Here is a 109,140-nt window from a genome sequence, read left to right on the forward strand (position 1 = left end):
AGCAGCTGTGTCAGAAACCTGAGGGTTGCAAGTTCGCTCTACGCCTCTTGACATTCAAATCGCTGCTGTTGTGTCCTTGGGCAGGACACTTCACCCTTTCCCCCAGTGCAGCTCACACTGGTAAAAAATTATGAATGATGGGAGATGGTCGGAGTGGACATAGGCGCGAACTGGCAGCCACGCTTCCATCAATTTACCCCAGGGCAGCTGTGGCTACGAAAGTAGCTTACCAACACCAGGTGTGAATGAATGATGGGTTCTCACTTCTCTGTGAAGTGCTTTGAGTGTCTAGAAAAGCGCTACATAAATGTAATCTATTATTAATCCATTATTATTTCTTCTTTGCCAATATAGTCCATCCCACCTCTTAGGTGTGGCATATCAAGATGCTGATTAAACAGCATGATTATTACACAGTTGTGCCTTAGGCTGCCCGTAGTAAAAGGTCACTATGAAATGTGCGGTTTTATTGCACAGCACAATACCACAAATGTCGCAAGTTTTGAGGGAGCGTGCAGTTGGCATGCTGACTGCAGGAATGTGTACCCGAGCTGTTGCTCGAGAATTGAAGGTAAATTTCTCTGACATGTCGTCTTAAAAGGCGTTTCAGAGAATTTGGGAGTACATCCAACCGGCCTCACAACCCCAGACCATGTGTAACCACACCAGGCCAGGACCTCCACATCCAGCAGGGGCGCCTCCATGATTGTGTAAAACCAGCCACCGTACAGCTGTTGCAACAATTAGTTTGGATAACCGAATAATTTCTGCATAAACTGTGAGAAACCGTTTTAGGGAAGCTCATCTGCATGCTTGTCGTCCTCATCAGGGTCTCAACCTGAGCGCAGTTTGTCGTCGTAACCAACTTGAGCGGGCAAAAGCTCACATTCGATGGCGTCTGGCACGTTGGAGGTGTTCTCACGGACGAATCCCAGTTTTCACTGTTTAGGGCAGATGGCAGACAGCGTGTGTAACGTCGTGTGGGAGAGTGGTTTGCTGGTGTCAACGTTGTGAATGGAGTGGCCCACGGTGAGGGAGGGGTTATGGTATGGGCACACATTTGTTATGGACAACAAACGTAAGTGCATTTTATTGATGGCATTTTGAATGCACAGAGATACCGTGCCATTCACCAAAGACCATCACCTCATGTTGCAGCATGACAGTGCACGGCCCCATGTTGCAAAGATCTGTACACAGTTCCTGGAAGTAGAAAACATCCCAGTTCTTGCATGGCCAGCATACTCACCGGACATGTCACCCATTGAGCATGTCCTGGATGCTGTGGATCGGCGTATACGACACTTCCTGCCAATATTCAACAATTTAGCACAGCCATTGAAGAGGAGTAGACCAACATTCCACAGGCCACAATCAACAACTGGATCAACTCTATGCGAATGAGATGTGTTGCACTGCTTGAGGCAAGTGGTGGTCACACCAGATACTGACTGTTTTTCTGACATTCCGGCCCCTAAAAATTTTAGCTAATAAAACTAGACTGCACACTCAGAGTGGCCTTTTATTGCGGGCAGTCTAAGGCACATCCGTGCAATAATCATGCCGTTTAATCAGCATCTTGATATGCCACACCTGTGAGATGGGATGGATTATCTAGGCAAAGAAGAAATGCTGACTAACACAGACTTTGACAGATTTGTGAAATATTTAAGAGGCCTTAAGTTTTAGATCTTGGAGTTCAACTCATGAAAAAGTGGCGAAAAAACAAAAGTGTAGAGTTTATATTTTTGTTCACAATATATTAATATTTTATATTTCATTTCTTGGGGGCTTCACGGTGGCAGAAGGGTTAGTGCATCTGCCTCACAATACGAAGGTCTTGAGTAGTCGTGGGTTCAATCCCGGGCTCGAGATCTTTCCGTATGGAGTTTGCATGTTCTCCCCGTGACTGCGTGGGTTCCCTCCGGGTACTCCGGCTTCCTCCCACTTCCAAAGACATGCACTTGGGGATAGGTTGATTGGCAACACTAAATTGGCCCTAGTGTGTGAATGTGAGTTTAAATGTTGTCTGTCTATCTGTGTTGGCCCTGCGATGAGGTGGCGACTTGTCCAGGGTGTAAACCGCCTTCTGCCCGATTGTAGCTGAGATGGGCACCAGCGCCCCCCGCGACCCCAAAAGGAATAAGCGGCAGAAAATGGATGGATGGATTTAATTTCTTCAGTTCTGACGGCATCATTGAGACATGTAAAAGATGTGTTAAAAATAAATGTCTGTTAAAAACCAAGAATGATTTGAGCTTTGGTGAAACTCGAGTAGAATAACAGTCACAACTCAGCCTTCTTCGTGCTGGAGAAGAGGAGAGTGATGTCACTCTCGAGAATCAAAAGAAAGATGACTGCATACAAGGACAACCAAAATCAGGATCCAAGAGGGCAGCGTGGTTAAGCCACACCAAGTAACCCGTTTAAAACAAGTAGATTAAACTTTGCTAACTTTTAAGTAAGAATAAGTGCTTTAAGGGGTTTTGGGCTTTTGAAACTGATCACATGATACAAAGTGACTGTTGCTAAGTCCTAAGGTAAATAATTATGTTTTTCACTACAGTTAAGTTTGTAAAAATGAAAAAGTTACTGTACATTCAGTCACACATGTGAGGTAGTATAGAAAAAAATAGACCACCCAATGCAAAATAAACAGTTTCATGTAAAAGGTTTACACTTGTTTTTCTACACGCTTGAAATAACGCAATTCTCCCATCCACAATAAGGACACACGCAGTCCACGTAAGTTGTATATTAAAAAGCCGACGTGATGTGATTAATTTACAAAGGAGGTGGACTTTGCCACGATGTAATTTTTTTGACTGTGGGAAAATCATGAAATGGAGTCTTCCCAAGACAAGAATAAAGCACACTTAATTTGAAAAGGCTGTATTCATTAAAGGTACTTCAGTGATACAAATTAAATGATAACCAAGTAATATAGGGTTGAACTCAGTTTGCATATGCCGATCTGTGTGCCTTATGTCAAGTGTGTGTACAAACAATATCTTCTTGCTGGATGGGATGTAAAACATGCACAATTTTGTTTTCAAGGTGATACCGATAACGTCATGTTTCTCCGGACAGATAGCGATAACTTTTTTGGTATATATTTTTTTTAACTGTAGTAGTAGTAGTATTTTTAACTACTGACTGTAGTTTGTGCACACTTGGAGGTAAGAAAAAGTCAAACAAAGGTGGGTTTGACGAACACTACCTGTAGGTTTTTCTTAATCAAATATGATATTACTACTATTGTAGAGCGACCATCACATCCAATAAGTAGTGAAGCATATGCCCTGATTAAGGATGGGTATCGTTTAGGTTTTAACAAATACCAGTACTACAGCGCTTAAATGTTTCCTAAACCGGTACTTAAAGAATATAATACGTGCACATTTTTGTAAAAAACAAAAACACAATGCCTTTTTTTTTTTTTACATTCAAGTTGAACAGACTAGTTATTTAAAGGCCTCAGTGATATCAATGAAATGATAACTAATACATTTAAAAATAAGAAATAAAACCTAAAAAAATTGTCATCATTACTGAAGCAAAACAGAACATGGGGAATGCTAATGTTAAAGCTCAGAATTATGGATGTTCTTAAATGCAACCTTGCTGGAGAAAATGGTGTCTGTGGTTTTTGTTGTGGGTACTGTCTAATTTTTCCTGCAGTTTTAATGGTGTAATGAGGGCTGCTGTTAGAGTGTTGAGTAAAGTTTAAAGAGACTCTGTGGGCTTCTGTCAGAATAATACATTTACAATTTTATCGCCAAAAACTTGTAACAGGTGGATATTGAAGCACCAGTAGTTTTTTTAAGGTGTGGATACTATTTGCTGGCTCTTGAGGTTTGATGTGTCAATGCAAAGTGTATTTTTTTCTTTGCCTGCTGAGGTTTTGCAGTACAGAAATTCCCCACCACTAACACCATAATCATCTTGCATTACGCCATTGCCACGCCGCCTTCTCCCACTCAAGCGAAGCCACAGCCATGTAACGATGAGCATTTTGTTTTCTGTTAATTAGTGGCATTTGGTACACCTGGATTAATCCAGGTGTCTCTAACTGAAGCGATCAGATGACTGAGTTCTTTCTGGCAGTGTCTTTTACCATATTATTATTACATGTGGTGCAGAATTGCACCCCAAATTTAAGCACACTGATGTTTTATCCATGTCTCTCGACTTACGGCAGCCTTAAAAAGCACATGAAGCCAAAGTAATTAAATTAATTAGAGAATACAAGCAAAGCTAGTTTTGACAGGGAATGTCCATATTATATATTTTAGGGTTATTCTACCAACAGCGCATATCTTGGATAAAGGTGCATAGTAGCAGACGTACGTCAAGGAAGAGAATCCCACGCAGCCAGAATCTGCGCAGCTTTTTCCCCTTATGAGGTTAGAGCCTATAATCATTTAGAGTTAAGGATACAATTTTCATCTCCGTCTGGGTTCTTGGGCGGTCCTGGCATGTTGAGCAATACAACTCGGGCATCATGGGATTTGTTGACAATCACCTCGTTGAGCTTGACTGCAGTATGCATCCTCCTTACGTTGGAGTGGTCCCTGCAGCGGGAAGGCCTCATTGATTCAGGTAACAATTGTAATAGGATAAATTTGCACACTCACGGTCGGATGCTGAGCATGTCTCTAAAGCCCTCTGGCGTGGAGCATCCCGAGTGTGTAGCCCGGTACTGTGCGGCCTTCTCTTTAGTCCAGGTCATCTGAATGCGACGGTGGCGTTCCGAGGAGCCATCGCCGGGCGCTGCCCGGTCCCGCTCACCAGCATCTGTGTCATCTTCGTCGTCAGAGCCGATGCTGGTCAGTCGCAACATGGAGTTGCGGTCTTTGACGAGTTGAGCCTGAGCCATCGGGTGGACACATAAACAGTACTTGTCAGCTCTTGTAGACTTGATTTCTATTCGCCGCCCCTCTCTTCAACATGGCCGCCCTTTGTGACATTTGTCTCATTTCTCTTTGTACCTGTCGGTTTTCTTTGCAGGATTTGGAAGCTCCAGTTCCGCCATACCTGTTGGAAAGATACACCTACACACAACATACACTCACCTCACTGTCCAGCACAGTATGTACTTTAGCAACAGCAAAGGCTGGGTGTGTGGGTGTGCGTGTCTTTGCATGTGCATGCGGGTGTGTCTGCCCACGTGGGTAGAGGGTCAGGGGTTCCTGGTTGTTGCTCTCAAACTAACCCCAACTAACTATTGCTGGGTGCAAAGAGGGTTTTAGTACAACTAACTGGTCTACATGGAATAGCTAATAGCTGACTACCCAAAAGGCAAACTTACATCATCAAAACTCCACCGAACTCGCTGAGGAAAGTTAACCATTAAGACTTTAAGAGCTGCAGGGCTAAGACCTTGTACACAGATTGCCACAAACTTACTTACCTCTCGCTCACGGTCCGATTTTGACAGCCGCATCTGACGGAGCATCTCTGACCTCTGTTCCATCATCAGGGTCCTCTCGTAGGTGTACGCACTGATGTCACTGTCATGCTGAAAGGGGGAAAAAAGACTGTTATTCATCGATGTTTCTTAGAATGTGAACAAAGACAACAAGGTGTAGCAATGGCCTACCATCTCCACGACTTCCACTTCTGCTTCAATGCGTAGGTGATAGAGGAAGGTTGCCAGATCCTTCTTCATCTGGATAGAATTGTCTTCCATCTGGGCTACAGTGAAAATCCGCATCCCACACTTGCGCCACACCTGTCAGAAGGGCATGGGATCACAAAATGGCATAAACAAAAAAAGCAGTCACAGACCTTGTGCTGGTGCAGCAGGAAGGGTAGCAGCATGAGCATCCCACCGTCATGTACGATCCACCACACGTCGATGTGGCCATCTGCACACGGCTCGCTGTTGCTGGGGAACAGTGAGATGTTTTTGGGCACCAGTAGAGCCAAGTGGGCAGCTGTTGTGACACGCACTGTGTCTGAAAGAAGGACAGGTGGCGCTATCAGCCTCCTCATTCAATAGGAGATAGGGTGGCGCAGGCCTACACTTACGGATGAAAGTCTTCCAGGACTGCGGGTCCTCGCTCTGCCTCCAGGTGTGAGGCCATCCCATCACTACGGTGTTGGGCTTCATCCCGCCTAGGCCGCTGGACTGGATCATGTGACTGATGCCTTCACGTGCCTTTTGTGCTACAATGCATTGGCAGAAGCCCTTCACACGCTCCTTGTCCATCAGGTGTTTCAGGGTCTGACATGCAACAATATTATACATTATACCATGAACAGGGGTGTAACGATTGATCAATATATACTACAAAATTTCAAGTACATCGATTTGTGCTCGGCAAGTTTGCCTTCCAAGAGATAAGCATCAATCCAATATAGTTTTAAAAGGGCATCGATCAATGTTATTGATACTACAAAAAGGAAAACATTGGCTTTAAAAACCTTAGACTTTATATGAAGTTTAGCACTTTTAATAATAAAGATGTTGAATTATTTTCGTATCCCATCAAAACAAAAATGGCAGATATCTACGGCTGTCAAGAAAGGTCATAACAAACGCAAACGTCACAAGACAATAGTACAATGTATTTGATGTCTGTGTCCGTGTTCCTTTAAGAGATGTTGGTGTTGTGTGTGACGTGTGCGAGAGCGGCAGCATGAACGGATTCGCACAAGGGTTTCGGCTGTGTCGAGTGTCTAAACGTGAGTTGTGGCGAAAAGCAACTCTTGCATGTGTCTTTTCACTCCCTGAATTTGTTACCGCTTGTTACGAAAGCGTCTGAGAGGGTATTCCTCTATCTTTCTTTCTCCAATGCGGGGCATTACAATATCATTACTTTCAGCGACAGCATGATAGGAATAGCCACGAAAAATACAAACGGCACAACGCAATGATTAAGCCGCAACACAACTTTAAGCCAAAAAAGACACAGCAGACACTCCCAGAACACAAGAAGTCATTTGATGAGAAAGAAAGAAATGGAAGCGATGCATGAAGGAGGCTATGGAAATTAGGAAGCCAGGGATCAACATCATTGGGGATAGTAGTTGGGAAAGGGCATGTTCACCACTGTGTTACATCACCTTTCCTTTTAACAACACTCAAACGTTTGGGAACTGAGGAAACTAATTGTTAAAGCTTTGAAAGTGGAATTCTTTCTCATTCTTGTTTTATGTAGAGCTTTAGTCGTTCAACAGTCCGGGGTTTCCACTGTTGTATTCTACGCTTCATAATGCGCCACACATTTTCGATAGGAGACAGGTCTGGATTGCAAGTGGGCCAGGAAAGTACCCGCACTCTTTTACTACGAAACCACACTGTTGTAACACGTGGCTTGGCATTGTCTGGCTGAAATAAGCAGGAGCATCCATGATAACGTTGCTTGGATGACAACATATGTTGCTCCAAAACCTGTATGGACCTTTCAGCATTAATGGTGCCTTCACAGATGTGTAAGTTACCCATACCTTGGGCACTAATACACCCCCATACCATCACAGATTCTGGCTTTTCAACTTTGCGCCTATAACAATCCGGATGGTTATTTTCTTCTTTGTTCCGGAGGACACCACGTCCACAGTTTCCAAATATAATTTGAAATGTAGACTTGTCACACCACAGAACACTTTTCCACTTTGCATCAGTCCATCTTAAATGAACTCGAGCCCAGCGAAGCCGGTGGCGTTTCTGGGTGTTGTTGATAAATGGCTTTGGCTTTGCATAGTAGAGTTTTAACTTGTAGTTACAGATGTAGCGACCAACTGTAGTTATTGACAGTGCTTTTCTGAAGTGTTCCTGAGCCCAAGTGGTGATATCCTTTACACACTGATGTCGCTTTTTGATGCAGTACCACCTGAGGGATCTAAGGTCACAAGCTTAGCCGCTTACATGCAGTGATTTCTCCAGATTCTCTGAACCTTTTGATGATATTACGGACCGTAGATGGTGAAATCCATAAATTGCTTGCAATAGCTCACGCATTTGTTCACCACATCCTTGTTTGTGAATGACTGATCAATTCAGGTAAGCTGCTTTTATGCCAAATCATGGCACCCACCTGTTCCCAATGAGCCTGTTCACCTGTGGGATGTTCCAAATAAGTGTTTGATGAGCATTCCTCAACTTTCTCAATCTTTTTTGCCACTTGTGCCAGCTTTTTTGAAACATGTTGCAGGCATCACATTCCAAATGAGCTAATATTTGCAAAAAAATAACAAAGTGTTCCAGTTTAAACGTTAAGTATCTTGTATTTGGCAGTGTATTCAATTGAATATAGGGTGAAAAGGATTAGCAAATCATTGTATTCTGTTTTTATTTACCATTTACACAACATTCCAACCTCACTGGTTTTGGGTTTTGTTTAAAGATAGAAGATTGTCCATAAATCAAATTGGCAATCACAAATACCGAATAAAATCATTGTTCAAACGAATCGTTACACCTCTAATCATGAATAATATACTTGCTGAGGACCCACCTGCTCCGCCGCAAGCGCGTCTCCGTAGCTCTGCAGGAAGTTGCCTGGAACTACAGTGCCTACGATGGTCAGGCCTTTCCCTGCTTTTAGCTGGCTGGCTAAGGTCAGCAAGCGAGGAGATTTGATGTGTAAGTCTTCGTCCAGCTTGAGTAAGACAAGCAGCTGGGGCCTGTAAGGACCAGTGGGACTCAGAATCATGAATTTCACCTCACCAGAGATGCACATACCTCCAGTTCTTGGTGTGCGGCGGCCCTTCTTCCAACCTCAGGAGGGCATAACGGGCTGCGCTGAGCGAGAGGCCACGGATCCCATCCCCCCACTCTTTCTCTGCTCTGAAACACACATACTACAGACACTCAGTGCACGCTGGATCCATAGAATAATACTCAATAGCAGGCTGCACACCACCCAAGGCTATAGTAGGACTGAACAGAATCTCCATGGCAACATACCCATGATACTCAATGTACTTGTAGATCATGCTTGCGATCACCATAGCAACAATTGCGTAGTACCATGAAGAGATGAACATGAGTGCAAGGCAAATAGTCATCCCCAAAAAAGACAAGGACCTGGACACAAAGGCACAGATGCTCTTGTTGTGTATGCGACCATGATAACATAGAAGCGGCGGCAGTCACACCAGTGGTAGAAAGAGAAGCGCGGCCTCCAGTTTGGCGTCCTCAGGAGGGTCTGTAGGGCGCAGGCCAAGTTGACAAACAAATAGCACATTAAGAAGAACCTGGAAAGAAAGGAAGATGATTGACAGCTCTGATGCGGTACAAAACAGACGCTTGAGATCTGTGGCGAGTCTCACATGGTCAAGATGGGAGCCACCAGGTCCAGAGATGCAATGAGGATTCCCAGCTCGGCGATGAGGGCCGTCAGGAGCAGAGCCCATGTGGGCTCGCCGTTAGCTTTGCCGTGACCAAACACCTGCATGCACGCACACACGCACATCAGCTCTGTAATGGAAGCCACCTGGATTACTACTTGGTAACAGTTCTGACCTGAAGGAAGGGGATAATGTTGTCCTTGGCGATCGCCTGCAGAAGTCTCGGAGCACCTGTCAACGACTGGAGGCCCGCGCCGCAAGTGGAAAAGAAGGAACCCACCACAATGACCCAGGGGGTGGGCCAGGCGAGGGTGCCCACCACCAGATTCCCTTTTACAGAGTCTCCGAACCTTCAGGACACAACAAAAATTCTCTCTAATTGTTCTCTTTAACAAACAGAAAGACATAAGAGGAACTGACTTGTCTCGGAGGACCACGCCGTCAATGCAGGCGCCAAACAAAAGAACGCTGCTCAAGTCTGAGGAAGTGCACTCAGAACAACTATGAATAGGTTTGGATCATACTCTCAGAACTACGGTTTTATAATATTTTTTTTCCAGATTCAGTTGAGCTTCTACTTGGAAGGATACAAACAACAGAAGTGGTAAGGATGGCAAGTATGGTTCCGATGGGAATAGAACGCTGGGCATCTTTCAGGTCCCCCGACCGGTTGGAACCAGCCATGATTCCTGACAGAAAACATACAGTTGATCGATTTAGTCATGAAACCGGTAAGCATAGGTCTAACATAATCAGTGAAGAGAGTGTTTACCGGTGACAGACGGGAAGAAGATTCCCACCAGCAGAGTGAAGGATGTGGTGATGTCGGCAAAGACGTAAGGCTGCTGAGTGGACGCCAAGTGTACACCGTGCGAAGAGCTCAAAAGGCTTTTCTCCACCACATCTCCTTTGCTGAGATACGAGCTCCACAAGTTGTCTACCAGGAACAAGTCCAAAGAAGAACGTCGCAGAGAGAGTGACACTGAAAATAATATTAAATCTAACATTACCTGCGATGATTCCGCTGGCCAGACCAGGAATGCCATCGATACTTGAGAAGTTGTTGGTGCTGAAGTAATCGTCGCAAGAGGCGTTTAGATCTGTACTCTGGCAGTAACGGCTCCACAAGTACGTAGTCTTCTCCATGAGAGCTGAACTGGGGTCTGGCTCAAAAGTCGGGAAGGCGGTGGTGTTGCCGTCTATTAGAAAGGACGGCAAGACATTCAAAAGTCCTGAGCTTGCTAGGTTATGGTGGTTGTTATTCTGACGGACCGATAGGAAGGGTAACGTTGGCGTCCTCCTTCTCAGCTGGCAGCAGGACGGTTTTTGCACAATGGTCGTCAACCAGATCGTGGCCGTTAATGGTTCTGTTTCCGAGCATACACACTCTGCAAAGACAACGCGTCACACTCAAAAGTGCCAGGGAGTGGCCATGTGCCAGCGGTGTGATGAGTACACATACGGGAAATTGGGCGGCTTGAAAGTAGAGACCAGCGCACCGACATAGATGGAGACGATTGAGACAATGACGCAGGCTAAGAAGACGGACGCCAGCTTGTTGACGTATTTGACACCCACAAAGACTAGCAGAGACATGAGGAGGAGGCAGATTGAGCCATAGACACGCATGTTATTCAACATGGCCGCAGCCTCGCCTTCCAACCCTTTGGCAGCAAAGATCGCTGCATCAGGAGCCATGTACATCTGGAGGAAAGAAAAATCTCGGTCATAACCAAGGAATCACAGACGTTTAAAGAGTGAAGAACCCACCAGTAGGATCTCGATGGCTCCCAGGATGTACATGGCCCCGGCAAAGGTGGTGCCCAGGTAAAAGCACAGGCCGACTGCACCCCCAAACTCTGGACCCAGTGAGCGGCTGATCATGAAGTAGGAGCCTCCAGCTGACGTAAAGAATTAAAAGTTTATTTTGGAGGTTTGGTAATAAGGACCATAGGAAGGTTACTGTACCTGGAACCACTCCGTTAGTTGCTATGGCGCTCATCGATATGGCGGTCAGCAGCGTCTGACGGACACAAAGACACATGAGTCAAATGGGATCTTTCGGTTGATTTTGGTCATGTACTTTCAGACACTCACACAGCAACAGCAGATGAAGACAATGCAGAGGCCCTGCAGCACACCAGCGGTCCCCACCACCCAGGTCAGACGCAGAAACAAGATGACGCCAAAGATGTTCTGCAAGCACGGCAGGTAGACGCCCATGAAAGTCCCCATCTGCGGCGACTGAGGAGGTAAAGACCGAACATTCAATGAAGGTTTCTGCCATTACCACACACCAAACTGAAATTAATGCAATGTTTTCTAGCATGCAATGTTGAAATAGCGATGTCAGGATAGAGCAAAATCTCCTTTTTACAACACAACAGCCTTATCTCTGGCTGGGGGGTCCTTATCAGCAAGATTGCCATGCAGGGCAGGCTCACACTTTCACTTAAGACAAATTTTCATCCATCAATCAGAGTATTTCACCAAATCAGATTGTGAGGAATTCACAGTGGCTTCCTACTACAACCATGCCACCATATTGTACCACAAACAATCAGGCATGAGCATTGAAATGGACACTGAAAATCACTAGAATTTCTGTTTATTTCAGAAAACACGGTTCTTAGGTGTACATGGGGCTCTTGTAAAGAGATTGGAAGGAGCAAAACTCATCCCATTTCTAAAACTGAAGACAAACTCAGAGAAGTGTATTGGATCAAAGCTTGTGGAAGACCGCATTTTCAACTGAACATGAAAATCAACAAGCACACGGCGATATGTTTCGAAGGTTAGTTCAGTAACTGAACAATTAAAGGAACGTTAAGGAAATCCTATCGATACAGCATTACGTCCATGAATACAAAGGATGACACGGTTTACTTTGCTCTAATAGTTGTTTTGATTGTCAACAACACAGAGACCTATGTTTCTAGCTACAGCCTACAGGCCTACCAAAGAAATATATTTTTTTATTGAATGGTAAAAGGTAACTTGTGGTGGAACACAACAATTTTTACGTAACACTCCTATAATGTGACTATCAATCACGGTGATTACATTTAGTAACAATGAAAGCATGAGATATCTTCAATTCTTCCCCAAGAAATTTGAATGGGCAGTCTATGTGCTGGCTCATCTTTCTGCATTGACTGCAAGGACTTCACATTCACATGCACATCACAATTTCTGCCTTCCAAACACAAATTCCATGAAAGTAGCCTTTGGTTAAGTAGTTTATCCCTCTCTCAAGTGATCACTGCGATCGATTTTCAGTATAGGAAAGCAAAGTTATTCTAATTTTGTCTGAAATGCAAGCAAGTGTTTGCTGATCGCCTGCCATCTTCGAGAAAAGCATGTGGGACAAGACAACAGTATACGAGCTTAACATTCATTGGACCCGTCCACTTCGGTACGGCTTGCAGAGGAAACTCTTGATGAAGACAATATTTAGTTTTTTTACTTCTACCCATTCAGGAACTGATTGTCTCTGTCTGTCAATCTGTGTTTAGTTTTGCCCTAGGCAGCCTGCCACTGTCAGTTGGTATCCCAATGGAAGGCGACCAAAAAGTGTTTCGGAATTTAGCTCTTCCTTTTGGTACAGTAATACCTGAAAAATATGTTTCATCTATGAATTTCAGATTGTATAAAGGATTAATTGTTACCTTGCTGACTTTCTTCTTTTCACCGATGCTCTCAGCCTCCTCGTGCTCCTTGGCCCCCTGCGTCAAATTGGTGTAGTTGGCCAGCCGACTGAGCAGAGACGACACTTTAGGCCGGGTGTCCATCTCCTCCTGTGTTTGTGTGTGAGAGAGGCAGGATGACGCTGTCAACAACGAAGACATCGGATGTCACACTTTTCACAAACCTCAAAAAGGGCCAGGTTTCTGTCGTACAAGTCATCATCATCCACGCCATGGCTGTTGTTGATATACACGCTGGAGATTTTAGAATTTCCATCCCCTGCAAAGGCAGAAGAAAGCAAAACTGAAAGCGAGGGATGGCCATTTAGCTCAAATGGACGGGAGCGTGTGTTGTTTCTAGGCCAGCAGGTAGATCAGCAACAGCAGCACCTGAGTCAGCAACATGACTTTCCTCTATGCCACACTAAAACTCACACAGGGGTCACATTCTCATACTGCCTTTTTTGCTTGTCAAAACCCATCATCTCAAGACCGTGTTAAAGTCAACACAACACTGGTTAATAATCAGACGCTGAGATTTGGTAGGAAAAGATTAATGGACACACACATGCTATCATAGAGGTGAACCAGTTGATCCGGCTGGACAACTAATTTATGTCATACTGATTAGACTTTGGCCTTCTACTTTACGCAAAAGACAATTCATCAAATAAAAGTTTGGTTTTGGACATCAGAGGTCACCACACCTGTGTAGAATGCACCTGGCATCACTCTTTGGAGACGAGGAGCACCACGCTACTCCGAGGGCTTCTTTCGCAACTGAGGGACGATGTAGAAATGCTGTGCACCACGCTCGTAGGGATTAAGCGCCTTCATTTCTATTTACGGAAGCTTATCAAAACTGTGTGGGACATTCTTACTCCATACTATGCCTAAGTGGATCATGGTAACGTCACTGTTGTTAAATCCTTTGTGTGAACAAGCAGGGAAGGCAAGTGTTGACTTAATATCTCACAAGAAAACTTTTGCTGGCTCTTGGCTCAAATGCTGAGTAAGGAAACCAAAAAAAAGTGCTTTTTCAACAAACATGGTTGAAAGCAGAACTTGTCCCTTTGCCTAGCTGCGACTTCCATGGTGGTGTGACAAGGTTAAGACAAACATACAGTAACTATACTCCCCAAGTCATTGACCATTTGCCTAATGATTAGATAACTTTGAAAATATTGGTGTGTGTATATTGTATGTCTTCATAGCATTTTGACGACAACTCATATGAGGCACTACAAACGTCTTTAACATTCATTCAGTTTGAAAGGTAATTAATTCTGATGTAGCTGCTCAAATCCAAATCCATTTTGGATTAGCAGAACAAATAAGGCAGGCTGTCATGCACACAAGAATGTATTTTCTCTCCTCATGTGCTCACCTTGCTCCATATTGCTGTGGCATGGAATTTCTGTCCCGCCTCCTCCCGCTGTTGTCGTGAGTCCTCCAGAGGCATCACTATGAGGCTCGCTTCGGCTGACGCTTTCCCGGGAACCAAAGCGTACGTGAGTACCAGAACGAGACCCGATTTCAGGCGAGGTGTCTGGCAGCCCAGGGAGGTCCTCTGCCTTGGTGGGTGTCACTGTGAACCGTACGGACGCCATGGCGAGGCCCTTGGAAAAGAAAGGGGTGCAGGGAGGGAAAAGGGTGAGGGGGTTGGTTGGTGCGAGGTGTCACAGGCACGGCTGAGGCAAAGTGAGCTGGGCTTATGCGCTCAGGTGACGGTCAGGTAATTGTTTTTTTTCCAGCATTGATTCTCCATGAAGGCAACAGTTTCTTTTGTTGTCTCTTTTTTGCTGGGGCAGGGACATGGGCAGATGCAGGAACAGGGGTTGGTGCAAATGCAAGGGCAAGGAGTTGTCACAGGTTCCCAAGCTAGGACAGGAGAAGGCACAAAGACAGGGGTAGTATTAGGGGCATGTATATAGGCAGGAGCAGGGCCAAGGGGTAGTTATAGGGAAATGAGCAGGGAAGTAAAAGGGTCAGGGTCATGGTCAAGGGAAAGGTGTTGTTGTCATAGGTGCAACAGCAAGGATGAGACGACAGTGGCCAGAAGAAAATGTTTGTGTCATTGAGAACGTAAGGAACAACGTTATGGGAACCAATATTGCAGCAGGAAAAGGAACATTGGTCAAGGATTGCAGCACGACGAACAGGAACAAGGGGACACGGTTGGTTATGTTCACGTGTCATCAGAAGTGAAGGTCAATCCCAGAAAAAAAGACACAAAATGAAGCAAAAGTTAGTTTAAAATCAGAAATTGTTTGTGTCAGCAGTGAGAGGTATGACCCACTGCAACTCACTGAGATCTTAGATAAACATTGACAAACAATGACATATTTCAATGCAAATTAGGACGTACATTATTTATTAGTGACTGAGTGCGAAGCCCCTAAAAATCTAAAACATCTACAAAAATGACTGACCGAGGCATTCACTCAAACAGAACGACGTCAAACAATAACTGGGGGGTGTGAGGTTTAGCCTGACATCCGTGGCAGGTGGACCAGATGCGGCTCGGCTGACTTGGAAAATTACTCAAGGAGAGCGGTTCTAACCGGTCCGGCCAGTTACCGCTGGCTTGGGGAAAAGAAAGCAGAGGCTTGCTTGTTTTGCAAGGCTGTATTAATTTAAGAGGAGGCAGCTAGTTTCCATCTGCTGCAATACTCATTTGTCATGTCACATTTCTTTGTATTTTTTTTGACAAAAAAACAACTGTGGAATGAGTGTTGGGTGACAGGGCCCTTTTTATGTTGAAAAAAACCTCAGCGACGCTGACAGTCACAACTTCTGCATATTTACCCTGAGGAATCAATTCTTCACTTGTCATGTCTGCATGTTCTAGTTAATAGACGGCCAAGGTTAAATAATGTTTAATGACTTTCTAATGTTGAGCTATTCAGGGTAGGTTTCTTTTAACAGAGGTAGCCAGGATATCAACAAACATCCTGAAAAAAATTTAAATACCAGTTCTAAATTAAATTGAATTGATTATGTGAAATAAGTATTTGATCCAAGAATTCTGACACTGATAGAACCACTCTAATCAGTCCAGTCTTGTTTGCAGAAACAAAGGAATGGCTCCAGAAGAAGCACATCAGATCCTCTGGTGCCTTTGCCGGTCTCATGACCTGCATCTCATAAAAAAACCAACACTGTGACGGAAGCAGGATTTGCCAAGCAAGAGCCTCAAAACTGTGAAGATTTGAAGAGTAATCTGAAAGGATGAGTGGACGAAAAACACCTGATGAGGTTTGTAGCAACCCTACAAGTAACTTGTGACCTTTGCGCTTGCCAATGTAGTGGATTCTGGTTGCAGGACTTCTGTACATTTGTGTGTCCTCCCTTGTGTTGTGACCAGCTGCTGGCTCTCCGCCAAACTGTGGTCCGCATGGAGAGACCGGAGCAGATGCGGAGGAAAAGACAAGGCTATGGAGCTAGCGTTAAGCGTGGGAATATATGAGCTTCACGTAGCTGAATGAGCACGAATCGGACACGTCAGTCTCCCTGAACAGACTCCCGCTCATCCGCGCGGATCGGACACTGGCCAGGGGCTAGGGAGCAGTCTACGAAGGACTCTCTTAATTGCTTTGTTGGGTCTGTTCCGGTGTATGGCTGTGCTGCCATGCCCGCACCTCACCTCAGCAGATGATGGCGTGGAGCACAGCAGAGGCCACCATGGTGTGTATGGGTGTTGAGATTGTGTTTTTGCTTTGTTTTGTTGTTCAAAAGTTATTTTTTTCAAAATAAATAAGAAATTAATATTTTTCTGTAGAATTTAACAAAATAACTCATGTGCAAATAACACAAGAATGTAACATTTAGTAACATGTGACATTAACTTATTACAAGTCTTATGAAAACCTAAAATTGAAAATCTCAGAAAATGTAAGGTTTTAAAAACTGTAAACAAAGATCTTGAAAATGATAAATAAAAGCTTGACATATCTCACTTTGCATGTCATGAATTAATATCACAAATTAGTTTCACAATTGAAGTTAATTGCTGACATGAATGGACTTGCAAACCTCTACAATATAATGACTGAGAGAAAAGGTGGTGGAGGAAAACATGCAACTTTTCTCTGGCGTCAATTGAACTTTAACCTACCGAGTTAGGATTGTCTACGGTAGCAAACAGATGCAAGCTTTTCACCACAAACTTAGCCGCTGCTTAGTGACATTCGTCTAGCGGCAGACGTGTACTGGGGCGATTACTGCCCACTTCGGAGCTCGTCAGAATCTGTTTGTCGTCATGCCTGTATAAATGAGAAGGCTTTAATTTCAATTTTACAAATAGGGCTAACATGATAGGCTGTGGTATTTAGTACCAGTTGTATTCAGATGATGTCCAAGCATTAATGCTGCTTGGAGGAGATAAGAGCAGTTGAAAAACGCAACTTTCCTTCATAATTATTGCATGATGTGTGTTCAAAACTTTCAGCATATTGCTCAAATGTCCTCTTCTTTTAACTATTGCAGGTAGCACTCTTGCAATATTTTCTTGTAAAATGTTAGTGTATGTTCCGCCCGGGCATCGCCATTTTGCGATCTTACGTCACGTCACTATGCACGTTATGTCACTATGCACGTTGCATAACGACATCATACCCACCCGGAAGAATCGATAAAAGAACAATGTGAGAAGATGGCAAGCAATTCCAAGGAACTGATACAATGGGACCCGTTTCTGAACAAGCACCGGTTTCAATTCCCATCCTTATTTTTCGCCTGTGCATGGTGGAGTCGTGTGTGTGCAATATACAGTCAAGAAAATAAGTATTTGAACATCCTGCTATTTTGCAAGCTCTCCCACTTAGAAATCATGGAGGGGTCTGAAATTTTCACGGTAGGTGCATGTCCACTGTATAAGAGATAACCTAAAAAGAAAAATCCCGAAATCACAATCTATGATTTTTTTAAAATTTGTGTGATACAGCTGAAAATAAGTATTTGAACACCCGTCTATCAGGTAGAATTCAGACCCTCAAAGACCTGTTAGTTCGCCTTTCAAAGTCCTCCTCCACTCCACTGTATTATCCTGAATCAGATGCACCTGTGTGATGTCTTTAGCTGCATAAAAACACCTAACCCAAACATTCAGCATAGCTAAGAGCAAAGAGCTGTCCAAAGACACCAGAGACAAAATTGTACAACTCCACAAGAATGGAAAGGGCTACGGAGAAATTGTCAAGCAGCTTGGTGAAAAAGGTCTACTGTTGGAGCAATCATTAAAAAATGGAAGAAGCTAAACATGACGGTCAATCTCAATCGGAGTGGAGCCCCATGCAAGATATCACCTCGTGGGGTCTTAATGATGCTAAGAAAGGTGAGGAATCAGCCCAGGACTACACGGCAGGACTTGGTCAATGACCTGAAAAGAGCTGGGACCACTGTTTCCATGGTCACTAAGATGTCATGGTTTGAAATCATGCATGGCACAGAAGGTTCCCCTGCTTAAACCAGCACATGTTAAGGCCCGTCTTAAGTTTGCCAATGACTATTTGGATGATCCAGAGGAGTCATGGGAGAAAGTTTTGTGGACAGATGAGACCAAAATTGACCTTTTTGGTCATAATCCCACTATGCGTGTTTGGAGGAAGAAGAATGATGCGTACCATCCCAAGAACACCAACCCTACTGTGAAGCGTGGGGGTTTTAGCATCATGCTTTGGGGGTGTTTTTCAGCTCATGGGACAGGACGACTGTACTGTATTAAGGAGAGGATGACTGCAACCATGTATAGTGAGATTTTGCCAAAAAACCTCCTTCCCTTAGTCAGAACATTGGAAATGAGTTGTGGCTGGTTCTTCCAACATGACAATGACCCAAAGCACACAGCCAGGAAAACCAAGAAGTGGCTTTGTAAGAACCATATCAAGGTTCCGGAGTGAACTAGCCAGTCTCCAGACCTAAATCCAATTGAAAATCTTTGGAAGGAGCTGAAAGTCTGTGTTACTCAGCAACAGCCCAGAAACCTGACTGATCTAGAGAAGATCTGTGTGAAGGAGTGGGCCAAAAAGCCCTCCTGCAGTCTGTGCTAACCTTGTGAAGAATTATAGGAAACGTTTGACCTCTGTAATTGCAAACAAAGGCTACTCTACCAAATATTAATGTTGGTGTTCAAATACTTATTTTCAGCTTTATCACACAAATAAATTGTCAAAAAAACATAGATTGTGATTTCTGGATTTTTCTTTTTAGGTTATCTCTCATACAGTTGACATGCACCTACCGTGAAAATTTCAGACCCCTCCATGATTTCTAAGTGGGAGAACTTGCAAAATAGCAGGGTGTTCAAATACTTATTTTCTTCACTGTATAACATTTCTAGCTCTTTTTTCGTTGTGTTACTTATGAAGCTGTATGTAGGAATGGCGCCGCTGAAGTGGCAGCTGGTTGCATAAGTTTTGTGCTCTATTAATGTCTTATATGTCCTTCAATGTTTCCTTCTTGTTTTCACCGTATTTTTTGCGGACGTTGCACTGCAACCACATCATTTCAGAAGATGAAGCCTATCCTATCCCTCGCTATCAAGTACTGTCACGTGTTGCTTGGGAATCAAATACTTATTTTACTCAGATGCAAATTCATTTATAAGCTAATTGGAATGTTTCTTTCTGTCTCAATGTACCCTAAACATTACAGACTGTTTCTGTAATGTGTCTCTAAAGTAAAAGTAAAGTCCCAAAGATTGTCACACACACTGGGTATGGTGAAATTATCCTCTGCATTTGACCCATCCCCATGTTCAAACCCCTGGGATAATACCTGCACCTACATGCTTTCTGCTGAATAAATACAATATTATGATTATTTTTATAATGTAATGTCATAATGCAGTGTTTTTCAACCTTTTCTGAGCCAAGGCACATTTTTTTGATTGAAAAAATCCAGAGCCACAACACCAGCAGAAAACAAAAAAACTAAACTTAGTAGCCGATATTGACAATAACAAGTCGATCTCGCAATTGTTGGCTATAAATCAAGCCATAACCAACCATGCAGCACTATAGCTCTTGTCTCAAAGTAGGTGTACTGTCACCACCTGTCACATCACGCCGTGACTTATTTGGAGTTTTTTGCTGTTTTCCTGTGTAGTGGTTTAGTTCTTGTCTAGCGCTCTTATTTTGGTGGCTCTTCCTCATTTGTTGGTATTTTCGTGCAGCAGTTTCAAGTCTTCCTTGAACGCTATTCCCCTTACCAGCTTTGTTTTCGCAATCAAAACTATTTAAGTTGTGCGGACGCTATCCTTCTTTGTGGGGAACTTGTCGATTGTAATGTCATGTACGGATGTACTTTGTGGACGGCGTTTGCTCCACATGCTGTAAGTCTTTGCTGTCGTACAGCATTCTGTTGTTGTTTACTTTGCAGCCAGTTCACTTTCAGTTTTGTTTTGCATAGCCTTCCCTAAGCTTCAATGCCTTTTCTTAGCGGCACTCGCCTTTTGTTTATTTTTGGTTTAAGTTTACCTTTTTACCTACACGCAGCTTCCCGCATATTGTGATCCTGACAAACCTTGTACCCGACATCTACAAACCAATTAGCTGCTGGCTGCCACCTACTGATATGGAAGAGTATTACACGGTTACTCTGCCAAGCTCTAGACAGCACAGACACTCAACAATGGCACATTTGCGGATTATAATTATTTATCGCGGGTTTGTCTCTGTGCGGTAGAGAAAATGACTATCGTGATATTCGAGTATACGTTCTCAGACAGTTGCTTTTAGCTGCGGGCATTACACTGCAGGCTCTTCTCAGTCTTTCTTGTCTCTCCTTCTCACAGAGACTTAAACAAGCGCACCTTCTTAGATACATCACATAATGACGCGCGCGCAACGTCACACGGCCTCGCCGAGCAGACAGGTAGCAACATGGGTAACGTTAGCTGTGGTGCTAACGGAGCGGTGCAAGTGGTAGTACGAGAGAAAGGAGGTGTGAATCTGGTAACATCCATCCATCCATCCATTTCCTACCGCTTATTCCCTTTCGGGGTCGCGGGGGGCGCTGGCGCCTATCTCAGCTACAATCGGGCGGAAGGCAGGGTACACCCTGGACAAGTCGCCACCTCATCGCATAGACGGACAACATTCACACTCACATTCACACACTAGGGCCAATTTAGTGTTGCCAATCAACCTATCCCCAGGTGCATGTCTTTGGAAGTGGGAGGAAGCCGGAGTACCCGGAGGGAACCCACGCATTCACGGGGAGAACATGCAAACTCCACACAGAAAGATCCCGAGCCTGGATTTGAACCCAGGACTGCAGGACCTTCGTATTGTGAGGCAGACGCACTAACCCCTCTCCCACCGTGAAGCCCAATCTGGTAACAAAGGAAGGAAAAATAATTAATTCCCTAGAAAAAGAGCACAGGGTCCATCGTCTGGCGGTGGTTTGGCTTCAAGCGGGAATATGTCAATCAGACAACCGTAATTTGTAAAGTGTGGGACAAAAGCGTTACTACAAAAAGTAGCTGCACTGCTAATTTGTAGCTTCATTTGAAAAGTCACCAACTAGAGCGTGATAAGTGCTTGAAACGCCACATGTCAACATCTCCGTTTGGTGCCACACCAACGAAATGCCGAAGCAACCATTTTCACATCAACACCATATGAAAAAAATAGTCAAACAACAGAAGGAGATAACTTCCGCAGGAACCTACCACATGGCAAATAATTTGATTTCCTATTATGCAGCTAATTTTTATTTGACACTTATTGAAATATCTTGTGTGAAGTCATGCACAATAGTACACTTAATTTGTTTTAACTATTGTAGTGGCGTTCATTACAAAAAGTGCACTTTAATTTAGTGTTGTTCTGATGTCATCTTAGTGACATCACGCACAAAAGTGCACTAATAGTTTGTTTTAAAATGTCTCTGACAATCTTGCACTTTCTGCTTTGAAATGACATGAACATTTGTGCCACTGCTTAATAACTGTTTATTAAAAAGAGTTTTGGTCAACTGACTTAGTTGTGACTTCCCTCTCTGCATGAACATTTAAAAAGAGCATATATTAATGCAGTGGGAACAATAATGTTTTAATGTAGACACATAGAATCATCATGCTGGTGTGCTTATATGCATCAAGTGTTAATTCAAGGCTAAGGCAATATATTGAGGTACAGTTGTGATCAAAATCATTCAACCCCCACACAATGTTGGTGTTTTAGCAAGTTGGACATTTGTTCCGTATTTTGTTTATAGTCATATCAAATAAAGATGTGTCAAATAGAAAAAATGCAACTTAAATTGTAACACTGTATTTGACAAAATACCAAAAAAGGACATTTTCTTAATATCTCATTGACAAAATTATTCAACCCCCTAGTTACATGCATCTTTAGTACTTAGTAGAACACCCTTTGGCAGTAATTACATCCTTCAAACGTGATACATAACCGGACACAAGCTTCTTGCAACAATCTACAGGTATTTTTGCCCATTCCTCTTGGGCAAAGGCCTCCAGTTCATTCATATTCTTGGGCTTGCGTGCTGCAACTGCCTTCTTCAAGTCCCACCACAGGTTTTCTATAGGATTTAGGTCTGGCGACTGTGAAGGCCACTCCAGAGTCTTTCAGTCCTTCTTCTGCAACCACTCTGATGTTGATTTGGAGGTATGCTTGGGATCGTTGTCCTCTTGGAAGGTGCAACGTCTCCCAAGCCTCAGCTTTGTCACTAACTTTATGACATTTGCAGCTAATATATCCTGGTAGGAAATAGAATTCATAATGCCTTGCACGCGCTGGAGATTCCCGGTACCTGAGGCAGAGAAACAGCCCCAGAGCATGCTTGATCCCCCACCATGCTTAACAGTAGGGAAGGTGTTCTTCTCTTTGTAAGCTTCATTTTTTTCCCTCCAGACATAACGTTGATTCATAGGCCCAAAGAGTTCCAGTTTTGTTTCATCACTCCATAGAACAGTTTCCCAAAACCTTTGGGGTTCGTCCAGATGATTTTTGGCATACTGGAGTCTATTTTTCTTGTGCCTGGTAGTCAGAAGTGGGGTGGGCCTGGGAGTTCTGGCATGGAGGCCTTCATCTCATAGTGCGCGCCTTATTGACATAACGTTGATTCATAGGCCCAAAGAGTTCCAGTTTTGTTTCATCACTCCATAGAACAGTTTCCCAAAACCTTTGGGGTTCGTCCAGATGATTTTTGGCATACTGGAGTCTATTTTCTTGTGCCTGGTAGTCAGAAGTGGGGTGGGCCTGGGAGTTCTGGCATGGAGGCCTTCATCTCATAGTGCGCGCCTTATTGTCTGGGACGAAACCTGCGTTCCCCCCTCTGCAATGTCCTTTTGTAGTTCCTCAGCTGTTACCCGGGGGTTTTTCACCACTGTACGCACACAGCATCCTCTTTCTACCACGCCCAGGTAGTGTTTCCACTGTGCCTTTAGCTTTAAACTTGCGAATTATGCTCCCAACTGTGTCTCTTGGAATGTGTAATGTCTTTGCTATTTTCTGATATCCATATCCTTTCTTATGAAAAGAAATTACCTCCTCTCTTGACTTCTTTGACCACTCCCTGGACTTCACCATGTTGCAAATACACTATTGACCATCTACAAGAAGCTGAGCGTCACAGTATTTTTCAATCAGTTTAATTGTTGCTCTTTAAGGTTCTAATCACATCTACAGGTGTTTTCAACACCTGATTGAAAAGACCTTATTCAAATTCTGTTCTTAAGAGTTATGATCCTCAAGGGGTTGAATAATTTTGTCAATGAGATATTAAGAGAAATGACCCTGTTTGGTATGTTACAAAATATAATGTTGTAATTCAAGTTGCATTTGTCTATTTAATGCATCTTTATTTGATATGACTATAAACAAAATACGGAATAAATGTTCAACTTGCTAAAACACCAAAATTGTGTGGGGGTTGAATAATTTTGATCACAACTGTATATATTGTGTATCTTAATATGGCCTAAAAATATTGAGATATTTTAAAAAGGCCATATCGCCCAGCCCTGATTATAATTACTGGTTTGCAAAAAATATTGTGAGCCCAATAAAGTGAAATTACATAATCTCCCACGGCACACCAGACTGTATCTCACAGTGGTTGAAAAACACTGTTATAATGTAATAAATAAATTGTGACACGGGTCTCTTTTGCTATTAAATGTCATATTAGGCTATAAACATCCATCCATCCTTCCATTTTCTACCGCTTATTCCCTTAGGGGTTGCGGGGGGCACTGGAGCCTATCTCAGCTACAATCGGGCGGAAGGCGGTGTACACCCTGGACAAGTCGCCACCTCATCACAGGGCCAACACAGAGACAGACAACATACACACTCACATTCACACACTAGGGACCATTTTAGTGTTGTCAATCAACCTATTCCCAGGTGCATGTCTTTGGAAGTGGGAGGAAGCCGAAGTACCCGGAGGGAACCCACGCAGTCACGGGCAGGACATGCAAACTCCACACAGAAATATCCCGAGCCTTGGACTGAACTCAGGACTACTCAGGACCTTGGTTTTGTGAGGCAGACGCACTACAACCCCTCTTCCACCGTGCTGCCAGGCTATAAACAATGAGGCTTAAAGAAAGACATACCGTATTTCCTTGAATTGCCGCAGGGCTTATAGTATGCGCCTGCCTTGAATTACTGCCGGGTCGAACTTGCTTCGCAAAATAATTAGCGCATGCTTAGTATTACCGCCTGGTCAAACTCATGACGTCACGAGTGACACTTACCTTGTCATCATTTTCAAAATGGAGGGGCTGATTTCAATACCGGTAATTTGAAATCGCATAAAGGGAAGAAGATTAAGAGCTATTCAGTAGGATTTAAGGTCCAAGCTTACATCACACTCAATTTTTTACTGCATGCCTTTGGTAAGTGCCGGAGTGAGAAGAGTTTTTAAAATAATTAGCGCGTGCTTACTTTTACCGCATGCCTTTGGTAAGCTCAGGAGTGAGAAGAGGTTTTAAATTAATTGCGCTCCGGCGCCAATTCAAGGAAATACGGTAATTGAAAATGATGTATTAGTGACTTTTAGCCACTGCTAATAGGAAATATTACTAAGAGAATGTTAATTTACTGTACACAGTAATTACAACTGTATTCACTGGTCCAGGATATGAAGAGTGAATCCTCTGAGCGGCATGAAGGATAAGCCATCACTAGCCTATAAACCAGTCTAGGCTAGTTAGTAATTGTACATTTAGAAAAAAATAACCTTTAATGGGGAATCATTTTAAATACAAAATGATGCATGTGCAATTGTTGCGACAGTTCCAACCTGCGTCTACCAAACAATGGTGCTTCACAAGAGACCACTACCGTTGTTATGTTTTCCCGCTGAGTTTGTGCGTTTTAGACTCCAGTTAGAGATGGAATATTGCTGCATCGGTGCGGCTTGTGTCCGGCCGCAGAGACGCCGGCTGCCCCGGCTAGCACGCTGCTAACGTTGGCTAGCCATGCCGCGAACAACTGTCAACTGTCAACACCTTCTCCCGCTTGACTGACACAACCGCTGGAACCCCGCACTACCGAGGGCCACCTTCCCCTCAAACATAACCTCGTACCTGCCTCTTGTTTCCTGGACAGGCCGCCTCCGGTGTGTCTTAGTCTGTTACATCTGTGGAGGGATCGGGTTCTCCTCGGCACCTTTTATTGTCCAAGAGACAAAAAACCGTGTGGCATGTCCCCTCTCCGTCGCCGTCGTCTACTGCAGTTTCGCGCGTGCGCAGTGGCAACACGCTCAAGCGCAACAGACAATCCCACGAAGATATTTTTTTCATTTTTTTTATTTAAGATTTATCTAGGACAGGGGTCTCAAACTCAATTCACCTGGGGGCCACTGGATGCAGAGTCTGAGTGAGGCTGGGCCGCAAGAAAATATTTCTTCAAAACATTGTTGCCTACACCTCAGCATGTCTAGTTGTAATGACGTTTCAAATTGCATCCTTTGTGCACGCAACTTTGTGCAAATAGGACACGTTAGGGTGCCCCTGTGCTCAACAAAGAAATATTGCATCTCCCACTTTTCCTGGAATTGTCTTTGCTAATCAGTAATCTTTCTCTTCACTACAGGCTTTGAAAAAGACACGCCTGGGGTTGTGGAATATATTTGTATTTAGCCAACGCATGGAGAATAATGTTATTTCCGTAATGTGTGTCGTTCCGCTTTTCCTCCCTACAGCAACATGGCGGTCATCGGATAAAAGCCGGGAAAGTACCTGGGATAGCGAGCGCAAAATAGTGACGGCTCCAGGAGTGTTATCCGGCGTCATATATGTAGTGTTCATTGTGTGAGGCAATGCAAATTAAACAATAAAAAAAAAACAAATAATGGTTTGAATTGGTTCAGGTTATCAGGGACCGTTATTACTGACGGACAGGTGTCCAGATGTGACTGCAGCCAGGCACGTAACCCCTGGTCTCCATGGCAACGTCTCTGTTACTTTCACTTAGTTGCCGCTTTTCCACTAATGCAGGGGTAGGCAACCCAGAACGTTGAAAGAGCCATTTTGGAGCCAAATAACATAACGCTGTCAAGTGCCATTCATATAAAACTCGAGGCCCGCACTTACATTAAACTTTCATATTAAGGTGGGGGCCGCAAAATAATGTCTCGCGGGCCGCGTGTTTGAGACCCCTGACCTAGGATTTTACATTTTTAAAACACATACAGCAGTATACATTGAAATGTTGGCTATGCAAATGTTCACAAAACACCACAAGCAACAGGGGGGAGTAGAAAACAAGAAGACACAATTCAGTAAGACTAATTGTGATGAGCTGGCAACTTGTCCAGGGTGTACCCCACCTTCCACCCGAATGCAGCTGAGATAGACTCCAGCATCCCTGCGACCCCAAAGGGACAAGTGGTAGGTAATGGATGGATAATCTTAACAGTGGCTGCACGGTGGAAGAGGGGTTAGTGCGTCTGCCTCACAATACGAAGGTCCTGCAGTCCTGGGTTCAAATCCAGGCTCGGGATCTTTCTGTGTGGAGTTTGCATGTTCTCCCCGTGAATGCGTGGGTTCCCTCCGGGTACTCCGGCTTCCTCCCACTTCCAAAGACATGCACCTGGGGATAGGTTGATTGGCAACACTAAATTGGCCCTAGTGTGTGAATGTGAGTGTGAATGTTGTCTGTCTATCTGTGTTGGCCCTGCGATGAGGTGGCGACTTGTCCAGGGTGTACCCCGCCTTCCGCCAGATTGTAGCTGAGATAGGCGCCAGCGCCCCCCGCAACCCCGAACGGGAATAAGCGGCAGAAAATGGATGGATGGATGGAATCTTAACAGTCAGTGAAGAGAAAGAAAAAAACAAGTATATAAACTATATCAATTTAGTTCAACATATTTTGAGGCGAGGCAAATTGTTTTCATAAAAAAAATACGGAGGCACACCACCAGCAGTAAACATTAAAAAATTAAACTCAAGGTTTTCGTGCCTTCTGTTGAGTTTGTCAGTGTTTTCCTGTGTAGTGCTTTAGTTCTTGTCTTGCGCTGTTATTTTGGTGGCCCTTCCTGTTTTTGTTGGTGTTTTCCTGTATCAGTTTCATGTCTCTCTTTGAGCGCTATTTCACACACCCGCAAAAAGCTGTTGCTATCTTTCTTTGTGTGGACATTGTTGATTGTCATGTCATGTACGGGTGAACTTTGCAGATGCCGTAAGTTATTGCTGTCGTCCAGCATTCTGTTTCTGTTGACTTTGTAGCCAGTTCAGTTTTACTTTCGTATTGCATAGCCATTGCCTTTTCCCTTCCCTTTTGTTCATTTTTGGTTTAATCATTACATACCTTTTTACCTGTACGTTGCATCCCGCTGTGCTCCGATTATTGGGATCGCGACAAACCATCCTCATCTCACCCAACAGATTCCGACTTTTACAAAGGAATTAATTACCTGCTGCCACCTACTGACATGGAGTATTACGTGGTTACCCTGCCGAGTTCTACACAGCACAGACACTAAGCAACGGCACATTATTAGCAGATTATAATTATTGATTTGCAAATAAAAATTTTTTGGACCAACTGGGTGAGTTGCATAATTTCCCTCGGCAAAGTGGTGGAAAAACACTGCACTATATTGCCAAAAGTATCTGGCCACCTGCCTTGACTCACATATAAACTTGAAATGCCATCCCATACCTAACCGCATGTCGGTCCACCTTTTGCAGCTATTACAGCTTCAACTCTTCTGGAAAGGCTGTCCACAAGGTTGTAGACTGTGTTTATAGGAATTTTATACCATACCTTCAAAAGCGCATTGGTGAGGTCACACACTGATGTTGGTCGAGAAGGCCTGGCTCTCAGTCTCCGTTCTAATTCATCCCAAAGGTGTTCTACCGGGTTCAGGTCAGGACTCTGTGCAAGCCAGTCATGTTCATCCACACCAGACTCTGTCATCTCTGTCTTTATGGACCTTGCTTTGTGCACTGGTGCACAGTCGTGTTGGGAGAGGAAGGGGCCCGCTCCAAACAGTTCCCACAAGGTTAGGAACATGGAATTGTCCAAAACGTTTTAGTATCCTGGAGCATTCAACGTTACTTTCATGGGAACTAAGGGGCCAAGCCCAACTCCTGAAAAAAACAACCCCACACCATAATTCCTCCTCCACCAAATTTCACACTCAGCACAATGCAGTCCGAAATGTACCGTTCTCCTGGGAACCTCCAAACCCAGACTCGTCCATCACATTGCCAGATGGAAAAGCGTGATTTATCACTCTAGGGACGGCGTTGTAGATTAACTACGATCAAAGTATTGGACAGGACGTCGAAATGTGTAAATAAAGTTGTACTTTATATAAGAAAAATGTGGGGATACAAACGGTACAAAACGATCCTTATATCTTGTTATCTGTCATTCATTCATCACCCGAAGGCTCGTAACGCTAAGTCTCATCAACCACAATGCACCTGCTCCCGCTCCTTTCATTACATCCGGTTTTCCGCAATGCATTGTGGAACATGTAGCATTTTAGTTAACCCTTTGTTAGGCTATAAAATAGAAAACAGATCAATCCAGTGTCAGCGTTTCTCAAATAATCAATATCAAATGCATGTATAAATCAAATGAATTCACTTTTAACTCTTTTTAGCTGTAAATAATAGTTCAATTTATCAGCAATAAATCTAGCATGCAAATTATGGAATGACCATCACGCATGAACTATATAACCCATAAGTTACAACATCCTCCCCCCATGAACTATGTTAATCTAACTCTCAAGACAGTACAGTAACTGAATAAGTCTTCTTAGCAAAGTCCCTGAGGCAGTGCGGACGATGCACGACCTGACAAGTCCATCTCGGCCGGTAAACAGTCCTGTGATTTTACCCAGTTTCCAGGTTTGTCTGGGAGTGTCGTCCTCTCCAATGAGTACAACATCACCCACTTGCAGTGGGGTGGGTGTCGGTGTGTCACAACGGTGTGCTGACTTCAAGTCCAGTAGGTAATCCTTACGCCAAGTGTTCCAGAAGCTGTTTGTGAGTCTCTGTCTGTACTTCCATCTTCGAGTGATTGTTGCCTTGTTTGCAGTTAGGTGCTGAATGTTAGCAGGGAAGGGCTTTGGTGGCAGAGAGGTCAGCCGTTTTCCCACCAGAAAGTGGGCTGGGGTCAGCAGCTGCGGTTCATCCACTTCATTGTGCACAAATGTCAGAGGCCTTGAGTTTATGATCGCCTCCACTTCTGTCAGTACTGTGCACATCTCTTCAAAGTTGAGTGAAGCTCTTCCTAGAACTTTCTTCAGGCATGTTACTGATCGGACAAGCCTCTCCCAGAATCCATCCCACCAGGCTGCTCGCTCTGCAATGAACTTCCAGGTGATGCCCATTTTTTGGGAAGAACTCTAACAGCTGCGGTTCTTTGATAGCGTTCCACAGCTCCTTCAGGTCTTGATCAGCTCTCTTGAATGTTCTGGCATTGTCTGAGTAGATTATTTTGCATAATCGTCTTCTGGAGATGAATCTTTTCAGCGCTAACAGGAATGTCTCTGTTGACTGATCTGAGATCAGTTCCAGGTGTACTGCTCTGGTAACAGCACAAGTGAATAGCGCAATGTATGACTTCTTACCAGAATCAGCTGCTTTCACATAAAGTGGCCCTGCAAAATCCACACCTGTGACTTCGAATGGTGGAGATCCAGTTATTCTGTCTTTGGGCAAGGGCGCAGTGATCTGCCATCCGGCTTTTGCCTTGAATCTTTTGCAAACGGTGCAGCTGGCCACAGTTCTCTTCACTAGCTGCCTGGCACGCAGGATCCAGTATCCCTCCCTCACTTGAACGAGAGTGTCTCTCACTCCTGAGTGCATCACTTTTTCATGACAGCTCTGTATCAGCAGTTCTGAATATCTGTGTTTATTGGGCATAATCCATGGGTGCTGTACTCTATATGTGAAATTGGACTGCTGCAGCCTTCCTCCCACACTGAGCAACTCGTGTTCATCCAGGAAAGGTTTGAGTTCATTAATCTTGCAGTCATTGTTTAGGCCCTTTTTCACCTTCAGTGGTTTGATCTCCTGGCTGAAACTCTGCTGTTGTGTTGTCTTGATCCAGTACCTTTCTGCTTCAAATAACTCGTCAGCAGTTCTCCTTTTTTCTTTGTTTTTGTTTGAGCATTGGCTATGAATCTTTTTATCCAGGCTGTCACTCTGAGGACTCTTTTCAGCTTGCTATATCTATCCAGTTTCAACACTGGTTCAGTGGGGTCTGTGTCATTTTCAGCAAGCTGCACAGTGATCTGTTGGCTGGACCTTAGTTCTGCATTCACTTTGTCTGGAACATTGTCATTTTCAGTCTCCTCTGACTGATCAGTTGATGTCAGAACGCTGGGCCCGTTCCGCCATAGGTGGTTCTGTATCAGCCCTTCAACACTTTGTCCTCTTGTGGGGAGGTCAGCTGGATTTATCTTTCCTGGGATGTGTGACCATCTTTCAGGGTTGGTCAGTGACTGGATCTCGGTCACTCTGTTTGCAACAAACTGTTTCCACTTCTGAGCTGAGCTGCAAATCCAATGCAGTGTAATCATAGAGTCTGTCCACATTTTTATCTGATTTGGTTCCAGCCTTAGAGTCGTCATCAAGTTGTTGGCTAGTCTTGCTCCAATCACAGCTCCCATGAGCTCCAGGCGTGGCAGTGTCATTTTCTTGAGAGGAGCCACCCTGGAGATGGAAGCGACTAGGCTCATTGTAGGTTCTCCATCTGGCGATTCACCTTGCAGGTAGGCTACAGCACTATAAGCTCTTTCACTTGCATCGCAGAACACATGTAGTGTTAGGGCATGTTTATTTGCTGGCTGCATGTCTGTTCGATACCACCTTGGTATGGCGAGCTGGTGTAGCTGGGGCAGTTCTGAACACCACTGTTGCCATTCTTGAGTCAAGTCAGGTGGTAGCTCTTCGTCCCAGGAGAGTCCTCTCTCCCACATTTCTTGAAACATGCACTTGATTCTGATTGTGAAAGGTGTCAACAACCCGAGTGGGTCATAGATGCGTGCAGCTGACTGCAGAACACTTCTCTTTGTGTTCTTCTTTTCCTTTAAGATGCCTAACAGCGGTCTGAGGTCAAAGGTGAAGTCATCTGTTTTTGGTCTCCACACTAGGCCCAAAACCTTGAGCACAGCTCCGTGTGTCTCCGATGCCAGTGTGTAGTCTGTTGTGCCCTCCTCCCATTATTTCAACAGCTCATGAGAGTTGGTCATCCATTTGCAGAGGTCCATACCTGCGGTTGACAGCATTTGAGTTGCAGTTGCTGTCACATGGTAGGCCTCTTCAACACTGTGTGCGCTTGCAATGAAATCATCGACATAAAGTGACTCTCTTAGTGTCTCTACAACCTGTGGTTGTTTTGTTTCATATTGTTTTAGGTGTTTTCTGATTTTAGCTGTGAGTAGGAATGGACTTGGGGAGGCCCCAAACACCACTCTGGTCATTAGCAGCACACGCAGCTCTCCATCCTCTTGTCCGCTTGGTGGGCCTGTGAGCCACAGAAATCTCACTGCATCTCTGTCTTTCTCCACTATGGAGATCTGCAAGAAAGCCTTTTTTATGTCTGACATAAAAGCAATTTAATTTTTTCTGAATTCAATGAGGACACTGAGGAGATCTGGATTCAGGTTTGGTCCTGTGAGCAGACAGTCATTGAGGGATGGACTGCCATCTTCATGAGATGACGCATCAAACACCACTCTCAGCTTTGTGGTCACTTTGTCTTCTCTGAGTACTGCGTGGTGAGGTAAGTAGTATTTCACGTTGTCTGTACTCGTGTTGTCCTTTGGCACATCCTCTGCAATGTTCTGCTGTAAATAGTCTTCCACTACTTCATTGTATCTGCTGTAGAACGTAACATAGTTCTTCAGTCTTTTCTTCAGACCTTCAAATCGTTTTTTAGCCACTCTGTAGTTGTCTTGGAGCGCTGTTTTGTCCGATTTCCATGGCAACTCCACGTGATATCGTCCATCTTTGAATGTTGTTGTTCTCTCAAACATTTGCAGAGCCTCTTCTTCTGCTGGGTTCTGTGTGTTTCCACTTGTGACGTCCAGAGACTCAATTTCCCAAAATGCACTTAGTTGTTTGGAGACAAGCGTGTCCTCTTCAAGTGGAATGAACATGCAGGTTGCCTCAGAGACACTTGACATGCACACTGGTCCCTGTACAGCCCATCCAAATGGGCTGTCCAGTGCAACTAATGTCTCTGTCAGGCGCTCCACTCTTCCTGAGACAATTTGCCAATAGTAGTCTGCTCCTAATAGGACAGATAGTTCAGGATCATCATCATTATCTGGGAAGTCTGCTAGTTGGAGTCCTTTTTTCTTGAGCTCATGTTGAATCTGGTCACCGGGAACTTTCATCACAGCCGAGCACACCTGAGGTGTTTCTAAAGCCTCAATTTCAATTATTTGCCGGTTGTCCCAGACATTCTCCAATATGACCTTCAATGTGTTGCGTTGTGACATTGTGGGGACAGAGGAGCCAAACATGTGAAGAGTGAGTGTCGCTTGTCTTATTACTGGTAAGTTCAGGCTCTTCACAAGGTTTTCATGGATGAAGCTTCTCTGACTCCCTCCATCGAGTAAACAGCGAGCCATTTTTCTGCCTAATGGGCCTCCCACCCATGCCTTAGCGGTTTGTAGCAGCACAGTGTTCTGTCCATCTTGTTTAATCTTCGCTGAGTGAGGAATGACTGAGGAAACAACAGCCTCTTCCTTAATATTGGGGGATTGCACCTCACTTTTCTCACCAGTGCACACAGCAATGTGATGCTTCCTTCCACATTTTTCACATGATGCATCCTTCACTTTGCATGTTTTTGCAATGTGTTTCTGTCCCAGACACACAAAACATCTTCCCATTTTCTTGATCTTTTCTTTGCGTTGAAGAATGCTGTTAGTAGGGCAATGCTCAGATTTGTGTTCTGCACTGTCACAGAATATACAGTTGTGTATCTTCTGGCTAGCTGTGTGCAGTGCGGCAGCAGATTGTGTGCTGGGTTTGTTCATTTTTGTACCATTGGATGAGCATAACTGCTTCCATGGCTTACTTTCTGGTTTGTGTTCTTTCTGGGTGTATGATGTTGTCATTTGCAGTGCTCTTTCTCTGCTCTGAAGCTCCTTTTGTAGGAATTTGAAAATTTCATCAACCTTCCATTCATCCTCATTTCCCCTCTGACGGCTATATTCAAGAGCTATATCATCTGGAATCATCTTCATTAAAATTGGGCATAGTAGGCTTCCATAAGTGTCTGACACTACACCCAGTGACTCCAAGCTCCTAATCTTAATTTCACATTCATCATATAGCTGCCTTAATGCATACACATCGGAGGATTTCTTCACAGGAGTTAGATTCAGCAGCCTTGACATGTCAGCACTGATCACCAGATCTTTCCTTCCAAATCTGCTTTTCAATAACGTGATAGCACTGTCATAATTAGCATCTGTAAGCATTAGTCCAGCTAATACCTTTGCAGCTGTTCCTGTGAGATACGTTTTCAGGAAGGTAAACTTCTCACGTTTGCACAATGCATCATTCGTGTGAACAGCAGTCTCATATTGGCTCCAAAACTCCTGCCATATACTGACATCGCCAGTGTATTTATCGATCATCAATTTCGGTAGCTTCACAGACTGTCTGTATGCTAATGAGTTAGCAGAATTAGCGTCGCTCACCCTCCTCTGCGTTGATGCTTGTTGCTGCTGGTTTTCATCCTCTTTTTTTCCTCAACATGCGCTGCACGCGGCTCTTATACGAGATGACACGTTGTTTGTAGTCCTCCGTATTTTCGATCTCGTGCTCCAAGTCATCCAACACCGTGAGCTGTTCAATTCCATTATCCAACTCAAAGAGCGTGTACTCCTTCGCCGAAAACATGTCCAATAAAGTGCTCAAATTATCGATGTCCGGATCTGGCTTGGTCATTTCTCCGTCTATCTGGTTCAAAAGACGTGTAGTTGTATCTCTGATTGCACCCCGTTTTCTTCTCATTCTTTCCATTTCGGTCCTACGTTCCTCTTCTGTCATCTGAGCAGCGGTTTTGGCGTCTCCCTCGCTCATCTTTTCTCGGGTTTTTCGGCACCAAAAAATGTAGATTAACCACGATCAAAGTATTGGATAGGACGTCGAAATGTGTAAATAAAGTTGTACTTTATATAAAAAAATGTGGGGATACAAACGGTACAAAACGATCCTTATATCTTATCTGTCATTCATTCATCACCTGAAGGCTCGTAACGCTAAGTCTCATCAACCACAATGCACCTGCTCCCGCTCCTTTCATTACATCCGGTTTTCCGCAATGCATTGTGGAACATGTAGCATTTTAGTTAACCCTTTGTTAGGCTATAAAATAGAAAACAAATCAATACAGTGTCAGTGTTTCTCAAATAATATCAAATACATGTATAAATCAAATCAATTCACTTTTAACTCTTTTTAGCTGTAAATAATAATAGATCAATTTATCAGCAATAAATCTAGCATGCAAATTATGGAATGACCATCACGCATGAACTATATAACCCATAAGTTACAACAGGCATCTCCACTGCTCTAGAGTCCAGTGACGACATGCGTACTGCACGTGGGCTAATTGGAAGGTCACATGAAGTTTAAAGCTCTGTAGCAACTGACTGTGCAGAAAGTCCACGACCTCTTTGCAGTGCGCCATTCAGCATCCGCTGATCCCTCTCTGTCAGTTTACGTGGCCTACCACTTTGTGGCTGAGTTGCTGTTGTTCTCAAACTCTTCCATTTTCTTACAATAAAGCCCACAATTGACTTTTGAATATTAAGTCGTGAGGAAATTTCACAACTGGATTTGTTGCACAGGTGGCATCCTATGACAGTTCCACGCTGTAAATCACTGAACTCCCGAGAGTGGCCCATTCTTTCACAAATGTTTGTAGAAACAGTCTCCAAGCCTAAGTGCTTGATTTTATACACCTGTGGCCAGGCCAAGCAATTAGGACACCTGATTCTAATAAGTTGGGTGGGTGGCCAAATACTTTCGGCAATAGTGTATATGCGTACACAGACACACACACACAAGTGTTATGAAAACATAAAACACAGGATACGCATAAATGTGTACAACCATACACACACACACATACATGAACTCCCCCCCCCCCCCCCCAAAAAAATAAAAAAGCCTACGAAGGTAATAATACAATTATAAACCCTGTTTCCATATGAGTTGGATTATTCTGTTAGATGTAAATACAAACGGAATACAATGATTTGCAAATCATTTTCAACCCATATTCAGTTGAATATGCTACAAAGACAACATATTTGATGTTCAAACTGATAACCTTTTTTTTTTTTTTTTTTTTTTCCCAAATTATCATTAACTTTAGAATTTGATGCCAGCAACACGTGAAAAAAAGTTGGGAAAGGTGGCAATCAATACTGAGAAAGTTGAGGAATGCTCATCAAACACTTATTTGGAACATCCCACAGGTGTGCAGGCTAATTGGGAACAGGTGGGTGCCACGATTGGGTATAAAAACCACTTCCCACAAAATGCTCAGTCTTTCACAAGAAAGGATGGGGGGGAGGTACACCCCTTTGTCCACAACTGCGTGAGTAAACAGTCAAACAGTTTAAGAACAACGTTTCTCAAAAAGCAATTGCAAGAAATTTAGGGATTTTAACATCTACGGTCCATAATATCATCAAAAGGTTCAGAGAATCTGGAGAAATCACTCCACGTAAGCGGCATGGCCGGAAACAAACATTGAATGACCGTGACCTTCGATCCCTTAGACGGCACTGTATTAAAAACCGACATCAATCTCTAAAGGATATCACCGCTTGGGCTCAGGAACACTTCAGAAAACCACTGTCACTAAATACACTTCGTCGCTACATCTGTAAGTGCAAGTTAAAGCTCTACTATGCAAAGCGAAAGCCATTTATCACAAACATCCAGAAACGCCGCCGGCTTCTCTGGGCCCGAGATCATCGAAGATGGACTTATGCAAAGTGGAAAAGTGTTCTGTGGTCTGATGAGTCCACATTGCAAATTTTTTTTTTGAAATATTCGACATTGTGTCATCTGGACCAAAAGGGAAGCGAACCATCCAGACGGTTATCGACGCAAAGTTCAAAAGCCAGCATCTGTGATGGTATGGGGGTGCATTAGTGCCCAAGGCATGGGAAACTTACACATCTGTGAAGGCACCATTAATGCTGAAAGGTACATATGCTGGAACAACATATGCTGCCATCTAAGCGCCGTCTTTTTAATGGACGCCCCGGCTTATTTCAGCAAGACAATGCCAAGCCACATTCGGCACGTGATACAACAGCGTGGTTTCGTAAAAAGAGTGCGGGTACTTTCCTGGCCCGCCTGCAATCCAGACCTGTCTCCCATGGAAAATGTGCGGCGCATTATGAAGCGTAAAATACGACACCGGAGAACCCGGACTGTTGAACGACTGAAGCTCTACATAAAACAAGAATGGAAAATAATTTCACTTTCAAAGCTTCAACAATTTGTTTCCTCAGTTCCCAAACATTTATTGAGGTTTGTTAAAAGAAAAGGTGATGTAACACAGTGGTGATCATGCCCTTTCCCAACTACTTTGGCACGTGTTGCAGCCATGAAATTATAAGGTAATTATTATTTGCGAAAAAAAAAAATGAGTTTATGAGTTTGAACATCAAATATCTTGTCTTTGTAGTGCATTCAATAGAATATGGGTTGAAAAGGATTTGCAAATCATTGTATTTCGTGTATATTTACATCTAACACAATTTCCCAACTCATATGGAAACAGGGTTTGTAAATTAGTGTGCGCCTCTACTATACCTTGGAATGCATTGATTGATTGATTGAGAAGTTTGATGTCTTAAATAATTGAATCCATGTAATGCTTTAAAAAGGCAAATGGATGGCACAAAAAGCCATAAGGCTTGTTTCCATTGTGGTCCATTAAATAACCACGTATAATGTTTAGCAAGTAAACTGAGAATTTTAAGTTGATCAAAAGGGGTGCTCCTAAACAATAGCAGCAGTATCCAGGCTCAAGGAATCAACATGTTCCTGTAATGAGGGCCACGTTTTGGTGAACTTGCATCACAGCACCGAAGACAGTGCCATAGCTTTTCCAACCTCATAAAGGACAGAGCATCTTTTGCCCCCGTTGAGTGAGAGGGGGGGCATGGGATTCTTCCAACACATTAGGACGGCCCTCCTTGCAAGCAAGCTAAGAAAAGTCAAAAGATCGGCACTGAAACGTTTGGAGGTACCACTCCGAATAACACCACTATAAGACCGGGACTAATGTGGACTAAAGTGACAAGGTTTTGTTTTTTTTTCATTAAAAATTAACTTTGAGTTTATTAGATATTACATTTAATTGATAAAATATTTTTTTGAAAAAAGATTTCATTTTCAAACAATCTTTTGACGTAGGAATAAATTAAATAAGGACAAAGTATAATTAGGTTAGAACTAGATTTTAAGTGGAATATCAAATCAAGTTTGGTGGTAGCCGGGGTGTATATTGTAGCGTCCCGTAAGAGTTAGTGCTGCAAGAGTTTCTGGGTATTTGTTCTGTTGTGTTACGGTGCGGATGTTCTCCCGAAATGTGTTTGTCATTCTTGTTTTGGTGTGGGTTCAGTGTGGCGCATATTTGTAAGTGTTAAAGTTGTTTATATGGCCACCCTCAGTGTGACCTGTACGGCTGTTGACCAAGTATGCGTTGCATTCACTTATGTTTGTGAGTGTCGCATATACTATGTGACTTGGCAGGCAGGCTGTTTGTATGAAGGAAAAGCTGACGTGACGACAGGTTGTAGAAGACGCTAAAGGCAGTGCCTTCAACACATGCCCCCGATATTGTTGCCCAGGTGGAAATCGAGAGAAATTCGGGAGATTGGTTGCCCCTAGAGATTTTCGGGAGGGGCACTGAAATTCGGGAGTCTGCCGGAAAAATTGGGAGGTTGGGAAGTATGCTTTTCCCTCTCAGGGCCGCAGGGGCCCTGGAGCCTTGCATCTGCACTCGGGCGGAAGGCAGGAGCACACCCAGGACAAGTTTTACATTTCTTAAAAATCCTCGAGTGGTGGACTTTCCATTTCTTCAAATCAAACCGACTTTCATCCATTGGAAGAACAATATTAGACTTAAATCTTCGGAACTTTTTCGGATGTGGTTTGACAGTTGAGGGGTGGAAAAAAAAAAAAAAAAAGAGTTTTGTTTGGATATTAAGCTTTTTTTTATTTCAAAAACATTTGACACTTAAAATAAAAACGTTTGACTTTGCAAGCTATCACAACAAACCGTATATATTATAGATCATTCTTAAAAGTGTGCAAAATGATAAACAAATTTGCATTTAATTACACATGTCAAAATAAATGAGGAAATATGTATAAAAACATTTTTCACAGCTTTCTCCTTTTTAAAAAGAGTTATAGATAAGACATAAATACATTTACAAGGACTTCATATGGCATAAATGGCCAAATTAGTTTTGTTCGGATTGTTTTTGGTTAAAGCCACACTGAAGTAAAAAAAAAAAAAATCTTCATTCCCTTTTGAGAGATTTGTTACCATTGAGCATGTCTCCATTGTTGTTCACGATATTCCTGAAGGCCAGCAGCCGACTTGTTGCCTTGCCAGGTTGCAGGTGCCTGCTCGCCACTACCTGATAGGTCGGGTGGCTTGTGAACACCCCCAGAAGGTCATCTGAGGAAAAACGACAATTGCTACAATTGTCTTCTGTGTGACAAACTACGCAGGAGGAAAGTGATGAGAGGCGCTAACCAGGAGTCATCAGGCCATTGTTGGAAGCCGCAGAGTAAAGGTCAGCAGTGTGACGCTGACGTAAGCCCAGCAGCGCCCCCATCAGGCCAGCGAGCTCCTCAGCACTCAGACTTCCTTTGTCCTTTACGCCAAACAACTGGTAAGAGATGGAAAAATGAATAAAACATTCTTTAAATTGATGTGCTGCATTAGGTTAAAATAAAAGGAGATGGAGAAAAAAGTCCATAGTGATCAATACAATCCAATACAACACAAAGTACTTACACTGAAGGCTGTGTGAAGGAGAGACTTGATGCTAACCAGGCCAGACAGGGCTGCCACATTCAAATAGATTTGCCTCAGGTCCACCATTTTTTCCTTACAAAAAAACAAAAACGATTTAGAAACAGACTGGTTACGGAAATGTCTGATTTGAATGCTGGTGAAAGGGTTTTCTTTCATGCAAAATCTATGTCTCTACTATGAAAAAGTATATATTTAATTTAAATTGTATAGCGCCAAATCACAAACAAAAGTTATCTGAAGGCACTTTATTCAGAGCATGTCCACACACGCATGCTTCTCATATGTTTAGGATTGGGGTCAGCAACCCGCATGCGGCTCTTTAGTGCCGCCCTCGTGGCTCTCTGGAGCATTTAAAAATAATAATTGAAAATGGAAAAAGATGGGGGAACATTTTTTTTTGTATGTTTTAGTATCCGTGTTTAACTTTAACACTCTTACTAATAAGCGCCACACTATGAACCCACACCAAACAAGAATGACAAACATTTTGGGAGAACATCGGCACTGTAACACAACATAAACACAAAAGAACAAATACCCAGAATCCCATGTATCCCACTCTACATTATACACCCCGCTAGCACCAAATCCCCCCACCCCCTCCGTGCGTCGGTTAAGGTGGGCAGGGTTGGAGGGGGCGGGGTTTTGTGCTAATGTAGCCCGGAAGAGTAGGGATGCATGGAATACTGAGTATTTGTTCTTTTGTGTTTATGTTGTGTTACAGTGCCAATGTTCTCCCAAAATTTGTTTGTAATTCTTGTTTGGTGTGGGTTCACAGTGTGGCGCATATTAGTAAGAGTGTTAAAGTTGTTTATATTACAACCCTCAGTGTAACCTGCATGGCTGTTGACTAAGTATGCGTTGCAATCACTTTCGTATGTATCCAGAGGCTGGACATAAAATGACCAGTCGACACACAGATCGCGTAATGTAAAAGCGGGTGCGACAACATGTTGTAGAGGAGATTAAAGACATTGCCATCACTGCACACCCTCAGTATTGTAGTCCAGGTGAAAATTGGAGAATGTTATCCCCGGGTGATTTTTGAGAGAGGTACTGAAATCCGGAAAACTCACGGAATAGTCTTTGGGGTCAGTAATTTAGCAGCTGAGCCACATCAGAGTTATCTAAGAGCCGCATGCGGCTCCGGAGCCGCGGGTTGCCGACCCCTGTCTTTGGCCATTAACAGCCTATAATTTCCAGGAGTTATCTCACCTTCTGAGTAGCCTCTGATTTACTAATGGTTTCCAATGTTGTAAAAATGTGTAGAATAAACATTACATTTCAACATTTCTGTCAACGAAAATTTGCTTCAGCTTGCGACACATAGTCATTTTGATAGTAGGCTATTATAGTTAACAATGACAAGTGTTGCCTTCAACATAAGATTTATATACGGCTTTTCATTTTTTTGAGGCTCCAGGACGGCGTGGCGAGTGGCCGTGCGCAACCCGAGGGTCCCTGGTTCAATCCCCACCTAGTCCCAACCTCGTCATGTCAGTTGTGTCCTTGAGCAAGACACTTCACCCTTGCTCCTGATGGGTGCTGGTTAGCGCCTTGCATGGCAGCTCCCTCCATCAGTGTGTGAATGGGTGAATGTGGAAGTAGTGTCAAAGCGCTTTGAGTACCTTGAAGGTAGAAAAGCACTATACAAGTACAACCCATTTACCTTTTATTTACTATTTGTTGTATTTTTGGTCCAATATGGCTCTTTCAACGTTTTTGGTTGCCGACCCCTGGTTTAGGAGATCCAGCTGAAGCCCACATGAGCAAGCACTTGGTGATAGAGGCAAGGAAAAACTTCCCTTCGGAAGGAAAAATAGTTAATGAGCACTAGCGATGTAACCATATAGACATTTCATATCAGTTACAGTGACCAAAATGATTATGGTTATCGCTGTGTTGTGGAATGTGTGCAGAAAGCACTTTTTACTTCAATTTTTTTAAATAACCAAAATAGATACACCAATTGTTAGAAAGACCACTATTTTGCATGTTTTATGTTTCGCATGCTTCAGTGATAAGGCTGTTCTGACGGGCGTTGCAGCGTCCTACTCTTTTCAGTGGTCCTTGAACATAATGTTAAAACACCTCAATGTCATAGTCCTCCAAGTATATGACGATCATTCTGAATAACAACTGAAATGCTTAAGTTGCTCAGACAGCAATGTGTTTATAATCTGGAAGTTTAGACTGGAGTATGTAATTTCCTATTCAGGGAAATACCTTACTGGTTCTCTTTTTCATGTTAGCATCAGCCAACACTAATGATTACGGTTTTTCAATAATTTAAAAATGGTAGTTCTAACCATAAGGAGTTTTCCGGCGGTTACAGGGCAACTGCCCTTCTTTTTTTTGCCTATCATTGACAATCATTATGAAGGATGGATTTTGTTTAATGCATTCTAAATATTAAATACATTCAACCAAAAATCTGCCTACAATGGAGCATATGGAAGTCGTTCAATTCTGCCCCTAAAAACATGCAAACACCTTCATTAGGGTTTTATATACATGATGTAAATATGTATGTAATTTAGTAACAGGCACATTTCTAACAACATTTAATATTTACATATTTTATCATTTTCAACATATGCGGCATATAACATCACTTATTGTACAATGCATGCTGTCATTAGGATGCTAACTGCTGGGACGTTCTTATATTCCCATTTAGATGAAAAATGTCTCATAATCCTTGCGAAGAAACGGGTTGAGGGTCATGAGGGTCACAAGCGCTTTTTTTGTCGTTCTCGCTGGTTCGAGGTCCTAAATGGCGGTCAAAGTGTCCCAACTTGTCAGATTATATTACCAGCAATCTACTTTTCAGGTGAGAGGCATGATTTGCATGAGTTATGATCTAAAATAAACAAACTAGGAGCAGGGAAACGAGGAAACAAGACCAATCGATGATGTAAAAGTAGGGACAAACGGAAGTGATCACATCACCTATAAATAGTTTGTCGGTGTTTGCACTTATAATAACAATATCACCAACACTTTGTTGGTATTCAAGTCACAAAATGTAAATTGAGTATTGTTAGCGCTTTTCAAATGTTTTTTTATTGGATTTCATGGGCGGAATAGAAGAGCTCATTGGCTCCGCTGTAAACGGACATTTGTTTACGTTAGAAAGTATTAAAAAAATAAAAAAAATCCATCCATCTTCATGTCTTTCAGAATGATTGTGAACGGTAAGCAAAATTACAAAAAAAGTGCAGTTCCCCTTTAAAAGTTTATTGTTACATTACTTAAAAGCACCAAACAAAAGGGGCGCTGAAACGCTCACTTTTAAAGTTGCAACTTTTCATGACAAACGAAAGGCCTCCTTTGTTATGGACATGACACAACCTTTGACGCGCCTGTTAGTGATGTTTACTTTGTGTAACACACCCACAAAACAGGCTTTGCTACACATCTTAAAATCAAGCTTGGCCAACTGTCAGTCGACAACTGACGTGGGAGCTTTAAGTCTAATCAGGTTGTTTGTTTTAACCAAGCATGATTTTGTTCTGAAAATATGAGTTAAATGTTAACAATGAAGCTCACATAGCTATGCTAGTGTTACTACACTTTGTGTCCTCCTGTTTCATTCCTGAATGCAATGTGCTTTGTCAGTTTTCTTAACCATGGTCCATAGCCCGTTGTGTGGCTGCGAGCGCTCCCCATAAATACTGGTTCTCAACCATATGGGCCGCAGCAGTACTTAACTGTAATACACTTTTCCAACACTTGTGGCTGTAACGACAATCTCAAACAAACAGAAAAGTCATGGAAAAATGTTGGCAAAAATGATGACTTAAGTGTTAAAGCTGTAGTTTAATTTGCACTTTAATTTTACTGACAGTTTATTCCATTTAGCTTAACATATTTTCATTATTAATTTAGTACAGCGTAATTGTATGTAAATACATTTTTCATCAATATGTCCCTTCTTTTGCAATATATTTAAATATTTATTTTTGTAATCAGTCTGACCTAAGCCTTGATAATCATTGTTGTGATTAACACATGCTTTCAAATCAGTTGACAAAGTTGTTTATCTGTGAATACCATTAAAATTGAGGATAAGACGACTAATTCAGTGATAACATTTTAGTGGTGGGACCCAAACTTAAAAAGGTTAAGAACCCTGTGATACGTGGAATTTGCTATGTTGAACAAGTGCTTACTTAGAGTGTACAGCAGGCCTGGGTAATTATTTTGACTCGGGGGGCCAAATTTACCTTGGAGTAAAGGCTGCAGATGTCCACCGATGTCTGCTGGTCCACCAGTCCAAGAAGCGAGGACAGCTCTTTGGCACTCACCATTGACCCCTGGGTGATGGTCTGACACCGGTCAAGTATTCTGTCCAGCGCCGCTTCCACCTCGCATACTCCCAAGCTAAAACACGTTATAAAGTTACACATATTGTAAATATAATTAAACAAAAGCAGAGATGCTGGCCATACCCAGCCCTGTGCAGCAGAGTCAGCGTTGCATGGCCGGGCGACACCAGCGGCACTGAGAGACCGCCCACTTTGCAGACGGGCACGCCTCCGTCCATCACGTAGTCTGTAGCCGGGATCCTGAGGACCCTGACGCACAGCACAACACTGTATGACTTGCACCGTGCGGTGTAGAAACAAACCGCATTCTGTGGCGTCTTACTCGGCCATGAGCTTCTGCACGTTGTCGGCGTACAAGCTGGGGTCGGACCTCTCCTCCCGCGAGGGCGTGTAGACGGGCAAGAACTGCAACGAGGCGCAACGTGGCAATAGGTGCGACATCAAAGACAAAAAGGCGCAGTCCTCACCTCCACGGTGATGTTGGTAAAGAGCTGTGAGCCGGTGTGCCACAGCGCTTCATACCTGCAGGAGGAGCGCCGACCTTAGTGTGTATGAAGGATTTTAAAAATGGACCAGCAGAGCTCACCATGTTGTCCCTGTGTAGGACCAGCGAACAGTGTCCTGAGGGACACAAACAACATTTCACCAAAGTGAGTATGCAGAATTAGAAATCAGAATCAGAAATACTTTAATAATCCCCGAGGGGAAATTAAACTTTTCAGCACAATCCCATTCAAGATCAGACAAACATTACAGGGAGACAGAACAGGATCACTGACGGTTTGCCAACTTCCAGAGCCCCTTACAAAAAAAGGTCTAAAAATGGTAAAAAAAAATACGGTCCACTCCATTACATTTTTTTATGACAGTACTAAGGAAGTCAACTTCGATACACAGTACAGGACATCCCAACAATTCGCCACGGTCACGATCCAAGAATGACAAAAAAAAAAAGAATATTTTTGATACTCCAAACCAGGGGTGTCAAACTCAAATACAGAAGGGCTAAAATTTAAAACTGAACAAAGCCGCGAGCCAATGTTAAAAATATTAACCTTTTAATAGGGACCCAAACCAGTTTTGCATTGACTATTGAACAAGTGAGGATTATATAACTGTATAGTGACATGCAAAATCTAGTTTCAAATAATAATTAATAAAATATCAATGGCATATCAAACAAAATGTAAATGAAAATTGAATGCCTCTTTTCTGATGTAAATATCAAAATAAACTTTTTCCACAGGCTACTGATAAATTTGAAAAACTTTCAAGCCTTGAAGTAGCAAGAGAAAGGGCATGAATAAAAGGGCATGAATAAAACGCTAATTATTGCCATAACTTAACAGTGCAAAATCAACTTTCAAAAAACAAACGAAAAAACATCAATGATATATTAAATAACATTTAAATAAAAATTTGAATGCCTCTTTTCTATTTGCAGCCTTCTGAGGTAAATAAACATTAACTTTTTCCACAGGCTAATAAATTTGAAAATAAAATAATGACTAAATCAACCATTCAGGTCTTTTTACTGCTCAGTTTGCGACACACTGAACTAATCAGATGTGCCCAAGCCAGATACCTGGCATCTTTTCTTGGATGCTAGTTCATTAATGTCCGGGCTCAGGTGGGCGGGGTTAGAGGGGGGGACTTGTTTGTTTGTAGCGGGGGGTGTATATTGTACCACCCCGGAAGAGTTAGTGCTGCAAGGGGTTTTGGGTATTTGTTATGTTGTGTTTATGTTCTCCCGAAATGTTTTTCATTCTTGTTTGGTGTGGGTTCACAGTGAGGCGCATATTTGTAACAGTGTTAAAGTTATTTATACGGCCACCCTCAGTGTGACCTGTATCGCTGTTGACCAAGTATGCCTTGCATTCACTTGTGTGTGAGTGTAGAAGCCGCATATATTACTTGACTGGGCCGGCATACTGTTTGTATGGAGGAAAAGCGGACGTGACGACTGGTTGTAGGGGACGCTAAAAACAGTACCTTTAAGGCACGCCCCCAATATTGTTGTCTGGGTGGAAATTGGGAGAAATTCGGGAGAATGATTGCCCCGGGAGAGGCACTGAAATTTGGGAGTCTCCTGGGAAAATCCGGACGGTTGGCAAGTATGAGTTTTAGCGGTGATTGCAGTGTTACAGCGGTACCGCCATTGTATAATACCGGTGGGCCAGCTCTAATGTTAATTCAATATTGCTTCAAGGGCCAAATGAAATTACACAGAGTTTGACACCCATACTCAAAACCCTGAAACATGTCTCTTTCAGTTTTACTTTTAAACATCAAAAAATAAATCAGACAACAATACAGTATGAAGGCATCTTCCTCCTGGAAAATATTGAGTGAATTGACTTGTGAGACAGGCAGCACGGTGGCAGAGGGGTTTGTGCGTCTGCCTCACAATACGAAGGTCCTGAGTAGTACTGGGTTCAATCCCGGGCTCGGGATCTTTCTGTGTGGAGTTTGCATGTTCTCCCCGTGACTGCGTGGGTTCCCTCCGGGTACTCCGGCTTCCTCCCACCTCCAAAGACATGCACCTGGGGATAGGTTGATTGGCAACACTAAATTGGCCCTAGTGTGTGAATGTGAGTGTGAATGCTGTCTATCTGTGTTGGCCCTGCGATGAGGTGACGACTTGTCCAGGGTGGACGCCGCCTTCCGCCCGATTGTAGCCGAGATAGGCACCAGCGCCCCCCGCGACCCCAAAGCTAATAAGCGGTAAATGGATGGATGGATTTATGAGACATGGCCTTCAGCTGGATTCATAACGACAGCACCGAAGTGCCAGGGTGCCATCAAAACCACTTTCTATTTAAGTTGCCCTTAAAAAAAAAAAGAAGGTTAGAAATCTTAATTTCAAGCGGGAAAAAAAATCTGTGACTGTGCTATTAAAAATATATAGTAGCTTAGATCAGGGGAATTAAACTAATTTTAAATCGGGGGCCACATTGAGAAAACGCTACTCCCATGTGGGCCGGACTGGTGAAATCACGGCACGTTAACTTAAAAATAAAGACGACTTCAGATTGTTTTCTTTGTTTAAAAATAGAACAAGCACATTCTGAAAATGTACAAATCATAAAGTTGTTGGGGTTTTTTTTACACTTACATGTTGCGTTTAATAGTATTTTACCTTTAATTGTCGTTATTGATACTTTCTGAATAAATCATGTGATAATGTTCATCAGTCAACTCATTGATGTTAATTTTCAATCCATCAAGATGAAAAAATAATCCATCCATCCATTTTCTACCGCTTGTCCCTTTCAGGGTCGCGGGGGGTGCTGAAGCCTACCTCAGCTGCATTCGGGCGGAAGGCGGTGTACACCCTAGACAAGTCGCCACCTCATCACAGGGCCAACACAGATAGTGTGTGAAAGTTGTCTGTCTATGTTGTGTTGCCAATCAACCTATCCCCAAGTGCATGTCTTTGGAGGTGGGAAATAATATCAACATTAAATTACAGAATGTTATTTACTGTATGTATTTTGATCATTTTCCTCGACTGGTGCACTAACATCATGTGGTTTATTTTGTACATAGTAGCATCATCTACAAATATACAATGAATTGCTATTGAGTCATCTAGTGGACACATTTAGAACAGCAGTTTTCTTCATTGAAAAATTTCCACTCATTTTTATACTTAGCCAACTCATCCCGTGGGCCGGAAAAAAACTGTTCGTGGGCCTACTCCGGCCCGTGGGATAGCGCCTTTATCAGAGACATTCACACATTGTTGGTGATAAACGACAGTTGAAGCCACAGCTGCACTACGACCACTCAAACCACCACCAGAATAAAAAAAATGAAAACTTTTTTTTTTATATTTTAAAAATACAAATACAAATGAAGACCATGGGGCTGCCACTGTGGGCAAGTTGGGTTCTGTTGCTCAAAGACTCAAAAGCAGTGACTGGGAGCAGGGTTTGAACCACCAAGATCCGGTTTCAGGGGGATATGCTCTATCAGGTAATAAGATCTACTGTATTTTAGAGTAGTCAGTGTGGACCTTTCATTGCTGAAGGAATTACCTCATCCTTAAAAAAATGAATCAACACACAGTTTATCTAAATAAGTGTTGGTTGTATAAGTAATACTGCAAAGTATTGTTGTCCCGATACCAATATTTTGGTACCGGCACCAAAATGTATTTTGATACTTTAATACTTTTCTAAATAAAGGGGACCATAAAAATGACATTGGTTTTATTTTAACAAAAAATCTTACGATACATTAAACATATGTTTCTTATTGCAATTGTGTCCTTAAATAAAATATTTAACATACAAGACAACTTATCTTTTAGTAGTAAGTAAGCAAACAAAGGCTCCTAATTTAGTCTGCTGAAGTATTCAGTAACATATTGTGTCATTGTTCATTTACTGTTAATATCTGCTTATTTTCCGTTTCAACATGTTGTATCTACACATTTGTTAATATGTAATAATCACTTGTTTTTCTGTTTGGATACTTTACATTAGTTTTGGATGATAACAAAAATTTGGGTATCAATCCAATACCAAATCGTTACAGGATCATACATTGGTCATGTTCAAAGTCCTCATGTGTCCAGGGACATATTTCCTGAGTTTATAAACATAATATAAATTTAAAAAAAATAAATAATTATTTTGTGATGCTAAAAAATGGACGTAATCCTAGTAGTATCGACTAGATACGCTCCTGTACTTGGTATCATTACAGTGGATGTTAGATGTAGATCCACCAAAGGCGTTAGTTTACATTTTGATGCCAGTGAGCTACGGTGTGTAGGGAAGCATGTTTAGCTCTTCCTCGTCCTGCAGAGATGATACTTGTAAGAGATACTTTGTCGCCATGGAGGCGAGGATTAGTGATTTAGCAGCAGCTAAAACACTGCAGACTGGTGATGGGCTATAGGCGCTAGCTAGCCAGCCATGTCTTAAAGGCCTACTGAAACCCACTACTACGGACCACGCACTCTGATAGTTTATACATCAATGATGAAATCTTAACATTGCAACACATGCCAATACGGCCGGTTTAGTTTACTAAATTACAATTTTAAATTTCCCGTGGAGTTTCGGCTAAAAGTTTTCTCTTTTCATCGCGCAATTACACAGTAATTTGGACATCTGTGTTGCTGAATCTTTTGCAATTTGTTCAATTAATAATGGAGACGTCAAATAAGAATGCTGTTGGTGGTTAGCGATGGATTGCAGATGCCTTTAGCCCCGAAACACAGCCGGTGTTTCTTTGTTTGTTGTGAAGCTTTAACACAGAGCAGTCAAGCGAACATGTTTCTCTATGTCAACCAGCAAGTTTTTGGATGGGAAAATTGTGATATTAAGTCGGCTCTTACCGGAGACTTGAGTGGATTACGCCACCTCATCCTGCAGCTCAAAAAGGCAGCTGTGATCTTGGTTCCTCGGCTTCTCTCAGAGACACTGGCGTTTACCGCAGCCATCCGACTTTCAGGAATGACTTTATAATCTCACTAAAATACTATTAACCCAATAAGCAGATAAGTGATTTTCCAGAATTATCCTAGTAAATGTGTCTAATTACATCTGAAACCCTCCCACTGCTGCCGCCTGGAGCCGTAGCCTTTTTTTTTTAAATTGTTATTATTATTTTTTTTGTGCTTTACTTTTAACTTTCCTCATCCACGAATCTTTCATCCTCGCTCAAATTAAATGGAGAAATCGTCGCTTTCTCGGTCCGAATTGCTCTTCCTGCTGGTGGATCACATTATAAACAATGTGAGGATGTAATGAGCCCTCACACCGGTGACGTCACGCGCACATCGTCTGCTACTTTCGGTACAGGCAAGACTTTTTTATTAGCAACCAAAAGTTGCGAAGTTTATCATCGATGTTCTCTACTAAATCCTTTCAGCAAAAATATGGCAATATCGCGAAATGATCAAGTATGATACAGAGAATGGACCTGCTATCCCTGTTTAAATAAGAAAATCTCACCACAGTAGGCCTTTAAAGTAGCAATGATACCCACACACACACACACACACACACACACACACACACACACACACTAGGTGTGGCGAAATTCTCTGCATTTGATCCATCACCCTTGATCACCCCCTGGGAGGTGAGGGGAGCAGTGAGCAGCAGCAGTGGCCACGCCCGGGTATCATTTTTGGTGATTTAACCTCCAATTCCAGTGTTATAACTTCACCTATATTGTTAGTTTTAAGCCAAAATATGTCAGTTCTCCCTTTTCTATCTACACACTGTCTGCTTGCAAGTACTCTGTGATTGTGCGTTGCCGAACATGCTCCTCTGCTCGTAAAACCAGCAATGTCATTACGTGACGATGATAATGGGGGCGGGGGCAGGCGCGGTATAGTACCAATTATTATTCATTAGTATCGTGGTACTATACTGGTATTGGTGTACAGTACAACCCTACTGCAAAGCAAGCTGTACACAGACTAATCTAAGGTAGTCACGCCACTTTTTGGTCTCCACTCACCACTTTGTTGGAGTATCGCAATAGAACTGGCTGGACCGGGACTCCTGAGAGAAAGGCACCTGAAAGGAGAGTGAGCACAGAAAGAAGTTGCAAATGACTAACGTTGCTGCGCCCTTTTCTTCACTCGTCATGCCACTCATTCCTTATGAGCTCTGCCCCAAGACCGGATAGTCAAGACCGACTGGACCGGGGTTTGGTTCTAAAAAGGTAATGCTGGACAAACGCGAACTCACCTGGTTTGAACTTGATGAGAGCGCTGCCGTTGGTCGTGGTGCCTTCAGGGAACATCAGCATCTGGACAAGAAGTCAGTGAACGGAAGGAATTGTGGACGTGGAAGTGGGTTCTGTTCTTGCTGTGACGCACCTGGGGCCAGTAGCCGTTGGAGGTTAGCCTCTCTGTGATCTGGGCCACCGCCTTTCGTCTGGAGTCCGGATCGCTTCGGCTCACCAAGACCGACTGGTTGAACTTCAGGAGGGCTGCATTCAAAAGTCAAGATGAATATGTCATTATAACCCGGGTGAGGCGTTTGAGGGCATACCTCCAATGACCGGCAAGCTGGTGTTCTCGGAGCGGGACACCACCGTAGGCAGTTGGGTGGGACACAGAACCAGCATGTCCAGAAAGCTACTATGAGGCGCCACCACCAACACCGGCGCCTCCTTGAGGTCGGCCCGCTGACCTTTCACCTTGATCCACACAAAGCCCATGCAGAAAAAGACGGCCCGGCTCAGCAACCATATGGGCGGGTGGAACAGCCATCGGCGCCAGCCTGTGATGGGACGAGAGCGCTCCTCCGCCGACAGGCCGACCAAGCGAAGGTGGGCCAGAGGCCACATGAGGAGCATGAAGACGCTCATCAGGACGAGCCGAAGTGGGAAGAGGACGCTTCCTTGGAGGACACCCTTTGGATGAAAGGCGTCACAATTACATTTGCAACAAAACCATAAAGTTAAAGTACTACTGATAGTCACACACACACAAGGTGTGGTAAAATTATCCTCTGCATTTGACCCATCCCCTTGTTCCACCCCCTGGGATGTGAGGAGAGCAGTGAGCAGCAGCAGTGGCCACGCTCGGGGAATCATTTGGGTGATTTGACACCCAATTCCAACCCCTTGATGCTGAGTGCCAGGCCGGGAGGTAAAGGGTTCCATTTTCACACTCTTTGGTATGACTCTGCCTGGGTTTGAACTCACAACCTACCTTCCTAAAATAGCATGGTGCTCCCAACTCCCGTATCTATCGTCGATGTCCCCTTTCCGCCTTGTGGCCATGGGAATGGCAGAGCACTCTAGCGCTTATGCAGAGAGTTTTCAAGAACAGTAGAGCACTCAGTGGCCTTGTGGTTAAAGTGTCCGCCCTGAGATCTGTAGGTCGTGAGTTCAAACCCCGGCCGAGTCGTACCAAAGACTATAAAAAAATGGGACCCATTACCTCCCTGCTTGGCACTCAGCATCAAGGGTTAGAATTGGGGGTTAAATGACCAAACTGATTCCCGGGTGCTGACACCGCTGCTGCTCACTGCTCCCCTCACCTCCCAGGGGGTGAACAAGGGGATGCAGAGGACACATTTCACCACACCTAGTGTGTGTGTGTGTGTGACTATCATTGGTACTTTAACTAGAGCGCTCTTGTCAAGTAGAGGATCTTTGATTGAGAAGCTGAAAAACTTCTCTCTCATGATTTATATCTGTGGCCCACATTATCAGTTGAAATATATTTTGCTTTGCAAGCACTGTGTCACTATCTTTGCTGGTTTGTGGCATATACGAATTGAGGTTTTGATTTGGATTTAAATTGGAAGTCAAATTTAAGTTGCCCATTTGCATTTGTGCACGATTATTTCCTACATCCATCCATTTCTACCGCTTGTCCCTTTCAGGGTCGCGGAGGTGCTGAAGCCTATCCCAGCTGAACTCGGGCGGAAGGTGGGTACACCCTGGACAAGTCTCAACCTCATCACAGGGTCAACACAAAAAGTAGTAACTTGGTATATACAACAAACCAAAAAAGTAGGAATTTAATACTGTATATAATATATACAATACTAAATTACTACTTTTTTATATATTGTATTTACAGTACTAAATTTCAAATTTTTTGGTTGGGTGTATATACTAAGTTACAAATGTTTTGGTTTGTTGAATATATTAAATTACTACTTTTTTGGTTTGTTATATATACTATAGACACCAAACCAAAAAAGTAGTAATTTAGTACTGTACATATTATATACAGAACTAAATTACTACTTTTTTGTATATAGTATATACAGTACTAAATTCCTACTTTTTTGGTCTGTTGAATATACTAAATTGCTACTTTTTTGGTTTGTTATACATACTATATACACCAAACCAAAAAAGTAGTAATTTACCAACAAACCAAAAAAGTAGCAATTTAGTATATACGGTACAACAAACTGAAAAAGTAGTAAGTTAGTATATACACAAAACCAAAAAAGCAGTAATTTAGTATATACACAACACACCAAAACAAGTAGTAACTTAGTATATACTACAAACCAAAAAGTAATAATTTAGTATATACACCAGACCAAAAAAGTAGTAACTTAGTATATACCACAAACCAAAAAGTAGTAACTTAGTATATACCACAAACCAAAAAGTAGTAACTTTGTATATACCACAAACCAAAAAGTAGTAACTTAGTATATACCACAAACCAAAAAGTAGTAACTTAGTATATACCACAAACCAAAAAGTAGTAATTTAGTATATACCACAAACAAAAAAGTAGTAATTTAGTATATACCGCAAACCAAAAAGTAGTAATTTAGTATATACCACAAACCAAAAAGTAGTAATTTAGTATATACCACAAACCAAAAAGTAGTAATTTAGTATATACACCAATCCAAAAAAGTAGTGACTTAGTATATACCACAAACCAAAAAGTAGTAACTTAGTATATACCACAAACCATCCATCCATTTTCTACCGCTTATTCCCTTTCGGGGTCGCGGGGGGCGCTGGCGCCTATCTCAGCTACAATCGGGCAGAAGGCGGTGTACACCCTGGACAAGTCGCCACCTCATCGCAGGGCTACCACAAACCAAAAAGTAGTAATTTAGTATATACACCAAACCAAAAAGTAGTAACTTAGTATATACCACAAACCAAAAATTAGTAATTTAGTATATACCACAAACAAAAAAGTAGTAATTTAGTATATACACCAAACCAAAAAAGTAGTGACTTAGTATATGCCACAAACCAAAAAGTAGTAATTTAGTATATACCACAAACCAAAAAAGTAGTAATTTACCAACAAACCAAAAAAGTAGTAATTTACCAACAAACCAAAAAAATAGTAACTTAGGCCATGTCCACACGAACACAGATATTGAATAAATGCATACCTTTCTCCGCGTTTAGGCCTCTTGTCCACACCTAAAAACCCATATCACTGTCCTTAAAAACGCAGACTACATGTCTAAAATTAAAATCAAGTCTACCACTATAAGACTACCGTGTGTAAAATTTAAATAAAGTCCACCACTATAAGACTACCATGTGTGTAATATTCAAATAAAGTCTACCACTATAAGACTACCATGTGTGTAAGATTTAAATAAAGTCTACCACTATAAGACTACCATGTGTGTAATATTTAAATAAAGTCCACCACTATAAGACTACCATGTGTGTAATATTTAAAGTCTACCACCATAAGACTACCATGTGTGTAATATTTAAATAAAGTCTACCACTATAAGACTACCATGTGTGTAATATTTAAATAAAGTCCACCACTATAAGACTACCATGTGTGTAATATTTAAATAAAGTCCACCACTATAAGACTACCATGTGTGTAATATTTAAATAAAGTTTACCACTATAAGACTACCAGGTGTGTAATATTTAAATAAAGTCCACCATTATAAGACTACCATGTGTGTAATATATAAATAAAGTCCACCACTATAAGACTACCATGTGTGTAATATTTAAATACAGTTTACCACTATAAAACTACCATGTGTGTAATATTTAAATAAAGTCCACCACTATAAAACTACCATGTGTGTAATATATAAATAAAGTCCACCACTATAAGACTACCATGTGTGTAATATTTAAATACAGTTTACCACTATAAAACTACCATGTGTGTAATATTTAAATAAAGTCCACCACTATAAAACTACCATGTGTGTAATATTTAAATAAAGTCTACCACTACAAGACTATTTAAATATTACACACATGATAGTCTTGTAGTGGTAGACTTTATTTAAATATTACACACATGATAAAGTCCACCACTACAAGACTACCTTGTGTGTAATATTTAAATAAAGTCTACCACTATAAGACTACTATGTGTGTAATATTTAAATAAAGTCCACCACTATAAAACTACCATGTGTGTAATATTTAAATAAAGTCCACCACTATAAGACTACCATGTGTGTAATATTTAAATAAAGTCTACCACTACAAGACTATCATGTGTGTAATATTTAAATAAAGTCCACCACTAAAAGACTACCTTGTGTGTAATATTTAAATAAAGTATACTACTATAAGACTACTATGTGTGTAATATTTAAATAAAGTCTACCACTATAAGACTACCATGTGTGTAATATTCAAATAAAGTTTACCACTATAACACTACCATGTGTGTAATATTTAAATAAAGTCTACCACTATAAGACTACCATGTGTGTAATATTTAAATAAAGTCCACCACTATAAGACTACCATGTGTGTAATATTTAAATAAAGTCTACCACTACAAGATTATCATGTGTGTAATATTTAAATAAAGTCCACCACTAAAAGACTACCTTGTGTGTAATATTTAAATAAAGTCTACTACTAAAAGACTACTATGTGTGTAATATTTAAATAAAGTCTACCACTCTAAGACTACCATGTGTGTAATATTTACATGAAGTCTACCACTATAAGACTATCATATGTGTAATATTTAAATAAAGTCTACCACTATAAGACTACCATGTGTGTAATATTTAAATAAAGTTTACCACTACAAGACTATCATGTGTGTAATATTTAAATAAAGTCCACCACTACAAGACTATCATGTGTGTAATATTTAAATAAAGTCCACCACTACAAGACTACCATGTGTGTAATATTTAAATAAAGTCCACCACTATATGACTACCATGTGTGTAATATTTAAATAAAGTCTACCACTATAAGACTACCATGTGTGTAATATTTAAATAAAGTCCACCACTATAAGACTACCATGTGTGTAATATTTAAATAAAGTCTACCACTATAAGACTACCATGTGTGTAATATTTAAATAAAGTTTACCACTACAAGACTATCATGTGTGTAATATTTAAATAAAGTCCACCACTACAAGACTATCATGTGTGTAATATTTAAATAAAGTCCACCACTACAAGACTACCATGTGTGTAATATTTAAATAAAGTCCACCACTATAAGACTACCATGTGTGTAATATTTAAATAAAGTCCACCACTATAAGACTACCATGTGTGTAATACTTAAATAAAGTCTACCACTATAAGACTACCATGTGTGTAATATTTAAATAAAGTCCACCACTACAAGACTACCATGTGTGTAATATTTAAATAAAGTCCACCACTATAAGACTACCATGTGTGTAATATTTAAATAAAGTCTACCACTACAAGACTACCATGTGTGTAATATTTAAATAAAGTCTACCACTATAAGACTACCATGTGTGTAATATTTAAATAAAGTCTACCACTACAAGACTACCATGTGTGTAATATTTAAATAAAGTCCACCACTATAAGAGTGCCGGTGGGCCAAAGCTCATGTTGTGAAATGAAGTGTTGAACTTCCAGCCAAGCCCAGAGTCACACAGTTTGTCCTCTTGTCACGCCTGACAGCAAATTGAAGAGATTCGTTTGGGGGGAAAAAAGCCATGGCAGAGGAAGCGGACAGTCAACTTTACCCTGATCCTTTGTGTGCCGCTCATCTTCACTTCGTGGTAGAAAGGATGTGACTCGCACGCTGCGGACTGACGCTGCAGCTTCTCCATGACCGCCCCGCAATAATAATAATTTAAAAAAAAAACTTTTTCAAAAATAAAAACCTGCACAGGGAGAGGAGAACAAATAAGACTTCAGTGACGGCACGGCGATCAAAAGGAGGTGCAGAAGTGTGGAGGTGGTGAACAGCACATGTTGATGATGGCCGCCGACACAACAAGGTGACTTAATAAGCGCGGTGACGTCACGAGCCACACCTGCCACGCCTCCATTCCTGCCTGCTGGACCGGTCTGCCTCGTTCACTGTCAGGAGGCGGCAACCAATCCACTGCAATCACGTTGTGTGAGAACCTTTTAATTATTAGTATTATTTGTTTAACTTGTATCAATCAATTTAGTGTATTGATTTCCATTTTGGCCTGGGACAGTCTTGGAAACGAGATTTTAATCTCAATGATTAAATGTAGGAGATTGTTTGAAATTTAATTTAAGGTTGTGACAATTTAAGGTATTACGCCCCCAAACTGTGGCGTGGCAGGAATTTCTTACCTAACATAAATTAGAATAAAATAAAAACATTCATTAAATGACCATCTATCTCAGGGGTGCCCAAACTACGGCCCGCGGGCCGGTTAAGGCACACCAGTGTCAAAAATCAGGCCCGCTGGAAGCCCCAAGTTAAAAAAAAAGAAGTTCTTGTATCATTATTTTTTTAAATCTGTCCTTTCTAATCCATTTTGTACCGCTTGTTACTCTTGGTGTCTCCTTGCCTCTCAGGCAAATCATATTGTCTAAAAATGCATTTTCCCATCGATAACGTGGCATTGTGCTCGCACCGCAGTGACATAGAGCACTTTGATTAGTGTGTGAGGAATATATATATATATATATATAGATATAGATATATATATATATATATATCTATATCTATATATATATATATATATATATATAAAATATATTCAAGGTTTCTGTGGTTTATCCGTTATACAGTGTTCAATACTGGGGTAGAGCGGAATATACGTTAGGTCAGGAAAAAACACAGAGGCTATATCATCCCTACAAGCCTGTTTCGCAGGTTTTTAATTTTACATATAAAATAAAATCCCCTGACGAGCAGGGAAACCTGCGAAACAGGCTTGTAGGGATGATGTAGCCTGCATGTTTTTTCCTGACCTAAAATATGTGTAAATATATATAAATATATATATATATATATATATATATATATATATATATATATATATATATAGTAGGGGAAAAAAGTATTTAGTCAGCAACCGATTGTGCAAGATCTCCCACTTAAAATGATGACAGAGGTCTGTAATTTTCATCATAGCTACACTTCAACTGTGAGAGACAGAATGTGAAAAAAAAAATCCAGGAATTCAAATTGTAGGAATTTTAAATAATTTATATATAAATTATGGTGGAAAAGAAGTATTTGGTCAATAACAAAAATTCAACTCAATACTTTGTAATATAACCTTTGTTGGCAATAACAGAGGTCAAAGGATTACTATAGGTCTTTATCAGGTTTGCACACACAGTAGCTGGTATTTTGGCCCATTCCTCTATGCAGATCTTCTCGAGAGCAGTGATGTTTTGGGGCTGTCGTCGAGCAACACACTTTTAACTCCCTCCACAGATTTTTTTATCGGGTTGAGGTCTGGAGACTGGCTAGGCCAATCCAGGACTTTCAAATGCTTCTTACGGAGCCACTCCTTCGTGGCCCGGGCGGTTTGTTTGGGATCATTGTCATGCTGGAAGACCCAGCCACGTTTCATCTTCAAAGCTCTCACTGATGGAAAGAGGTTTTGGCTCAAAATCTCACGATACATGCCCCCATTCATTCTTTCCTTAACACGGATCGGTCGTCCTGTCCCCTTAGCAGAAAAACAGCCCAAAAGCATGATGTTTCTACACCCATGCTTCACAGTAGGTATGGTGTTCTTGGGATGCAACTCAGTATTCTTCTTCCTCCAAACACGAAGAGTTGAGTTTATACCAAAACGTTCTATTTTGGTTTCATCTGACCACATGACATTCTCCCAAAACTCTGCTGTATCATCCATGTGCTCTCTGGCAAACTTCAGACAGGCCTGGACATGCACTGGCTTAAGCAGGGGGACACGTCTGGCACTGCAGGATTTGATTCCCTGTCGGCGTAGTGTGTTACTGATGGTAATCTTTGTTACTTTGGTCCCAGCTCTTTGCAGGTCATTCACCAGGTCCCCCCGTGTGGTTCTGAGATTTTTGCTCACCATTCTCATGATCATTTTGACCCCACGGGATGAGATCTTGCATGGAGCCCCAGATCGAGGGAGATTATCAGTGTTCTTGTATGTCTTCCATTTTCTGATGATTGCTCCCACAGTGGATTTTTTCACACCCAGTTGCTTGCTTATTGTAGATTCACTCTTCCCAGTCTAGTAGAGGCCTACAATTCATTTCCTGGTGTCCTTCGACAGCTCTTTGGTCTTGGCCATAGTGGAGTTTGGAGTCTGACTGTCTGAGGCCGTGGACAGGTGTCTTTTATACAGATAATGAGTTCAAACAAGTGCCATTAATACAGGTAACGAGTGGAGGACAGAAGAGCTTTTCAAAGAAGTTACAGGTCTGTGAGAGCCAGAGATCTTCCTTGTTTGAAGTGACCAAATACTTATATTACACCATAATTTACAAATAAATTATTTAAAATTCCTACGATGTGAATTCCTGGATTTTTTTTCACATTTTGTTTCTCACAGTTGAAGTGTACCTATATGAAAATTACAGACCTCTGTCATCATTTTAAGGGGGAGAACTTGCACAACCAGTGGCTGACTAAATACTTTTTTGCCCCACTATATGTATGTGTGTGTGTGTGTGTGTGTGTATATATATATATATATATATATATATATATATATATATATATATATATATATATATATATATATATATATATATACATATACACATATAGCCTGGTCATAGTGTTTTAGCCCAATGCAGCCCCTGACCCCTGATCTAACTGGTGTGAGTGCTCTGCCATGTGACTACATTGGTGCATAATAAATATTTCAATCACTCCTTGCAAATTCTTAATAAAAGCCAAAACATTGCATACGGGGCTTCACGGTGGAAGAAGGGTTAGCGCCGTCTGCCTCTCAATACGAAGGTCCTGAGTAGTCCTGGGTTCAATCCCTGGCTCGGGATCTTTCTGTGTGGAGTTTGCATGTTCTCCCCGGGTACTCCAGCTGCCTCCCACTTCCAAAGACATGCACCTGGGGATAGGTTGATTGGCAACACTAAATTGGCCCTAGTGTGTGAATGTGAGTGTGAATGTTGTCTGTCTATCTGTGTTGGCCCTGCGATGAGTAGGCGACTTGTCCAGGGTGTACACCGCCTTTCGCCTGATTGTAAATGAGATAGGCACCAGCGCCCCCCGCGATACCAAAGGGAATAAGCGGCAGTAAATGGATGAATGGATGGACATTGCATAAGACTAAAATATACCAAATCACAAACTACGACACGCTTGCTCACCCCCGACTACATTCATGTACATAATAAAGACGTGCCATTGATTAATCTGATTTAAATAATTAATGATAAATGGTTTAAAATAACACTGGAAATAATCCACACAAACACCTCAGACACCATTTATTCAACAGGTAAATACAATTGAAATTGGTATGAATTTATTTCATTAGCACAAATGTGTAGAAAAATTAGAAGAGGTTGATAAATTAAACAAGTTAGTGACATGTATGCTAAAATCATGACAAAAATGAACACAATTTCATCTCTATGTGAAGAGGATGTTTGCTCGAAAAACATGAAAACAAAGCACAAAATTGGTGCTGCTTTCCGAAACAAAAAACACGGCAAAGGGGGTGAAAAAAAAAAAGTGGCCATGCAGAAAGCCTCGTCGCACATCCAGCTGTTCATTTATCACAAAAAAGGCTCGCCGTGGTCATCGCAGCAAAACCTTCATCTGTTGTACATTGCCAAAAATAATGGCCATTCACAGGACCATACCTCCGCCCATGATCTCCATCCTCTGTAGGGAAGACACAATTACATAAATTCAACCAACAAAATATATTTTTTGACTCAATTCAACTTTTTTTTTTTCATAACGTATATGGATTTATTTCTTGACACAATGTAAAATCTATGAAAGTTATTGGTTATGGAGGTCTCTGCTCGACTGAATGGCAGCTTAAAATGTCACTCCATCCATCCATTTCCTACCGCTTATTCCCTTTTGGGGTTGCGGGGGGCGCTGGCACCTATCTCAACTAAAATGTCACTCATTATGCAAAAAATTACTGTTTAATAAGGTTCTCCTGAGTGTCTGTTTATGCGCACCGAATCTATGCACTCTCACTGGTTTGCTCCACTTTTCACGACATGTGAAGGGAAAAATCTTGTTCCTCATTGACATGACACCGCCTCAAAAGGAGATAATTTTGTGTACACTCCCACCAAAGCAGGCAGGCATCGCTACACATCTTGAAATAAAGCTATTCCATATCCGCCAGCCAGCAACAGAAGTGGGAGCTGTACTTCAAAGTGAAAACCTAGCTGGATGTTCCATTTCATGTATGGAGGGATTATAGCTCACATAGTGTTCCCTCCTGCAGCACACAATGTTATGTCGTACGTGATGTATGGCATCTGTAATGTTTGATAAGTGCAGCGTTTCATTGTATGTAAAAGGTGGATCAAGTACACAATATCGCTCTTTGGAGGCACGCACACTATCTGAGACAGGTGTGGACAAACACAGCTTATCAGCATTAAGGCTACAGACACACAATTTCCAGTATGGCTTACTAAAATAATTTTTAAACCGTTAAAATCCCTGCAACAAAGCTAAATTTTTACACTTTTCTCCTTTTCTTACACTTCCAAATTTACTATTGTGGGACCTCAAAAACTCAATGGATAGACAGAATATGGACAACTCTGTTTCAGACGATCTCCTATATTGGTCAAAAGCCCCTCATGTGAGTACAGGGTGCCATGTTCCACAGCAGTTTAATTAGACATTTCTTTTAATTGAAGAGTTTTTTGGACACGCAAACATGCCCTGTTGTGCGGCCTGGGGATGCGCCACTCGCCAAAAATGCGGGAAGCCTCTGCATCGCATCGGAAAAAAATTATGCAAAGTAAAAGTGAGCTAGGAAGGGTGCCAATGAGTGACAACAGTAGTAACTCATGCGAAGTAAGCAAGCATACATACTAGGGGTGTGGGAAAAAATAGATTCGAATACGAATCGAATCGAATGCGTTGTGCAATTCAGAATCGATTCTCATTTTTAAAAATCGATTATTTTTCTTTTTAATCAATCCAAACTACTACACAGCAATACCATAACAATGCAATCCAATTCCAAAACCAAACCTGACCTAGCAAAACACTCAAAACTGCAATAAACAGAGCAATTGAGGAGACACAAACACGACACAGAACAAACCAAAAGTAGTGAAACAAAAATGAATATTATCAACAACAGTATCAATATTAGTTATAAATTCAGCATAGCAGTGATTAAAAATCCCTCATTGACATTATCATTAGACATTTATAAAAATAAAAAAAAAAGAACAAAAGTGTCCCAGTGGCTTACACTTGCATCGCATCTCATAAGCTTGACAACACACTGTGTCCAATGTTTTCACAAAGATAAAATAAGTCATATTTTGGGTTCGTTTAATAGTTAAAAGAAATTTACTTTATTGCAACCAGTTGATAAAACATTGTCCTTTACAATTATAAAAGCTTTTTTTTTTTTTTTATAAATCTACGACTCTGCTAGCATGTCAGAAGACTGGGGTAGATCCTGCTGAAATCCTATGTATTGAATGACTACAGAATCGTTTTGAATCGGAAAAATATCGTTTTTGAATCGAGAATCGAATAAAAAAAAATCAATATATTATCGAATCGTGACCCCAAGAATCGATATTGAATCGAATCGTGGGACATCCAAAGATTCGCAGCCTTAATACATACACATGGTAAAACTGGTATATCGCCCTCTCAGTAACAGCAAATTATTACATTTTGCCTGACAAAAACGTTGCTTCAAAAAATTGCACTTTTTCTGCATGTGTCACCAATAATCTAAACTAAACTAACACATATTGCGGTAAAATGCAGCATAAATTCAGTATTCAAGTATGATGATAATAAAATCAGGACGCCATGACTCGCCACTGCAAAACCTTTAAAAAGATTAAAAAAACCAAAAGTAAAAGCACAGGCATATATAGCGCAGTTATTGCAAACAATACATTGGAGGCAGCCAACACACAAAAGTCATAATTTCTCCGTAATTGTTGGTCCGAAGCTAATGAGGATTTTGGCACAATGAGGGTGGTACAATTATTTTTGGTTGTTCTGTATATATTTTTTTTAACTTGTATTGCGTCATCGGGAGCATATTAGACAACGGGCTCGTCACTAAACACTTCCTGAATTTATTAGGTGACCACAGATGATTCACTAGCTGCTCAAAGGGGACATATGCGGTTCCCTCCAAGGTTTCTTTTTCTATCTCATTGGGTTGAGTTTTTTCTTGCCCTGTTGTGGGATCTGAGCCGAGGATGTCGTTCTGGCTTGTGCAGCCCTTTGAGACAATTCTGATTAATCCATCCATCTTCTACCACTTTTCCCCTTTTTGGGGTTGCGTGGGGTGCTGGTGCCTATCTCAGCTGCATTCGGGCGGAAGGCGGTGTACACCCTGGACAAGTCGCCACCTCATTGCAGGGCCAACACAGATAGACAGACAACAATCACACTCATATTCACAAACTAGGGACCATTTAGTGTTGCCAATCAACCGATCCCCAGGTGCATGTCTTTGGAGGTGGGAGGAAGCCGGAGTACCCGGAGGGAACCCGGAGGGAACCCACGCAGTCACGGGGAGAACATGCAAACTCCACACAGAAAGATCCAGAGCCCGGGATTGAACCCAGGACTACTCAGGACCTTCGTATTGTAAGGCAGATGCACTAACCACTCCTCCACAGTGCTGCCACTTGTGATGAAGGGCTATATAATTAAATACATTTAGATTGATTAGTTGAATGTTTACACAGAAGTGCATAAAATATGGCCACAAACTTGCCCTCAAATTATACTATGATAAAAAAGCATGTTTTATTGAAAGTTTAAGAGATGGAGTATGTTTAGAAAATTAGACTCACTATTTTTGTTTATTTCATCAGGAAAGGTAACGCAACTAACTCAATCGCATGCATCCCGTCCTGTTATTTAGTTGGCCATACTCTCACTATACACAACTCTGACTGGAGGAATCATGAGTATGACACAGAGTAGTAGAACCCAGTACTTCAACAACGACATGACAAGCCTTTTGCTTTTTTCCATTTGAAGTCTACCTGAGGAGGTTCAATGAAAGCCAGCCAATCAGACGAGTGTGTGGGCAGCAGCCCCATTGATTGACACTTGTAGATGGCCAGCGCCGAGCCCAGCAGGTTGCCAACCAGATAGACGAGACCCTGTAACCACTGCTGACTGGAGCTCTCCAACAGCTTGAAGGCTGCGACATGACAGGGAAGAGGATGAGCTGGATATTCTCTTGTGTGTTCTTAAAAGGCATCGAGCTGCTCACTTGCAGACATGGACATGAGTGCCTGTATTGGCCTCCAGGCCATCATGCACACCATCATGATGGGGAAGATGGAGATGGTGTTTCCCGACATGTACATGATGAACAGGTTCATGGGGATCTGCTTTAGGGGTCCCAGGGCTACGTCCCAGCACCGCTGCAAGACAGGAGAACAGACCCACAGCATAGGAAACCACGTTACTATAATCCTAACTCACCTTCTCCACCAGGTTCTTGTCCGTTTCCTGGATGCTGGTGTCGGGGACAGGCTTCTCGGAATATCCGATTGGATAAATGACATCTCCTTGACCTCCCTGACGGTCGCCACGACACCTGGAGCATAGAATCGTCACGGTTACCTCAGCTAAGGTCATAGTGACAACAAATGTCTCTATTGCTCAACCTGGTGTTGACTGAACTCAGCTCCAGAGCCCACTTCATCCTCCTGGATGGAGCTCCTCCTCTTGTGGACAGAACTCCCCCTCCTTGTCCCCCCGGAGACGCCATGGCAACCAAGTGCAATGCGGGCTGAGTCGGTGAGGGATTAAAAAACAAAATAAATGCACTGAAAACAAAACAAAGCATCCCGGCCTGTTTGAAGAACGCAATTATGCATTAAAAAAAAACGGACAAAGCTGTTCCCTGTGAGCTCAATAGAAATTATTCCTTGATGTAATTACCACTGCAAACAGTACTTGATCACTTAATTAACATTATACTTGATCACTTTATTAACATTATACTTAATCACTTTAAGCATCTTTGTTCGTCTTATACGAGTGAAACTAGCATTGTAGCGACAATTAGCATTAGCCGCTAGCTAAACCAATAACAATACATTCACAAACGGATTATCGAAACCAAAAGATAAAACAAATAACGTGTGTTGTGTCACAATATCCTTATTTTACCAAGAGACAAGCCACAAAATGTCACTTTTAAGTATTTTTTTTTTTACCTCGTTAGAGTATCCAAAAACAAGCAACCGAGGGGTTTTAATGAGCACAGAAGTGAGGTCAAAATTTCTTCTCTACTTCCGGGCTCACGAGTCATGAGTTTGTTGTGTTGCGTCAATGTTGCCATCTAGTGGCGATTCAGAGACTCACTTAATTTTCACTTCATCTTTGCCTATACTCTTAAACATCAGACACACGCAATATTTCGACGTGGAAAAATCCAACATTTTTCTTTTTAACTTTAGAAATTAAAGTATTCAAATTTGGACATCAGGGATTACATCCATCCATCTTCTTCCGCTTATCCGAGGTCGGGTCGCGGGGGCAACAACCTAAGCAGGGAAACCCAGACTTCCCTCTCCCCAGCCACTTCGTCTAGCTCTTCCCGGGGGATCCCGAGGCGTTCCCAGGCCAGCCGGGAGACATAGTCTTCCCAACGTGTCCTGGGTCTTCCCCGTGGCTTCCTACCGGTTGGACGTGCCCTAAACACCTCCCTAGGGAGGCGTTCGGGTGGCATCCTGACCAGATGCCCGAACCACCTCATCTGGCTCCTCTCGATGTGAAGGAGCAGCGGCTTTACTTTGAGTGCCTCCCGGATGGCAGAGCTTCTCACCCTATCTCTAAGGGAGAGCCCCGCCACACGGCGGAGGAAACTCATTTCGGCCGCTTGTACCCGTGATCTTATCCTTTCGGTCACGACCCAAAGCTCATGACCATAGGTGAGGATGGGAACGTAGATCGACCGGTAAATTGAGAGCTTTGCCTTCCGGCTCAGCTCCTTCTTCACCACAACGGATCGGTACAACGTCCGCATTACTGAAGACGCCGCACCGATCTGCCTGTCGATCTCACGATCCACTCTTCCCCCACTCGTGAACAAGACTCCTAGGTACTTGAACTCCTCCACTTGGGGCAGGGTCTCCTCCCCAACCCGGAGATGGCATTCCACCCTTTTCCGGGCGAGAACCATGGACTCGGACTTGGAGGTGCTGATTCTCATTCCGGTCGCTTCACACTCGGCTGCAAACCGATTCAGTGAGAGCTGAAGATCCGGGTCAGATGAAGCCACCAGGACCACATCATCTGCAAAAAGTAGAGACCTAATCCTGCGGTCACCAAACCGGAACCCCTCAACGCCTTGACTGCGCCTAGAAATTCTGTCCATAAAAGTTATGAACAGAATCGGTGACAAAGGACAGCCTTGGCGGAGTCCAACCCTCACTGGAAATGTGTTCGACTTACTGCCGGCAATGCGGACCAAGCTCTGGCACTGATCGTACAGGGAGCGGACCGTCACAATAAGACAGTCCGGTACCCCATACTCTCTGAGCACCCCCCACAGGACTTCCCGAGGGACACGGTCGAATGCCTTCTCCAAGTCCACAAAGCATATGTAGACTGGTTGGGCAAACTCCCATGCACCCTCAAGAACCCTGCGGAGAGTATAGAGCTGGTCCACAGTTCCACGACCAGGACGAAAAGCACACTGTTCCTCCTGAATCCGAAAAGCACACTGTTCCTCCTGAATCCGAGGTTCGACTATCCGGCGTAGCCTCCTCTCCAGTACACCTGAATAAACCTTACCGGGAAGGCTGAGGAGTGTGATCCCACGATAGTTGGAACACACCCTCCGGTCCCCCTTCTTAAAGAGAGGAACCACTACCCCGGTCTGCCAATCCAGAGGTACCGCCCCCGATGTCCACGCGATGCTGCAGAGTCTTGTCAACCAAGACAGACCCACAGCATCCAGAGCCTTAAGGAACTCCGGGGGGGTCTCATCCACCCCTGGGGCCTTGCCACCGAGGAGCTTTTTAACTACCTCAGCGACCTCAGCCCCAGAAATAGGAGAGTCCACCACAGATTCCCCAGGCACTGCTTCCTCATAGGAAGACGTGTTGGTGGGATTGAGGAGGTCTTCAAAGTATTCCTTCCACCTATCCACAACATCCGCAGTCGAGGTCAGCAGAACACCATCCGCACCATACACGGTGTTGACAGTGCACTGCTTCCCCTTCCTGAGGCGGCGGACGGTGGTCCAGAATCGCTTCGAAGCCGTCCGGAAGTCGTTTTCCATGGCTTCCCCGAACTCCTCCCATGTCCGAGTTTTTGCCTCAGCGACCGCTGAAGCTGCACACCGCTTGGCCTGTCGGTACCTGTCCACTGCCTCCGGAGTCCTATGAGCCAAAAGGACCCGATAGGGCTCCTTCTTCAGCTTGACGGCATCCCTCACCGCTGGTGTCCACCAAGGGGTTTTAGGATTGCCGCTCCGACAAGCACCAACTACCTTGCGGCCACAGCTCCGATCAGCCGCTTCGACAGTAGAGGTGCGGAACATGGTCCACTCGGACTCAATGTCCAGCACCTCCCTCGTGACATGTTCAAAGTTTTTCCGGAGGTGGGAATTGAAACTTTCTCTGACAGGAGACTATGCCAGACGTTCCTAGCAGACCCTCACAATGCGTTTGGGCCTCCCAGGTCTGTCCGGCATCCTCCCCCGCCATCGCAGCCAACTCACCACCAGGTGGTGATTGGTAGAAAGCTCCGCCCCTCTCTTCACCCGAGTGTCCAAAACATAAGGCCGCAAATCCGATGACACAACTACAAAGTCGATCATGGAACTGCGGCCTAGGGTGTCCTGGTGCCAAGTGCACATATGGACACCCTTATGTTTGAACATGGTGTTTGTTATGGACAAACTGTGACGAGCACAAAAGTCCAATAACAAAACACCACTCGGGTTCAGATCCGGGCGGCCATTCTTCCCAATCACGCCTCTCCAGGTTTCACTGTCGTTGCCAACATGAGCGTTGAAGTCCCCCAGTAGGACAAGGGAATCACCCGGGGGAGCACTTTACAGTACTCCCTCGAGTGCTCCCAAAAAGGGTGGGTACTCTGAACTGCTGTTTGGTGCATAAGCACAAACAACAGTCAGGACCCGTCCCCCCACCCGAAGGCGGAGGGAGGCTACCCTTTCGTCCACCGGGTTAAACTCCAACGTGCAGGCTTTGAGCCGGGGGGCAACAAGAATTGCCACCCCAGCCCGTCGCCTCTCGCTGCCGGCAACGCCAGAGTGGAAGAGGGTCCAGTCCCTCTCGAGAGAAGTGGTTCCAGAGCCCTTGCTGTGCGTCGAAGTGAGTCCGACTATATCCAGCCGGAACTTCTCGACTTCGCGCACTAGCTCAGGCTCTTTCCCCCCCAGTGAGGTGACATTCCACGTCCCAAGAGTTAGCTTCTGTGGCCGAGGATCGGACCGCCAAGTGCCCTGCCTTCGGCTGCCGCCCAGCTCACATCGCACCCGACCTCTATGGCCCCTGCTATGGGTGGTGAGCCCATTGGAGGGGTGACCCACATTGCCTCTTCGGGCTGTGCCCGGCCGGGCTCCATGGGAACAGGCCCGGCCACCAGGCGCTCGCCATCGTGCCCCACCTCCGGGCCTGGCTCCAGAGGGAGGCCCCGGTGACCCGCGTCCGGGCGAGGGAAATCTGGGTCCATGTTTTTTCTTCTTCATAAAGGTCTTCGAGCTGCTCTTTGTCTGATCCCTCACCTAGAACCTGTTTGGCTTGGGAGACCCTACCAGGGGGCATAAAGCCCCCGGACACGCAAATTACTCTACCACGATAAGGTGGCAGCTTTCTTTTTTATGCATTCTAACTCGTAAATAACAATAGCAACATTGGGCTACTGTAATCAGGGATTACAGTAGCCCACAAAATTACCCAACTTTTGCAGTCTTCTCATAACTGGCCATTATAAAAAACAACAATATACTCCCAATGAACAATCTTTAATATTGTAAGAGACACATAAATATAATTTACAATTTGTTGTGCAACTGTAAACATAGTGCAAACATTTAAGACACATCCGGGCAGGTGCAAAACAACTTGTAGCAAGAACACAAATAAAAAAAATTACAATTCTTTAAACAGTGTGTTCAAAATCTATCCATCCATTTATTACCGCTTATTCCCCTTTGGGGTCGCTGGTGCCTATCTCAGCTACAATCGGGCAGAAGGCGGAGTACACCCTGGACAAGTCACCACCTCGTCGCAGTGCCAACACAGTTGGACAGACAACATTCACACACTAGGGACCAATTTAGTGTTGCCAATCAACCTATCCCCAGGTGCATGTCTTTGGAAGTGGGAGGAAGCCGAAGTACCCGGAGGGAACCCACGCATTCACGGGGAAAACATGAAAACTACACACAGAAAAATCCCGAGCCCGGGATTGAACCCTGACTACTCAGGACTTTCGTATTGTGAGGCAGACGCACTAACCCCTCTTCCACCGTGAAGCCCTGTGTTCAAAATATGTTTTAAAAATATTTTGAGTTAAATAAACTTAGAAGTGAGACATTATGACATTATTACTTTTTTCATTGGGATTATGAAAAGACAACTGACGCGAGAGGTCACTTGTAGAGGCTGAGTTCGGGGCTGTGGTAAAAGCACATGTACGAGTCACACAGCAGACGGCGAGCAGGTTCCTGTAAGGAGGCGGGGTCAACTCTGCTGAGCTCTTCTTGTGATAGGTTGAAGTAGCTGCCCACCTCCGGGCACGGCTTCACCAGGGGCACGTTGAAGCCATTCTCACCTCCTGGATGAAACAAAATTTCAGTTGTTATCTGGTGATGGATATCAAGTTAAAGTTAAAGGCCTACTGAAACCCACTACTACCCACCACGCAGTCTGATAGTTTATATATCAATGATGAAATATTAACATTGCAACACATGCCAATACGGCCTTTTTAGTTGACTAAATTACAATTTTAAATTTCCCGGGAGTTTCTTCTTGAAAACGTTGTGTAATGATGACGCGTACGCAAGACGTCACGCGTTTTTAAGAAGTATGAGCGCTACGCACACACACACACACACACACACAGCTAAATGTCGTCTGCTTTAACGGTTTTTTTTGGACATCTGTGTTGTTGAATCTTTTGCAATTTGTTCAATTAATATTGGAGAAGTCACAGTAGAAAGATGGAGTTGGGAAGCTTTAGCCTTTAGCCACACAAACACACGGTATTTCCTTGTTTAAAATTCCCGGAGCTGAAACTTTCCTATGGATCAGAGCGCGGTCAAGCCAACATGGATCCCGACCGAATGTCAACCAACAGGTTTCGGTGAGAAATTTGTGGTTAAAAAGTCAGTTCTTACTGGAGAAAAGCTGAGCTTGTGCCGTTGACTCCCCCGAGACACTGCGCGTCAACACACCCGTGGAGACAACCTTCCGACTATCAGGTGCTATTTAACTCACTAAAACACTAGCAACACAATAAAAAGATAAGGGATTTCCCAGATTTATCCTAGTAAATGTGTTTAAAAACATCAGAATCCGTCCCAATGCAATCGCGTTTTTTTTAACTCGTTTTTTATTTTTTTAAATTCTAGTCCGTCGCTATCAATATCCTCAAACACAAATCTTTCATCCTCGCTCAAATTAATGGGGAAATTGTCATTTTCTCGGTCCAAATAGCACTTTTGTTGGAGGCTCCCATTAAAAATAATGTGAATATGTGAGGAGCCCCCACACTTGCGACGTCATTGTCTGCGACTTCCGGTAAAGGCAGGGCTTTTCTCTTAACACCGACAGTTGCGCACTTTACCGTGGATGTTCTCTAATAAATCCTTTCAGCAAAAATATGGCAATATCGCAAAATGATCAAGTATAACACATAGAATGGACCTGCTATCCCCGTTTAAATAAGAAAATCTCATTTCAGTAGGCCTTTAAAGTTTTAATCATTGTCACACACACACTGGGTGCGGTGAAATATGTCCTCTGCATTTGAACCATCCCCTTGTTCACCCCTTGGGTGGTGAGGGGAGCAGTGAGCAGCAGTGTGCGCCACGCTTGGGAATCATTTGGTGATTTAACCCCCAATTCCAACCCTTGATGCTGAGTGCCAAGCAGGGAAGCAATGGGTCCCATTTTTTGTGGTCGTTGGTATGACTCGGCCAGTCTCAGGACGGACACTCTAACCACAAGGCCACTGAGTTGCTAAGTTTATTGGACTTCGCTACACAACTTAAAATAAAGCTCTGCCAACTATCAGTCAGCCTCGCACTTGGTCAGAGACAAACACAGTTCCTTAGCATTAAAGATAAAGACACACAAAACGACATGTTCTCAGTATGGCTTATTCCAAGCATTTTTAAGAAGTTATTTTACGTCTCACCTTCGCGGTCAGCCATGCTGTCAAAAAACAGCCAATCAGAGGGCAAAGGCCCGTATTTGACAAAGCTGACGTAATGGCTGGTCTCGATGCACGTCACAGCGAAGAGAACCATCTTCTGGCGGGCACAGTTCATCAGGCCGATCATCGCCCCTTCGGGGATGCTAAGCTCAACTGGGGAGTGGGAGCCTCGCATCTTGTGACCATGGACCTGATGAAAAACAAAACGTACTTGAAGGTCTTATGAGCTGAGCCGTGCTAACTGCTTGGGCATGGAGTACCTGTGTGTTGCAGGTGTGACAGTACTGTTTGAGATGTCCTGGCGTTATGTCTTCGTCTCCATAACACTCCACACACTCCCACTGGGCGACCGCCTGACAGATGCTGCACTGCCTCAATGCTAGACACAAAGGACAAGTGTTTTCAGTCACCCAAGAAAATTGAGCCCTTTTACCCAAAGGGTAGTGGGGAAAATGCTTCATAGGACACACTAGCATACATAAAATACAGATACCCTTTTAAGTTTTCTAATCAATGTTTTGCTAGGTCTTAAAGGTGCCCTGGCAAAAAGGTTTCACTTGCTGGCGGTCATGTTTTTCAACCAATCTTCTGACTGTACGGACTTGATCCTGTCAAATCTGTCACCAAATTTAGTGGTGAGTCGGTAAAATACAATAAAGTAACAGTGAATGCTTGACAGAGTGAATGTGTAAAACATTTCAAGTAAGCCTTAATAGTAACGGCGCCACTGTATTTTGTCATTGTCTGAATCAATCTTGTGCAAAATTACTGATTGAATTGAGAAGGTCTCTCAAATTCTAATTCAGCTCCATGAATATACATTGTTGCAAACGGGAGGTAGACTCCCTCCATCTATTTTCAATTACAATTGCAATTTTAATTCAAGGAAGTTGAATTGAACTTTCATGAAACTCCAATTGATAATATTTGTGTATTCTAGGATCACGGTTTTTTACATATTTCAGAGAAATAGTATTACTATTGAAATATTTTATTTTAATTACTGCAAATGTTTTCATCACCAATTAGGTATAAAAGTATTTTCAGTGAAACAAACATTTAGATTTTCTGTATTATAACATTCAAATTATGGAAAACGGTGGATAAATACTAAATTTCCCAGAATGCTTTATTTCATACAAGCATTCAAAACAAATATTCAAAATGAAGGGAATTGGTGTTAAATATAAGTTTTTGTATAGTAATTTTTTACTATTTAAAAAAGGAACTTTTAGGGGAATTTTGCCTCATCGTTTGCATTCATTATGAAAGACATGATGGATGGATTTTTTTAAAATACATTGTAAATTGTAAATGTAAATAAATGTCCGCTTAGAGCGGAGCCAATGGGAGCGCCACTATATTGCCCAGAAAACCCACTGAATAATTATTCCAATAGCGCCAACAATACTCCATTTACATTTTGTGACTTGAATATTAACCAAGTGTTGGTGATGTTGTTATAATGAGCGCAAACGCAGACAAACTATTTATAGCGGTGACGTGATCACTTCCGGTGTGTGCCTATTTTTTACATCATCAAGTGGTCTGCCGTTTTCTTGCTTTCATTCTTCCTGGAAGTTGATTGTAGATCATAAATCACGCATTTCAGCTAAAAAGTAGATGGCTGAGGATGTAATCTCACAAGTTGGAACTCTTAGACAGCCATTGAGGACCTGAAACTGGCGAGAACGACACGAAAAGCGCTTGTTTCCCAATTCTTATTTGAAATTTGGAATTCTGATAATAGCAGAGGAAGCACAGAATGCGTGCAGATTTTACAAAATGTTCTCCTTTTTGTGTGCAACGGTTTAGGATTAGAAGAGTTTGCTCATCCACACAAAAATCTCTAAAATAAAGACATTTGAAATAGGACATAATTGTCAGTTACTGTCATCCAGCAGGTCTGTGATGTCCAGGCACAGGGTGGGCAAGATGGCATCAAACATCTTAAAGTCCTTGCCAAAGCGAGGCATGAGAAGTAAGAGGCTGGATGGAGCCTGTGGTGGAGGTCAAACAAGAGGTTTCAGAAGTTCTGAGTGTCTGCTTGGAAGCATCGAGTTCGTTCACCTCCGCAAACTTGAGGCTGGCATGGAGGAATGATGACTCCAGCAGGGCTTGTACACTGGCCACTCTCATGCGGTTGAATAGTGGTGAGGGCAACAAAATGGGGGACTTTTTGGGGGAGGACGGCGAGGAGGCAGGAGTGTGAGGCGGAAAGAGCTGGTAGAGGTGACACTCCTGCTGCTTTTGAGTCATTGACCTGGATAAGGAAATAAAAATGATAAGGTGAAGAAAAACAAGAGAAAGAGAACAGGGAGGAAGTATGTACGACATCACCTGATCTTGAGGAGCGGCTCGACTCGGAGGAGCTGGAAGAGCTTGTTGAGGAACTCTTCCGGATCTGGACAAGCATAAAAGACGAGCGGCGTGACGACATTCCTCAGGTGGATTGCACCGCGCTAAGCTCACGTACCTTTTTCTTGGTTAGTGAAGCCTGCGTTTGTGTTGGCTGCCTCCAGCAGCCGCCTCAAGGCCATGGTCTTACTGGCACACACGTAGCCGTACCTTAAGGAAGCCATTGTCAACAAAACATCATCATACAGACATGACACTCTCTCTTCTCCTGCTGAAAAGCTTCACACAAAAGGGCAAAACACCTGACTTTGACTTTAGGATTTTTGGCAGAATCCCCACCAAATTTGGTCCACACATTTATGGTACTAAACATTAGTTGAAAAACATGGCCGCCATCAAGCAAAACATCTTTACAGGGGCACCTCGGGACCATCAGCAACTAAAGGTTTTTTTCCCTCAGGCCATAACACTCATGAACGCATCATAATAATCCAGTCAATTCCCCCCCAAAACGGATTCACTTGCTTGAATATAAAGACAATATAACATACATCCATAAACATGGATGCATATGCAAAAGTGCAATATATTTATCTGTATGTTGATATACATACATCTATTTATAAATAAATGTATTTATTTATATCTGCACATTATTGCTCTTTAATCCCGCACTACAACGAGCTAATGCAAAAAAAATGTGTTCTTATCTGTACTGTAAAGTTCAAATTTGAATGACAATAAAATGAAGTCTATGTCTAAATTTCCATAAGTCATTGACCACTTGTCTAATGATTAAAAAAACTCCTTTTTACTGTACTGTACATTTTCAGTACTATACAGTAGTATTGTACTGAAATACACGGTTCTACTGTACTGTATTACGTGTAGGCTCGCATGTCTTCCAAAGGATTTTGGCCACAACCCACAGGGGGCAATACAAACCCACCCGCATGTTGTATTTTGTCCAAGTGACACATATGTGTGTCATTGTCAAAAGCATGCACAAGGTCTTTGATTTTGAAAGTGAAAGGAATGCTAGTACCTGCGCAGGGGATTAACAATTTCGCAGCGTAGCAGGTCTTGTGCTTGCTTGGAGCTCTGATCTTCTTTCTCCTCCGACGGCCAAAACAACAACCAGTCTGCTGAGCCACAGCAGGAGAAGAGGCTGCACACAGAAAGACGCCACAAGAAAAAAATGAGACATCATGCATCCCAAGATCTCTGAAAAACAGGACATAAACGCAGCACCTGAAGAGTGTGGCATCCAGGTAGCAGGAGTTGAGGTGACCTTGAATGCCTCTCTTCCAGCCCTGATAAAGCTCCTTGACTTTATCGCTTTCCAAAGGAGGCGTATGGTCCTCCACGCGCTCGCTGCCCCACTCTGCAAAAGCTACCAATGCACAGAAAGATGTGTGAACTCTCTTCTCTGACACACGACACACAAACTAATCACCTATGGAGTTACAGCGCTCCACTTGATTGACACGAGCTTCAGGAGCAGGGAATCTGGAGTCCCGCCTGCAGTTAGAGAGCTTGACGAAGAGCCCCTTGTTAGGCGGGCAGCGGAAGTGGCGTTCGCCAATGTAACTGCCATCCGTTCCTGCCGCCATCTCCTGGTCCTGGGTAGTAGTAAAGCACACACATGAAACATCTGGCCTGAAGGAGGAGCTTTGCCATAAAAACATACCAGCTCGATGCCTGCCACCACCTCAGGAACCCCATTAATGTTTCCAATCCAGCGAATCACCCCATAAAGGGGCGGGTCATTCACTTCCACCATGGAGCCCACCTCCAGGGTCTCCCCGCTGTCCCTCGCTGCCTCATCGACGTCTTCCAACATGGGAGGTGAGGGAAGACTGCGTGGGCCATTTGTGGTATGCACCACAGTGACCGCCGGCTTGGGAGGCGGCGAAGGAATGAAATTGTGGACCAACTTGGGGAGGGTTGGCGGCGGAGGAACAGGTTTCAGGTTTTTTTTGTATGGGGGCATCAGGGCAGCCCGTGGGGCGGGCGTGGGTGCTGAGGCATGTTTAGTAGTGGGTGCCGAGGTGTTCAAAATGGATTTCAGGACTTGGGGAGGATGGATTTTAGGCTGCTGGGACTCTGGGGAGTGTAGAGCACAGAAGTCAGACGCGAAAACAAATGAGGACATTATGCAGATGAATAGTAGAGATGCAACGATAAACAGCTTTTACCATTAACCGCGATTAAAAACATCATAGTTACTTAATAGCAAAGGCTCCACCACAGTATGTTTCAGTCCTCCTCACTCATTCCATATGCTGGCATGTTCTTTTCATCATACCTTGCCCAAAACACTAACGGTGCACGCGCCTATCGAGAGGCATGAGAGTATGCTACAATAGCTTAAAATGGAAGCAGGACACAACAGTGAAGTTGTCTCAAAAAAAAAAAGTGGTAACATTTCGGGTACTTAGAAAATAAGTTATTAAAGATGATGGCTCACGCATTTGCAGCACCCGCCAGAAGAAATTATGTGGTTAAATGTTCTAAAACGTCCATTATGGTGCAGCATTTGTGGGATCACCAACATGCTTTACACGCCAAAGTAAAAGTAAGACATAATAAATGATAAAATAAATGATAAATGGGTTGTACTTGTATAGCGCTTTTCTACCTTCAAGGTACTCACAGCGCTTTGACACTACTTCCAGATTCACCCATTCACACACACATTCACACACTGATGGAGGGAGCTGCCATGCAAGGCGCTAACAGCACCCATCAGGAGCAAGGGTGAAGTGTCTTGCTCAGGACACAACGGACGTCACGAGGTTGGTAATAGTCGACTTAAACTATATAAGTGGCATGTTACTTCATTAAGAATTAAGTTAACTACACAGGTGTCACTTACAATCAGTAGTTTGGTGTTGAGTCGGTTCAGTGTAAAGAAACAGCAACAGGTCATTCCGTGACCGTTTAATGTTAGAGATTGCCTCTTCCTGTCTGTGTTGAATAAACTATAGGCATTTAAAGTTGATATAGCAAGTGTAAAACACTAACATAACAATAGGAGCGTGTATAATAACATCACTATGCCATGGGATCATAAATATGTTAATTCAGGTTGTTTTCAGTATATTAAATGCAATCTTATTTTTTTAGGTACAAACTCCATCTGATATAACGAAAATATTGTCTGATTAGAAGAAAATTTGAAAAGTACTTGAGTTTATTATTCACACATTTTACCTTGATGGATCAATAAAGTTAATTGTAAACTTATATCAATAATACATTTATTAATTAAATACTTTAATATTAATAATATTTTTTGTTTATTGTTATAATTTATTTTACTGTCATTACGTTATTATTCTTTCAGACAGTAATAAATAACACATCAAAATCTCTAAGTAATTAGTATGATTTTATAAATGTTTTGTTGTGAAATGATTCAATGCATAATAATTGTGGAACTGTGATTGCATCACTAACGTCAAATAAACATGATATGGAGGTGCTCTGACGGCAATTAGTAGCGTGTAAAACAACATCACTATGCCATAGGATCATAAATATGTTCATTCAAGTTGTTATTAACACAGCATAAACTAGATGAATAAAAATGAATGAACTGGCATGAAAGAGTTAATGATAATAACACTTTTTGCTCAAAAAGGTTCATTTATGTCATGATCCGTGGCCCGGATCATGTTTCGTTATGTTCTGTTAGTTTTGGACTCCCTTAGTTCCGGTTCATGCGCCTCTGGGTTTGTTTTCGTTTCCATGAGAATTAATTGGGTTCACCTGGCTCTGGTTAGTGGTCGGCACGCTCACCTGCTGCCAACCACTAATCAGAGAACTATTTATTAACCTTGCTCGCCATGCTCAGTCTGGCTTCATCATTTGCTACATGCAACAGTTACGTGGGATAAATTCCTTCTCTCCTGCTTCTTGACTCCTGCACCAAGTCTTGCCTTAGCTTCTCGTGCGTGCCATCGGCACGCTTTCCTTTTGCTTGTCGGTTTTTGGTACGTGTTCGATTTTTGAAGAATAAATCATTTTCCTATCTGCACGCCTTGTCCGGAGTGGTCCGTCTGCATCCCGGGAGAACGAACCCTGCAATAAGCTGCGACCCCCCCGCCGTGACAATTATGTCTTGTTGTTCATTTACTTTTCAAATTTTATTGTAATCAGACAATATTTTCAGTATATTAGATGGAGTCTTATTTTTTAGGTAAAAATTCCATCCAATATGCCGAAAATATTGTCTGATTACAAGAACATTTGAAAAGTACTCAAAGTTTATTACTTACAGGATCAACATTTACCCCTGGGGGATTAATAAAGTTAATTGTAGACTTATATCAATAATACATTTATCAAATATATACATTTATATTAATAATAATTTTTGTTTATTGTTATACATCCATCCATATTCTACCGCTTGTCCCGTTCATAATTTATTCTACTGTCATTACGTTATTATTCTTTCCGACAGTAATAAATAACACATTAAAATCTCTAAGAAATTAATAGTATTTTATAAATGTTTTTTTGTGAAATGATTTACTGCATAATAATTGTAAACCGCGATTATTCCCCGGATTATAACCTTAGTCAAAATCTACAATCGTTGCATCACTAACGACAAATAAACATGATATGGAGGTGACACCTGGGGTAACATCCGATGCGGGAAGCAGTTTTCCATACGCGGCATAAGGAATTTGACACAACCTCTCTCCTCCATAATGTCCATCCCAGTCGCCAGTCGGAGTGTCCTAGGACAGAATTCCAAGTTTTTGACACGCTGCTTGACATTACACGTGTTTGAAAGCAATGAAGGTACTGACCAGCAGGATGCCCACATAAGTCCCAGATGAAGACCGAGCAGGCAAAGGACCGCAGAAGCGCACCTCTCCGCTCAAAGCAGTGCCCTCCTGGAATATATTCACCCGTTGTCCCACACTCAGTGTTGCCGCAGACGCCTGCTCGGTCGCTCCGGACAGGAAGCCCAGCGACGGGGGCTGAACATCAAGGTGGCTGTGACTCCTGTGCACGGCACGGCGATGGTGGACACTGTGGCGGAGCTGACGCGGCCTTTGTTGGCCATTTGCGCTGCGGTTTTGGTATTTCCCTTTTATGTGGCTGATCGGGACATAGATGAGGCTTCCGTCAGAGTTGGTGTAGAGATTATTGGCGATGTCTTTGTTTGCTGTGGAGCCCTTCAGCCAACACGTTATTATCATTAATAACCCTTATCCACAGAACAAGTTCTAAAAGTGTGCAGACGTTGACTTTACCAAGAGCTGCACCCCAAAGAAATGAGCTCTGCTCTCTTGAGTCAGAGGCCCGAAATATTTGAGCTCAGCCTCATAATAGTCGTCCCCTGGGCCAGTTCGGGCCCACAGGCGGGTGCCGATGGGCAGACTGGCCAAGTCGAGCAGTTTCTGAGGATCTTCTGAAAACAACAAAACCTTACAATAAATAAAGTGAACTCCACCTTCATTACTTTTTAATGGCTTACGTAGTAGTTTTAGGCGAGTCTCTGGTTCCACGGGCTCCAACAGTCCAACACAGTTAGTTGGTACCTCCTGCAGAACACTTTTCGGCACTGTCGTAGTAATCGCCTTTTCCAGCACCTGTTTAGTTCAGTTTCAGTTTATATCGAACATGCATACGGTACAATGTAATGCATCACACATTTCCTGTTGTTTCATGACAGCACATCTAGAAAGCAGTAGGATGAAGCAGAGCTTATTTAATCCTACTACCTTTTCACGCCACAGCAATTTTATTCAATGTCCTTGTTCTCTGTAACAGCACAGTGAACTAATAAATAATAAATAAATAATATACCATAGTAAGCAAACAAATACTTAATACATAAATAATATTTGTCTCAATCTGGGTTTAACTATTTTATTGGGAATTTACCCAGACTAGTTCAAAGCAGTTTGAATGTAACACGTCGCACATATTTAGTACCTTTATACAGACGAACTCGGAGTTGTTGGAAGGCTTCTCCTCACACATGGTCCCCCGCTGCAGGCAGATGGCACCTTCCGAGCGGCTCTGGACAAGCTGGTTGGTCGAAATTAAGGACACTTTCCGGGGTACTATCCGTCTAAGGCCATTGGGTCCTGACATGTTGCTTTAATCATGAAACGAAATAAAACCTCGGCATTTAATGTAAGAATGGAGGACTAGGTGAACTTGAGTCGTTAACACGTTAAAACCCTGGCAATGGCGGTAAAAGACCACATTCAACCTGTAGTCGTTTATGTTCAGCGTTAAGAGCGGACTTCCGCTTGAGACAACAAAGTGGTATCCGAGTGATAACTTCAAAGAACAATTACGTGGAGGAGAAAAACGAGGTCAATCTTACCGACTTTAATAAAGGGACTCGAATTAAGCTGAAGTCAAGAACTCCCATAACAGAGTGGCAAAGCCGGAAGCGGACAAACTGACGGCAGCGTCAACCAATGGGAAGTCACATAAGTTCAGTAGCCAATGAGGTTGAACGTAGGCGTTTCTTTTTAAAGCTTCCTTTTGTTAATGGCAACTGTGATAATGCAGTTTATACCTCTAACAACCAAAAAGCTGTGAAAACTATGATGCTGTGCTCCAAATTTGCATTATTTACGGAACTTGTGTGAGCCTATGGCTTTACACATATATATAATTTGTTTTTTTTTTTAGTTGCTTTAATGAGTTGTGGCGCTGCGTTTGTACTGTTTCAGTACATGTTTTGATTATAATAATTGTTTTGCTTGTGAATGTTGTAAATGTTGAATACTATAAATAAAGTTTAAATAATAAAAATAAAAATAATAATACAGTTTATTTGATGGATCCTTGTTTTAATCAAATCCAGCTTTGACGCCACTAAATTTGTGGTGTAAAAGGCTATTTTTAGAACGTAAAATTAAAACACACCTCTTGATTTTACGTCAAAACAACCACAAACAATTTTCCGTCACCTGTATACACAGTTCAGCTGTTTTCTCTAATATGGAATTGTTGAGTATATCTTTGCTTTGCGTTTTTTTTTAATCCAGCCGTCCATCCTTCTCTTCCGCTTATCCAAAGTCGGGTCGCCGTGGCAGCAGCCTAAGCAAGAGAAGCCCAGACTTCCTTGTCTACAGCGACTTCGTGCAGCTCTCCCCGGAAGATCCCAAAGCATTTCCAAGCCAGCTTGGAGACATATAGTCTCTCCACACTGTCCTGGGTCTTCCCTGTGGTCTCGGAAGCACCCTATAAACGGGTCCGGCTTACTGCCTGCGGACAAAGCTCTGACATTGATCATACAGGGAGCAAACCGCCACAATCTGATACCCCATAGTCTCCGAGAACTCCCCACAGGTCTTCCCGAGGGACACAGTCGAATGCCAAGTCCACAAAGCACATGTCGACTTGTTGGGCGAACTCCAATTTACCCTTAAGAATCCTGCCAAGAGCACACAGTTGGCCCACAGTTTCACAACCAAGACAAAAAAACACACTGCTACTCAAGAATCTGAGGTTCAATTATTCGGTGTAGTCTCCTCTTCAGTACACCCAAATAGACCTTACCGGAAAGGCTGAGGAATGTGATCCCCCAATAGTTGGAACACACCCTCCTTTTTTCAAAGTTATATGGTAAACCAAAGAAGAAATATACCATTCGTCTAGTTATCTTTATGGAAAGTGAGGACACTAGTACACATTTAATTTAATTGGCATTTTAATGAATTCACATTAATGACTTTGTATTTGATTCATTCAGGGATATTTCAGAGTTTTAATGAATGATTTATTTTTCAAATATTTAAATTTACTCATTCAAAAATGTCTTCATGTGAATGAATGTATACTCTGTGTGTATATATATATATATATATATATATATATATCAATTTACCGGTCGATCTATGTTCCCACCCTCACCTATGGTCATGAGCTTTGGGTCATGATCGAAAGGATAAGATCATGGGTACAAGCGGTCGAAATGAGTTTCATCCGCAGTGTGGCGGGCCTCTCCCTTAGAGATAGGGTGAGAAGCTCTACCATCTGGGAGGAACTCAAATTAAAGCCGCTGCTCCTCCACATGGAGAGGAGCCAGATGAGGTGGTTCGGGCATCTGGTCAGGATGCCACCCGAATGCCTCCCGAGGGAGGTGTTTAGGGCACGTCCAACCGGTAGGAGGCCACGGGGATGACCCAGGACACGTTGGGAAGACTATGTCTCCCGGCTGGCCTGGGAACGCCTCGGGATCCCTCGGGAAGAGCTAGACGAAGTGGCTGGGGAGAGGGAAGTCTGGGCTTCCCTGCTTGGGCTGCTGCCCCCGTGACCCGACCTCGGATAAGCAGAAGAAGATGGATGGATGGATGGATATATATATGTATGCATGCAAGCACACTATTAATTTTACATTAATTTGTATTATTCATAAATAAAATAAAACATTTCCACATATGTAACAACCAGCTTAAATGACATTCACAAAATTCTTATGTATTTGATACACAGTATGTATAAATATATCAAATGACCTCTTTAAAATGGCGTCCTTATTGAATTATAATGTAATAATTCAATCATCTCAGCATTATTTTTATACAGTGTACACAAATGTGACTAGAAAGTGCATGTTGCAAAGATGGAGCTTGTCAACAAAAACGCTTAGTGCAGATAAACAGAATGTCCTTCATTGCATTCAGCAAATCATCATTTGGATAAAACAAATTGATGGTAAGTTTTCAGACACAGTTGCATCATCATTTAAAAGAAAAACGATCATTCAACCAAATGGGATTCTATTTAACGTCTTATCCCAAAGACTAAGGCATCCTGTTGCAATTAGTGCGTGTGTGCATATAGAGAACTCATGCATGGCCAGGCAGTCAGCAGCATCAGAAACAGGGCCAGGGCCAGGGCCACAGTCATGTCAGCCAGCACAATGTGTCAGACTTGTCGTAATTGTCCTTCAAAAGAGGAGTTTAGAACTGTGGAGATGATTGCTCTGTATTGACAAAGTATGTTGTCAGGTCCCCTTTGCCCTTGACGTTAATCACTCCTCGGAGTGTGACGCCGTAACCCACGCTCTGGACCACCTGGGCCGTCTCCTCAGTCACCTATATACAGAGAAGCATCAAGGTAAAGCACATACTCATACTCACATACTCAAACTCGTCTGGAGAGAGAGCAGACTGTTAACTCGCGTCTACTGACTTGTATCTTGTCCAACACCCCTGTGCTGTCCATCCTGCTCGCCACATTGACGGAGTTCCCCCAGATGTCATATTGCGGTTTATGAGCGCCAATGACTCCAGCAATGACCGGGCCCTGGTTTATTCCTGCAAGGGCACCACAATGGCTAAATATAGCAGTTGGACAACCTTGTAAATTCTCAATCAGAGTGCAAAAGCTTACCAATGCGGAGTTTGAAGCTGTTGAAGGAGTGCGTGTTGATGAGCTCCAGTTTGTTCATTAGAGCGATAGCAAACTCCACCATGGAGCGGACGTGACAGTAGATCATGTCACATTTCTACAGGGGGAACCAGAGATCATGTTCCAAAGAAGTCGAGTGATGAAATCCATCCAGTCATTAAACTTCTACACCACTGATCCTTTTTAGGGTCACACAGCTGTAGCCTATCTAAATAGTTTGCATGTTTTTGGGATGCGGCAGGAAGCAATAGTACCCAGGAAAACATGCAAACGCCACATAGATATTTTAAACCTGGACCTCCTAACTGTGAGATTGACATGTTAACCACTACCACCTTACAGCCAAAATGATGACATAAAACCTTTTGTTTGGGGTTGCGATCAGAGCTACTACTCAGTGACGTGCGGTGAGATTCATGGCTGCCGAGGCACTGACCTGGCTGTCACAGACACAAAAGCATTCCCAGAGACGCAAACACCCATTCACATCGTACGAAGTGCAACATTATGTCATGTACTAAGCCTTATTTAACAACAAAACATGAACTTACTTAGTTAGTGTTGGTTTTATTTCATTCTACAGCACATCCACATGCGTGAGCCTTATGACACGCACAGGCGATTAAAACAACATTCTCCACGTAAGTGTGCTGTGATTTTATAATGGACACAAAATTGTATGTGCAATATATCACTATGCTGATGCACAGATGTGTTACAATGCCATTAAGTCAGCTATTGGCTTCTGGCTGGACCAAAAAACGACAAGACAAAAAGGGAAGTAAAACCAAAAGAAATATTGGAATTTCTATTAAGCAGTGTGAGACCTTCAAGAACAAATACATTTGAAAACATGTTATGGTGTTTTTTTGTATTCATGTTGAAGTGGTGAGTGAAATTATACATAACATAACATACAAGCATAACAACTTTATAGTGTTACTTTTTTAGCTAATATGGTTGAACTCAAAAGAAAGTGGTCTAAAATGTTTGTTTCAATGCAAGTGCACTAGGGCAGTGGTCCCCAACCACCGGGCCGTGGCCCGATTGGTACAGGGCCGCAGAAGATTTTTTTATTAAAAAAAAATATATATATATATATATTTTTATTTTTATTTTTTTTATTAAATCAACATAAAAAACACAATATACACTTACAAATAGTGCACCAACCACAAAAAAAAACTCCCTTTTTCATGACAAAGAAGAAAAGAAAAAAAAAAAGAAAAAAAAAGGACACCCCCTCACCCCCGGGCCGCGGGACAAATTATTAAGCGTTGACCGGTCCGCGGATACAAAAAGGTTGGGGACCACTGCCCTAAGGCATTCATCATCATTGAAAACAAAAATGACTCAAATCATTCAGAAAATACATTTACACCACACATCGGTGAAAAGATATGTTACCATGCCTCCACTGACTGCACGTGACAGTTCCTACTTTATAATGAACTTAAAAGAAAGATATACCTTCCTGTCATCCAAAAATTGCGTCAGCCCTGCAGCTGCCATGTATGTACTGCCGATTGTCTTAATCTTTTCCACTGAAGAGAATTTGGGCTTGGATAAAAGCTGGGGGACAGAGAGACTATCTCAGTGACACATGGGAAAGACACGAAACTAACCAGAAGCTCCCTTTTACCTCATCAAAGTCGGCGATGATCTCGTTGAGGAAGCGCAAACACTCTAGGCCGTCCCTGTTGGCGCTGCTCTCACTGTAGAACTCCTTAAACTGAGGTACAGAGGCGAACATGATGCACACACAGTCGTAGGACTGGCTGTATAGGTCCTGAGAACCAAAAACAATCTATTAGCCTTCGTTCACTCATAGCTACTTCTAATGTTGTCCGTGCACTGTCACCAGGTTGCCGACAGTCTTGCCCAGGAAAAAGGAGGCCACATGTAGTGGCAGGACGTTCTGGAGGAGAAGCTTGTTGATGTTCTCCACCGTCTCCATCTCCTCTTGCTCCAGCTTGAAACAGTGTTGCAGCAGGAAATCTACACGACAACCCAGCTCGTCCTGACAGCAGAAAGAATATGAGATGTTGACATTCCCTAATACTTTTCATCGTCACAGATTGTTTTAAACACACTTAAACTGTACAGTGAGCACCTTAAAATGCATCATGCTTAGAAATAGTTAGGATGAAGTAGCTCTTAGTCAATAGAAGACACGGACAAAATTAACCCTAAAGTTTGGGCTAATGTCAACATGGACATGGTGGGAAGACATGCAGAAAACAGCAATAAGATGGTTAGTCCATGTAGCTCAGACACACCTGCACTAAGACACGGAAATTGAAGGCTTATTTCAAACGAAACTTGGCCATAACTCAGTTCGAGCAAAGGCAATAACATCTGTAATAGCTTGTTTCATTGTTAAAGACTGGAGATCGCAAAGCGTTGTGGAGAATGAGAGCTTTCAGGTCATATAAATACAATGGAGCCTACGTACATACCAATTCTTCAGCATTTTACCGAAAAATGTGTACCAGAGCTGTATTATAAAGTAAAGGTTGAAGTCAATTTGTGCTGACAGCTAAAACTGAATATTAAGTCTGCTTTCATTATAAAATGGGTTTTAAGTGGAATGTGCTACAGTAATAAACACAATGACATAGTTCTGTATGCCATGTCAAAAGCAACGCAAATACTTGTTTGCTAATCTTTTATAAAGTATATTTATTATTTGAAGATAAACAGTGATCAATATACATATATTGCATATATAAATATACACGTATATATCCTGTATATATATATATACACACACACACACATGGTTATATATGCACAGAACTGTACCAGATTGCATCAAATCCTATGAAATAAAATTTTACATTTGAAAATTATTGGTTTCTGAATCGTATTGTTCTCCATGTGTCTAGATACATGTATGTATTGAATTGTTTTCTTTGAGTGATGCATATTTGATGAGTGATACTTAATTATTGTCGAAGGGAAATTAAAGATATTGATTTTTTAATTAAAAAGAAAGGTAAGAAGAACCAAAAAAAGGCAACAAATTACAGCTATAGACCAATTAAATTAATATATTAAAATAAACACTATAAATAATGAATACATTAATGCGAGGGTAAATCCCATAAGACAGAATATATAATAATAATGAATGCATGAATACAAGAATATATTATACAATTGGCTCTGTTCCATAATTTTACTCTGTATATTGATAAGCTAAAAGTTTTTGCGGGCACACAAATGTTTTAAATGTATTTTTTCCCCAAAGTGGTAGTTTCCCTCCTTTGTAAAAAAAAAAAAAAAATCTGTACATTATCAGAGATAGAGCAGTTTGCTGTTTGACTTGTGCTTGATTGTAGCTGTTTGATAATGTACCACACTTTAAACACTTGACCAAAACACACAAACAAACACACGCACACACCTGTCTGGCCAGTATGAGGCAGACAATATAAAAGATGACCAGCCAAACACCAGACATGATGAGAGGGTCCTTCAGAACACCAGGCCTGAGGGAAAAAAAAGATAATTCATTCACTGCTTGGGAGGACTGATAAAATAAAAGATTATTATATCCTTGGACTCTTAAATAAATAATGATGCTGAAAGGTGACAAAGATTGTGTCTGAGGAGACAAAAGGTAGGAGAATAACACCTCTACAGTCTTGCACCAGAATGTAAACATATGGCTGCTGAGGAGGATCAATGGTCGCTCACCTGGTGGTGTTGTAGAGTAGGCTGACGAGGCAATCAGACCTGAGTGCATACACGTGGAGGAAGAGTGCCAGGTAAACAACCACGGCTAGTGTGAGCAGCAGAGCCTTTACCGACAAACTTATCCTGATGAAGACAATGACTCCCACCATAGCCAGCAGGCAGCAGTACAGGTAATACTAGATTTGTGAGTAGAGAAATTGGTTCAGTAATTCACCATCTGTCTGGACTTGTAAATAAACAGGCTACAAAAACAGCTTCTCACAGGTACGGTGTAGAGTTTGAGACCTTCCAGTTGGGTCCTGTCAGTAATGTCAGTGCAGTTATTTCCTGGGACAAAGACCTGTGCACAATTATAGTGACATGAGCAACAAGAAAAAAAGCACGCGTACAGAACACGCTTTTAAAAATGTCGACAAAAAATATATTTTAAAACAGCTTACAAAGTTGAGGATGGCCATCAGCAGCGTGATGAGCACAGCTAAGCAGACAATAAACAAACGCAATACTACTCTGGTTGAGACACCTTGAGATAGTCCTGACATCCATTGGACACGGGGCGTTATCTTGGAACGCAATTTCTTAAAAAAAAAACATTAAATAAGTGTACAGCGTAATACTTACATGGTAATTTAATCAAGCTTACACAAACCTGCAGGTGACCACAGAACGCAATGGACAGCAGAATTACCAGTGCGGGAAAGGTGGCACTGTAGGACACGGCCAATTCGAAGTTCCTGGCGTGGTTTCAAACACATTAATCCCCATTTTATCTTTATTCATAAATAAAGATAACATGCGTGTGCGGCTCACTTGTCAGACACAAGCATTTGGACGGTGAAGAGTGTGACAAAAACCAAAGCAAGGCAGCTCATGGAGTGGTGTAAGTCCTTGACCTCTGAGAAGCGAAACTGCAAGACAAACACACACACAGATGTTACACAAAAAGTACACACATTGCTTGGTGGGATCACTTGATGATACCTGCTTTTCCAGGCGTGCATCATTGAACAGCAAAGTCAGACAGTTAAGTCTCTTGGCTCTCCTCCTGGGCGACATTGGAGAAGAGGAAGATCAGATGGAACGACAACAACAAAAGAGTGGGGTCGGGTAACAATTACATATTTTCCAATAGCGGTGCCAAATTGATCATTTTGAAACAGAACAGAGCAGTAACCAATTTTTTTCCCCCATCTATCTAAGTGATTTTCATACTTTTATTAAATGTGATTTTAATTTGTATTTACTACAGTGCAGTTTAAACCGAAATTAAAAGAACAAATGAATAAAAATAAAAATCGTTAAAGAAACATAGCGCCTGGGTTCACACATCTAAGACTGTGGCCTGAAAAATGACAGGTTCCTTGATGTTCAAAGATAATACTGAGGTAGTCTAGTACAACTTCAGGGTTTTACCTCCTCAGGTGCGATAGTATTATGGGGTATAAGTACTAGTTAACCTCACGGTACGATATAATCACAGTATTATGGCTATGGTACGATAATATTGTGGTAATGTCCAAATGAAAAGGCTTAAAAATGCCAGAGTGTGTGAAATGAAGTGACAGAAAAGGATAAACACACAGTAATCAACCACAAACATAAGCCTAAAAGGTTCTAATCATATTTATGACTACAAATATGAATTTTAGGTGCAAAGAATTGTAGCGGAACATCCACTGTTTCAAAAAAATTTGAAACAAATCTTGCAGTTGAGTGTCATTAAAGATTAAAGTGACAATGTACACATCCAGCGTAAGACAATTATGTTCTGTTTAGTGTCTTTGAACTATTACTTTTTGAGAAGCAGTGTCCTCCACAGCGGACATTGTTTTATATCTGTTTGGAAAATGTTGTTTCACAGAAAATTTTACTAACAAGATAACTTTTCCATCCACCCATGTTCTACCACGTGTCCCTCTTGGAGTTGCTGGAGTCGCTGGTGCCTATCCCAGCTGCATTAGGGCGGAAGGCAGTGTACACCCTGGACGAGTCGCCACCTCATGACAGGTCCAACACCGATAGACAGACAACATTAATAATTGAAATACCTCAAAAACTGATGTTTAGCTCCGCTGGCTTAAAATATATTTTCTGAGTGACAGTTTTTTAGGTGGCGACTTGTCCAAGGTGTACCGTGACTTCCACCCGAGTGCAGCTGAATAGTCCCCCGTGACATCAAAAGAGACGAGCGGTGGGGAATGGCTGGATGGATTGAGGATTCATTAAGTATCTTTACAGCTTAGTCAAATTTTCTGCGGTGTACAGTTTTTTTTATGATTTTCTATTTGGACATACACCACAATATTATCGTACCGTAGCCATAATACTGTGATCGGTTGGCTGTGTCGCCTTGGAAATGCTCGAGACGAAAGTGGAACGCAGACTTTCTTTCTTCCTCCGCCAAAGAAATTATATTTTCGCCAGGTTTGTTTGTGTGATGTTAGAAACATAACTCAAACAGTTATTGATTGTCCTGAAAAATTTCCTTTTATCTACTACGAACACACTTCACTTCTCGCAGTGCTTCGGACATTCTACACATCCCACCCTGTCACGCATTAGATTCTGGGAGATTATTTCTATTTTCTGATCCGGCCAACACTTAAGCGCCAGAAAATAACTAGTAACTACACACCAAGTTTTTGTTTGATACCGTCAGGCGTCACGGCATTATTGTTAAGACTTTGAACAATTATCGTTACACCCTAGTAACTGACATTAATCCATAGATTCCGGGGTGTTCCCCATCATGTTTCACTGTAAGGATGAAATTGGCCTGGTGATGAGCGGTGCCTGGTTTCCTCGAAACATGACACCTGACATTCACGCCAAAAAGTTCAATATTAGTCTCATCAGACCAGTGAAATTTGTTTCCCATGGTCTGAGATTTTTTCAGGTGCATTTTGGCAAACTCCGGGCGAACTGCAATATGCTTTCTATCTTTTTTTAACCAAGAAATGGTGAAACACATGTAAAAATCTCATTTAAATAGGGTGGTCTGCCCCACTTAGTAATTGTAAACGTAGTCAAAGTAGATCACACGCAAAACGCCAACTTATAATACACGCAATTTTTTTTGCAGAGTAGATCAGGCCTCTGTCACGATATTTGACTTAGCTGTAACTATACGTCATTTTTATCTCATTTTAGTGCCAATTAAACAACGTAATGAAGCACTATCATCGTCTTAGTTTTTCAGTCTGGTAACTAATGTTTATGTCGGCTCTGGTGCCATTATGGCACCAGGTTTTGGTACCAATCTGTACGAAGGAGTCTGTCAAGCATACCCTGCCATGTCCAGAGTGTCCAGTGATCCTCTAACACAGTTATCTACAAACAGGCTGAGACAAAAAGACAACATTTTAAGTGAATGATGGCAATGTTAGCACATGAGCTACAATGCAACATACCAGGAGGGGTTGTTTTGAGAAAGTGGTCCTTCCTGAAGCAAACAATTTTTAGGTACAGTAAGTACACAGATATTTGTACATGGCGATCAATGCATAGAGTCCTGTGTGTGAACATACAGCAGGCGACTGGTTCACAGGAGGCACAGGAACAGGTTTGATCTTCTTGGCATGATTGTTGCTGAGCTCGGCAAAAGGGTGAATATTCCGCCACGACTGAAGGTACTGAGACATGCGCATAGAAGCCCGCTGCCTGTTTTCGATCACTGACTGAGGGTTTGCCTTATAAACAGAAAATGCAAATTAGCATCATGTTTATACAGAGGTGTGTTCTAATTGGTAATTACAGTGCATCTGGAAAGTATTGACAGCGCTTCACTTTTTCCACATTTTGTTATCTTGCAGCCATGCTGATTGGCTAACGTGACATCATGGAATGAATAAAAAAAATTCCTGAAATTTTACACACAATATACCCCACAATGACAACGTGAAAAACATTTTTTAGAGCTTTTAGAAATGTAATAAAAAACAACAACTAAGAAATCACATGTATATTAGTATTCACAGCCTTTGCTATTTTGTTGATGCACCTTTGGCAGCAATTGCAGCCTCAAGTCTTTTTAAATATGATGCCACAAGCTTGGCACACCTACCTATCGTTGGGCAGTTTCGCCCATTCCTCTTTACAGCACCTCTCAAGCTCCATCTGCTTGGATGGGAAGCATCCGTGCACAGCCATTTTTAGATCTTTACAGAGATGTTCAATTGGATTCAAGTTTGGGCTCTGGCTGGGCCACTCAGGGTCATTTACAGAGTAGTTTTGAAGCCATTCCTTTGATATCTTGGCGGTATGCTAAAGGTCCTTGTCATGCTGAAAGATGAACCCTTGCCCCAGTCTGAGTTCAAGAGCGCTCTGGAGCAGGTTCGAGGTTTTAGGATTTCTCTGTGCATTCCTGCATTTATCTATCCCTCTATTTTGACCAGGATGAAAACCATCCCCACATCATGATGCTGCCACCACTATGCTTCACTGTAGGAATGGTATTGGTGATCAGTGGTGCCTGGTTTCTTACAGACATGACGCCTGGTATACATGCCAAATACTTCAATATTTGTCTCATCAGACCAGATAATTTAATTTCTTATGGTTTGAGAGTCAGGCTTCACAGTGGGAGAGGGGTTAGTGCGTCTGCCTGACAATACGAAGGTCCTGCAGTCCTGGGTTCAAATCCAGGCTCGGGATCTTTCTGTGTGGAGTTTGCATGTCCTCCCCGTGAATGCGTGGGTTCCCTCCGGGTACTCCGGCTTCCTCCCACTTCCAAAGACATGCACCTGGGGATAGGTTGATTGGCAACACTAAATTGACCCTAGTGTGTGAATGTGAGTGTGAATGTTGTCCGTCTATCTGTGTTGGCCCTGCGATGAGGTGGCGACTTGTCCAGGGTGTACCCCGCCTTCCGCCCGATTGTATCTGAGATAGGTGCCAGCGCCCACCGCAACCCCAGAAGGGAATAAGCAGTAGAAAATGGATGGAAAATGGACGGGTTTGAGAGTCATACAGGTGCATTTTGGAAAAACTTTACAAAGGAATGGTTTCCGTCTGGCCACTCGACCTTTAGTGGATTGCTGCAGAGATGGCTGTCCTTATGAAAGGTTCTCCACTGTCCACAGAGGAATGCTGTAGCTCTGATAAAGTGACCATCAAATCTTTTTGGTCAACTCCCCGAGTAGGGCCTTTCTTCCCCGATCGCTCAGTTTAAAACGGCTGACCAGCTTTAGGAAGAGTCCTAGTGGTTCCTAATGTATTCCATTTACGAATGATGGAGGCCACTGTGCTCATTGGGACCTTCAAGGCAGCAAATATTTGTATGTACTCTTCCCCGGATTTGTGCTTTGAGACAATCCCGTCTCTGAGATCTACAGACAATTCCTGTGACTTCATTTTTGGTTTGTGCTATGCCATGCACAGTTGGGGGTAGGGCATCGTGTATAGGTAGGTGTGTACCTTTCCATCATGTTCAAACAACTGAATTTACCACATGTGGACTCCAGATAAAACATCTTAGGTGTGATAATTTGAAAAAAGATGCACCTGAACACACTTTTGAGCTTTTTGGCAAAGGCTGTGAATATTTATGTACATGTGATTTCTTAGTATTTTATTTTTAATACATTTGCGAAAAATTGTAAAAATACTTTTTTAACATTGAAATTATGAGGTACTAGTTGTAGAATTTGGAGAACAAAAAATTATGTATTCCATTTTGGAATAAGGCTGTAACATAACAAAATATGGGAAAAGTGAAGCGCTGTGAATGTTCTCCGGATGCAATGTAATTTCAAGCAAAAAAACTCAAATACACTTTAGTATGTTGCATGGATACAAAGTGTGCAGTCCTACTGTTATGGATCTTTTAATCAGGCTGGACTCTGTGGGGTCAATCACCAAATAGGTTTTCCTTCCTCTAAGCAGAGGATCGCGACTACCCCCATTGCCATCTTCCACTTGGTATGCTCCATTCAAGTGTCTTAGGGTCTCCTCTGTGATATGAACTCGCCTTCACAGAAACAGCAAACATTTTCAGTTTTCAGTGAAAACAAAACTAAACTGATTGGTACAGTGGCTGTTAGGCAGCAGAGTGGCCCAGGGGGTGCACTGGTTTCTTGGTTGTCTATAAATGCCCTGTGATTGACAAGTGACTAGTCCACGGTGTTACACCACTTGTCGCCAATAGTCAGCTTGTATAGAATCGAGCTCACTTGTGACCATAATTGGGGACAAACGCTACAGAAAGTGGATTGACGCATCATTGATGTTCTCACCCAGGAACACCTCCAGACTCCATGTGATTGGCTAACGTGACATCATGTGACCATACATCATACTGCCATTTCTGCAAGCCAATCACGCCGGAGAGCACGTTGCCAGAGTGAACGCCAACACGCATGCTGATCTCCACTTCCGTTGCCTCTCGCAGTTTACTACACAAGAGAAAACATCAGGCGGTCATGTGTAAGGTAGAGTGTTATGTGGAGGGGATAACAGTATCAGAATGACGGAAGGTAAATGGACAGTAAATGTGACATGCAAAATAGAAAGAAGACAAATGAGCTTACCTGATAGCAGTGCACATGTCCAAACCCATCTGTACACAGTTGCTGGCGTGTGCAGAAATTGGGTCCGGAAGACCTGACACACAATAGTAGCAGTCGCCCAAAATTTTGATGCGAAGACATCCATTCTTCTGTTATTAAATGACAGAAAGTTAACAGACAATGAGATAGGGATCTTTCTTTTTTTCAACCTTTGAGGATGTCCTCGTACCTTGGCAATGTCGTCAAACCTGCCGAAGAGCTTGTTGAGCACTGCAACCAGCTCCTCTGGTGTGCAGGTACTGGCCAGCTTTGTGAAGCCTACAATGTCGGCGTATAGAATACTGGAGCCACACACACACACACACATTTTAGATTACACACATACGGTGCAACATTAAGCATTTGCAACAACTGATAGACTCATTATTTCACCTGACGTCCTTGTGCTGCCGTATGTACAGGCTGTGGAAGTTGTGTTTATTTTTTTCTTCATCGCTCCTGGGCTTCGTCAGCCTGTTTATCAGCTCTGTTTTCAGCTCTATGGCAATGTAACGTGGCAACACAGACAGCAGGAGACGCTCCTATTGCCAGGAAAACAAATATGAAATGTCGGGTATATATGTATGTATATATATCAAACATATGTAATATGATCCAACCTGCTGGTATTTCCTAATTTCCTTCTTAGAGCGGGTGGCACTAAACTTCTCTCTCTTCAGATTGGATATCCTCAGATCATTCTCAGTGGTCCACAGGTGGAAGACCCCAATGCAATTCACACACAAGAACAGCACCACATTTGCCACCAGCTGTGGAGAAATGGTGGATTTCATTTTAAATTCTACAACAAGAGTGCACACATCTTTTAATTTGCTTATTGCTTCTATCTTAGGGCAAATGGTAAAAGATCTGTATTTATTTAGCCTTTACTATATACGTCCAGAATACCTAAAAACACTTCACATTATCACATTCACCCATTCACACACTATTGGCAAAAGTTCTCATTGAAGGCACTAACCACGACCCATCAGTAGCAAGGTGGGTAAAGTGTCTTTCCCAGGGACATTACGGCCGTGACCAGGAACCCTCAAGTTGCTGGCACGACCGCTCTACCATCTGAGCCACATTCACAAGTAAGGACAATTCTGAGTTTCCAACTAGCCTAATATGCATGTTTTTGGGATGCGGCAGGAAGCTGGAGTATCCAAAGAAACCCTACATGAACATGAGAAGACCATGCACACTCCACACAGACATTCTAAACAGGAGCTTGGACTGAGGCAGGGAAGTGAACCAGGACAGCGGCGAGCAAGAACAAAAACCATTAAGTGCATTAAGGGTGAAAAAAAAAAAAACAGCCACCTGCACAACCAGTTCTGGTGTCTCTGGGCTCACGACAGGGACATAAACGCTGATGATGATGATGTGTGTCACACTGGTCCAAATTCCCACCATGATTGCCCAGGCCAATGACAGAGGCAGCACTGTGTACACGCTCAGAGACAGGAAGAGGAAGAAGGCGACCTGAGGAGGTGAAAGACATGAAGTCAGCCATAATAAAGAGTGTCAAAACGTAGTTCAGTCACCTGCTCCCATGTTGTCACAGGCCCGCCGGTGAAGATGAAAACAATGGCGGTGACGTACAACGTCCCCCACACAAAAAGGGCCAAAGCGCCAGCGCAGCGCCGCACAGTGGCCAGCCAAGGCAGACACACAAGCAGGATGGCGCTCAGACAGAGAACCACGCAGACCACAGCCAAAGCTCCGACATGGACGTCAAGGTCCTGCGCACATATTGCAACATTCTTGTTTATTTAAAAGCAATCATGGGCCCTCTCAAAAGCAGAGGGCACTGAGTAATTTTTGTGTCACAAGGGTAAACTTGAAGGCATCATGCCTGTTATATCAGGTGGGTTCCACATGATTCTGCAAAGTTAATAGCCCACAACAATTGTGCTGCAGTTTCTTTTGTTTTTCTGATATGTACTGGCACAGTGTTTCCCCTACTACATTATCAATACAAATCCAAGCACAAAAGAAGTAATTTAAGGATGCATTTCTTGTAGAACAGGTCTACACCAACGAAAATAACCCAATTTAAAAAACACAGTTGTATGTTTATTATTCATGTTCCACATAAAATTGATTGTTTCTTGTTTAAAAGTTTGAGGTTTGACTGTTCTGAGGCTTTCGCACGCAGAACTGTAGTTAAAAATTAGCAGTCAATATTTGGTCAATATATGCATTTAAGTAGAAATGCATTTGCTGTTTTATGTACATTTTGTTCCCTTAACAGTTTAAACATTTGTACAAGTTTAAAATGATCGTATTACTAATTTTTGTTAGATCTTTATTGTATGCTAGCATTAAGCTAGTGGCGGCTTATACCAAACTGTATTGTTGATTTAACATGTGTACTTCAAGTGTATACTAATGTACTTTCCTTTGTGTGTTTAGTTTGACAGTTATTTCATTATGGAGACTATCAACAAACTGCGTCAATTTGGATGTTTTACCATCTTTAATTTGAAAGACTGTTTACCTATCTGCCAATCTACATTCTAACATTTAGGGAGGGATAAGTAAATTATTTACACAGTATGTAATATAAATAATTACATGTAAATAAAGTGTGGCCCAGGTCATTTTTATGGGCCCGTGTCGCATTGCAGAAACACAAAAAACTCAGCTTATTCCAGCTGCCCTCTGGTGGAAGGCAGGGTAGACTATGGACAAGTTGCCACCTCATCGCAAGGCCAACACTAAGGCTGCACAATTAATACAATTTTAATTGTGATAACGATTTTGGTTGCTACGATTAAATGAGGGTGATCACTGGCGATATTAACATTTAAAAAGCAGGATCCGCTGCATATCAATTCAAGTACTTTGACAACCAACAGTCAGCCAACCACCAAGGGGTGACTGAAAGACAGTGAACTCATTAGAGTGTGAGTGAGAAGGTAATTGACAGTTGCCCAACTGGCCGCCTGAAGCTCCTGAAAATATTAGAATAAATAGATGCATTATTACATTGGTCCCCTTCTGTCCTGTAGAGTGACCCACATTTTAACCCCGAAACACGCCCGCACACCTCACCGTTCCCAAGGCACCCTCCCGCTCGTTCCCTCCAACTCGGATATGCTCCCACGGGTATAATTCAACAAAGGCCACATGTTGCAAAGTTGCAATGGTGTGCACATCTAAACATATTATTGAGTTGCTGAAACAGGTTTACATCAAAAAAATAAAATGTCCCTTCTTTCCTCAACTTTGCCCGTGACGTGAAGCTAATAATCCAAATAGAGTTATAGTAGCTTACAGAGCAGTCCGGTGCAAATCCCCGACGTACAGACTACCGTAACATCAACTGTGCACCAAGGGACCACATATCCACCCACATCTCAAAGAAATGCATAAATGATGGTTGTATTGAGGTTATATATACATACATATATATATATATATATATATATATATATATATATATATATATATATATCCATCCATCCATCCATCTTCTTCCGCTTATCCGAGGTCAGGTCGCGGGGGCAGCAGCCTAAGCAGGGAAGCCCAGACTTCCCTCTCCCCAGCCACTTCGTCTAGCTTTTCCCGGGGGATCCCGAGGCGCTCCCAGGCCAGCAGGGAGGCATACTCTTCCCAACGTGTCCTGGGTCTTCCCCGTGGCCTCTTACCGGTTGGACGTGCCCTAAACACCTCCCTAGGGACGCGTTCGGGTGGCATCCTGACCAGATGCCCGAGCCACCTCATCTGGCTCCTCTCAATGCGGCTTTACTTTGAACTCCTCCCGGATGGCAGAGCTTCTCACCCTATCTCTAAGGGAGAGCTCCGCCACCCGGCGGAGGAAACTCATTTCGGCCGCTTGTCCCCGTGATCTTGTCCTTTCGGTCATGACCCAAAGCTCATAACCATAGGTGAGGATGGGAACGTAGATCAACCGGGAAATTGAGAGCTTTGCCTTCCGGCTCAGCTCCTTCTTCACCACAACGGATCGGTACAACGTCCGCATTACTGTAGACGCCGCACTGATCCGCCTGTCGATCTCACGATCCACTCTTGCCCCACTCGTGAACAAGACTCCTAGGTACTTGAACTCCTCCACTTGGGGCAGGGTCTCCTCCCCAACCCGGAGATGGCACTCCACTCTTTTCCGGGCGAGAACCATGGACTCGGACTTGGAAGTGCTGATTCTCATTCCGGTCGCTTCAGACTCGGCTGCGAACCGATCCAGTGAGAGCTGAAGATCCCGGCCAGATGAAGCCATCAGGACCACATCATCTGCAAAAAGCAGAGACCTAATCCCGCGGCCACCAAACCGGAACCCCTCAACGCCTTGACTGCGCCTAGAAGTTCTGTCCATAAAAGTTATGAACAGAATCTGTGACAAAGGACAGCCTTGGCGGAATCCAACCCTCACTGGAAATATGTCCGACTTACTGCCGGCAATGCGGACCAAGCTCTGACACTGATCATACAGGGAGCGGACCGCCACAATAAGACAGTCCGGTACCCCATACTCTCTGAGCACTCCCCACAGGACTTCCCAAGGGACACGGTCGAATGCCTTCTCCAAGTCCACAAAGCACATGTAGACTGGTTGGGCAAACTCCCATGCACGCTCAAGAACCCTGTCGAGAGTATACAGCTGGTCCACAGATCCACGACCAGGACAAAAACCACACTGTTCCTCCTGAATCCGAGGTTCGACTATCCGGCGTAGCCTCCTCTCCAGTACACCTAAATAAACCTTACCGGGAAGGCTGAGGAGTGTGATCCCACGATAGTTGGAACACACCCTCCAGTCCCCCTTCTTAAAGAGATGAACCACCACCCAGGTCTCCCAATCCAGAGGTACCGCCCACGATGTCCACGCGATGCTGCAGAGTCTTGTAAACCAAGACAGCCCCACAGCATCCAGAGCCTTAAGGAACTCCGGGCGGATCTCATCTACCCCCGGGGCCTTGCCGCCGAGGAGCTTTTTAACTACCTTAGCAACCTCAGCCTCAGAAATAGGAGAGCCCACCACAGATTCCCCAGGCACCGCTTCTTCATAGAAAGACGTGTTGGTGGGATTGACGAGGTCTTCGAAGTATTCCCTCCACCGATCCACAACATTCACAGTCGAAGTCAGCAGAACACCATCTGCACGATACACGGTGTTGACAGTGCACTGCTTCCCCTTCCTGAGGCGGCGTATGGTGGTCCAGAATCGCTTCGAAACCGTCCGGAAGTTGTTTTCCATGGCTTCCCCGAACTCCTCCCTTGTCTGAGTTTTTGCCTATGCGACCGCTAAAGCTGCACACCGCTTGGCCCGTCGGTACCCGTCCACTGCCTCCAAAGTCCTATGAGCCAAAAGAACCCGATAGGACTCCTTCTTCAGCTTGACGGCATCCCTCACTGCTGGTGTCCACCAACGGGTTCTGGCATTACCGCCACGACAGGCACCAACTACCTTGCGGCCACAGCTCCAATGTGCCGCCTCGACAATAGAGGTGCGGAACATGGTCCACTCGGACTTAATGTCCTGCACCTCCCTCGTGAGATGTTCAAAGTTCTTCCGGAGGTGGGAATTGAAACTCTCTCTGACAGGAGACTCTGCCAGACGTTCCCAGCAGACCCTCACAATGCGCTTGGGCCTGCCAGGTCTGTCCGCCATCCTCCCCCACCATCACAGCCAACTCACCACTAGGTGGTGATCGGTAGAAAGCTCCGCCCCTCTCTTCACCCGAGTGCCCAAAACATACATATATATATATACATATACATATATATATATATATATATATATATATATATATATACATATACATATATATACATATACATATATATATATATATATATATATATATATATATATATATATATATATATATATATATATATACATATACATATATATACATATACATATATATATATATATATATATATATATATATATATATATATATATATATATTTATGTATGTATATATATATATATATATATATATATATATATACATACATATATATATACATACACATATATATATACATACATATATATATATATATATATACATATATATATATACATATATATATATACATACATATATATACATATATATATATATATACATATATAAATATATATATATATATATATATATATATATATATATATATATATATACATACTGTATATATACTGTGAGCAATTACTGTGTGTTCCTTGGAGAATGTCTTATTTTTTTCACTTGTTTGCCCTTTATGATCGCACTCTGCAATGGCATATTTATTTTTAGTTAGCCCTTTGTGTTTTACAAATTAAAATGTTCTAACTAATTAATTATTTTTTGTTAAGTTTCATTTTGAAATAAAAGCCCTGTTCACATACTGTCTGTTTGAAATAGAAAGGACAATAAAATATGTTTTACATAACACAGTAAATAATCGTGATCAATAATCGTGATTTCAATATTGATAAAAATAATTGTGACTAATATTTTGGCCGTGATCGTGCAGCCTTAGCCAACATAGACAGACAGACAAACAATCAAAGTCACAATTTAGTGTTGCCAAACAGCCTATCCCCTAGTTCATGTCTTTGGAGTTGGGAGTGCCTGGAGCAAACCCACGCAGTAACAGGGAAGACATGCCAACTCCACACAGAAAGATGCAGAGAAAGGGAATAAAACCCATGGCCTTCTTATTGTGAGGCACAAGTGCTAACCACCACACTGCCCTGAATAAAACATGCTTTGCTTACAAGTCTGAAAATGCTGTGAACACACCAACATGTACCAGGTCATGATGTGAAAAGTCATGTTTGATCGTTTCACGGCTGCTATTCAGGCTATTTGCCGTCTCTTTTTAAACTTAATAACCAGACTTTCTTTGGTTTTGCTTTTATACTGGAAATTACAAAAATCACGACCACGATTGTGGCAGTTAATGATTTGAACTTGTTAAAAAAAAAACATAAAGAATTGGCACAGAGTCTTGTGTTCAGCCATGGAAATAAGCGATTCAAAGTTGAGCCAGACCCACAACGCAATGCATTTCCACGTCACACTTTCGAACCCTATGATGTAACAAGAAAGGGATATGTTGACACTGACAATAACATAAAGATTTGTCTCTAAATATGTGTGCAAATTTTTTACGTCTTTTAAAAAAAACAAAAACTTCAAAACCAATTATACAAATAAGATTATGATGTCATCTTGCCCTCAACATAATGAATAGATTGCAGCCCTCAACGTAATGAATAGATTTGCAGTTTTGTAGTCCTTCTCCCACTAGGCTACACTGTGTGCCAACTTTGTTGGCGTTTATCAAAAGCTGTACACCGGGTATACACTGGTGCAGCTGAATATTTACATGCATTTTTGGTGTCAATGTTAGTCACTCATTAAACAAAATGTTACCTTTTTTTTGTATCTAAATGAGGCCCAATAATGATGCACTGGTGTTCACACTCACACTGCTGACCTAGATCACCTATTTATCAACTTTTAGACATATCGATTAACTATTAGTCAGCCACCAGCTATAAGAGAGGTTTCCTGAGTTCAGAGTTTGGATCACAGTCAAACAGTGTTCAAATATTGACCTGTTTAACCTTATTCATCCCTCTAATTTGATTGATGTGCATAGTTTCCAGCTGAACACACGCACACGCACACGCGCACGCACACACACACAAACACACACACAGAAACACATTTTTTCTCACCCTTCCCGTGGTGGGAATAAGGACGATGATGGCCACACAGAAGGCCAAAGACAGCACCAGTCCAGATAACATGGCTGGCGTCTCCTCCACACACCGCAGACAGCCCCTGTGCATGGACCTGCAGCAGCGACACGTCCTTTCGGTGACCTTGTGACAGGGCCGCTTGCATTGACGCTCCTCTTCACCGCCTGTGTTGCCCTTGTTATCGACGGGGTCCTTTTTTGGTGCAGGCTTTGAATTTTTCTTAGATTTGGAATCCCCTCGGCCAGCAGTGAGCCTGTTTTTTGTTCTTTTGCCGGATTTTTTGGACTTGGGCGTGGGAGGGACAGACTTTGTCTTTTCAGAAGAGCCTCTGCTCAGTTCACTTAAGACTTCACCACTGAAACTCGTGCTAGCGTAGCCTGGGCTAGACTGAAAGCTGCTGTTGTCCGAGTCGCTATACTCATTGGCTTGTAGGTTCTCAGAAGACAAGCTGACCTGGACATCGTCATTAGTGTGCCGCGGGGGCACGGGTGGTCCTCTCAATAAAGAGTCCATCACAAGAGGCTCGAGCAGGTGAACTGTTTTGGCCCCATCCATCTCTACAGACATCTGACTTTCAACAGGTTCTGATTGGCTGCCTGCCAGTCCATCAGTAAGATCAAATATGGTGTAATTTCTGTTTTCTGTGCTGGGAGCGTCACCAACAGTATAAAGTTCAAAAACATCTCTTCCAGTTTGGGCTTTGTCATCAGTGGAGATTATGGTGTCGGGAACCTCAGAAGGTTCTTCTTCAGCTCGCATCTTGTCCTCTGGCGTTATGTATTAGCCTGAGGGTTGTGGTGCTGTTTGAACATCGTCAAGTAAATTATGCAGTGGGTTTCTGGTCATCACATCATTAAAGCCATGTGAGTGAAACGGACCAACGTTCTCTATATCCACAAGATAGCTCAGGAGATCCCCTTCAGATAGCCCGCAACCATCGATGAACGACGTCGAAGTCTTCCTGATGAGGAAAAAAAAGACAGTCAACACTTTGGAGGAAAACTAAACTGACTGAGAGGGTGTCACGAGTCGGATAATGACGAAAATGAACTCATAGCTTTAATTGTAGTTAAATGACGTCCTTCGCTCGCTTGCCCATTATGCTAAACTCGTTTTTCTGGCTACTTCCTCAGTCTCTCTCTCACACACACACACACACACACACACACACACACACACACACACACACACACACACACACACACACACACACACACACACATACACTGTTCAGGCACGAAGCACGGAATGGCATGACAAACGACGCACCCAGTGCACATTAACAACTATTTTCCAGTCAACACCTACACGTCGCTTGCTTTGTGCTCGTCACAACTCACAAAGTTATCAGTGTCACAATCTAACGCCGTCACTTTATGCTACAAACTTTTCCCCCAGCGACTCAAAGCTCTTTACATTGATATAGAGAACATACAAACCCTTTATTTATTGAATCAAAGATACTGAAATTCCACGACATAGTGGAATTGCAAACAGCTCAAATTATACACAAAGCAAACTATAACCTGCTTCCCAAGAATATACAACAATTCTTCTCAACAAAAAAGGGAGAAATATAATCTTAGAGAAAAATGTAATTTAAAACATTTGTACGCACGTACAACACTTAAGACCTTCAGTACATCAGTATGTGGAATTAAACTATGGAATGGATTAAGCAAAGCAATCAATCAATGTACTAATATCATCCACTTCAAGAAACTCTTCAAACTTAAAGTGTTTACAAAGTACAAAAAAGAACAACCATGATAAACATTCTGATTTTATTCACCCATTGATTCTTTCATTCTCAAAATAGTCTTACTTATCTCATCGTATGGAATAAAACTTACTTCACCAATTATTTATTTTTATTGTGATTACTTATGGAGTATATTGTGAATACATTGAGAACAGGAACTGAACAAAAGTTTTAGCAACTGTTATGTAAAAGAAAAGGGGTAGGACTAAATAAGCTCTGCTTCTTTCTACTCCTTTTCGAACATGTTGAAAAGAGAAACTGGATATTGTGATGCTTCATGTTGTATGCTTGCATGTTCGAAATAAACTCAAACTCAACCCCATTATCAACATTTTACACCCGTGTGGTTGGCACCCTCAAGCAAGGTGGTTGAAGTGTCTTGCCCAAGGACACAACGGCAGTGACTAGAATGGCGAAAGCTGGATTCTAACCTATTTCCGCTAGGCCCTGCCATTATTTGAGACACGACGCCACCTGTCCGTATGTCAGAATAGACAAAAAGGGAAGGGAGTGTGTGTTTGAGTGTGGGAATGGAGGGGGGGGGGGGCTACAAATAATCTCATCACCTTAATTGACCTGTTCCAGCATCATGGAGCACTCCTGGAATGTGTCACAATGATTTTTTTTTCTCACTGACTATTGCAATAGAACCAATGTGACACCTGGTTTGACAGCAAATGGAGGTTGAAACACAGGAGAAATACACATTGGCAGCATCTTCTGACATTTTGGACAAGCAAAATATCCCCCCCAAAAATTGCATTGCAATTTTAAAAGTTGGACTGTAGCCTAACCCCTAATGAACTCAGTCGAGATAAACCTAACACATTCCCAAACAAGCACTTTGAATCCCTGTGTCATTATGCTAACGGGTGCTAAAGCCAAAAAGCCACTCTTGTTGCCATTATCGACGTGTGTGCCGTAGTCTTACCTCATGACAGACGTTCGATTTAGTCATATTCCACTTTAGAGATGCCTGCGTTGCTGAGCCCAACCAGCCATAAAGAGGAGCAGTTTTACACGTTTAGACGTCCTTCGTGTCCCAAAAAGTGTTAAGAGCCATCAGAAGTTGCCAGAATGGACGCGCGCGAGATAGGTGCGTTTGAGGATGGTTCCAGTACGGGGTGGGACGATCGATACAAATGTCGACAAGATCGACGCAGATATTCAAGCCGTGTCAGCATAAGGTCACCCCCAGCGCGATGATATCATAAAATGTATATCTTGCGGAAAGTTTATTTTTCCCCATTTTTGTTGTTTATGTGTCGTTTGAATTGTTACATTGTTTATATCTATATGTTTTTTGTTGTTATAATGTTATACTGGCACTGTCACTGAGCGCGAAAAGGCAAAAGATTTGACTGAGAGCAGTTTTGCACCATTGACTTTATTGTAACAATAGGCAGCAGCTGTACAATGGAAAAATAAGAATAAATGTATTGATATTGTTAAAATGTGAACAATTTACAGCAACATCTGAAAAATATTCAATATTTAAAAAAATATTCAATATTCAATATTCTCGGGGTACAGCTAGAGTGCGCCATGGTTGGCCTCAGCCTAAATGCCAAGAAAACCGAGGTCATGACCTACAGCAGGGGTAGGGAACCTATGGCTCCCGAGCCAAATGTGGCTCTTTTGATGACTAAATCTGGCTCTCAGATAAATCTTAGTTGACATTGCTTAACACGATAAGTAATCAATAATTCCGCTGGTAATCAGTGTTAAAAATAACGTTTAAAATATAAAACATTTTAATGCATTTTAATCTATCCATCCATTTTCTGCCACACCTGTTAAAAAATTGCATTAATGGTAAGAAATATTTTATTTATTAATGGTTAGCTCCAGAATAACAATTTCATTAAAAATAATAAGAGACCTTCCATCCATCCATTCTCCACCGCTTGTCCCTTTTGGGGTGGCGGGGGGTGCTGGAGCATCTCTCAGCTGCATTCGGGGGCGGCGGAGTACACCCTGGACAAGTCGCGACCTCATCGCAGGGTCAACACAGATAGACAGACAACATTCACACTCACATTCACAGACTGGGGCCAATTTAGTGTTGCCAATCAACTTATCCCCAGGTGCATGTCTATGGAAGTGGGAGGAAGCTGGAGTACCCAGCAGGAACCCTCGCAGTCACGAGGAGAACATGCAAACTCCATACAGAAAGATCCCGAGATTGAACTCAGGACGACTCATGACCTTTGTATTGTGAGGTACATGCACTAACCCCTGTTCCACTGTGCTGCCTGTAAGAGACCTATTATACTCAAAAAATGCACTATGCAATATTCTAATGTATTTTATTTTATTACCTTGTTTTTGAAACTCTCATGGTTAAGCCACCTGGTGGCAAGGACTTGCCTCCCTGACAGCACGTCACTGATGTAAGGTAATGTTCAAGTATCGGTATCAGGATCGGTATAGTACGGGCTCTCTAAGTACTCGGTATCAGATTATGGAGTGCAAAATATATTTTTTTGTTCTCAAAATATGCCCAGGCTACCTCAAAATTAAAGCACATATATAACAACATATGCAGAAGACAAGACATCACAGGCTTAAAAAAACATTATATTGCACCTCCAATTTAAAATGCTCATTATTTAAGTGTTATACAACATATACCTGTATAAACTCGTACTTTGGTTTTTGCTGATTCCGTTTGGTAAAAACGGAATTGTATGAAAAGCATTGAACAACCCCACATACAATGTAAATTCAATGAATCCGTCCCAATTTTAACGCAAAACATTTTTTATCTGGAATATTCATATAGCTTTACATGCAGAAAAAAAAGCAAATTAATCGTCTGTCTGCTTGCATGTGGCTATACGGTTGGAAATCAGCCATTGGCTAGAATTTGTTGTGTTTACATTTCAAGGCAATTTGTAGGGACATCTTCATCAACATACATGTGTCACTCCCAAACAAAATGTAAATAAATATAAATAATTATTGAAATGGATAAATAAACATTTCCATCGATCCATCCATTTACTACCGCTTGTCCCTTACGGTGTGGCGGGGGGTGCTGGATCTTATCCAGCTGCATACAGGCGGAAGGGGGGGGGGGGGGGTACACTCTGGACAAGTCGCCACCTCATCGCAGGGCCAACTCAGATAGACAGACAACATTGACGCTCAGATTTATTCCATCCATCATCCATCATCTTCCGCTTATCCGAGGTCGGGTCGCGGGGGCAACAGCCTAAGCAGGGAAACCCAGACTTCCCTCTCCCCAGCCACTTCGTCTAGCTCTTCCCGGGGGATCCCGAGGCGTTCCCAGGCCAGCCGGGAGACATAGTCTTCCCAACGTGTCCTGGGTCTTCCCCGTGGCCTCCTACCGGTTGGACGTGCCCTAAACACCTCCCTAGGGAGGCGTTCGGGTGGCATCCTGACCAGATGCCCGAACCACCTCATCTGGCTCCTCTCGATGTGAAGGAGCAGCGGCTTTACTTTGAGTCCCTCCCGGATGGCAGAGCTTCTCACCCTATCTCTAAGGGAGAGCCCCGCCACACGGCGGAGGAAACTCATTTCGGCCGCTTGTACCCGTGATCTTATCCTTTCGGTCAGATTTATTCATTAAACTTTATTCCATTTCTATTTTACTGATCTTTTTTTGTATTTTAATTGTATTAATTTTATTCATCCATCTTCTTCCGCTCAGCCTAAGCAGAGAAGCCCAGACTTCCCTCTCCCCAGCCACTTTGTCCAGCTCTTCCCGGGGGATGATCCTGAGGTGTTCCCAGGTCAGCCGGGAGACACAGTTTTCCCAACGAGTCCTGTGTCTTCCCTGTGGCCTCCTACCGGTCGGATGTACCCTAAACACCTTCCTAGGGAAGCGTTTGGGTGGCATCCTGACCAGATGCCCGAACCACCTCATCTGGCTCCTCTTGATGTGGAAGAGCAGCGGATTTACTTTGAGAGACTCACTACCCGGCAGAGGAAACTCATTTCAGCCTGATCTTGTTCTCATGACCATAGCTGAGGATGGAAACGTAAATCAACCTGTAAATTGAAAGCTTTGCCTTTCGACTTAACTCCTTCTTCACCACAACGGATCGATACAGCGTCCGCATTACAGAAGAGGCCGCACCGATCCGCCTGTAGATGTCACTAGTATCTTTCAAAAATACCCATAAAAGTGGGTGTTGACCCTATTTGCCAATATTAGGGGAAAATGTTGGACAACCCATTGGGGGACGGCGTGGCAAAGTTGGAGAACGGCCGTGCCAGCAATCTGAGGGTTACTGGTTTAATCCCCACCTTCTACCATTGTAGTCACATCTATTGTGTCCTTGAGCAAGACACTTCACCCTTGCTCCTGATGGGTCCTGGTTAGCGCCTTGGATGTCAGCTCCCGCCATCAGTGTGTGCATGTGTATGTGTGAATGTGGAAATAGAGTCAAAGCGCTTTAAGTTCCTTAAAAAAGGTAGAAAAGCGCTATACAAGTACAACCCATTTAACATGTTTTCATTTATAGAAAAAAAAAAACACGCGCTGCAATCAACTGGAGTACTGCATCAATATTGGTTTTATTCAAACAAGTCTTCAAATAAAAACAGCATATCTGGGCTGAGGGGGTTTTGCTCCAAAGTCAAAACATTTTACAATATGGACAAAACATACTATTCACACTATACATCTGTTTTGGGATTGCGTGGCGCAGTGGCAGAGTGGCTGTGCACTACCCGAGGGTCCCTGGTTCAATCCCCACCTAGTACCAACCTCGTCACGTCCGTTGTGTACTGAGTAAAACACTTCACCCTTGCTCCTGATGGGTGCTTGTTAGCGCCTTGCATCGCAGCTCCCTCTATCAGTGTGTGAATGTGTGTGTGAATGGGTAAATGTGGAAGTAGTGTCAAAGCGCTTTGAGTACCGTGGAGGAAGAAAAGCGCTATACAAGTACAACTCATTTATCATTTATTTTCTATTGCTTATTCCTTTCGGAGAACCAGCTGCACTCGGGCAAAAAGGGCACACCCTGGACAAGTCGCCACAGACAGACAACATTCCCACTCACATACACACACTAGGGCCAATTTTGTTTTTGCCAATTAACCTATCCCCGGGTGTATGTCTTTGGAAGGGGGAGGAAGCTGGAGTAATGGGGAGAACATGCAAGCTCCACACGGAAAGACCCTGAGCTCGGGGATCTGCAGGACGTTCTTTTTGTGAGGCACCAGCACTACACATCCGGCAGCCACTGTATGGCACTTTCATCTCTTTAAATCAAGAACAAAAAAGTCACTTTTGTTTCAGCACTCTAGTGAACTGGGTCATTATATACAAACCCTGTTTCTATATGAGTTGGGAAATTGTGTTAGATGTAAATATAAACGGAATACATCCATCCATCCATCCATTTTCTACCGCTTATTCCCTTTCGGGGTCGCGGGGGGCGCTGGCGCCTATCTCCACTACAATCGGGCGGAAGGCAGGGTACACCCTGGACAAGTCGCCACCTCATCGCAGGGTAAACGGAATACAATGATTTGCAAATCCTTTTCAACCCATATTCAATTGAATGCACTACAAAGACAAGATATTTGATGTTTAAACTCATAAATTTTTTTTTTTTTGGAAATAGTAATTAACCGAGAATTTCATGGCAGCAAAAAGTGCCAAAGTAGTTGGGAAAGGGCATGTTCACCACTGTGTTACATCACCTTTTCTTTTAACAACACTCAATAAACGTTTGGAAACTGAGGAAACTAATTGTTGAAGCTTTGAAAGTGGAATTCTTTCCCATTTTTGTTTTACGTAGAGCTTTAGTCGTTCAACAGTCCAGGGTCTCCGGTGTTGTATTTTACGCTTTATATTGCGCCACACATTTTTGATGGGAGACAGGTCTGGACTGCAGGCGGGCCAGGAAAGTACCCGCACTCTTATTTTACGAAACCACGCTATTGTAACACTTGGCTTGGATGACAACATATGTTGCTCCAAAACCTGTATGGACCTTTCAGCATTGATGGTGCCTTCACAGATGTGTGAGTTACCCATGCCTTGGGCACTAATACACCCCCATACCATCACAGAGGCTGGCTTTTGAACTTTGCGCCTATAACAATACGAATGGTTATTTTCCTCTTTGTTCTGGAGGACACCACGTCCTCTGTTTCCGAATATAATTTGAAATGTGGGCTCGTCAGACCACAGAACACCTTTTCACTTTGCATCAGTCCATCTTAGGTGAGCTCGGGCCCAGCCAAGCCGGCAGCGTTTCAGGATATTGTTGATGAATGGGTTTGGCTTTGCATAGTAGAGTTTTAACTTGCACTTACAGGTGTAACGACCAACTGTAGTTACTGAAAGCGGTTTTATGAAATGTTCCTGAGCCCATGTGGTGATATCCTTTACACACTTATGTCGGTTTTTGAAGGATCATAAGTCCGTAATATCACTTACGTGCAGTGATTTCTTCAGATTCTCTAAACTTTTTGTTAATTTAGCTGACCGTAGATGGTAAAATCCC

The 109,140-nt window shown here is 42.6% G+C and overlaps 5 protein-coding genes and 1 long non-coding RNA gene across 15 annotated transcripts in view; 1 reads left to right on the forward strand and 5 right to left on the reverse strand.

Annotated features, from left to right (window-relative positions):
- The window catches only part of LOC133560659 (solute carrier family 12 member 6-like), a 28,064-nt gene extending 2,356 nt beyond the window's left edge, over window positions 1-25,708 (reverse strand). For 2 of the 7 annotated variants that reach the window (XM_061913433.1, XM_061913429.1), the window contains exons 1-27: window positions 25,549-25,707; window positions 14,374-14,605; window positions 13,172-13,266; window positions 12,969-13,097; window positions 11,398-11,544; window positions 11,269-11,323; window positions 11,071-11,201; window positions 10,763-11,004; window positions 10,573-10,688; window positions 10,311-10,499; window positions 10,073-10,237; window positions 9,891-9,989; window positions 9,721-9,778; window positions 9,476-9,650; window positions 9,283-9,401; window positions 9,109-9,207; window positions 8,918-9,037; window positions 8,693-8,797; window positions 8,466-8,634; window positions 6,034-6,229; window positions 5,791-5,960; window positions 5,603-5,734; window positions 5,414-5,521; window positions 5,312-5,335; window positions 4,992-5,054; window positions 4,638-4,870; window positions 4,441-4,574 (exon numbers count right to left, since the gene is read on the reverse strand). In XM_061913433.1, coding sequence (XP_061769417.1) covers window positions 4,441-4,574; window positions 4,638-4,870; window positions 4,992-5,054; window positions 5,312-5,335; window positions 5,414-5,521; window positions 5,603-5,734; window positions 5,791-5,960; window positions 6,034-6,229; window positions 8,466-8,634; window positions 8,693-8,797; window positions 8,918-9,037; window positions 9,109-9,207; window positions 9,283-9,401; window positions 9,476-9,650; window positions 9,721-9,778; window positions 9,891-9,989; window positions 10,073-10,237; window positions 10,311-10,499; window positions 10,573-10,688; window positions 10,763-11,004; window positions 11,071-11,201; window positions 11,269-11,323; window positions 11,398-11,544; window positions 12,969-13,097; window positions 13,172-13,266; window positions 14,374-14,596 — 3,496 coding nt within the window. In that variant the 5' untranslated portion in view covers window positions 14,597-14,605; window positions 25,549-25,707. Of the gene's footprint in view, window positions 1-4,440; window positions 4,575-4,637; window positions 4,871-4,991; window positions 5,055-5,311; window positions 5,336-5,413; window positions 5,522-5,602; window positions 5,735-5,790; window positions 5,961-6,033; window positions 6,230-8,465; window positions 8,635-8,692; window positions 8,798-8,917; window positions 9,038-9,108; window positions 9,208-9,282; window positions 9,402-9,475; window positions 9,651-9,720; window positions 9,779-9,890; window positions 9,990-10,072; window positions 10,238-10,310; window positions 10,500-10,572; window positions 10,689-10,762; window positions 11,005-11,070; window positions 11,202-11,268; window positions 11,324-11,397; window positions 11,545-12,968; window positions 13,098-13,171; window positions 13,267-14,373; window positions 14,868-17,103; window positions 17,252-25,548 lie in introns of all 7 variants that reach the window. The other 5 variants (XM_061913431.1, XM_061913430.1, XM_061913432.1 and 2 more) reach the window with 5 other exon arrangements.
- LOC133560662 (uncharacterized) lies at window positions 11,334-16,944 on the forward strand. Of its 2 annotated transcripts, XR_009808500.1 has the most exons (3): window positions 11,343-15,896; window positions 16,060-16,244; window positions 16,354-16,944. It is a non-coding gene; the product is annotated as an uncharacterized LOC133560662 (long non-coding RNA). The 2 variants fall into 2 exon arrangements; XR_009808499.1 differs by having other exon boundaries at window positions 11,334-16,244.
- Window positions 25,709-38,675: 12,967 nt separating the features above from the next.
- lpcat4 (lysophosphatidylcholine acyltransferase 4) lies at window positions 38,676-56,573 on the reverse strand. 2 transcript variants are annotated; one of them, XM_061913441.1, is made up of 14 exons: window positions 56,315-56,573; window positions 56,145-56,242; window positions 50,889-51,252; window positions 50,714-50,826; window positions 50,583-50,643; window positions 50,350-50,408; window positions 44,453-44,487; window positions 44,334-44,388; window positions 44,189-44,271; window positions 43,990-44,115; window positions 43,765-43,921; window positions 39,515-39,607; window positions 39,251-39,386; window positions 38,676-39,172 (listed from the first exon to the last, which is right to left on the reverse strand). In XM_061913441.1, exons 3-14 carry the CDS (start codon window positions 51,205-51,207, stop codon window positions 39,012-39,014), a joined length of 1,398 nt encoding a protein of 465 aa, XP_061769425.1. In that variant the 5' UTR covers window positions 51,208-51,252; window positions 56,145-56,242; window positions 56,315-56,573; the 3' UTR covers window positions 38,676-39,011. The 2 variants fall into 2 exon arrangements, with proteins under 2 accessions (XP_061769425.1, XP_061769424.1); XM_061913440.1 differs by lacking the exon at window positions 56,145-56,242.
- Window positions 56,574-59,989: 3,416 nt separating this feature from the next.
- emc4 (ER membrane protein complex subunit 4) lies at window positions 59,990-65,061 on the reverse strand. Its single transcript, XM_061913442.1, has 6 exons — window positions 64,944-65,061; window positions 64,389-64,513; window positions 64,204-64,318; window positions 63,989-64,142; window positions 63,756-63,916; window positions 59,990-60,402 (listed from the first exon to the last, which is right to left on the reverse strand). The coding sequence occupies exons 2-6, from the start codon at window positions 64,490-64,492 to the stop codon at window positions 60,367-60,369; spliced, it is 570 nt and encodes a 189-aa protein (XP_061769426.1). The 5' UTR covers window positions 64,493-64,513; window positions 64,944-65,061; the 3' UTR covers window positions 59,990-60,366.
- Window positions 65,062-68,709: 3,648 nt separating this feature from the next.
- si:cabz01101003.1 (ubiquitin carboxyl-terminal hydrolase CYLD) lies at window positions 68,710-79,997 on the reverse strand. The gene is made up of 17 exons (XM_061913446.1): window positions 79,865-79,997; window positions 79,465-79,630; window positions 79,004-79,118; window positions 78,780-78,937; window positions 78,330-78,701; window positions 78,152-78,257; window positions 75,194-75,609; window positions 74,960-75,125; window positions 74,755-74,896; window positions 74,549-74,671; window positions 73,622-73,713; window positions 73,486-73,549; window positions 73,216-73,408; window positions 73,037-73,145; window positions 71,406-71,524; window positions 71,128-71,335; window positions 68,710-69,540 (listed from the first exon to the last, which is right to left on the reverse strand). The coding sequence occupies exons 2-17, from the start codon at window positions 79,624-79,626 to the stop codon at window positions 69,356-69,358; spliced, it is 2,730 nt and encodes a 909-aa protein (XP_061769430.1). The 5' UTR covers window positions 79,627-79,630; window positions 79,865-79,997; the 3' UTR covers window positions 68,710-69,355.
- A 1,187-nt stretch (window positions 79,998-81,184) lies between these two features.
- On the reverse strand, window positions 81,185-103,780 carry LOC133560667 (adenylate cyclase type 2-like). Of its 2 annotated transcripts, none has more exons than XM_061913444.1 (26): window positions 103,584-103,780; window positions 100,867-101,851; window positions 94,706-94,903; window positions 94,482-94,643; window positions 93,776-93,925; window positions 93,549-93,697; window positions 93,346-93,457; window positions 93,138-93,265; window positions 92,844-93,002; window positions 92,422-92,578; window positions 90,138-90,299; window positions 90,021-90,052; window positions 89,898-89,951; window positions 87,592-87,655; window positions 87,421-87,518; window positions 87,260-87,344; window positions 87,051-87,188; window positions 86,873-86,950; window positions 86,611-86,786; window positions 86,318-86,402; window positions 84,770-84,928; window positions 84,551-84,697; window positions 84,379-84,480; window positions 82,891-83,005; window positions 82,690-82,814; window positions 81,185-82,592 (listed from the first exon to the last, which is right to left on the reverse strand). In XM_061913444.1, the coding sequence occupies exons 2-26, from the start codon at window positions 101,647-101,649 to the stop codon at window positions 82,458-82,460; spliced, it is 3,753 nt and encodes a 1,250-aa protein (XP_061769428.1). In that variant the 5' UTR covers window positions 101,650-101,851; window positions 103,584-103,780; the 3' UTR covers window positions 81,185-82,457. The 2 variants fall into 2 exon arrangements, with proteins under 2 accessions (XP_061769428.1, XP_061769427.1); XM_061913443.1 differs by having other exon boundaries at window positions 87,254-87,344.
- Between the last annotated feature and the right edge of the window lie 5,360 nt (window positions 103,781-109,140).

This window comes from Nerophis ophidion, linkage group LG10, assembly GCF_033978795.1.
Source record: "Nerophis ophidion isolate RoL-2023_Sa linkage group LG10, RoL_Noph_v1.0, whole genome shotgun sequence".
NCBI lineage: Eukaryota > Metazoa > Chordata > Actinopteri > Syngnathiformes > Syngnathidae > Nerophis > Nerophis ophidion.

What these genes read in the sequence shown, in the direction of transcription:
- lpcat4 (XM_061913440.1), bottom strand. Translation starts at nt 56,401, where the DNA reads ATGGAGAAGCTGCAGCGTCAGTCCGCAGCGTGCGAGTCACATCCTTTC. An exon ending in CAGCTTGCCGGTCATTGGAG is followed by an intron (nt 50,827 to 50,888) that starts GTATGCCCTCAA and finishes TTTTGAATGCAG; the next exon opens with CCCTCCTGAAGTTCAACCAG. An exon ending in CCAACGGCTACTGGCCCCAG is followed by an intron (nt 50,644 to 50,713) that starts GTGCGTCACAGC and finishes CTTCTTGTCCAG; the next exon opens with ATGCTGATGTTCCCTGAAGG.
- emc4 (XM_061913442.1), bottom strand. Translation starts at nt 64,492, where the DNA reads ATGGCGTCTCCGGGGGGACAAGGAGGGGGAGTTCTGTCCACAAGAGGA. An exon ending in ACAAGAACCTGGTGGAGAAG is followed by an intron (nt 64,143 to 64,203) that starts GTGAGTTAGGAT and finishes CCTGTCTTGCAG; the next exon opens with CGGTGCTGGGACGTAGCCCT. An exon ending in CTTTCATTGAACCTCCTCAG is followed by an intron (nt 60,403 to 63,755) that starts GTAGACTTCAAA and finishes TCTTCCCTACAG; the next exon opens with AGGATGGAGATCATGGGCGG.
- si:cabz01101003.1 (XM_061913446.1), bottom strand. Translation starts at nt 79,626, where the DNA reads ATGTCAGGACCCAATGGCCTTAGACGGATAGTACCCCGGAAAGTGTCC. An exon ending in CACAGACCTGCTGGATGACA is followed by an intron (nt 71,525 to 73,036) that starts GTAACTGACAAT and finishes CTTTGTGTCTAG; the next exon opens with CATTGAGGCAGTGCAGCATC. An exon ending in CAGCATGGCTGACCGCGAAG is followed by an intron (nt 69,541 to 71,127) that starts GTGAGACGTAAA and finishes TGTTTCATCCAG; the next exon opens with GAGGTGAGAATGGCTTCAAC.
- LOC133560667 (XM_061913443.1), bottom strand. Translation starts at nt 101,649, where the DNA reads ATGCGAGCTGAAGAAGAACCTTCTGAGGTTCCCGACACCATAATCTCC. An exon ending in GGTTTGACGACATTGCCAAG is followed by an intron (nt 93,266 to 93,345) that starts GTACGAGGACAT and finishes ATTTAATAACAG; the next exon opens with AAGAATGGATGTCTTCGCAT. An exon ending in GGGTGTTGGACAAGATACAA is followed by an intron (nt 82,593 to 82,689) that starts GTCAGTAGACGC and finishes CTCTGTATATAG; the next exon opens with GTGACTGAGGAGACGGCCCA.